We start from the raw sequence: 144,179 nt of genomic DNA, 5'->3' as shown, positions 1-144,179 counted from the left end.
TGTGTTAACATTATTTTTTTTTTTCTTTGCATGTGCATGTGAAGCTTTGCTGGATATTCTCAGTGCACCAGTGCACCAGCATTTTAAATACTACAGCTGCTAGAACACCAGTGGGTCTTGTATCATGTCTGCAATTTAAAAATGGAGTCATTACCAGATGATACAAGCACCTTAGGCTCTCTGAGCAAGTGATGTGTTTAAAATGATGGAGCATACTTAAATACACATTTGAAACAGCTATAGCATATTGCAAAGATGCTTCCATTCAAAACTGAAATGCACCCGTGTGGATTCTAATTTGGGCTAGAATACTTAAAAACCTTGGTGATTCTTTTTATTTTACTTGTGACCAATTAGGTATAGTTGTAATTGAGCTTGCCCACTGCTCTAAGCAATCACAAAGGGGGTTTAGGCAGTTGGCAACAATTTGAAGAAATACAGTATTTGATTTTCTGTCTCTTTAATGAACTTGGCAGAAGCACAATTTTGTAATTCTCAGACTTCTAAATTCTAACCCTTTTACTTATCTGGCCCTAATTGGCTTTAGCAGATAACAACTGCAAAAGAAGGTATTTTAAATTAACATAATAACCAGATTGGCACCTCTAAATAAGGTAAATGATGGGTGGAGTTTGGCTATTAAAAACAATTGCATCAAACAAGGGGTTGATTTGTTTTAAAAATGTTTAGACTTGGCGGATGTTAGTTTATAACAACATAACAGAAATGTGTTTTTATATCGCTGTGGAATCTGTTGGAGTTCTACAAATAAATGATAATAATAAAGGTGTTTTACTGGCCCTTAAAATTCTCCATCCATCAGCCTAACTATTTATACTAAGTGGTCAACTTGCTGTTTGTGTGCTATCTTGTCTCAAAATCTACGGGCAGATCCAAAGTCTATGTTACAAAACGTCAACTGATGAAAAAGTATTATTAAATCTGCATCTTTAAATATGCTAATGCACTAATATGTGCGTAATCAGTGCTTTTTTATGCGGATCAGCCCTTTTATACCAGAAATCTCACTAAGTTCAAATATTACTAAAAATGTAATTGACCCATTTGTGTGTTTTTCCATGTCAAGTTTAAGGAATAACATCTGCTACTTTTTAGGTGGCAGACACAATAGAAATCAATAGCGGGTCTGAGACAGATGCCAAGGTGTTAATAGGAATGAACCATTTTTATTACATTTCAAGCTGATGATCATTACTAAAAAGTCTGTACACATGGGAGACCACAAATGTCACACAATAAAGTATTTATAAAAAAGATTCTAACTAAATTGGCATTAATTTTGTGAATATAAAGATGTAATAAGTCTTTGGTTACTCCTTCTATGATTGTGGGCCGTATACACTGGATTATTTTCTCTTCATAATCAGGTCAGTGACATAAGTTGGGCCTCAATCAGTTCCCCTGGCAGCAGGTTTCTCATGGGCCAATTTAGATTTTGTCATCATTTTTATATTATTATTTTTTTTTGCAGCGCTCCACATCCTTTTTTATCAGGCCCCTGGGCACTTAATGCATCATTGATCTTCTGGCAAATTATTTTTGTCTTTGCGCCAGGGATTTGCTTCCCTTGGCATACAAAAATTTAGTCATTGGACTCTATGATCATATCTAAAAAACTTTCGGCTAGATTACGAGTCTTGCGTTATGAGTAAAAAAGCAGCGTTAAGCCTCATAACGCTGCTTTTTTACTACCGCTGCTATTACGAGTCTTGCAGATTTAGGGGCACCGCACACTTTTTTGGCCTTACCGCAAATCAACTTATGCAAATTGTGTATAGTCTTTTTTCAATGGGACTTCCATAGCGCCGGTATTACAAGCTTGTCCTAGGAGGCCAAAAAGTGAGTGGTACACCCTATTTCGTCAAGATTCGTACCACATTCTAAAGTCAGTAGTTATGAGTTTTACACTGCAAAGTCGTAGCATAAAACTCATAACTAAAGTGCTAAAAAGTACACTAACACCCATAAACTACCTATTACCCCTAAACCGAGGCCCTCCCGCGTCGCAAACACTAAAATTAAATTATTAACCCCTAATCTGCCGCTCCCGACATTGCCGCCACTAGAATAAACATATTAACCCTTAAACCACCTAATCCGCCTCGCAAACACTAGTTACATTTATTAACCCCTAATCTGCCGCCCCCAACGTCGCCACCACTATACTAAATTTATTAAGCCCTAAATCTCAGTCTAACCCTAACACCCCCTAACTTAAATATAATTAAAATAAATATAAATAACAATTACTATCATTACCTAAATAATTCATATTTAAAACTAAATACTTACCCAACTCAACAAAGCTGGCAGAAGTGGTCCTCCAGACGGGCAGAAGTCTTCAACCAGATGGCATCTTCTATCTTCATCCTTCCGACGCGGAGCGGCTCCATCTTCAAGACATCCGGCGTGGAGCATCCTCTTCAATCGATGGATTCTTCTACAATGAAGGTTCCTTTAAATGACGTCATCCAATTGGGTGGGTTTTATTTTTAGATTAGGGGTTTGCAATAGAGCTAAATGCCCTTTTAAGGGCAATGCCCATCCAAATGCCCTTTTCAGGAGCTTAGGTTTTTTTAGTTAGGGTTTTATTTGGGGGGTTGGTTGTGTAGGTGGTGGGTTTTACTGTTGGGGTGGTTGTGTGTATTTTTTTTTGACAGGTAAAAGAGCTGATTTCTTTGGGGCAATGCCCCGCAAAAGGCCCTTTTAAGGGCTATTAGTAGTTTAGTTTAGGTTAGTTTTTTTTTTATTTTGGATGGGCTTTTTTATTTTGATAGGACTATTATATTAGGATTATATTAGGTTTAATTAGTTTAAAGATCTTGTAATTTATAAAAATATAACTTTCATGATTCAGATAGAGTATGTGATAGATAGATTTCATGATTCAGATAGAGTATGTGATTTAAAACAATGTTCCAATTTACTTCTATATTTAAATGTACTTTGTTCTCTTGTTACCCTCTGTTAAAGAGTAAATCTAGGCAGCTCAGGAGCATACAAGTGTCTTTAGTAGTCTATGGCAGCAGTGTTTGTATCTATGAATGCTCCTGAGTTAACCTAGGATTACTTTTTTTAAAAAGTACACCAAAAAAAAAAACGTAAATTGGAAAGTTGTTTACAATTTCATGCTCTATCCAATCAATTTAAGTTAAATTGTAACTTTACTGTTCCTTTAATGTTATCCATATGTATTTCTAAGAATTTCTCAATTAACTTTAGGTAAAATGTATCTACACATTCTGCATGATTGCACACTATCTAAAAGCAAAATCTTTGGCTAGACCAAGCACCTCTTCTCTTGTGCTGCGTCTTCTTCATGCAATCCATTTCTTTGCTCTGTCAAACTTGCCACAGTTTTCTGAGTTTTAATAACACTCATTTGCCAGAGATAAACGCAAACAATTCCTTTATTGGCCTAACAATACAATAACAGAGTAAACGGCATGTACGTTATGCTGTAAAATAATAAAAGTGATGATCTTATTCATGGGATTGAAGACCTTTAATAGCCTTTTAACACCTTGCACTATAGCAATTTGCTTGTATGTTGTACAGCAGATAGTGTAATACAACAGTAAGGTTGGGTAACTGTCTGGTCATTTGAATGATAGAATGAATAATTGTTCTTTATATTCAATCTTCTCATTCCTGTGTTTTGTATAAATAAATTAAACAAAAGTTAAATTTACACTAGGTTATTTTTTGTGTAGCACTTGTAAATTAAATTTAATTTTGATTTTATTGGGGGGTCACTTAAAATACATAGCACTACTTCTTATAATATGGCATTGTTGCTCGTATCAAAATGTTACTTATTTGTTAAAATTTATGTCTGAGTTTTCTACAATCATTTAACATTAGTTTTGTATGAATTTAATCCGAAAACATATGTGATTATGGCTGCTTGGCAACGATTATATAGGTACGACTGAGTATTCCATGTTCAATGATATTTTTAAAAAGTCTATAAATTTGTCTGAAATTTGTCAGTCTTCTTCAGACTGAAAGTGACCTCAAATATAGAGATATTTAGATATGAAAATGTAAGTTTTTCAGTACATTCATATGATGATTAGACAAACCAAAAGCATAACTACTACTGTGCCAAACCTGTTGAAATGTGGAACAGAGATCTGGAGTGTCTATCGACCTTGAAGGGACAGTAAACATAGATATTAATGTTACATAATTAACTCCAAAAAACTTTACTTACCTGAACTTCCTCACCGCCCTCTTCTACTCTTTTTTTGTTTCTCAAAAGCACGTCACAGGTGTGTTATCTAATCCCAGTGTGGTCAATTGCTGCATTGAACTAAAAGTAGTGTGCTCTATCACTGGGTAAAGCAGTCAACAACTTCACTCAGCATGTTAGTGCGCTACATTTAGTTCAATTGCACGATTAGGTGTGCTGTGTCACTTTTTAAAAATTAATAGCTTTACTGCCCCTTTAAGAGTTTGTGACCATTTTGAATATTTGAGATGCACACTTTTGAGTACTGGCTAAACAGACAGAATTAAAGGTTAAAATGAAAGTAACTTTCTTACCTGTTGTCTTCCCTGTTATATGCTGATAAGTTGCTCAATATTAAGCTAACACAAACCTATTCTTCCCTAAAAAAATACATACATAATTAAAGTATTTAATGAAAAATTTATCTAAATGTTATATATATACAAAAACAGTAAAAAATTCATATCCCAAATACTCCTCACATTTGAAACATCCATAACAAACATACATACAATGAAAAATAGATTACACCCCAAGTTTCCCTAGGGGAATCAAAAGCATGCCACGATCCCTGTATGGAAAGTCTTATAAGACAAAAAGTGTTCAGATGTGAAGTTTAGTATTTGTAATCCCAAAGATGAGGGTAATATGTAAATCGTCTCACAGCAAGTTAATGAGCCAGGTTGATAAGCAAAGTCAATGCTTGAAAGTATCGTCTGTTATTAGTAGCGTTAATGTGTCACAATAAGTAAGACATTCAATGGGAATTCACCTGAACCCTACGTCAGAGTATATGTAGATTAGTCCAAGGTAAACAATATCAGTGTGTTCACACCGTAAATAGATATCAGTTCTTTTTATCAGCGTATTGGCTAGATGTTAGCTCAATGCAAAAATTCAGCGCCTCTTGTCAGCGTATTCGTTAAATATTAGCTCAATGTAGCAGTTCGTTATAGCAATGTAAAAGGTAGGTGTAAAGCCCAATACTTGCAGCTCTGTTGCGAGGCACTTTCAATCATGTGTATACATCACGTCTGGCTGAATCGGCTCCAGTGACAAGACACCTCCGTGACTCTCACACCGGAGGCTCATCCAGAAAGTACTCAATAGGGTTCAACCAGGTGAATTACAAATGTATCCCAATAGTCCCAGTGGGAACGCAGCAGACTGATACTTGTAGGGGATGCACGGCAAAGACAAAACTCTGACGCGAGTTTCAGGACTCCGTCCTTTCACAAGAAGTATACGTAATACTTGTTGCCACCTCTTGAAATAGGCCTTAACAAAGCTCTTATTGGTTGAATAAAACACACCTTTCATACATGTGATCAACATTCATACTCCCCCTATCTCTCAAAGGTGGAATAGTAATACAATATACAATATCTAAAATAAACAAATTATTCAATTAAGATTGCTGTGCAACATATTAGTTCTATAGATGTATTAAGATAACAATGGTTAAAAGAACAAATGCAAAAATTGATTTGTTATTAATATGCAGATTACATTATACAAAGTTGCCCCAAGGAATATCCCTATTCAAGCCCCTAGGGGGTAGTGTATCCAGTTTCCTAATCCACTGGGCCTCCTTTTTAAATAGCATCCTTTGTCTGTCACCCCTCTTCTCAAAGGGGGGACCTTATCTACTATTTGAAACCTAAGTTTCAACCTATCTTGGTTGACAGTCTGATAAGGCCACTAGTGGAGAGTATAGGATCATATATTCTGGACACTACAGACTTCATAAATAAAATTTTGCATATTATATTACCCCCTAATTCCATCCTGGTTACTATGGATATTTCCAATTTATATACCTCAATTCTTCATGAATTGGCATAGAAGGTGTCTTCTATTATATCAATAAAAATGGACAGTTATTTCATGTTTGAGGACTCCTTCTATGTCCAAGTGAAAGGCACAGCAATGGGTTCAAACATTGCCCCCACCTATGTGAACCTATCTGTAGGTCATTTTGACGAATTATACATCTATGAGGATGAAATATTTAAGGATAATATAGCATGTTGGTATAGGTACATAGATGATGTATTCTGCCTATGGACAGGTGATAGAGAATCACTAGAGAGCTTTGTGCAAACCTTAAACACCAAAACTGGTAATTTAAAATTCACTATGGAAAGTAGTACAACTAACATCATCTTTTTAGACATCATGATGTATATTAATGAAAATAAATTAAATTGTGATATTTTCAGTAAAGTAACTGATCGTAATAATTTACTTTCTCTCAACAGCTTTCATCCCCTAGCAATGATAAAAAGTTTACCATATAGCCAATTATTTAGAACAAAGAAGATTGTATCTGATCCCCAGAAACTTCAACTTAGGCTTGATGAAATGGCCAATAAATTAAGGGTGAGGGGCTATCCAGAGAATGTTGTACAAGACAATCTGGAGAAAGTGAGTGAAATAGATAGACAGAGTCTTCTGTCATCTAAGAATAAAGAGAAGAAACTATTCTCTGTACCTCTGGTGACATAATATGGCTTCTATAGTAACAAACTGAGAACTGTGATTAATAAACACTGGCATTTACTGACTGAGGAACCACAATTGGGAGACACATTTAAAGATCTCCCACTTCTTTATTACTAAAGGAATAGGAACCTGAAGGATGAATTTGTTAGGGTGGATTTAGGGACTCAAAATCCAGCCCATCCTTTACAGAAAAAAGGGTGCTTCCCATGTTACAATTGCGCACAATTCAATTCCCTTATTTATCGTGACACATCCCCATACTGGATGTAAAATTGGAATTAAAGGTACATAAACATGTAATTCCAGTTATGTCATATATGTCATTAAATGCTCCTGTGGGCTGGCATATGTTGGGTAGACTACACAGACTGTGTTTGAAAGAATTAGACAACATAAGGCTGCATAAGTGGATGCACCAGTAGCACACCATTTTACAGTCAAAGCACACAATAAAAGTCAACTTAGGTTTCAAATAGTAAATGAGGTCCCCCTTTGAGAAGAGGGGGTGACAGACAAAGGATTCTATTTAAAAAGGAGGCCCAGTGGATTAGGAAACTGGATACCCTATCCCCTAGGGGCTTGAATAGGGATATTCCTTGGGGCCACTTTGTATAATGTTATCTGCATATAAATAACAAATCAATTTTTGCATTTGTTCTTTTTATCATTGTTATCTTAATACATCTATAGAACTAATATGTTGTACAGCAGTCTTAGTTGAATAATTTGTTACAATTGATATATGGACTTCATGCGATTTTTCCATATATTCTCCACATATAATATATTTTGGTTAATAAAAGTGATAGGTAGGATTTCTCTGTGCATTAATGAATGTATATGTAAATAAGAATAAGCTGCAGTAGCAATAAATTTGTATCTTTATTTTAGATATTGTATATTGTATTACTATTCCACCTTTGAGAGATAGGGGGAGTATGAATGTTGGTCACATGTATGAAAGGTGTGTTTTATTCAACCAATAAGAGCTTTGTTAAGGCCTATTTCAAGAGGTGTCAACAAGTATGACGTATACTCCTTGAGAAAGGGCAGAGTCCCGAAACGCACGTCAGCGTTTTGTCTTTGCCGTGCATCCCCTACAAGTATCAGTCTGCTGCGTTCCCACTGGGACTATTGGGATACATTTGTAATTCACCTGGTTGAACCCTATTGAGTACTTTCTGGATGAGCCTGCGGTGTGAGAGTCACGGAGGTATCTTGTCACTGGAGCCGATTCAGCCAGACGTGATGTATACACATGATTGAAAGTGCCTCGCAACAGAGCTGCAAGTATTGGGCTTTAGACCTACCTTTTACTTTGCTATAACGAACTGCTACATTGAGCTAATATTTAATGAATACGCTGACAAAAGATGCTGAAATGTTGCATTAAGCTAACATCTAGACTATACGCTGATAAGAAGAGCTGATATCTATTTACGGTGTGAACACACTGATATTGTTTACCTTGGACTAATCTACATATACTCTGACATAGGGTTCAGGTTAATTCCCATTGAATGTCTTATTTATTTTGACACATTAACACTACTAATAGCAGATGATACTTTCAAGCATTGACTTTGCTTATTAACCTGGCTCATTAACTTGCTGTGAGACGGTTTACATATTACCCTCATCTTTGGGATTACAAATACTAAACTAGACATCTGAACACTTTTTGTCTTATGAGACTTTCGATACAGGGATGGCAGCAGGGACGCCTGGGGTGTAATCTATTTTTCATTGTATGTATGTTTGTTGGATGTTTAGAATGTGAGGCGTTTTTGGGATATGATTTTTCACTGTTTTTGTATATATATATATATATATATATATATATATATATAACATTTAGATACATTTTAATTAAATACTTTTTTCATTATCTAGGTGTGCTGAGTAATACTGTATATATTTATGATAGTATTTTGGCGATACTATACTCGTGAACCCTCTTTATGAATATATTGGACAGGATTTATTGATATAACTGAATTGTTTACTCATTTCATTATATTCTAAGTGGTGCTGTTATTATTTTTGTTTTACATACAAATGTATATACACAATATTTCCGGTGGGAGGGATCTGTGGATGGAACGATACCCACGATACAGCTACAGCTACGCTTATCCTGCCGCATATAGAGAAGAAGTGGCCTTACAGTTCAGGGGGTGGCCTTACCTCGCAAAGGCCTCAGTGGTGCCATCCCTGAACGCACCTCCCAGGTCCAGTCCTCAACAGTGGAGGCTCATAATAAAGGGATCATACTAACTCCGGACACGGCAGAAAGAAACAGGCAGTGGTAAGCATCTTTTGTTCCCCTTGGCCTTTTTCAACTGGTTAACCCTCACTGCCGCAGATCCTGACCATCACATAGAACTCTCTCTTTCCCCTATATTTTTCTACTATACTAAAGGACTTGATGGGCCTATCTCACCATCTTGAGACACATAAATCTCAAAGTTTCTCCTCATAAGGATACATCCCTTGATACTTATATAAAGAGAAGTGTATATTGCAGGATAACTTGCTGGACTGAATAATTATTTAAAATCCTCAATCCCTTTTATCCTACACTCATGAAAGTCGACAAGTATTTTTAAAGCTTTCTCCTAGCCAACCTGACAAAATGAGTAACAAATCTATAATGGCTGACAAAAAAATCCTGTCATACGGTTGAGATTCACGTGGATAATCACCCACAACATGACCAATCCCTGATACACTCAGGAGACCACTCTGCCCTTATGCAAAACCTAAATATCTTTTTTTTTTACCAAAATTGATTAATTTCAAGTAGGTGCAGACAACTTAACTAGCGAAGTGAGACAATTCTACACACACCTGAATGCTGTGGAATCATGCATTTCAGAGACAGAGGATAGACAAGCTAGTATGGACATTTCACTTAAGAAGGTGCTAAAGCAAAATCAGTATCTTCTGGACAGGGTTGAAGACCTGGAAAACAGGAGCCGCCGGAATAATCTGCATATTGTGGGGCTGTCTGAGGCAATTAAGGGTAAAGCCCTGATGGACTTCGTCGCCACTACCTTCCCCAAACTGCTTGGCATATACCCAGAATACCTACCTATAGATGTGGAAAGAGCTCACAGGGTGGGCCCAGACAATCCACCATAACTACGAAATAGACCACGGCAGGTGATCTTCAAATGTCTTAACTTTCAAGAAAAGATGTTAAGTTTGAGGACCACGACTCTTACTGTTCCAGGATTACTAGGCTGAGTTCACCAGGAATCTGAAGGATTTTGCACCACATTGCTCTAAGCTCCATGAGCAGGGCAGACAAGTGGCCCTCCTATATCCTGCAAAACTCAGACTCATGACCACAACATGCCCCCAAATCTTACACTCTCCACAGTCCTTAGACTCATACCTGGCAACAGAAAATCACTGCACTGCTTCTTAGGGGTGAAAAACCTGATTGTGTAATGGACTGTCTCCTGGCACAAAGGCTGTGCCCAGCCCCAGAAAGAGATATGTAATGTATACTGATTATTTTATTTATGTTAGATTTTATTGCACAATTAGCCTTTAAGCTATCTTTAATATCCCATATTTTCTTACTTACTTTTGGTGGTCTTCTACCATCAAATCATATGGCACTTCCTTTAATTTTGACTCACACATGGACAAGGGCTAGGTTTAAAACTAAGTCTTATTATATACCTAGATGTACCTTGCACAACACGATTACTAAGTATATCTCACATAGATTTATTTTGTTAAATTTAGTATGTCTCTTTCTTTTATTACTAATGACAACCCAGACCGAGCTACCTAGGTTAGACTACCTTACACATTATGTCATAAGGTGGATTCAGTTGATCTTTGAGACCAAACTAACTTGTAAATGAGGCCTGCCCCACAGCCGCCATACCTATATCTCCAATATTGGGTGATGACCAGGTTAAAATGTAAAATTGTCATGACTTATCAACGCTCTCCAAATGTTACTATTAATGTCTATACTTTTCAACGTTATATAATGTTATTGTTAATGTTAATGTTTCTTAAATATGTTTTGACCTGGCTTTGAGTCACAAATTGTTCTCAATATAAAGACCTATTGCACTTTAGTATTTGGAAATTTATACTCTGTAGCAAACATAACTCCCATACGGTCCTTTTTTTACAGGTTAGGCCCTTTGGAAAAAGTTTTACCTGTGCCTCAATAATTGCTGTAAATTCATCTTGACTCTTCTCAGTAGAGAGCCACAAATTATCCTAGATGTAAGGGCCTATTGCACTCTAGTATGTGGGAATGAATATTCTATAGCACACATAATTCCCACACGGCCACTTCTCTCCCTTTTGAGCCACCAGAATGCCTTTTCCCTGTTGGGGTACATGCTCACATTTCCCCATCAATTGCTATGTGGCAAAGAATCCTTTTCCCACCCCACCCATCCCCCTTCCCCTGCTTCCCCCTCCTCCTCCCTCCGTTCCCCCATTCTCTTACCAATATGGCCCACCCTTTATAGTAGTTAATAATGGCCCTTACATTTTTCACGTGGAACATAGGAAGAATAAACTCTCCTAATAAAAGGAAATCCATCCTGACACACCTTTGTAGACTCAATGCAGACATCGTCTTTCTCCAGGAGACTCATCACACAGATGGGGAACATGAGAAATTGTGGAGTGACTGGGTGGGGAACATACCTATCATAACAAAGTAGAAGTAGAGGACTAGCCATTCTGTTCAGCAAGAGACTACAGGTAGAAATTCAAAACAATATTAGGTACCCTGATGGTAGATTTCTCATCATCCAGGCCTCCATTAATAACATTAATTACACACTATGCAAGATATACGCTCCCAACTTCAAGTCCATACTTTTTGGGGAAAACTGATCCAGGCCCTATCCCCTCTAATAGGTACCAAATTCATACTGGCTGGGGACTTTAACTTAACTCCACACCCAACTGTAGATAGAACCTGGTCGAGCGAGGATTTAACTAATAAAAGAATACTATATTACAAGGGGAAATTTGAACTTAAGGTTTTTAACTTACTCAGTGACACGCTGGCTGTGTGTGATATCTGGCGTAGAAGACATCCCGATGACAGGGATTATACTTGACTCTCCAAGTCTAACTTGTCCCTTTCTAGGATAGACCTCTTGCTAATCTCAGACTCTCTAATATCCCAAATCAACTAAGATAGAATTCATGATATAATAGTTTCTGATCATGCACCCGTAGAACTGACAATGCATGTTTTTCCAACTCGACCTAACAGGAACACTTTACGCTTCCCCTCCTACCTCCTCACCTCCGAACCCTTCCAAAAATATCTTGCTCATGCCTGGAATGACTATTGCACTGATAACCTGTCCCACTCAACTAACCCGCAATTATTCTGGGAGGCTGCTAAGGCGGTCTTACCAGGACATATTATTTCATACTTTGCAAAAACAAAATTCACTATAGATATAACACTCTACAAACTAACCTAGGTCAAGCCTATCTAAACTACTGCAGATTTAAGACCCGTCCTACATAGGACAACTACATTGTTGCCAAGAAAGAAATGGATGCTTTTATCAAACAAAAAGTTTCCACTGGTCTTTTAAAATCAGCAGGTAGACTCTACCATTTTAGCAACAAGTCTGGTAAACTCCTAGCCACAATAGTGCAAACCCGGTCAGCAAAGAAAGACATAGCAGCTCTTAAATATGGTGGAAAAACTTATAGGACTCCCTCAGAAATAGTGAGCTGTTTAGCTGACTATTTCTCCCACCTATATACAAAGGAGCAGCCAAAAACACCTGACTCTTGACATAATTTCTCCCTTAAACTTACACATCTTACACCAATGCAGAAAGACACACTAAACGCCCCAATTAGGATGGAGGAAATCCAATCCAAGTCCCTGTCTTTGGGGAAAGCCGCAGGTCCTGACGATCTCCCAACTGAATTCTACTGACTTTTATCACCACAAATATCACCCACTCTAAAGCTTCAATACCATCTTCCTTCAGTATTGTATCTCCTCTAAACCCTTTACAGCAGCTCATATCACCCTAATTCCAAAACCAGGTAAAAAGATCATTCACTCCCCGAATCATATCGACCAATATCCCTCTTGAACACTGATTACAAAATTCTCATGAAAATACTGGCCAACCAATTAAAACATATCCTTCCCTCACTATTACAACCTGATCAATCGGGATTTGTCCAGGGTAGATCATCTGTAATCAACCTAAGAAAAGTCCTCCATACTCTTAACCACTACTGGACTCTAGTTGATGTTGAGGGTTTCTTTGTGGATCAGGAGGCCTTTCTGTTATCTTTGGATGCAGAGAAGGCCTTCGATAGAGTGGAATGGACACATCTTTTTCATTCTCTTCAACAATTTCACTTTGAGGGTCCTTTCCTTAACTTAATTCGTAAGATCTTCTTTACCCCCACTGTTAGCATCATGATTAACGGCTTTAATTCTCAAAATTTCAACCTTGAAAGAGGTACCCACCAAGGTTACCCACTTTCCCCTTTATTATTTGACTTAGCCTTAGAACCGCATGCCTTTAAATTGAGATAGGTCTTCCCAGTTATCTCCATAGGGGACTCTAACTTACATATGGCCTTATATGCTGATGATATGTTGCTCTTTGTCAGTAACCCCTCTCTATATATCCCTAGAATTATTGATACCCTAACCACTTTCGGGTACTTCTCTGGATATAAAATAAATATGACAAGTCTGAAATACTTTGGCTGACTGATCACAATCCTAACAACACAGAATACCCATTCATAACTCTGCCTAACACCCTTACCTATCTTGGCATAGTCCTTCACCGAAATCCCCACTAATGATATTAACTCAATATCTCAAAACAATGCATACAATTATTAGCGCAACTAAAGGTTTGGGCCAAACTCCCCTTGGGCCTAACTGGACGGGTTAACCATGATAAAAATTACAATTTTGCCCGAACTTCTTTATCCACTCTTGATGCTACCTTTCCTTTTAACTAGAATAGACATATCGCTTATTAACAAAGCAATCCAATCTTTTATCTGTGGATGTAAGAGAACGTGTATAGCAACTGCAATGTTACAGCAGCCGTACCCTGATGGAGGTCTGGCACTCCTCAATCTTAAGTTCTACAACTGGGCAGCATCGATCCATCTAGTTACAGACTGGCAACTTAACACAGCACACTTCCTGGAACCAACCTTGGAGGCAGCTGTTGTTTCACTGCATGCCCTGGCATACCTGCCATATATCCCACTACGAGACTTACCTGTTGAAATCAAGAATATCCTCATATACAAAGATGCTTTAAGGGCATGATGGTTCGCATTTAAATTTCTTGGAAATAAATCACCTAATACTAGGTATATCCCCCTGATGGGCAACAAAGACTTTCCAATGGGTAATGATACAGGCCCTTTTCACTTCTGGAGATCTCAGGGTGTTAGGTCTGTGGGGTGAGCTTCTGGACCCCCTATCACACACGGTGAGGACCTTTCAAGACCTAAAAAAACAGTATAACTTACAAAACACGCAATTGTATGCCTATCATCAGGCCAGGCATTATATCAATACTCTAATAACCCAACATGAAGGTTTCTGGGAGCTTTCTCCTTTTGCTCATATATATGTTGCATACAAAATGGGCAGCTTCTCCTTATCCCCCATATATCACCTTCTTACCATGCATGCCTCCAAGGGAATAATGGAAAATATTCTGATTAGATTACAGAGGGAGGATTTAGGGGATATTTCTACTAAATATATACTTACTAGCTTAGAAAGAATCAAAGCAGCTAGCTTAGCAGTCCCTATTAGGGAAATTCAGACTAGAATGATAAATAAGGACTACATTACCCCTGCATGCAGATCCCACTGGAACCAACTACTCCCGAATCAATGTATCAAATGCTCACTACCAGGACCCACACTCACACACTATTTTTATGACTGTCCACATATCAAACAATTTTAGCAACATCTGCAATACTGGGTTAAAATTACTTTTAAAGTTGACATCCTCTTTGGTCCAAAAACAATATTCCTATTCTCATGGGATACACAACATAGGCCACTGTACCCCATGCTCACGCTTTGTACTTTACTAGCAGGGCAATGTATCCTGGCACTATGGATATCAAAAACCCACCTACAATGTCCAAATTTAAGCATAGACTGCTTCGACAATTATTTACTGAACAATTTGACACTACCCTAGATGCCAGAGACTACGACACTTCTTAAATAAATGGCAAAGTTTTATCATAAATCTTCCTCTTAGCCAACAACGTCAGGTGTTAGGACCTTTTATGCACCATGAGATCTTCCTGGAGGCTACACTCAGAGGGGAATGGAGTAACATACTCTTTATAAACTATACAGATGATGTTTCAAATAAAGGAATCGACATTTACCGAAACCAAAATCCTCCATATATTTGGAAGGGAGGAGGAGGACCCTCTTTTTATTTTTTTCTTTCCACCCCTGCCACCCCCTCCCCTTCTATTTACCTAGAGAATTGACCTAAACTAATTATGTTATGAAAGTTGTGACGGGGGCCAGACTCATGTTAAATTTATCTTATGTTTTATTTTTTTAATTATTATAAATGGTAGGTATTAAAAAAAAGAAAATGTATGGAAATCACATGGACTTAATATCACATTGAACTATATATAGTTTGATTGTCTTCACTCTCATCTTCATACTTGGACTTTGTATGAGAACTTGACACAGACTTTTGAAACAAAAACAGAATAACTTGACACTTTATGTTATAATCCACTGTATGCTATTGTTTGCAAACCAAATGTTTTTGTAAAACTTTTATTTTTTCATGTGATTCCTAATAGAAAATATTAAAACAAATGTATACACACACACACACTCATATATATATAAATAAATATATATATATATATTTGTATATTTTGTGCCAGCACCACTAGTTTAATAAATTTCACAGTTAATATACTGAGATAAAATATCGTGTGTCCTATATAGGACCTCACTTCTCAGTATAGTGCACGGGTAAGGGTATTTAATTAATATACATATAAACAAGAAAACTCAGACCCTTATTTATCCAGCACCCAACCATATCTGGAAAAATATATACTTTAAAGCAAGGAAAGATTTAGGAGTAAATAATACACATACATTGGAAAATGCGTTTAAAAGGATTTATATATTAATTTCAGCATGACAATAATTCGTAAGCATGACCCCCAAATATTTGTAAAGTTCAAAGTCCACAACCCGGGTTGTTAAGTAGGAGTAACTAAGTTGGTCCATTCATTTGACCAGTATTGATTTGTTTCAGAATGCCTGATTAATGGCACATTTGTAATCCCAGAGATAGAAAGCAACGTTAATGCAGGGACAGCACCAATTATATTGTAACACTGACTCTGTGGGTTTCAAACTTGTATCTTCGTACTCCCAATGCAAATTGTAACTGTATCACAAATAGCAGAAAAAACTGGCAACTTTTCCATACCACATTAAACTCGCTGTGACAGTTCTGTATTGCGTGTAGAGGTATAGTAAAACAAGTACCTGCTTCCTCGGTGTTCCGTCAGTGGCGTGTTATGGTGTCATATCTACCTGCTCGTTGCTTCCAATTTTTGTTTCAAACCGGTTTGGGAGATATCACCTTTGCTTTTCCTCTGTGTTTTCTTGGCTCTTTCTGTGCTTCTGCACGCCTTGGCTTACACCGGAGTATGGTTTTGTTTGAAGGTCAGCTTTTTTGGACGGTGCACAGCTGCTGCACCGCTCCAAACAAACAAACAAGCAGCTACGCGCGTTTCACCCGGGGTCCATTCGGGCTTCTTCCGGCTGTGTGTAATTGGAGATTGCTCTCCATAGCATTTAAACAGTATGCTCCGCCTTCAATTGGCTTTTTCAGGTACATAGTGTATTCTAGCCGTACAGGTGAAATGTCAAACAGTTATAAATGTTTATATTGCTATGCTGTTAGCCTTTTTCAAAATCACACACTTTCTATATACTATATTTCAGTTATATCCGTTCATACAGTGCAAAGTCTACGATACCAATTTTATATTAAATATTCCTTTGAGGGAATAACTTTATTTCTTGTGGGCAATTTAGTGGGATACCTTAGTAATAATATTCTGTATATATTGCTTCAGTCTCCCAGAAATGAGCCAAAATTTAGCTCTTCATTTAGGCCATCTGGTTTTAAACTTTTTAGGTTAAAGATCCATTTGCTTTCTTCACACAAAAACTGCAACATTTTACAGCATACCAAAACTCCACAAAAATAAACTGCCACCTCCAGGTCGCCCCATTATATCGGGTAAGGGCTCTCTAACTGAGAAAATTTCACAGTATGTGGATTTCTGCCTTAGACCTAATTTACTAAATCTCCCCTCATACATCAAAGACACATTAGATGTATTGAAAAAACTCAATGATATAAGTGTATCTGCAAATACTTTACTGGTTGCAATAGATGTAGAGTCACTTTACTCAAGCATCCCTCACGATAAAGGGGTAGAGGCAATCAAATATTTCCTAATTCAAAGAGGCTCAGAATATGAGAAACATACAAATTTTGTATTGGAACTGTTATCTTTTATTTTAAAACACAATTATTTTGTTTTTGGAAACAAATGTTACCAACAAAACCTAGGAACAGCAATGGGGACTTGCTGTGCCCCCACATTTGCTTGCCTCTACCTAGGAAAATGGGAATTTGATCAAATTCTAAATAGTGCTGAGATAAATGACTCCATCTCTTTATGGCTAAGATTCATCGATGACATGTTCCTCCTATGGGAGGACACAGAGATGAAATTGATAGAGTTCATGCAAAAACTAAACAATAATAACTGGAATTTAAAATTCACCTACACCTATAGTAAAAATGAGATTACATTTCTTGACTTACGCATTATCAATGACAAAAATTGCCTCAAAACAGCAACATTTCGCAAAGACACTGCAGGAAACTCATTACTATCATTTGACAGTCACCATCCTAAAAAATTAATACAAAATATACCCTACGGCCAATTTTTAAGACACAAAAGAAACTGCTCAGATAGTGAACAATTTAAAATTGAAGCAGGTACTCTAAATAAAAGATTTAGAGCAAGAGGCTATACACAACAATGTTTAAAGAAAGCATTCAATAAGACTAAAAATAAGGATAGGGATGACCTACTATATGAAAAATCAGATGATACAACGGAATCATCCTTAATTCGATTTATAGGAACTTATAATCATAAATGGCAGGATATACGTTCAATCCTAAACAAACACTGGCACATATTGTGGATTGACAAATCAATAGGCAAATTTGTAGGAGAATCTCCACTCATGACTCCGAAAAGAGCACCAAATTTAAAGGATTTTCTGGTTCAGAGCCACTTTGAAAATAAAAATACAGGAAACTGGTTAACCAATAAAAAGAATGGGAACTTTAAGTGCTTACACTGCTCAGTCTGCACTAATATGCTAGTAGGCAAGAACTTTTGTGATAAATATGGGTCCTTTCACACAATAAAGGGACGTATAACTTGCAAAAGTGAAGGAGTGGTCTATATGGTGTCCTGCAACTGCCCCCAATATTACATAGGTAAAACCTATAGGGAGCTCAAAGAAAGAATAAAGGAACACAAAAGAGACATTAAAAACAAATGCACAAAAACTAGCAGTATAGCACGTCATTTTGCAGAGTGTCACAATAGTGACAAAAGACTGTTAAAATTCAGAGGCTTGGAAATAGTAGACCTGAAAGGTAGAGGAGGAAATCTAGACAAGATTCTACTGTGTAAAGAAAGCAAATGGATCTTTAACCTAAAAAGTTTAAAACCAGATGGCCTAAATGAAGAGCTAAATTTTGGCTCATTTCTGGGAGACTGAAGCAATATATACAGAATATTATTACTAAGGTATCCCACTAAATTGCCCACAAGAAATAAAGTTATTCCCTCAAAGGAATATTTAATATAAAATTGGTATCGTAGACTTTGCACTGTATGAACGGATATAACTGAAATATAGTATATAGAAAGTGTGTGATTTTGAAAAAGGCTAACAGCATAGCAATATAAACATTTATAACTGTTTGACATTTCACCTGTACGGCTAGAATACACTATGTACCTGAAAAAGCCAATTGAAGGCGGAGCATACTGTTTAAATGCTATGGAGAGCAATCTCCAATTACACACAGCCGGAAGAAGCCCGAATGGACCCCGGGTGAAACGCGCGTAGCTGCTTGTTTGTTTGTTTGGAGCGGTGCAGCAGCTGTGCACCGTCCAAAAAAGCTGACCCTCAAACAAAACCATACTCCGGTGTAAGCCAAGGCGTGCAGAAGCACAGAAAGAGCCAAGAAAACACGGAGGAAAAGCAAAGGTGATATCTCCCAAACCGGTTTGAAACAAAAATTGGAAGCAACGAGCAGGTAGATATGACACCATAACACGCCACTGACGGAACACCGAGGAAGCAGGTACTTGTTTTACTATACCTCTACACGCAATACAGAACTGTCACAGCGAGTTTAATGTGGTATGGAAAAGTTGCCATTTTTTTCTGCTATTTGTGATACAGTTACAATTTGCATTGGAAGTACGAAGATACAAGTTTGAAACCCACAGAGTCAGTGTTACAATATAATTGGTGCTGTCCCTGCATTAACGTTGCTTTCTATCTCTGGGATTACAAATGTGCCATTAATCAGGCATTCTGAAACAAATCAATACTGGTCAAATGAATGGACCAACTTAGTTACTCCTACTTAACAACCCGGGTTGTGGACTTTGAACTTTACAAATATTTGGGGGTCATGCTTACGAATTATTGTCATGCTGAAATTAATATATAAATCCTTTTAAACGCATTTTCCAATGTATGTGTATTATTTACTCCTAAATCTTTCCTTGCTTTAAAGTATATATTTTTCCAGATATGGTTGGGTGCTGGATAAATAAGGGTCTGAGTTTTCTTGTTTATATGTATATATATATATATATATATATATATATATATATATATATATATAATATATATATATATATATTTTTTCCTCAAAGCAAATGCACTCTCAGGACTTTTTTGGTAAAGGAAAATCACAAATTTATTGTAATGTTTTCAGGGAGAAGTTCTCCCCAAAAACGTTCCAATAAATTTGTGATTTTTCTTTACCAAAAAAGTCCTGAAAGTGCATTTGCTTTGAGGAATATATATATATATATATATATATATATATATATATATATATATATATATATATACATGTGTGTGTGTGTATATACATTTGTTTTAATATTTTCTTTATTAGGAATCACATGAATGTGGATTGGGCTTTTTTGCATTTCCATTAAAAGCTATTTGGATACAAATCCTTGTTTAATGTGCCTGCTTTGGGGTTCCTAATATGCATTTGCGTTGCGGGGGATCCTTGGGACTCTCTCTCTCTCTCTCTCTCTCTCTCTCTCTCTCTATATATATATATATATATATATATATATATATATATATATATATAAAAATAAAAATATAAAAATATATAGTTTAATTTTCAGTATTCTTTTATCTAAAATCCACACTTCAAGATTAATGAAAATACACCTAACCAAACATTTAGCTGCCTAGTAAAATCTATATTTAAAAAAAGTCCAGTTTTGAAAATCCTCTAATCTTTGGCTACAATTTTGAAACTTGCTTAGACTTTAATTAGCTTTGTGAATATTATTCTTAGCCAAGGACTTTCAAATCACTGTTCTGTGTGTGTTACCAGTTAAGAGGGTAAACTGGGTACTTTGGATACTACTGACAGCAAATAGGGGGTTCAAATTACTGTTATTTTTTACTACTGACAGTCTCAGGATAAAATCATAGCATTCATGGTTACTGGCAGCAAATGGGATAAAAACACTTTAGTTTGTTTTTGTATATACAATATATATCACAAGTCTTTGTGTGTGCCTAAAAGTCTAAAACAGGCTTGTGATATTCGCAGTACAATGTTTAGGAATTCTACAGTTGAAGATTGTTGAAAAATCTTAAGATTGTGTATCATTAATAAAGACAATTTAAAAAAGAATGTTAACATCTAAAATAAAGTCAAGGATTTATGTTTTTAAATATAAAAATTTAACAGTTGTGTTGTCATTATGTTTTTCGCCTTCTTGATTTGCCAAAGGGTTAAGAGGAATCAAAGCAGCAATTAAAAAAACAAAAAAGTTTACTGCCATAGGGCAATTCCTGGCAATGAAATAGTTAAGGGATGTAGCTGGAGCAAAGTTACACGCCTCAGGCTTTGAAGCATTTCCAAAGCCAAAATCCAGTTAGTACATGCTTCTGACAGACAGTTTTTTTTTTATTGTAATTATCAAATTAGGCTAGGCCCTGAAATAAAAAAAAAACACGTTGGTTAACAGCTTTATGGTTGTTTCCAAGTGTTTTGGTGAGTCAGTGAACAATAAATGAATCAGTAAAAGTTCTTCTGAGGTTGACTATATTGATTAGTACTTTTCCATGCTGTTTGTTTCTGAGCAGGGTTGTAGAACAGTTATATACACTTATAACACAATTCAACATAAGATCATTTTATGTAAATATTGTGCAATACCATAGAAGCAGTTGTGACTGATTTTATGTTATTTTGAAATTCATCATTGTTCATATGACTGGTGTAATCTGAGTGCAGTGACTGTATAAAGGAGTCCAGATTATCCAATTTTCCATTTACTACTTATAATCTGTGAAACATCTGATCATTAAAACAGGTTTACTTGCAAGATCACGCTTGGGAAACGTGCAAACGCGATCTTGCAAGTAACCCCGTTCTGTACAGTGATTATGTACATTTTGGTGATTTTGTAGTGGTTCAATATTTTTAATGTTAGAAATCTCCTCATTTTACAAAAATACAATTTACAGAGTGCAAACATTGTAGAGCCCACTATTGTAAATTCAAAAAGATGCAAGATATCTGTATCACTTACTGTTAATAATTGTTTCTAAAAACAGAGAAACTTGCCAAAGGAATTAACCCGTTTTTTACAATAAACAGCTAGATTACAAGTCTGTGCATTCGTCTTTTCACGCTGAAAATATGGTATTTTCAGCGTTAAAACAGCAACGTAGCCATTACAAGTCTTGTCGGTATAGGTGTACCGCAAGCCTTTTAGCCTGTAACGCAACGTCAATTATGTTTTTTAACAGGATTCCCATAGTGCTGGCATTACAAGTTTTGCGTTCTGGCTAAAAAAACTGCGTTACAGCCTAAAACAAATCTATAACATAAAACTTATAACTAAACTGCTACAAAGTACACTAAACACCCATAAACTACCAATTAGCCCCTAAACCAAGGCCCTCTCGCATCGCAAATACTATATTAAACGTATTAACCCCTAATCTGCCGCTCCCGTCATCGCCGCCACTAAACAATTTATTAACCCCTATTCCGCCGCTCCCCAACATCGTTAGCACTATAATAAACATATTAACCCCTAAACCGCCGCCCTTCCGCATCACAAACACTATTTAAATAGTATTAACCCCTGGTCTGCCGTCCACCCACATCGCCCCCACTATACTAAAGTTTTTAAGCCCTACACCGCCACAACTATAATAAACCTATTAACCCCTAATCTGCAAGCCCCCCACAATGAAATATACTAAAGTAAACTATTAACCCCTAAACCAAAAGCCCCCCACATCGCAATAAAGTAAATTAAACTAGTAAGCCCTAAACGTAACGCCCCCCTAACTTTAGATTAAAATTACAATTTCCCTATCTTAAATGAAATTAAAACTTACCTGTCAAATTACAAAAAAGTAAGTTTAAACTAACAATTAAACTAATATAATTATCAAACTAAAATTAAACTAACTACCAATTAAATTAAACTAAACTACACATTAAAAAAATCCTAAAACTACTCTAAAAATTACAAGCGATCTAAATAAAAAAAATAAAAAAAAAAATTACAAAAAAATAACAAAAACTAAAGTACAAAAAATAACAAATTAAATTATCAAAAATAAAAAAGAATTACACCTAATCTAATAGCCCTATCAAACTAAAAAAAAACCCACCCAAAATAAAAAAAAATCTAGCCTACAATAAACTACCAAAAGCCCTTAAAAGGGCCTTTTGTAGGGCATTGCCCTAAGTTAAACAACTCTTTTACCTGTAAAAAAAATACAAAGACCACCCCAACAGTAAAACCCACCACCCAACCAACCCCCCAAAATAAAAAACCTAACTCTAACAAAAACCTAAGCAACTCATTGCCCTGAAAAGGGCATTTGGATGGGCATTGCCCAAAAGGGCATTTAGCTCTTTAACATGCCCAAACCCTAAACTAAAAAAAAACACCCAAAAAACCCTTAAAAAAACCTATCACTAACCCCCCAAGATCCACTTACAGTTTTTGGAGTCCCACTTGAACGATCTTCATCCAGGTTGTGAGAAGTCTTCATCCAAAACGGCCTCTTCAATCTTCATCCCGGCGGCGAAGTCCTCATCCAAGCGGCGAGAAGTCTTCATCCAGACGGCCCCTTCAATCTTCATCCAGACGGCATCTTCTATCTTGATCCCAGCGGCTCAAAGCAGGTCCATCCTGAAGACATCCGGTGCGGAGCATCCTCTTCATATGGTCGCCGCCGTACACTGAATCTTCAAAGCCAGGTACGTGATCCAAGATGGCGTTCCTTGCATTCCTATTGGCTGAAAAATTTGAATCAGCCAATAGGAATTAGAGCTGCTAAAATCATATTGGCTGTTCAAATCATCCAATAGGATTTAAACAGCTCTCATTCTATTGGATGATTCATCATCCAATAATATGAGAGCTGCTTAAATCCTATTGGCTGATTTGAACAGCCAATAGGATTTTAGCTGCTTTAATTCCTATTGGCTGATTCAAATTTTTCAGCCATTAGGAATGCAAAGGACGCCATCTTGAATCGTGAGGTAGGGGTTTGTATACTGTTAGGGGGTGTTTGTTTGTTTTTTTGTAGCAAAAGAGCTGTTTAACTTAGGGCAATGCCATACAAAAGGCCCCATTAAGGGCCCCAGGAAAGGCCCTTTTAAGGGTCCTTGGTAGTTTGGGGGGTAGGGGTTTGTATACTGTTAGGGGGTGTTTTTTTGTAGCAAAAGAGCTGTTTAACTTAGGGCAATGTCCTACAAAAGGCCCTTTTAAGGGCCCTTGGTAGTTTATTCTAGATTAGGCTTTTTTTATTTTAGGGTGTTTTTTTTTTTTTAAAAGGGTATTAGAATAGGAATAATGTTTATTTATTTTTTGATAATTTCGTGTGTGTTTTTTTGTAATGGTAGGTTTTTTATTTTTGCGATTTTAGTGTTTTTTTATTTTTTGTAATGTTAGGTTTTAGTGTAAGGTAGCTTAGGTTTTATTTCACAGGTAAGTTTGTATTTATTTTAACTAGGGAGTTAGTAAATAGTTAATAACTATTTACTAACTAGTCTACTTAGTTAAAATAAATACAAACTTACCTGTGAAATAAAAATAAAACCTAAGCTAGCTACAATATAACGATTATTTATATTGTAGCTAGCTTAGGTTTTATTTCACAGGTAAGTATGTATTTAGTTTTAAATAGGTAGTTAGTTAATAATTGTAACTTTAATTTATCTCTATTTTAATGATCTTAAAGTAAGGGGGTGTTAGAGTTAGGTTTAGGGGTAGGTGTATGGGTTAATAGCTTAATTTAGGTTGCTGCGATGTGGGGGGCTGGCAGTTTAGGGGTTAATAGGTTTATTTAGTGGTAGTGATGTGGGAGGCCAGAGGTTTAGGGGTTAATAACTTTATTTAGTTGTGGCGATGTCAGGGAGCGGCGGAATATGGGTTAATAACTTTAATATAGTGGCAGCGATGTTGGGGTGCGGTGGAATAGGGGTTAATAACTTTAGTATAGGGGGCCAAATCGGGAGTGGCAGTTTAGGGGTTAATAACTTTATTTAGGTGGCGGCGATATTGTGAGCGGCAGATTAGGGGTTAATAACTTAGGTAGGTGTCGGCAATGTCGGGGGCGGCAGATTAGGGGTTTTTAGATGTAGGGTTTATGTTAGGGTGTTAGGTTTAAAAGTTATTTTCTTTTTCTCCATAGACATCAATGGGGCTGCGTTACGAAGCGTTTTTTTTTCCGCGATCGCAGGTGTTAGACTTTTTTCTGACCCGCTCTCCCCATTGATGTCTATGGAGAAAGCGTGCACGAGCACGTCACAAGCCGGGTTTTGAAAAACTGGTAATGGCAGCGCTATAGGGGATTAAATAACACGTTCGTTAATTTCCCTATAGTGCTCAAAACTCGTAATCTAGCTGTATGTTAGCTAAAATACATATAATAAACCATTTTATAGTATAATGTATATAAAAAGCACACTTTATACACATGCACAGTATACCCATAATGCCCCAGCTCAAATAAGTTTATTGTTTATTTACAACTATTGCTTTTGAACTAAATAATTTCCATTCAAACATGTAAATTGTTATTGTCATTGCACACTGTCCAAAGGGATCATTTATACTAACCCTTACATCACACAGTGAAGTGTACTAAAATGGCTCTTTTAGAGACTACCTTCAAACAAGCATTAGATACCTTTAGAACATTTCACATGAATTTTCAATACCTTTAAAACATAGCAATATCATGATGATCCTTTGATCCTCTGGCCCTTAGTATTACAGAGCGAGTAAGCTAGTGGAAGGCATATAGGCAGCAGGAGATGACTGATGATGGCACTGGCCTGAAGAAGTTCAAGAGGCCGAACACTTTTGATTAATGGCAGTACTGCTTTCAGAGGTTTGCCTGTACATTGAGAAAAGACCAGATCAGGCTGGTGCTATTTTGAAGTACATATGGTGGACTGCATTCAGTGTAACTACAAGGAAGGAGCATAGCATGTGTATGACATGGCTTTCTGTAAGAAGATGGCGGGTTATCCTCTGCTAGACTTCAGGGCCATTGACATGCTCATCTATTATGACATTTAATTTTATTTTTCTCAGTCTTGCTGACTGAGAAGTTTTTATATCAATATATTTTTCACTATTCAAGGTAGTTCTGCTCAGTTCACTTGCTAAGGCTCCAACTTGTTGCTTATTTCTGTAAATAAGTGCAATTTATAAACTTGATTGTAGTCTAGGAATGTTGGGGTAAACATAAATAAAATAAGTATTTTTCTTGAATTTTTACCCTATATGCGAGAGCCATCTACTTTTAGAACAATAATATTTCTTCTAATTAATTTTATATTAATTAATGATTAAAATATTATAATTAATGACTCCTCCTAGAATAGTGAAATGGGAGGGGTCACTTTTTTCTGTATTTGGAACTGGTCAAATCTTATATGGAGTTGGTAATTTTCTATTCAACTACAGAGGTCCGAGACTATTGGATTATAATTTTGGATTATAACTGCTGAGGCTACTTTAGCCTATTCGGACAGACCTACGACCTGACAGCTTGATTCCTACTTACAAAGGGGGAATTTATTTCCTTTTGGTGATGTATGAAATTAAGTCACCTTACATGTTAACGTTATTAAGATTTACATCTCACATTTATTTAAAATGTCTATGTTTATTTGATCAGGTAAACTAATTAATTGTCTTTTATAGCTTTGTGTTTGTGATAATTCTTATCAGTCGACAATAACGCTGGGTGAATTAGGAATTGTGATAAATTATTATCTGATGGTTTGTCATGATTATAAGTTTACCTGATTCTCTGCAATTACCTGGAAGACTTTATGTACCAAATATTTAGTTACTATTATCGAGCCAATTTTTGTGTTATTTTGAATATATGATTTAATTATCTTTGTAGTTTAGATTCTGTGTCAATTCTGTTTTTCATGCTAGTTGGAGTTATTTTGTAATTGGTTTAATCAATTATTTTAGGATTATAGTTTATTTCCCTGTATATATTTTGATTGCTTAGTTACCATCAAATGCTGATTATTTTCTAATCTAAATCTTTTTAATAAAGCTAATTTTTGTTTATTCCTCTGGTGTCGGTATAATTAATAGACTTATAGCAACTAAAAGGATTCAGGTTTTGCGTTTATTATTTTTAACAAGTTATAAGAAAGTGTGTCATTAAATTACACGCATTACTCCTATAAACCAGTTCACATAATATACTTTTATAGATAAAGATAATATTCATAACATACTGAACTGCAATATTTATTTTAAGAAAATGTAACATTCAAATAGTAGACTGGTGAAGACAACATTTTACAACAGATTTTCCTATCAATAACTGCCAACAAGAGAACAAAAAAACAAGTACGAGTAATATTTTTTTATTCTTAGCTGATTTCCATCTGCTCTTCAAATTTGCCTCCTCAAACCTGAGCCTTGTTATCTTCCTTATAAATAACAACAAACAGAGCAGCTGCAGTGATAAAGAACCTCCTTCCCAGGTAAGGGACATAGCACAACAAATGGTTTTATTTCAGGCAGAATCATGTATTTGTCGACCGAATTTGATGTGAGCAAACCAAGCCAGTCTTTTAAGTTAAAAAAGTCAGTCATCACTTACTAGGATGCTAGACGCCACTCTGAATGATTGTATATATATTTTAGTAAACACTTCCTTAGTCATACTTTAACTGGGCAGTAAATCTTTCTTCCTCTGAAAAACAGGTTGTTTAAAAAAAAAATACACAGCTAGATTATGAGTTGTGCGTTAGGTTAAAAAAGCAGCGTTAAGAGGTCCTAACGCTGCGTTTAACGCCCGCTGGTATTACGAGTCTTGAAGGTACAGGCTCACCGCTCACTTTTTTGGCCAGACTTGGAAATACCGCAAATACACTTACGTAAATTGCGTATCCTCTTTTTTCAATGGGATTTGCATAGCGCCGGTATTACGAGTTTGCCAAAAAGTGAGCGGTAGACCCTCTCCTGTCAAGACTGGTACCGCATTTTAAAGTAAGTAGTTAAGAGTTTTACACTACAACGCTGTAGCATAAAACTCTTAACTAAAGTGCTAAAAAGTACACTAACACCCATAAGCTACCTATAAACCCCTAAACCGAGGCCCTCCCGCATCGCAAACACTAAAAAAATGTTTTAACCCCTAATCTGCTGAACCGGACATCGCCGCCACTATAATAAATATATTAACCCCTAAACCGCCTGACTCCCACCTCACAAACATTAGTTAAATATTATTAACCCCTAATCTGCCATCCCCAACATTGCCGCCACTATTCTAAAGTTATTAACCCCTAAATCTAAGTCTAACCCTAACACCCCCTAACTTAAATATAATTTAAATTAATCTAAATAAAAATTACTATAATTAACTAAAATATTCCTATTTAAAACTAAATACTTACCTATAAAATAAACCCTAAGCTAGCTACAATATAACTAATAGTTACATTGTAGCTATCTTAGGGTTTATTTTTATTTTACAGGCAAGTTTGTATTTATTTTAACTAAGTAGAATAGTTATTAAATAGTTATTAACTATATAATAACTACCTAGCTAAAATAAATACTAAAGTACCTGAAAAATAAAACCTAACCTAAATTACAATAACACCTAGCACTACACTATAATTAAATGACTTACCTAAATTAAATACAATTAAATAAAATTAGATAAAATACAAAAAAAACCCACTAAATTACAGAAAATAATAAACAAATTACAAGATTTTTAAACTAATTACACCTAATCTAATCCCCCTAACAAAATAAAAAATACCCCCCAAAATAAAAAAAGCCCTACCCTACACTAAATTACAAATAGCCCTTAAAAGGGCCTTTTGCATGGCATTGCCTCAAAGTAATCAGCTCTTTTACCTGTAAAAAAAAATTTACAAATCCCCCCAACATTAAAACACATCACCCACACAACCAACCCTACTCTAAAATCCAGCCAATACCCCCTTAAAAAAACTTAACACTAACCCCTTGAAGATTACCTTTCCGGGAGAAGTCTTCATCCAAGCCGGGCGAAGTGGTCCTCCAGACGGGCAGAAGTCTTCATCCAGACGGCATCTTCTATCTTCATCCATCCGGCGCGGAGCAGGTCCATCTTCAAGATATCCGACGCGGAGCATCCTCTTCATTCGACGGCTCTTCTGGAATTAAGTTTCCTTTAAATTACGTCATCCAAGATGGCGTCTCTTCAATTTTCCATTCAGCCAATCCTATTGGCTGATTGCAAAGGGAGGAAAAGGATGCTCAACGGAGACATGAGCTGGATATGCAGAGGAACAGAACCAGCCTGTCTCCCCAAACCAGTGAACGTGGGGAAACCGCAACAGAGAGGCCCCGTCTGGAGTATTTTCCAATGTTGGAAAGAGACCCTGACTTGGATGTTTTTCTGAGGGGCTTTGAGAAGGTATGCAAGCAGTATCAGCTGCCCCCAGAGCAATGGGTTTGCTATTTAGCTCCTCGCCTGAAGGGTAAAGCACTGGATGTATTTGCTTCCCTTCCAGGGGAGGATGACCAGGACTATGAGGCCATAAAAACAGCCTTATTAAAAAGTTTTAACCTCACTCCGGAATTCTACAGGAAAAAATTTCGGAGTCTTCACCAAAGTGCAGAGGACAGCTGCACAGAATATGATGCACAGCTAAGGTCTGCTTTTAAGCAATGGACTGGGGGCCTAAAGGTCCTCACTCATGAGGCTTTGGAGGATTTGATAATCCTGGAGCAGTTCATGCAAATGCAAAGTCCTGATGTCAGAGTATGGATTCTGGACAGAAAGCCCAAAACAGTGGCAGAGGCTGCAGATCTGGCTAATGATTACGCCAACAACAGAGCACCTGAAACAAGGCAGGCCGCTATTCAAGCTGTGTCTCCTAAGTGAAAAAGAGCAACCAAGTTAGCAGAGAAACCATCTCATCTACACCCTACAGCCAGAGGGGCAGTGGCCACACCGGGACAGGGGGGATACCCGCCGGTGTTTCACTTGTAACCAGATGGGGCATCTGTGTTTTACCTGCCAGAAAAGAAGAAGCCTGAGGGTGGGAATGTGGCTGGGGGACCAGCATCTGTTTTGTTTGTGGGTGGGTTCCCAAGGCAAAAGCGGAGAGATAACCTACAGAGGGTATATGTGGGTGACCAGGTGGCAACAGGACTCAGGGATAGTGGAGCTTTGGTTACCTTGGTGCATCCTGAAATGGTAAAGCCGGAAAACATTATCCACGGGAGGACTTGTGTCAGCTGATGCTAATTGTTACAAGGGGCAAATGAATGCTGAGAGTGCGCAGGAAGGGCAGATCTGGTCTTATGAACGAGGAAAGACTAGGATTTAGGTTGACATAGGGGATCAGCGTGGGCTGACCCCCTATTTTCACCATTTTAAAAGGGGAGGTGTCATGAAACAATCATGTGGAGTAGTTGATGCCTGGATTGGCTGCTCAGCTCTCTCTTTCTCTCTCTCTTTCTCTTTCTGCAGCCTCTCTGTCTCTTTTCTCTCTGCTGCTTCTTGAAATTTGAGGATCAATTCCATTCTCAGTTTAGGATCAGCATCCCCCAAGTACCTGAGTGCTGTTTGCAGCTCAGACTCCTTTGCACTCTCAGGGGTAACAGTAGTAGGTATCTCCTGGGTTACCAGTTCCACAGTAACCCTTTCTGTGCCTATTTCCTGCTCTGCTGGAATTTCATCAAGTTGCAATGGCTCTCTCCTGACAAATGAGCTCCAGGGATTCTTTCGGCATCTTTCTATATGCTTCCATAATGAGTAGCAACGAACAACAAGAGGGAGGGGGAAAAAAACTGCTTCTTTGCACTGTAATGTATATATATATATATGTCTCTGTAATTAGGCACTGAGTTCTGTCTTTGGGAAATTGCACAAAAACATGCAATTTCTTTTAGTACTATCCAAATAGCACTAAAAAACTCTAAATATCCCACCGCTGCCACCAGTTTATGATGAATCAAGCCTTCTCAGCGTCACAATAGAGGGGCGTGGGCATGAAGGGGTTAATGGCACACAGCTCTGGTTCCCTTATCCTTGCAACTCTGCAAAAGGAGCTTAGAAGGGACACCTCATTAGCCCCCAATTCTTGTCCACGCTGCTCTAACAATTTCTCTGCTGCCACCACCAAAACTTTTAAAATTAAAGGGGAGTTCTGGGGAACCCCTAGGAAACTCACACTATTTAACAATTAGGTAACGTGCCTTTACCCTTGTCTCAACAGGATTGTGAATTCAGATATTAGAGCCCAAAGACAGAATTAGATTTTCTATGTGTTTAATAACAAAAATATCAACACAGGTTACACAGTGCAAAATTACACAGACATTCAAAATAAACATACAAATGCAAAGCTACAGTTCTTTAAAAATTAAATGGGACATGAAAAACAATTACACACAATATCTTACTTAATACCAAGTTCCTTTAGATACGTGGAGAGCTGCCATTCCAGATGTTATGGTCGTTTGAGTCCCCAGGGCAGTTCTGCCTAAAGAAGTCTCAGTTGCATACTTAAAATAGAATTCCTTTGTCTTGTCAAAGACAACGCCCTGGTTATAATTTATGACAACTTCAGCCAATGCCAACAAGTTTTAACTACCACTATCAGTCTCCAAGGGGAGGAGCGTTCTGCATTTCTACACAGTTATACTACATCACTATTCTTAAAGAGGGGGAAGGAAGGTGCGGGAAGGAAGGGGGGGAGAAGGAAGGAGGGGGGGGAAATCTCATCTAACAGCCTTCTGCAGCAGATTTCACACACACAGAACAAACAGTTCACCTTAACCCCTTTCATGCTGAGACAATACCACCTCTGCTGAGCAGCCAATACAGGCATCAACTACTCCACATGATTGTTTCATGACAGTAGGTGTTGGCGATGTTGGGGGTAGCAGATTAGGGGTTCATAAGTATAATGTAGGTGGCGGCGGTGTCCGGAGCGGCAGATTAGGGGTTAATAATTATAATGTAGGTGTCGGCGATGTTGGGGGCGGAAGATTAGGGGTTAATAAGTGTAAGATTAGGGGTGTTTAGACTCGGGGTTCATGTTAGGGTGTTAGGTGTAGACATAAAATGTATTTCCCCATAGGAATCAATGGGGCTGCGTTAAGGAGTTTTACGCTGCTTTTTTGCAGGTGTTAGACTTTTTTTCAGCCGGCTCTCCACGTTGATTCCTATGGGGAAATCGTGCACGAGCACGTTACACCAGCTCACTGCTAACGTAAGCAGCGCTGGTATTGGAGTGCCGTAATGAGCAAAATTTTGCTCAACGCTCACTTCTTGTCTGGTTTGTAAAATCCTGTAATACCAGCGGTGTCTGTAAGTGAGCGTTGAGCATAAACTGCTCTTTAGCACCGCACAGACTCTAACGCAAAACTCGTAATCTAGGTCAGTGTTTTTCAACCAGTGTGCCGTGGCACACTAGTGTGCCGTGAGAGATCCTCAGGTGTGCCACGGCAGACTGACAACAGTGTGACATATTTTTTAAATTTTGCTTGTTTTTTACTCCCAGTGCAGGGGTAGTTTGTAGGAGGCATGGCATAACAGCACAATACATACAGTATGTGTGTGTTTGTGTGTATGTGTATATATATATGCTGTATTAGGCTACAATGTGTGATTTTTTTAAAATTTTGGGATGGTGGTGTGCCACAGGATTTTTTAATGTAAAAAAGTGTGCCACGGCAAAAAAAAGGTTAAAAATCACTGATCTAGGTGACAGTGTTTTAGTTTTTTGACAAACATATGTTCCAGTACTGAGAAAACTGATTTTTGTTTTTAGGTTTGTAAGGTGTGTCCTGCCAGTGAACAATTAGTCCTTAAAGGGATACTCAGGTCAAATTAAATTTTAAGGATTCAGATAGAGCATGCAATTCTAAACAACTTTCCAATTTACTTCCATTAAAAAAATGTGCACAGTCTTTTTATATTTATACTTTTTGAGTCACCAGCTCCTACTGAGCATGTGTAAGAATTCACAGAATATATGTATATGCATTTGTGATTGGCTGATGGCTGTCACATGGTACAGGGGGAGTGGAAATATACTTAACTTTTAAATTTGGTAGAAAAAAATCTAATACTCATTTGAAGTTCAGGCTAAGTGCTATTGAATTGTCTTTTTATCACACATTTGTTGATTTAGCAAATCTGCTGTATTTACTGGACCTTTAAGGACCCAGCATTTACAGACATGCACTTCCTGTTAGCTTCAAAATAATAATAAACTATATACTAATAATATATTTATCATGTTAAAAAAACACTGTTTCAGGGTGGAGCCTAGTCACGCTTGCAGATGGCTGCACATTAATTGAGCTTTGTGGTCCCCAGTGCTTTCACAAGGAGATTTGTGCACCCATCTGCAGCTAATTCTTAATTTTTAGTGCCAGAAACTCACCAGGACTACACAGCCAGCCTGACCCTCTTGTGCTGATAAATGGACCCACCAGAAAGCAAGCTCCAGAAACTACCGTTGCATGCCATTTATCAGGCGTGGCTCTGGGAGCAGAGGATAACAGCATCTCTACCATGGCGCCTAACGAGACTTGCAGCTGACCTTGGAACCCGCGGACCGAGCAACATACTAAGATACTGTGAGTACTGCCAACACCACCTGAAGCGTCACTACGTCCTCGGCATGACTAAACCCATGGATGGATATACCCAGCATTAGGTCGCATCAGGCCCCATCAGGGTGCGACCGGCAGCATATTTAGTGGGATCAAAGACGGGAGGCACCACAGTGGGACAAACGGGGCTAGTGTGTAAGCTGAAACAAAGAGGCGAAATCCTTGAGACCCCCTGATAGGCCTTTCACTTCCACATCAAAAGGCCAGAACCTAAGCAATCCCCATAGGGCACAGCACTAGAATGCAAACTCCCTGGGGTTGGCAGCAGACAAGGGGGAAAATTTAATTATCACTACAGATAAATAGGAAGCAACACACAGAACTTAAAGATACAATTGCAGCTGCACAAGTGCACTATACAGTGAACAACATGCTGTGCAGGTGACAGAGCCATTACTATACTCATCAGCCACCACAGTCTGCATAAATGGTCTCACTCGCTGCTCTTGCAGAATGACAGCATTAATATAAAATCCAAACCCTCATTTATCACTTGTGGCTTACTGAAAGTGCACAGAGAGCATTGAGCCACTGACAGAGGTCCCAACCATCCAAGGGGGCAATAACATTTCCCAAGGGTGGAGTCTTTGGGGATGCCAAATAAAAGAACCCCAAGGCCATCAAAAGGCATGCAATCCTCCAACATGGACAGCTACCTTATCTCGACGCATCCTGCTCCTTGCACAAGACACCCGCAAGCAAACAATGACAGCACAAACTCATGGGGCAGAACCACTCCATCAAAATTATGTTACTAAAGAAGATGTTAAACACCTGTCCTCTAAAGAAGACATCAGAGTTAGTTCATATATCCTTTTGTTATTTATCTCACTGTTTAAATTTACTGTTTGATCTTTGTTAGTTCAGGTTTGAACAAACTTACCACTAATATTTATATCGCTGTCTAAGAAGTTTTCCATTTTCTACAAGCTGTAGAGACCCCCAGAGAGTTTTATACTCCAGGTCTTTGTCTCTATACTGACATATTAAAATTCCCAAGTACCGATTATTATTGCATATTAAGCAAAGTTAATATTCTGTCTTTCCTTTTTGTATGTTTGTTGGAACGGGTGGTGGAGATTCTCTTTATTCCCCAGGGTACTGAAACACGGATGTGACAACAACCAACAACACCAAGTTGGCTTCGCATTGTAAGTACACACTTCCAGGGAATCACTACCAGGCTGTGTGCCACCACACCTACCCCATACAATATTACCTACTCGACTCTCACACCCACGCTCCTTTTCCTACTCTCACAGACCACAGACAACATTAACATGCATATCTTTTCATGGAATGTGGGGGGTATTATCTCCCCCATGAAAAGAAAAACAATCGTACGATATTTATATACAAAGCAAACTGACATAGCAATTTTGGAGGAGACTCACCTCTCCCCAATTGAACATCAAAAACTCAAACAGAGTTGAGTGGGTGAAGTAGATTACATGCCATACACTAAAAATAGAGCTAGGGGAGTGGCTATCCTCTTCAGAAAGGATCTAGACTATACAATTCTAAAGACTACAACAGATTCGGAGGGAAGATATATTATCACCAAAATAATGCAGAACAAACGTCCTCTTCTCATTGGGGGAGTATATGGCCCTTTTATCCAGAAAAAAATAGTTTGGAAAAACCTCTGCACTACACTCCTACGAGAAGCAGATACACCAATGATTATAGGTGGGGACTTTAACATAGCCCCCAGACCCCAGCTGATAGATACAGAAACCCAAATTCGGCAGGTGTTACCCACAATACCATATCTAACACAAAAAGAGTTTCAATTACACTTGCTAAGTTTAAAAATGCATTAGCACTCACAGACATTTGGAGGGAGGATAGGAACCCAGAGGGTAGAGACTATGTGACAAAACCAATCTCGCCACTGTACATTGGAGGGCCTGTTATGGAACATTCTTTGGGCTGGAGGTACATGGGCTTAAGGATACCCAGAGACTGCATGGAAATATGGAATTTTATATGCTGGACACCCCATGTACTTTCATACCTCTGTCTTATGTCTATGTCACCCTGTATCCATAAATACAGGATGGGTACAGGGTGTGAGTGCCCCTTGTGGGAGCAATTGTGACTCTATAAGCAAAGTGGGCATAAAAGACTTTATAGCTAATAAGAACTGTTCCTATATTCTGTAATAAGATGTATTCTATGTATGTTTAAGATCTGATTGTGTCTCAGGAGTCTGTCTGGGTAAACTGATTGTGTCATTGTGTGATTATGTTAACTAGACTGCCCAACATCAGATTGTCTGAGTAAACGTCCTTCCCTAGTTAATTAACTTAATATGTTAATCTGTTTTACCTGTGAATAGACAATTGTTTGATGCATTGTTCATATGTTTGCTTTACTGTTAAACCAATGCCCTTTGTAACCTGAAGCCAGGGATATAAATCTGTGTGCTGCCTTCAAATAAAGGATATATTCTGTTTAAACCTGAAAACTGGCTGGTTTGTGAATTGCTGATTCCCCATGCAGGACGTTGTTCCCTGGTATTAACCCTTGGTACACTGTTGGTACCGTAACATTGGTGGCAGCGACGGAATGAACCTTATCGCCCAGAAGAGCAACTACACAAGCCAGTAACCTCAGGAAGAGGGGGATTATTACAATACTGACTAAGATGGAAAAGAGAAAAGTAAATTTTGCAGCTTTTAAAAACTTCCTGGAAACAGAAGGAGAGATTGATGGGTACCTTGCGGATTTTGAGAGGCAATGTGCACTACACAAGGTACCCGCAGAGGACTGGGTCACGATATTATCTGGAAAATTATCCGGCCGGGCCAGAGAGGCTTTTCGGGCCATTCCAGATGAGGAAGTCAGGGATTATAATACTGTAAAAGAGGCTCTGCTCTCCAGGTATGCGGTTACACCGGAGGCATACCGGAGACGGTTCAGAGACACTGTTAAATTAGCTGGAGATTCCTACCTTGAGTGGGCATGTAAGGTGCACCGCACAGCAGCTCACTGGATAGCGGGGTGCCAAGCCATATCTGGGGAAGAGGTGCTGCAGCTATTCCTGTTGGAACATTGCTTCGACAAATTACCCGCAGGAGTTCGAGAGTGGGTTCGGGACCGTAAACCCTCCACCCTGCAGGAAGCGGCTCGCTTGGCAGATGAGTATACGGATGCCCGCAAACTGGACATTGCTACCACTAAGCCCCCTGCTAGAGTGGAGTACAGACCCCCAGTCACCCCAGCAGCTGCCAGTTACCAAACCCCGGCGCACCGCTATACCACACGGCCTCCGGCCACGAACTACCCTCAGAGAGCCCTGTTCAATTCGCGGGGCTACTCACAACCTATTCGGTGCTTTAGATGTAAGCAACTAGGGCACAAAAGACCAGAGTGTCCCCTAAACGCAGCGAACCAAGCGCAGTCCTGGAGAAGACCCGCCGGCGGAATCCCACGTAATCCTCAGCCTGCGGCCCGCTACGTAGAGGCGCAAGAATGCTGGAGCATCCTACATGAGGCAGACCTTGTGCAAGCTGCCCACCGGAATAACCGGCAACTGGTTAAAGTGAATGGGAAGAAGGTCAGTGGTCTACGGGATACTGGTGCTACCATGACCTTGCTTCAAAAGAACTTGGTGTCTGAGAAACAGTACACTGGAGACACTGTGGCTGTGAGGGTAGCAGGGGGCGATGTGTTCAGCCTACCTGTTGCCAGGGTACATTTGGATTGGGGAGTGGGCGCTAGACCTGTGAATGTGGGGGTCAAGAAGGACTTACCTGCTGATGTTCTTCTTGGAAATGACTTGGCCCCCCTTGTTTCTGCCTACGCTCCTATGGGTCCCGCTGATGTTAACTCTGTGACTACCCGTGCCCAGATCCATGCAGCAGAGACTGACCCACCTGCTGCTAAGCCCCAGGACGCTGAGCTCAGTAAATCTCTATCCGCTATTGATATGTGGAGGTCCCGTTACAATGCGCTGATGAAGGAGAAGAGGAGCGCAGAGGAAAAAGCACGTTTAGAACAGGAATCTCTGCTAGACAAGCTGCACCGACAAACTGCAGAAAACACCAGCTTGAGAGTGGAACATGAAACATTAAAGACAAACTTAGTGACACTGGAGGAGAAGCTGACGCTGGCTCATAGTGAGGTGCAGCAACTCAAGGGCACCCTATGTCAGTATGAAGGGATTGTGGATACCTATAAAGAGCAGGTACAGAAAACTCGTAAAGAAGCTGATGGGATTTTGAAGGACTGTTTGGCCCTGGTCTGGGCACTGAGGAATTTGAACCCTTGTTTGTATGGACAGGAATTCTCTCTCATAACGGGAATACAGATGGATTGTCCCAGCAAACTGACATGCCTACCAGGCGCTCTGGTGGTATATGCCACAGTATATACCCTGGACAGCCGAGCATGACAAACCAGAGGGAGAGGAGTTTGATGGTCCTGTCCCCCAGCAACACGGCTGTTTAGCCAAAGGGGAGACGATTGGTCTCCCCCTCCAGCAGCACAGCTATGTATCCGAAGGGGAGACAGTCGGTCTTCCCCTCCAGCAACCAGGCTCCCACCAGGCTACTTCCATGGTAGTGCTGGCACCCGGGCAGAGTACAGCTGGTCTCTGCCCACCTCGCAACCCACCAATTCAGCGTACCAGTCCCCCACACAGCTGTGGTGAGGCACCTGGACATGGACAAGTTTTCCCCGTACTCAGGTGTAGTAACCATTTATTGTGGGTGGGCTGTACTACTAATTGTGTTTTATGGGTGGGTTGCTGGACTAACCAGGGCACTGACCGGCAGGAGGTCAGATACCCTGTTAGTCTGTTTGGAAAAGGGGAGAGATGTGACAAAACCAATCTCGCCACTGTACATTGGAGGGCCTGTTATGGAACATTCTTTGGGCTGGAGGTACATGGGCTTAAGGATACCCAGAGACTGCATGGAAATATGGAATTTTATATGCTGGACACCCCATGTACTTTCATACCTCTGTCTTATGTCTATGTCACCCTGTATCCATAAATACAGGATGGGTACAGGGTGTGAGTGCCCCTTGTGGGAGCAATTGTGACTCTATAAGCAAAGTGGGCATAAAAGACTTTATAGCTAATAAGAACTGTTCCTATATTCTGTAATAAGATGTATTCTATGTATGTTTAAGATCTGATTGTGTCTCAGGAGTCTGTCTGGGTAAACTGATTGTGTCATTGTGTGATTATGTTAACTAGACTGCCCAACATCAGATTGTCTGAGTAAACGTCCTTCCCTAGTTAATTAACTTAATATGTTAATCTGTTTTACCTGTGAATAGACAATTGTTTGATGCATTGTTCATATGTTTGCTTTACTGTTAAACCAATGCCCTTTGTAACCTGAAGCCAGGGATATAAATCTGTGTGCTGCCTTCAAATAAAGGATATATTCTGTTTAAACCTGAAAACTGGCTGGTTTGTGAATTGCTGATTCCCCATGCAGGACGTTGTTCCCTGGTATTAACCCTTGGTACACTGTTGGTACCGTAACAGACTACACATGCACCACTATAGCTAAAAATACACTATCTCACATAGATTTATTCTTATTCTTGAAACACCTTAGCCCACGAATATTAGACACAAAAAAGAGCTACCAGTGGTATCAGATCATGCACCAATTATGCTAAAACTAAAACTTAACCAGATGGAGGGCCACGTGAGGAAGTGGACCTTTCCCAAATACCTTTATCACAATATAAATCTCAAGAGACACTTGGTGGGGGAGTGGCTAACATATCAAGCTACTAATAACGAAACAGAGACAACCCCTTACTCTTTTGGGAGGCGGGCAAGGTGGTCCTCAGGGTAGCAATAAATACATACTTGATAGGAACCAGAAAAAAACAAAAACAAAGGGAAGAGATACTCCTAAGACAGTTGCTTAATGCCAGAAATAAGTACATATGCAACCCACCACAACCACTAAAGCCAAATATCATGACATCAAATCACAAAGGGATTCAAGGGCCTTGACTGCAAATTGTGCAAAATACTACAGACATGGAAATAAAATAGGAAGACTCCTGGCTAGACTTACTAGACTTACAAAAACCCCTAATACAATAGCGATGGTTAAAACACAGAATACAGTCTGCTCCCCAACTCCAGAGATTCAAAATACATTTAGGGACTACTATGGACACTTATATAAAGTCAACAGATAACTTTCTGGGAATCTATCCAAGTCCCAAAAGTGCCAATTCTTAAACACTCCCATCACACTACAAGAGGTCACCAAGACAATTGGGGATCTTAAATTGGAGAAATCTCCGGGACTGGATGGTCTTCCCAGAGAATTTGATAAAATACTTAATCAGGACATTGCAGACTCATTGGCGCATCTGTTTAACAGTATCTTGGAGGGGGAAATATCCGTATCAAAAGTCTTCACAGAGGATCACATATGCTTGTTACTGAAGCCAGACAGGGACCCACTACAAACTACATCGTACAGACCAATTTCGTTGATGAACACCGATTATAAAATCCTCATCAAAATGTTTGCAGATAGAATGGCCACAGCACTGCCCTCCATAATTCATAATGATCAAACAGGGTTCATAGAGGATAGGTTGCCAGTTACAAATATTCGCACCATTCAACACCTTTTAACCAAATATTGGTAACACCCAAGAAGAAGAAAGGAGAAAACCAAGCTAAAGGCATGTGCCCTGCTAGTGGATGCAGAAAAAGCCTTTGATAAGGTCCTGTGGTGCCACCTCTTCAGTACCATGGGGAGGTTTTGCATCACGGGGCCCTTTACCCAAGCAATCAAATTATTATACTCTCACACAGAAACAGAGGGTCTGCAAATTGGTAGTACAGTGCTCCATTTATCCCTATTTGCGGATGATATGATCCTATATATACAAGACCCAAAAAATAACATCCCCATAACCATGCAAATTATAGAACAATACAGTCAGATCTCAGGATATAAAATTAATACCGATAAATCAGAAATAGTCTGGTTACATCCGCAATCCCGCCCCCCTGATCTCCCATATAATTTTAAGATAGTAAAGGATAACTTTAGATACCTAGGCATTAAATTATCAACTAACCCTAGCGAATGGTACGAAGACAACTAAAAACCGTTAAGAAAAGAACTACACAATCACATCCAGAACTAAATAAAACTTCCCCTCACTATCTCTGGCAGAATAGGCCTAGTTAAAATTATATTATTCCCAAAGCTCTATACCTATTCCAAATGATCCCGGAAATCATACATAAATCTGACCTAAAATATTTAAATTCCATTACCTTTTCATTCATTTGGGCAAACAAAAAATACAAAATAAGTAAACAAAAATTAATGAGTTCTTTGGACTCTGGAGGCTTGGCAGTTCCCTACTTGGAATTCTATAGCTGGGCAGCTCAGGCAAAATATGTTTTGGACTGGTTGGCAGAAGGGGATCATTTCACTAACTTAGCTCTAGATCGGTACGTAGCAAAACCCTGGCCATTAGAAATGCTTCCAAATTTTAAAGCTGCAGCAGTAAATAAATACTTCAAACTTCAACCCCTCATGGCTCTGCCACTCCATGCATGGAGAAAAATTTGCTCCAAACTGGGTGTAGATAATGAAATGACTAAATATCTCCCTCTTCAGGGTAACCCAGATTTCATTCCAGGTCTGACCACGTCAATGTTCAAACAATGGAAAGAACTAGGGCTACAGAATCTATTCCATGTGGTAGATGAGAATGTAGGAACAATCCATTTCTTTGAAACATTGAGAAACAGCTATAACATCCCTATCAATAGCCATTTTGCTTTTCTACAAATGAAGCACTGTGTAACTGATTTGCTGCAGACACACCAACTCCCTCCACCAAACAACCATATATATCATCTGATCAACCTAGCTAAGCAAATTAAGATTTCCATATCCCCAATTTATAGAGCCCTCAAGGTGACTATAAACGAACATACACTACAACATATTAGTAGTCAATGGAATGGCATCCTAAATAGCGAGATAACAAACCAGACCATTGAACAAAGTATTCAGAAAGTGAAAAAGGCGAACCTAGCAGCAGACATCAGAGAATCCCACACAAAATGAAAGGGACAGTAAACACCAGAATTTTTGTTGTTTGAAAAGGTAGATAATCCCTTTATTACCCATTCCCCAGTTTTGCATAACTAACACAGTTATAATAATATACTTTTTACCTCTGTGATTACCTTGTATCTATGCCTCTGCAAACTGCCCCCTTATTTCAGTTCTTTTGACAGACTTTTATTTTTAGCCAATCAGTGCTTACTCCTAGAAGCTTCACGTGAGTGAGCTCAATGTTATCTATATGAAACACATGAACTAACGCTCTATAGTGGTGAAAAAATGTAAAAATGCTTTCAGATTAGAGGCAGCCTTCAAGGTCTAAGAAATTAGCATATGAACCTCCAAGGTTTGGCTTTCAACTAAGAATACCAAAAGAACAAAGCAAAATTGGTAATAAAAGTAAATTGGAAAGTTGCTTAAAATGACATGCCCTAAGGTCTGTCCACTGGCTTACCATCAGGTAAAGGGGAAAAACCCTCAGACGCTCATACTCAGCAGGACTCCAAGCGCTTCATAGTTAGAGAGAAGGTCTGGACTCCTGCAAGACCGTGGGGGAGACACGTCAGCTCCCAACTAGCGATCATGAATGTCACTAACTCCGCTGATCTTCACTTTCACGCCATTGAGAGTAGCATTAGCTGCAACACTCCTGAGTTACTAGGAACAGCGACTGGCTTCACGATGTGCCCCACGTCCGGTCTTGCTATAACAGCAAATTCTGGAGACTGCTGCCCCACTTCTCAACCCTGCCGTGGACTGGCAGGTTCATACCGGTCGCAAGGAAAGACTGGCGTGGGGTGATACCTGCGCCCCCTTGCACTATCGGCATGGTCCCTAAACTTGCTATAGTTTCACATACTGTACCCCAGTACATCATTTCACAGCAACCCCTTGGTGATGTCATGAAAACCAATGGTCAGGTTTTTGTTGCATAACATCTATGTTTAAGTTTGGGACTCATTCCATGAGTTTAATTTTACTATGCATGTTTTACATAGACCAATGCAAGCCTTGAATTCTTATTAGCACCATCTTATAATACCTAGAGATATGTCTCATTAGGCTACCGTATGCTTAAATGCTTTTATAATAGACAGATACCACTCAGAATGTAGCCTTTAGTCAAATGTACACTCATAGGAGGGCAATCACTAGTTCCCTCTTCATAGCAGATATTTGTAGCTCCATATAGCTCTTAATTATATAAATATTTATAAACAGCCCAAAAGTGACTCTTTATTCCTACATCCACAAAATACAATCAAAATAGAGGATACCATAGTCGATAGATACTCAGAGGAAATTATGTTCTGCCACAATTGATATGTATGTCACTTATCTGTCTTTGCACTCTATCTATGGAAATTTGTTAATTTTATCCTCAATTATTAGTATATGTAAGACTGTCTCAGGCCCAAAAGTGGCTACTTCATAAGCTAGTAACCCTCTATTTCACACCACAAGTGTTACCAGGTTTAAGAGGGTCCTATAATGATTTACGAGGATTTCATCATAGTAGTAAATACAGAAACTGAGGTTCATTTATGTATGCAATATCGATGTCGCCAAATATGGCTCTTTTTATGTTTGATACTTCAATGTTGATTTTTCTTTTTGTTTACTTAGCATGCTCAATCAATAGGTTTAATCTCCTTCATTATATTGGCAATGGACATATCTATGGACTAGATGAGATACAGTTTCACCTAAATCCCTACTACTAGACCTTTTGCCTTTTTCTTTGATCACTAGATGTCTGCCTAATGTTCACTTAACTATGTTCTTAATTGAGACGACAGTATTGGTCACATGTCTGGGATTGTTGGGGAGAGATGTATATTTCTCTATATATAAAAACAAAATGAGGTTCCACTTTCTTATTTCAGTAGTTACTTGCTGCATACATTTGTACTGACCTTCTGTATTTTGATAGCCTTGCATCCTGTAATTTTTTACGGTTCTGATTGTAACGACTGTATCAATTTACAATGTATCTAATGCGTTTATTACTGAACTCTTGACTAATGTTATGTATATGCACAACTTCAATAAAAATAAAAAGTTTTAAAAAAAAATTACATGCCTTATTTAAATCATGAAAGTTTTTTTTTTTTTACTTGACTATCCCTTTAATACAGAAGACATATATTTCACCAAAATAATAAAAAAATTGGGAACCTAGGGCCACCTGTAACTGTCTAAAGTGTATACTACAGGGGGCAGACATAGCCCATATGTTATGGGAATGTCCCAGGTTATGAAGGTTTTGGGGGATGGCGACACACTGGTTGACCACTATACTAGGGATACAAGTGAACCTTACATTGAAAAATATACTATTCTGGGAAATTGACAATGTACCCAAAACGTCTAAGCTTTTCACACATAATGTTGTGCTCCTTGCCAGAAAGGCAATATTTAAAAACTGGTTGGGTGCAGACTCCCCACATTTACACAGATAAAGAAAGCCACTTACCAACAAATGCTTTATGAACAGGCTGATGCCTTGGGTAATCTCCAGGGAAGAACTCGCTTTATGGTAAAATGGGAGTCATAGATACACACTCTGCCCACAGATCAGCAGAAACAGATCATATACCTCTTTATGAACTCAGAATTCATACTGAATGGGCAGCTAAGAGGCGAATGGCAATGGCCCTAATCTACTAGGGAAGGAGGTGTGTTCACAGGACATCCTACATAATAGTTCTGACACAAATAGCACTTTGGGGAACTAATCCTGAGAGAACTAAGTGTTAGCCACATGTAGACAGTAGAATCTTATTGCTAGAGGTGATACCTCACCCTTTATGTACTTGTGATATGTGCTGGGAGATTTGTTTGTCCCTCCCAGAAAAAGTTGTAAAATGAGATGATAAAGTACTCAATCAAAGACAATGGGGTCTATTTATCAAGCTCTATTTATCAAGCTTACTCCATAACCTGTCTGCCTGCTCTGAGGCGGCAGACAGACATCGCTGAAAATCAACCCGATTCAATACGATCGGGTTAATTGACACCCCCTGCTGGTGGCAGATTGGCTGCGAATCTGCAGGCAGCGTTGCACCAGCAGTTCACAAGAACTGCTGGTGCAATGATAAATGCCGACAGCGTATGCTGTCGGCATTTATTGATGTGCAGCGGACATGGTTCGCTATAGCAGATCATGTCCATCCGCACAATGATAAATAGACCCCATTGTTTACATGTATGGATGGATGATAAAAAAATCAAAGGTTGCCAAAGGAAAAGATTATTGTAACATCCTGACTACCCTGTTCATCAATACTGTATCATATGTAATATTTGTCATAGCCAAAAATAAAAATATTTTTTAAAAAAAAAGACTAATTGAACAAATAACAAATGCTGACCAAGCACACAAGAGACACCCGGGTGATGAGAATTTTCAGGCTGCCTTAACACAAGCAAGAACAAACCTCTTGCATTTCTTACAAGAAGAACATTAGAAAAAAGCTCTAATTCTTAGACAACAGTTCTTCAAACAGGCCACAAAACAGGAAAACTCCTAGCTCGAGCAATCTCTCATTGGGAATTTAAATCTTATGTGCACGAAATGATCGACTGCAATGGGACTGTCAAAGCAGATGGCACATCAGTCGCCAATATATTTGGCAGCTGTTATGAATACCTCTATAATATACATGACCAAAAAAAGAGTAGTGGGAGATCCCATTGACCTAACTCAGACCAGGCTATTTTAGCATATCTGTCTAATGTCACAATGCCCAAGCTTTCAAAAAAGGACTCAGACATTTTAGAGACCTATTTCCCTGTAGAGGAAATAGGAGTGGCAATCAAGGACCTGCCATCAGGTAAAAGCCCAGGTCCGGACGGCTTTGGGGCCAAGTACTATAAATCCTTTTCTGACATCCTAGCGCCCCAACTAACTAATATCTTTAACCAATTATCCGATACCCCATCCCTTCCAAGCACTATGCTAGAGGCCCACATAACGGTGATCCCCAAACCGGACAGACCCACAGACAGGCCAGAGAATTACCGACCAATATCCCTACTTAACTCAGACATTAAATTACTGGCCAAAGTCTTAGCCAACCGATTGAAAAAATTCCTCCCCCAATTGAACTCAACATATCAGTTGGGATTTATTCCTGCCCGTGAGGCCTGTGACAATACCCTCAAAGTCCTACACTTGATAACACCCCCCCAAAATAACTCAATTCCCATTGCACTGGTTTCAACGGACACAGAGAAAGCGTTCGACCGGTCAATTGGTCTTTCATGCATCACACCATGGTCAAATTAGGCATTGGACCTAATAAAGAGTACTGGTCAATGGCACACTATCCAAGACATTTCAAATTAAAAATGGAACAAGGCAGAGATGCCCCCTCTCCCCACTTCTATTTGCCCTTACAATAAAAGTCCTAGAGAGTAAAATCTGCGCAAATCCTAGAATAAAGGGCATTACTATAGGCCATAATGAATATAAACTTGCGATGTATGCGGATGATATCCTTTAGACGATATCAGACTCAGCATTATAACTACAGGCATCCTTGGTGGAATTCACAGAATACGGGGTAGTCTTGGATTTCCTTCTTAACCCTACAAAAACTGACATTTTAAACATAACAGAGCCCCAGAGAATCTTTACCACCCTTAAATCAAGCTGCCCTATCAAGATAGCGCCCCTATACCCTAAAATATTTAGGTATCACCATCACCCCTATTATCAAGGACCTAGTCGAACTTAATTATAAACATATAAGGGACGATATTCTGTGAGACCTTTCCAATTGGAAAAACAAAGCATTTCTTGGATAGGCTATATCAATGTTGTTAAAATGAATGTGCTGCCAAGGGTACTATATATTTTGCAGACTATCCCCATATAGTCAGCATCACATTTATTACATCAAATACAGGCAGTCATAGAATCCTATATATGGAACGGATTAAAACAAAGCATCAGATGGAAAACAATCTATCTCCCTTGGGATAGAGGAGGGGTAGGAGTTCCACACTTAGAAGAGTACCAAAAAGCCATAAACCTTCAATGGTTTTGTGGAATGGTTTCATTGCCCCTCAAACAAAGCCTTGGTACAAATTGACAATTAAATACTCCAGAGGGGGAATGTCGGATCTTTAGCTTGGGTATCAACTGCACATTGCCCAGTGCTGATTAAAAAATATCTACTGTTAAATGAGGTGTTCTCGATGTGGGACAGAATGATTCGGGTGAAGAGCCATGTTTCTACTCTTAGCTCACCTGTAATGCCTGTACGGGAAAAAACAGATATAGGAATGTAGTGTACATGTATCGGGATACTCATATACTCTAGCAGACTCTTCTATATATAAAATTATACATCAAGGTAGGCTCAAAAAACAAATAGAGTTAGCCGAGTGGGATAATCAAATGTTCTCACACATTTTTTTCAACACACATAAGGAAAAACCCTTACTAATTAGGAAAAAAACACCCTTTGAGACTCTTTGTACTACATCTCATGCCCCGTCCCACTTAATATCACTACTCTTGCTAATAGAGAGTGACTCTGCATTACCATCCTATATAAATGTGTGGTATGCAGATTTGGGACGGGATATAGATGTCAAGGACTGGCTTAAAATATTTGAGAAAGCGAAAAATGAATCAGTCTCTGCCAAAATACAAGAAATGCACCAGGGGCAGAACTACTGGTGATGTGACGGGTCAGAACTGCGACCGGGCCCAGGAGGTCCCTTCCACAGGGGGGCCCAACTTCAGACAGTTTGTGTTTTGTTTTTTAAATTTAATTTTTATTTTTTATTTTTCTGTTTGCAAATTTAATTCCGGTTGACCTGCCCGCTTCTAAGTTCTTTGGCGCGTGGCGCACTACCACGCATATGATAGGCTAGAGCAACCAGGGGCGGAAGTAGAGCCTAGAGTCAGGTCAGCCTCATCCTCCTGACTGACTGCAGGTGTATCGGTTTGTGACTGCATGCGCAGTCTAGTCAGTAGGAGAGGAGTCTGGGTCTGAGACACTGGGAGTCTGCAGCGCGGCAGACTGTGAGACACTGAGTGGCAGCCGCAGAGAGGAGCACCAGTGAAGGTGCGCACAACGGTGAGCCTGTGAGCTCAGGCCGAGGGGGGGCCGGGGGGCAGCCGTGTTGGCTATAGTTGGCTGGAGTGAGTGTGTTGTAGTGTCAATGAATACAAATACCCAGAGCTCCGGTGGTGTATGAGGCCTAATCTAATCGCACAATTTGAAACAAAGTTTTCTATAACTTTTTGATTTGGTGTTAGTGATCACTTCAATATACACTGTGTATACAGCATTACACATTTTAACATTGCGGTCCTACTTATGCATATGCAGATATTTGTTTGTTTTATGTTAACCCTATCAAGCTTGGTACTAATTATCCAAAATCTCTGACTGCAGCATAGATTTAATATATGAGAGTATCTCATGTTAAAGTGCCTCAAAGTTTTATCCAATGGTCTTAAATTAGGCATTGCTGATATCAGTAAAATACATTTTACATTTTATATGATTTGCACGTGTGTGTTTTTTTTAGATATTTGGTCTGTGACATATTGATATTGTCTATAGGATTTTCCCATCAGGTGCCCACAATAGCTTCTTTGGTTTTTTAAACAGCAGACATTTTCCAATCCAAACCGTCCCAAAAAACTAAAAAGTGCCAATAGGGGCTTTGCTGGGTGGGGACCGGTATTGTCCTAATCCTGAAAACGGCAGCTTTTGCTCAATTCAACAAGATGGTATACCAGGGAGAGGCCTGAAGGCGTAAAAGAGATGTCTGCAATTGCATGCTGAGTCCTGTCAGCCTAGTGCAGGGATCAGCAACCTTGGGTCCCTAGATGTTTTGGAACTACATTACCCATGATGCTCAGACAGCCTAAAGAGTGTCTCATCATGGGAAATGTAGTTCCACAATATCTGGGGCTCCAAGGTTGCTGACTTCTGGCCTAGTGTGAATTACTTCATACAGTCTATTTCTCACTTTCTGCAAACTATACAAGAACTCTGCAAATGTGAGCCTAGATTGGCCTCTTGCCTGTTAATACATGCAGTCTCACCCTTTCCTTTCACTTTTATTATAAGCGAGTTAACAAATGCTGTTGTGTGCTGCTAACATAATCTATAGCTGATTCTTCTTCTCCTATTTCATCAAGGTTTCCTCCTATAGCCAGCCCACTTGTCTATTTAGTCCTGTCAGTGTTTTGCAGGCTTCAGGTCAAATCCTAATAGCAACGCCTTTCCCTGTGTGCTCCTCCCTTCCCTCCCCTCTTTGTATTGTGGAACTAGTTGAAAACATCACTTGATTTCATGTGCCTCTGCTGTCTTCTTCATTTCGTTTTCCTGCTCCATCAACTTAAAATTTTTGCTGATTCAAGTAGCAAGGCTGTGAAGGAGAATCTGAGCCAAGCAGATTTGATCCCAATAATTGCTACCTTGTATACCGCCTATGTTAATAGCGCTGCGGAATATGTTGGCGCTCTACAAATAACCGATAATAAAGAAAAAAAAAGGATCTCAATGTTTTAATGTGTTGTTTATGTTTAGTGTCTTGTGTATTTATTGCAAGATGACAAAACAGGGTGGTAGCACTATTATGTGTTTAATGTGGTTAAAGGGATAGGAAAGTCCAAATTAAACTTGCATGATTTAGATAGAGCATGTCGTTTTAAGACACTTTTAAATTCACTTCTATTTTCAAATATGATTTGTTCTCTTGGTATCCTTTGTTGATAAAGAAAATGCGCATTTCGTACACTAGTGTGAGCTGCTGCTGATTGGTGCTTGCACACATTTGCCTCTGTTGATTGGCTAACTAGATGTATTCAGCTTGCTTTTAATAGTGCAATGCTGTTCCAAGGATAACAGGAGATTGAAACAAATTTGATAAATTGGAAAGTTGTTTGAAATAGTATGTTCTATCCAAATCATGAAAGAAAATGTTGGGGTTCCCTATCCCTTTAAGACTTCTTCCTTGTACTGTTTACACCAAATATAAACATGTTTTTAGGAATTATTTTTTTTCTGTAGCAAGTATCTGTACATAGCTTACACATATAAATATAACATATAAAGGCTATAAAGTAAAGGGACGTGTAACCCATGTTTTCTTCTTTCTCTATTCAGATAGTGCATACAATTTTAAACTATACTTATCAAATGTGCTTCTTTATCTTTGTATCCCTTGTTTAAGGAGCAGCAATGCACTACTGTGACCTCGATAAGCACATTGGGTGAGCCAATGACAAAAGACATATATGCACAGCCACCAATCAGCACATAGGTTCCAGCAGTGACTGCTGCTGCTTCTGAGCCTTTTCAATAAAGAGAACAAATCAAATTATAGATGTAAATTAGAAATGTGTTCAAAATGTCATGTTTTCTATCTAAAACATGAAAGTTACATTTTGACATTATTATGTTGTAATAAAAAAGATATGTATCAAATTCACATTTTTTTGGGGGGGTGAGGGGCTTCTTAGATTCTTGCACCTGGGCCCTGTGGTTTCTAGTTACATCTCTGAAATGCAGTACAAGTTTTTGAGTTGGTGGTACTTGACCCCTCAAAGATTGAGAAAAATATATCCAAACACAGGTGCGGAGTGCTCCTCCTACACATCTGGTGGACTTGTCCACACATACGTCCCTTTTGGGAGGAGACGTTCTTAGAAATGGAAAATATTCTTAAATCTATAATTCCTCCTAGGCCGAACTACCTAATCTATCATGAGTTACCCAAGACGATTGGGGAAGCCAAGCATCTACTCCTTCTGTTGATGCTAATTGGGGCTAAGGGACTCATACCCCTTTACTGGAGGAAACAACAAACCCCAAGTCGGCGGGAGTGGAAGGTCAGGATTGGGGAACTACTACGACTTGATAAAGGATTGGAAGGGAACGCTAAGAGCTAATAGGCTATTGTGGTAAGTATAAACATTTAATACAATAGTACCAATTCAATACATAAATTAGCAAAATCAATAAAAGCATACAATGACAAAGAGTACAGAGATAAGAGCAAAAATACAATAGTTAAAAACTGCAATAGTTATAAACTGCATGGATCCATGTTGCGTTCAGAAGTTAATACATATGATAAATAATAAGATATAGATACATATAAATGGTCTCTCTAGAGAATCAACAATAGTATATAAACAAATAAGAATAGAGACTTATCACTAGTTATCTCCATTTTTTGCCCCTTTTTTATTTTTATTTTTATCCACATGCTTATTTTTGCATTGAATACAACACACCATAGGTTGGATATTATCATTTGGACACACCACTTTTGGACATTTATCGCTATTTCGTTGTGCATTCTTTTGGACACTGTTAGCACTTATTTGCACTTTATATATGGACACTCTTATGCATTGGCCTTTTGATTTTTTAAACATTTTTTAAACTATTTGATTTTTTTGATGTTTATATAGAATTTACACCCACTGTGATTGCCACACACATCCCAAGTCTCTATTCTTATTTGTTTATATACTATTGTTGATTCTCTAGAGAGACCATTTATATGTATCTATATCTTATTATTTATCATATGTATTAACTTCTGAACGCAACATGGATCCATGCAGTTTTCAACTATTGCAGTTTTTAAATATTGTATTTTTGCTCTTATCTCTGTACTCTTTGTCATTGTATGCTTTTATTGATTTTGCTAATTTATGTATTGAATTGGTACTATTGTATTAAATGTTTATACTTACCACAATAGCCTATTAGCTCTTAGCGCTCCCTTCCAATCCTTTATTATTTTAACTTTTTAAAGTTAGCTAGGAGACTTTTTGGAAGAGAGCTTTAGGCACCCATACTAGCGCTCGGTTTACACCATCCACATTAACAAACTACTACGACTTGAAACGTATCACTACTTGAAAGTAGGTCAAATCAGCACACATGAAATGATGCTATTGATGTGGGAAGGGAAATATTTTTGAATTGGTCTTTAGTCTAACAGGGCATAACTTAGTGTAGATAGCCTAAGTTAGCTCCCCACACAACACCCCATCCCCCCTTCCTTCCTTTCCCCCTCCCTTTTCTTTTATTTATTTTTTTCCTCCCACTTCTCTCATCTTCATTGGCTTGCCCCCCCATTCCCATCGCACAGGCCCCATTTTTCTGTTTTCCCTCTTTTCTTCTTACCACCCTTCTGGGTGTATACATCAGGTATTGCTTAAATCTCAGTCCTGGGTAATGTGTAAACTGAGAACATCTGTTAGCAATGAGAACCTGATATAACTGTTTAATATTTCATACCAATGTTGTTAATACTACAGATATGTATATTGTTAATTATCGAAACATCTAAACAAGCTCAAAATTGATTAACTCACCGACCGTATCTTTTTAAAGTATACATCTGGCTGTATTCAGCCTACCAGATCAAGGACCGAACAGTGCGACATATCAGGACAAGAAAATACTTACATTGCATTACCTGATTACATCTATTATGTTGTTCTAACAATGTTGTACAATTTTATTTACAATAAAGCTTGTTTAAAAAAAAAAACACTGTTTCATATATAGGATAGAACTGCAATGCCCCTTCAATGATTTATTACTGTTTCATATATTTAAAACAAAAAAACTGTGAGATTTTGCATTACATTTACTTTATAATGAAACTAAACTTAAAGGGGCATTCAAGGGACATGAAATCCAAAATTACATTTTACAACAACTATCTAATATACTCCTATTATTAATTTACTAATTTAGCTTGGTATCCCTTGTTGAAAGAGCAGCAACACACTATTGGGACTTACCTGAACACTAGGGATGGGAGAATGTTTCTAAAAATTCGAAATTTAAAACGAATTTTGATACATTCGTTCGTTCGAATCGAATTTTGAATGTTTATATAACATTCTAACATTCTATTTTCGAATTTTCATTTTCGAATTTTTCAATAAAATTCGAAAATATTTGTTAGAATAATAGAATGTTTAGTTATGTATTCATTCAATTTCGAAATGCAATATTCGAATTTGAATGTGACATTCGAATTTGAAATATTATTTCTAGTCTACAACTGTGTTTAATAAATGTAATATTCGAATTTGAATGCTACATTCGAATTCGAATGTCATATTTGAATTTGAAGTAGTATTTCTAGTCTAATACTGTGTTTTAAATGTGATATTCGATTCGAATGTGATATTCGATTCGAATGTGACATTCAAATTCGAAATAGTATTTCTAGTCTAATACTGTGTTTTATAAATGTAATATTCGAATTTGAATGTAACATTCGATTCGAATGTGATATTCGATTCGAATGTGACATTCGAAATAGTGTTTCTAGTCTAGAATTGTGTTTTATAAATGTAATATTCGAATTCAAATGTGATATTCGAATGTGACATTCAAAAACTGTAAATAACATTCGAAAATCGAATTTTTAAGAATATTCGTTCTTATCAACATTCTATTATGTAAATCGAATTTCTATAATAACATTCGTTCTAACATTTGAATTTGGATATAAACACATTCGCCCATCCCTACTGAACACATCAGATGAGCCAATGAGAATATGTATATATGTGCAGCCAACAATAAGCAGCTAGTCCCCAATGTTGCTTTGCTGCTCCTGAGCATACCTAGGTATGCTTTCCAACAAAGGAAAGAGAGAATTATGAAACAAATTAGATAAAAGAAGTATATTAGAAACTTGTTTAAAAATACTATTAAATGTTTTAAAAACAGTTAAAACTGTCATTTTTAGGACAATTTGCATTGTTTTGCAATCCAGAAACAAACCTCTTAAAAAAGCTTATTGGGTATGTTTATCTTATTTTTGGGTTTCATATTCCTTTAAATTAGAGAAAAGCAAGCAAGATAATTAATGAAAGTGTATAACAAAGCTGTTCCACTATGCATAATTAAACATTTTATCAGAAATCACATTTTGCGTTTAATGTCCCTTAACATCATAATTATATTTGAGATTTGTAGTCTTATTTCTTATTTATTCATTTATACATTCACATGCATTACAAGTCTGCTGGCACATAAGGGGTTAAGTATTCTACATGTTTTGGACATGCAAACAGATTAGATATTGCCTTAGGTGTTAAAATATAACCAAGTAAATAATTAACGTGTGGCATGGGATTAAAGCAGCCTGCCAATATTTGCTCTGCTGTGCTTTAGATGCCAGTGCTTGGCATTTCTGCATCTTTGTCCTGGCTCCAAGTAATGGTGCCATATCCAATAATGACCATGTGTCATTACAGCATAATCATGTTAAGGTTTTCCTCAGCAAGGACACACATGAGTAGCCTCTGATGACAAATTACTTGGACAAATGATGGGGGAGTTATTTGTTTTGATATTTTTGTTTTTTTTATACAAAGAGAATATTCACTAATCTTCCTCAGCCTGCAGGTCCTATTGTCTTGTTATACATTTCAGACACCTGTAAAAGAAAAAAGGATAAAATAAATCCAGGATCATTTCTTATAGCTGATAAATGTAAGGTAAAAATGAGGGCTTACAATGCTCATATGTTGATTTATGATTTAGAGATCTGTCCTAAACCGTTACTTTTCTTTTCCTCTCTCTCCATGTTAAAGCAATATCAATAGACTAACTCCTGCTCAAGAATGCATTGTGCATATGTTTATGATATGCAAAAAAAAAAAGTCAGCTATGTTTAAGTAATTCATGAGGTAACTGAGTATTTATGCAAATTTGGCAGATATATATTCTCAGGCATAATACATTACATAAATATGAATACAAAATGCTCATTTATGAGGTAAATACATGTAATGAAAACCATAAATTATGCCTAATAATACAGAGGATGGATCTTCAAAGGCAAAGAGGCTTTAACTTTCCTCAGTGAGATGTTTAAAAAGGCAATCAATTAATTTCTGGTAAATTATCATACAGGGTATTTTGCTTGTAATTTAAAGGGGTATAATCACTTAAAGTATTCACTGTTCTTTTTTTTATAATTTGCAATATAAAAAGATGGGGGTTTTCTAGCAAATTAATTTATGTATACATCTTTAAATTTTATTTTGCCATTTCATAAATCAATTGTTGTATGTGAATTTATCACCATAATAACTCCTTCAGGCCCATTTATCAAAGGGCTTGCGGACCTGATCCGACAATGCGGATCAGGTCCGCAAGACCTCGCTAAATGCGGAGAGCAATACGCTCTCCGCATTTAACATTGCACCAGCAGCTCACAAGAGCTGCTGGTGCACCGCCGCCCCCTGCTGACTCGCGGCCAATCGGCCGCCAGCAGGGAGCTGTCAATCAACCCGATCGTATTCGATCGGGTTGATGTCCGGCGATTCCTGTCCGCCTGTTCAGAGCAGGCGGACAGGGTTATGGAGCAGCGGTCTTTAGACCGCTGCTTCATAACTTGTGTTTCTGGCGAGTCTGAAGACTCGCCAGAAACACGGCCCTTCAAGCTCCGTACGGAGCTTGATAAATGGGCCTGATAGTATTTAAGCTGTACTTTTTTATAGTTTAAATGGAAACAATCTAAATAACTTCATTACTGTGTACTATATGAGAGTGTTTTCATTTTGCACTATTGCTTTTAAATACCAAAGTCTTTAAAGGGACACTCAAGTCAAAATAAACTTTTATGATTCAGAAAGAGCAGCAGTTTTAAGACACTTTCCAATTTACTTTCATTATCAAATTTTGCAGTCTTTTTATATTCACACTTTCTTGGGAGCAAACTCCTACTGAGCATGTGCACAAGCTCACAGGGAATACGTATAGTAGTCTATGATTGGCTGATGTCTTTCACATGATACAGGAGACCGGAAAATGTGAGAAACAATAAATTTGGCAGAAAAAAAATCTAATGCTTATTTGAAATTCAGAGTAGGTGTTATTGCTTTGTATTTTTATTATGCACTTGCACTTTAATTAGTGGTCCTTAAACCAACCAAAAACAGGTTAAAGGGAGATTAAACAGTTGAGTACAACTACAGTAACATCCCTAGTCAAAATGGATGATCTTCCTGGAGTCATTGTGAAGTAATCGATGACTCCAGACTAGTCATCAGAAGCCATTGTGAAGTATGTCCACAGGCCGAAATATTTAAATGAGATGACTCTAAAGTCATTGACTGGGTGTTCATGCTTGTGAAGTAATCAGTAAGGTAATCTGCTAATCATTCTGAAGTCATCACTAGCTTATTTTAGCTGATGACTTTACAAACCTGATTATATCTGATGATGTGCAAAAGACTTCAAAAGTAGTTTGATGATCATCAAATGACTCCAGGATGGTCTCTAAAGTAATCCTGTTTGTCTTGGGATGGTTACTACTAACTGCGCTGTTGTTTTTCATCCTAGGCCTGCAGCTCTCTTCAAAAGCTATTCTCTTATTTTAACCCTTTCAAAAGTGATGGTTAGTGAATCTTTACACTGGCCAGTCTCTAGAAATTCTTTATAAGGGGGCACTTCACGAAGGCCCACCATGTTGTGGTCGGGGACTTGATGGTAGGGGTGTGACCAGGCAGTCAGGGTGGCCATGAGAGGGGGAGTCTTGGAAGAGTGGGGCGCAAAAACAAGGGTCAATCACAGCTGGGGCAAATGGGGTAGCTGGGGCTTCCCAGACAGCGCTACTGACACTTCACACCGCCATCTTGGAATTGAAGTATTATTTCTCCTTTTGACAGAAGTGGTGCACATTCACAGATCAGTGATATTGGTGTCTTCTTGACAAGCTGTATCATGCGCTTCAATTTAGTGTGCACAATACAGAGCAAGTGCTGTACATTTTTGCAGTGGATGCATTTCCCTTTATTATTCCTGAGGTCTTTTTTTATGTAACTTTTAACATCTGCAAATATAAAACATTTGCTTCCTATTGTGTACGCTAATCAAAAGTGCAAGTTACAGCAGACAAAATGCCAGCAACGTCACTGAAAGTGCAATGCTCCTGTCCCAGAATGCAACAATACCTGTGTAACAAGATGGCGGTGCCCAGTATAGAGATGCAGAGCTATATCAACTGACTTCTGTAATGGGTCAAAATAAGAGAATGATTTTAAAGACAGATACAAGTATATGAAGAAAAACAATAGCATTGTGAGTAGTAACCATGCTACTGTAGTTGTACTCAGCAGTTTAATGTCCTTTAATAAACATTTAGTAAAAGTCAGCTCCAGAATAGCAATACATTCTCTTTCCTACTCTAAATATGAATGGTAATTGATAGCTATGAACATTTTATTATCCCAGAAGAAGTGTTCAGCTTGGAAACTGTAGGGCTCAAGGTTAAAGGGACATTGTTCTGTAAAATGTTCTCCCTTTTTAACATGTTCACAATGATCCATAGTATCTGCTGGAGTGTATTACATTATTTACAAATAGCTCCTTTACCTTTATTTTATCATTTGAAAAGTTGTTTTTTCCTGATGAAACCTCCCCCTATACTGAACATTCCAATTCATAAGTACTGGCTACAAAACATCTATGCAAACAAGAGGCAGTAGAAGATTTCAACCTCCCAGTAGGGGTGGGAGAGATAAAAAGAGACCAGTCCATTTGAACGGCTGTTCCTACAGCATCTTTGAATACTTCAGTACATTATCTCAATAAACAAAGAGGTATAGGAAAGCAATACCTAATGCAGACAATGCAGATTTATATCCATCTAAAGGGATATTATACAGTCGATTTTTATTTGCATAAATGTTTTGTAGATGATCCATTTATATAGCCCATACAGGGTTTTTTTTTTTTAAATGTATAGTTTTGCTTATTTTTAAATAACATTGCCCTGATTTTCAGACTCCTAACCAAGCCCCAAAGTTTTAGGAGAATACGAAGAATACCGACATATACCTACTCCAGCTTGCTCCTGTTTGTGTAAAGAGTCTTTTCATATGCGGAGGAAGGGGGTGTCTGTTATTTCCCACTTAAAGTGGGTGATCTAGCTACCTTTTTAACAGAGCTAAATTGGGAGCTTCTAAGTCAGTTTTTAAACTGGATCTGTGCATATTATTCTTTATAGTAGTGTCTATTACATGCAGTTATATGAAAATTGATGCATACTGTCCCTTTAAGGTGGTGATTATTGTTCAAATGTAATCAGAGGTGAAAAAAAATCAAGTGATTTACAAAACCTAGAAAAAGCGCAACTAATCAGCTCTGTATAAACATATGTGCCATGACCCCAGGGGAGCTTTAAATGTATTGGAAAAAAATGTGCACGTTTTAATTGCTGTACTGGTGCACAGTCATAGGTGGATACAAATACATAACACAAATAATTGAATATATGCATACACACAATGAAACAAACATTTATTTATTTATTTATTAAAGGGTCATTAATGTAATTCAATATGTATGCATTGCATATATTAACAATTAAGCACTTCATTGCAAAAAGATCTGTATGCAAAAAAAAGTTTAACATTGCAACAATGAAGGCACAATTTGCAAGGTTTCTCGAAACAAGAGCAGTTCAAGGATACAACTTTTGAAAAGCTTAGAAAAGGGAGTTCAGGTTCCAGAGCTATGACCAGTTACTGACAGATGTAAAAGAGCTTGTGTCCTTATCTAAGAATTTGATTACCAGAATGTTGCAGGGTCAACCAAATATTAGCATACTTAAGTATGATGGCAGTGATCTAGCTCATCTAGACAGAGGTATACTACAGCAAAATAAGGCAAAGTAAATACTGAATTTATCTTACAGTGAACCTTTCTCTGTGCAAAAGGAATCACAAAGGCAAGGGTGCCTCCTTGTGTGATATAGTTTGACAAACAGATTAAAGTGAATACCAAATTATACTCACAAGTGTAGCAGTACTCTGTTGTGCTAATTGAAGCAAGCTAGGAGTTCACAGTGTTTCTGTTTACTGCAACAGGCAGAAAAGTAGGTCTCTCAGAGGTAGGATGAGTCCCAATAACGCTCAGACTCTCAGCAAAGAGTTAAAAGACCACAATAAAATATAATACACAATGTCACACTTGTGACACTAAGAAATGGATAAGCAACGCGTTTCTCAGACTTCTGTCTGTTTCCTCAGGCTTCATCTCATTTAAAGGATTTTATTATATATTGTATTTAAATAGTATACATTCCTATTATATTTTATACTAATCTGTTTAGGTCACAGTATCCTGTCATTAATGTAATATTTCAGTCATATTGCTGCTTTATAGCTGTGTTTACAGGTGCTTTTTCTTAGGTGCATTTATAGATACATTCCTTATTTTTTTACCTTTCTAGCGTCCCCTAGAGTTACCATTTTTGTGTAACAGGTGTTTTTTTTATCTTGCAGTGATGTTTATATTATGTTATTATGGGGGATGTGTGACAGCACTGACATCAGACTAAAGTGACTTCTGTTTACATAAAGACAGACAATGTATTGCTAAGGTTGTAAACAGAAACCCCATTGGTTTGTCTTCAGAGCTGCTACAATTTGCAGCAGCTGCTACACAATAGTATGTTGTACAGCCCCAGTATACTATTAACCTTTTATGTCCCTTTAAATCATGACATGTATACTGTAGTGCTTTCCAGATGTCAGTTTTGGTTTAGAATTAATCATTAGGCAGAGAAACTGACAAAAGAGAGTCATGGGGATGTTAAGTATACATCTATATATATTGATTGCTTCACTTTTGTAGATTGTCTTTTCTAGAGACAAAATTAGTAATTAGCAGTGACACATTTGTACAGTTTAAGAATAACTATCCATCTGTACATCTAAGCTCCTTTATCATATTACTTTATATTTATGTAATAGAACACCATAATAATTATATCCACGTCATTCCCTTTTGCTGCTATATTTCTGCAACCAAAGGGCAGGCTTCGACTTCTCATTGGCTAATAAAGGTAACTGCCTAGGGGTGCCTTCTATCACTGGCCACTTTCCTCTCAGATGTTTATGGTTTGATTCATCCCTTAGTAAATAAGGTGGCTGCCCTTCCAAAACAAAATTATATAAGGTGGTTGCCGTTACAAAAAAATATGTTAAAATAATGTAAAAACATGCTGCCTTTACCAGTGGTGTTTTGAGAATGTGGATATGGGAAGGGCTCGATACCTATTAATGATGTTCCAAAGTAATGACTATTTTCTTCCATATACATTTTAGCTGCCAAAAGCAGTTGGTAGGGCCAGGATCAGACCTTACTTCACAACTTATGGCACTGCAGTTTCTATTAGATATTTGCCCATATCAGAAATCAGTTGAGATCCATGTCTCTAAAGACCCTGATATTAATTACACCCCACCCAAACCCATGAGCATGTAATCCTAGTGAGTCAAATGCCCACATGAGCTCTCAGATCAGATTCATGACCCACATTGGAAGTCTGAACATACTTAAGGCCAGATAATGAGTAAAGCGCAAATGTTTGCGCCTGAGCGATAAGGGGTATATCATGAGGGTTTGCACTCGTCAGTCTTACCGCTCATATTACGAGTTAAAAGTAAACACGATCGCGTGAGCGCAATCACGATTTACGCTAGAATGATTACCGTGATTTGCTCTGGTTAACTGTTTCGTAAAACATAAAAGTGTCACAAAACACATCAAAAATACATTACAAAGTATAGTTACACCATCGAATAAAAATTATTTAAAAAAAATAATGCACACAAAAGTTATACAAGCTCAAAGATAGGAGGTCTCAGGGGTTAGAAAAAAGGCAGGCAAAGGGCTTTAACATTGAGACACATACATATACATCTCTAAAGATGTATATGTGTGTATATATATATATATATATATACAGGCATACCCCGCTTTACGGACCTTCACTTTACGGACACTCGCGAGTACGTACATAGCTATTACGGACCCTCTCTTTACGGACACTCGTGAGAACAGTTAGTCTCGCGAGTGTACGTACATAGCTATTACGGACAGGACCGTCTTTAACACAGGGCAAAAGGGGCAGCTGCCCAGGGCCCAGTTTATGTTGAGAGGCCCAAGAGTCCTAAAAAAAAAATAAAAAAAAAAAAATTTTTTTTTATGGTTCATACCAGACTGCTGATTTGACATGGGGAACACACACATTCAGTCCTAATACTTTCAAAGTCAAAAGTACTCTGCTTATATATTTTTTTTTAAACTGTGCCAGACCGTGCCGGTGTCATGTGATATGCCAAGCTATTGCCATGTGCTGGTTTAGATGTGCACTGTGCAGCACTGAATGCTAAGCCCTTACTCAGCATCCAGCCATTCCCACTGCATCATAAAAGGTCCTACTGGGGTTACCACTGTTACCAGGTAACTGCTCTGGTGGTAGGGATTGTTTCTGGGTAGGGCTGACTGTAAGCACATGCAGCAGAAAGCTGGAGCGGCAAGCACGTGAGGATTTGAGCATCTGTGCAGCTGCATACACTGCTCTCTTCAGTCTTGAGGCTGTGTGACTCATCTCACACTGTATCCATGCAGCCTTGGACAGACAGCATCCAGTCTGCTGGTCCCCTTAGCCCTGCTCTTTCTGCTGTGGCCCTAAGATCAACTAGCTGAAGTTTGTTAGGGTAACAGTGCTTTGTAGAAAGGTGTCAGTGGGAAGAATAAGTGAGTGCACACACACCCCTCCCCATGCAGCATTGTCTAGTGCAAGGTGAGAGGGAACTTGTTCCTATCAAAGAAATGACATGTGCTGCTGTGGCTGATGTATAGTGTCATACTGATACTTCACACATTAATGTAAGGTTTATTTTTATAGTTTTTGTTTTCTCTCTGTCTCAGATTTTACAGCTTCCCATAGTAGTTCTGCTGTTCCAGTCAGTAAACTTATACTGCACCGCCATGCTTCCTCCTCAGTCTTTACCTTGCTTTGCTCCTGTTGGCTGCCCTAAATCTCTTTAACCAGCTAACCTCACACCAGAATCACATTCAAAAGAATATTAAATGAATCCACAGTGGAGGAATTTATATATTTATTTACTTATTAGTACTGCTTAGGTCCAGTTTCACATATTGCAATTTATTTAATTTTTTTTAAATGATTAGCTCAGCAGTGGATAATCCACTGCTGGGCTAATAATTAAAAAAAAAATTGATTGAGTTGTTTTTTGGGATGTTGGGGTGGAGAGAGAAATTGCATGGGGGGGGGCAAGAAAATTTTCGCCCAGGGTCCAGTCAATATTAAAGACGGCCCTGATTACGGACCCTCTCTTTACGGACACTCGTGAGAACAGTTAGTCTCTATGGTTCAGGAAGAGGTTGCCGTGCGCCAGGAAGATGTTGCTGCGCACCAAGAAGAGGTGGGGTTTCCGCTCACTGTGTAGAAGCCGCGCACTTTGCAAGTAAAAAACTGAAGTTAAAAAGTGAATCGTGTATAGAAGATTCCTGCACCCAAATTGCTATTTTATTCCTGCCATAATACTGCACTGTACCACTACTGTACATAGAACTTTGGGGAACATATACTGTATACAGTACTGATTGTAACACGCTTGGCACACACTGTGTATAGAAGATTCCTGCACCCAAATTGCTATTTTATTCCTGCCATAATACTGCACTGTACCACTACTTGAACATAGAACTTTGGGGAACATATACAGTACTGTATACAGTACACGTACAGTACACGCTTGGCACACAGTACAAATGTACCTTTACCTAGAGCTGATAATGGCAGATAAAAAGAAATGCCGTAAATCTATTACCTTGGATATGAAGCTTAAAATTATTAGATTGTATGATGAAGGTGTAATTCAAGCTGAAATAGGCCGAAAGCTAGGCTTCACTAGGACCACAATTAACACAGTCATGAAGAACAGAGAAAAAATTGTTGCAGAAGTTAAAAGTGCTACACCTGTTAACACCACAACAATTCGAAAAAGGGATAGCATTGTTGCAGACACGGAGAGACTCCTAATACTTTGGATAGAAAATCAGACAACACGCCATGTTCCTGTAAACCAGGCAATTATACAAAGTAAAGCCTTAAGCTTATTCAATGACCTGAAGGCTAAAAAAGGTGAAGCAGCAAAGGATGCTGAATTTGTTGCAAGCCGTGGATGGTTTGATAGGTTTAAGAAGAGGTCTAATCTACATAACATCAAAGTACAAGGAGAGGCAGCTGCTGCAGATACTGAGGCTGCAGAAAGCTATCCAAGTGAATTTGCAAAAATTATTGAAGATGGAGGCTACTCCATGGATCAAATTTTTAATGTGGATGAGACTGGTCTATTCTGGAAGAAGATGCCTGCAAGAACCTTCATTGCAAGACAGGAAAAACATTCAGTAAGTGTATTGCAGCAATAGACAAAGAAGAAGGTGCAGGGCAAGAAGTCCTATCGAAATTCTGGAAAAGCTACAACATCTTGGATTGCATTAAAACTGTAAGAGATGCTTGGAATGACATAAAGGATACCACAATGAAAAGGGCCTGAAAAATGTTATGCCCACAGTTAGCTGATGATTCTGAAGGCGTTGATGATTCTGTAGCTAATGTTACTGAAAATATTGTAGAGATGGCAAGGCAGTTAGAGCTGGAAGTAGAGCCAGAAGATGTTGCTGAACTGCTTGCGTCCCATACTGAGCCCCTCAGCAATGAAGATCTTCTAGAACTTGAGGAGGAGAGAGAAGAAGAAGATGTGCAAAATGGGGTTGAGACCATTGAACAGCCTGAAGGCTTAACTTCAAAAATTCTCTTTCAAGCTTTCCGTCATCTGGATAGCGCCATGGCTCTTTTTGAAAAGCATGATAGGGACTTTGAAAGAAGCTTCACAGTCAATGGTAACATTTCAGGGGCTTATTCCTGTTACAAAGAAATCTACAGAGAAAAGAAGAGAGCTACACTTCAAACCTCCATAGAGACTTACTTTTCTAAAAGTCCATCAGCCCGCAGATCATCATCATCGACAGACAGTCATTTGGATACCAGATCATCCACTGACAGTCCATTTCCAGCTCTGGCATCACCACCCAGTCCTGCTCCTTCTCTTATTGCTACTTGTAGTACAACCAATTCGCCAGCAAGAAAGCGTCTCGCCTTTGAAGAGTTGACTTGTGAAACAGAAGACACCAGTATGACTTCATCCTTACTAGAATAAATGCTCAGAGCTGATCCTAAGCTTAGAAAATGTTGTGTTTATTTTGCAATACTGTACTGTACAGTAAAGATGTTCTCTTGCCCTAAGCTGATCCTAAGCTTACAAAATGTTGTGTTTATTTTGCAATACAGTACAGTACTGTACAGTAAATATGTTCTCTTGCCCTAAGCTGATCCTAAGCTTACAAAATGTTGTGTTTATTTTGCAATACAGTACAGTAAATATGTTCTCTTATCCTAAGCTGATCCTAAGCTTAGAAAATGTTGTGTTTATTTTGCAATACAGTACAGTAAATATGTTCTCTTACCCTAAGCTGATCCTAAGCTTAGAAAATGTTGTGTTTATTTTGCAAAACTGTACAGTACAGTAATTATGTTCTCTTGTCCTAAGCTGATCCTAAGCTTAGAAAATGTTGTCTTTATTTTGCAATACAGTACAGTAAATACTGTATGTTCTGTTGCCCTAAGCTGATCCTAAGCTTAGAAAAAAATGTGTTTATTTTGCAATAAATATTTTCTTTTGGCCTAACCTTATAGTATTGTGTTTATTTTAGTTATAAATGTATTATTTATATCAGTTATGCCTATAAATGACTATTATAATGCAGTACAAGCATTGAGAAGTGAAAAAAAAGTATTGCTTCACTTTAAGTACATTTTCGTTTTACATACATGCTCTGGTCCCATTGTGTACGTAAATGTGGGGTATGCCTGTATATATATATATATATATATATATAATACTGTATGTATATATATATATATATATATATATATATATATATATATATATATATATATATATATATACATACATATGTATTTATGAACTTATATGTGTAAATATGTAGTTACAGACATATATACACATTTAAACACATAAATACATATGTATACATATATAGACACATATATAAGTACATTGGAGCCCTTTGCTGTTAAGTAGATGAAAACATACAAAAGCATATTTATGCAATATTAGTTTTTAATAAAGGCTTTAACTATGTATTTACTGTAAATATTTCAGATTCCAATGTTCTGAACATAGCAGAAAGCAGAATATGTTCTATGTATTTGTAAATAGATATTCCTATATACATTATATAACTGTATATATCTATACCTATATGTAATTATATATATATATATATATATATATATATATATATATTAGAAGAAAGGCACTCTCCGTATTCAAGTGAGTAAAAAAGCTTTACTTATGTGAACGTTTTCTGCGTTGCTCCCGTCCTCCCGAAAACGTTCACATAAGTAAAGCTTTTTTACTCATTTGAATATGGATAGTGCCTTTTTTCTAATTTTCTATGCTATAATTTAAAGTGCACCCCGGAGGTTGTTTGGTACTAGCGTGTCCTGAATCCACTTAGGATATATTTTATATATATATATATCACACTCCTCCTGTAAGTAAATCCGTCCACCTGGGTCAGCAGCCTGGGTGCTAGCATGAAAAAGTATAACACAGTGACCACAAGCACTCTCAGGACTTCTCAATAGTGGGTCAAAAAAACAGTGTTTATTAACGTTTCGGGGTTCACACAGACCCCTTCATCAGAATATATAATATGTATGTATATATATCGGTATAGATATGTATGTTACCAAAATACCATCAGATATATGTGGAAATATGTATTTATGAATAAAAAGAACATATTCTGTTATGTAAAGAACAATGGAATATGAAATATTCATATTTATATGTGGGGTTAGCGCAAATGAGAATATGGTTTTTTCCACTTTTTTTTCCATTGATTTCTATGGGTAAAAGCATGAATGCGCATGTGATATTCTAACTTCAGATTTTTGCGTTCTTCGGGTTATCGCGAGAGACCGAAAACAGTTTACTTTTAATTCATAATACGAGCACAATCCGACAAATGCAAAAATCTTAATTCTAGCACAATTAATGCTCAAAGGGGAGCATTAATTTGCGCTCCACTTTTAATCTGGCCCTTAATCAGTTAAATAGAGAGTGTTTTACATATATTATACTAGAGTATCAGTTTAAAAACTGGACTGTCCTGATATATCTAAAATATATAATGGTTATTTTTTTTCTTAAAATAGGCCCTACCTAAAAAAAAAGTAAAATAATAATATGGCTTAAGTCAATGACACAATACTGTATAACTGTGCAACACATAGGCCTATTATCAGAAATTGGATCCTTTTTCACTGAACAATAAAATCAGGAGAGGGTTTAACCCACAATATTTTTATTACAACCCTTAGTGTACGGCTAACTAACCCACTGAGTGGGGCTAGCCACACTGTTTAAAATCCATAGATAAATGTTTTCCAGTGTGCCACTTTAGTATACTGATTTTTCTTTCGTTTTTCATTAAATTCAGATACTATTTTTCAACAAATCCTTTTTATGTGAAAACAGGGTTTTTATCATATGTTTATTTGATTTTAGTACCATCAGATAATTATTTATCATGTAAAAGAAATATTAACATTCATAATATTGATCATTAAAATTAAAAATATATCTATTTTTCTGCCTGGAAATATCTACATATACATCTCTCTATACACGCTTAACCAATTAACAAATCAATGAAAATTAGTTGATTAGTGCTTTGTTAATTCATTAAAGAAATAATCAAATATAAAAAATGAACATCCCTTTAATGGATGAACAAATGAATTTCAGTTGATTCACTGAGCTGTAAAAGTACCTTTTGTTGTTCTTCTGCAAAGGAAAATTGCACATGCCTAATGTACGTGCGTTGCTTTATTGCTTAATTGTGTACATATAGCAAATAGTAAAATAATAGTTTAACTTGGTGGTGGGATAGATTTTAATGAAGAGCTGATAAATATAGAAATTGGTAACTGAAATATTGATACCATAGTAAGATTAGATAATATTGCTTTAAAGTAGCCTTTGAGAGGGTGTTCAATAATTCATTTACTGGTTAGGAGAACCCAAAACATCAATATGTCCCTTTCCCATCCTGGTTCCTATTACATTTCTCAGGAGGAACGAGTATTTGCTGCTTAAAAACCTTGTCCTTCCTATTAGCATTCCCCATTATAGATCTTACTATCTGGGTCCTTATTTGTTCTCGACCGATCCTTTGGGACCACAATCCTTTTAAGACGAGGATGCCATTAAAACCACTAGTCATTGCTTAGTGCTCTGGAAAATTCCTATTTCAGGAACATTACAGGTAAAGCTGACAAGCTGTGTTAAAGCAAAGAGCCTTCTGATAGAAACCTAAAGATTAGGAGAAAGGATAAAATGAGCGCAATACAAAAAAATGCAAATTGATATATTGAAGAAATCAGAAGCACGGTTGTGCGTACTTTTAGATGCATCTGCTTTTTGTTAGGAAACAATTAGGATTAGTTTTTTACTCCTGTAAATACATCTTGAGACTGAAGTACAATTTACCATGAGATGAATGGATGGGATAATTTACCAGTATTATGCATAGGGGGTGGGATATGCAACCTGATGTTTAGCCTTTCTGCAGATTCCAGTGCATTCAGGAATGTCATACTGAAAATGGTATCTGATAGTTAACCCTGTACATTGTGACTAGGAATGAGTATGGAGCAGGACAACTTCTTTGTTATTATGGATCAATTTGCATATTAAAATATAGGCACACCAGGCAATTCTTTTTAGCTCTGTTTATATTTATTCTGTTCTGTTTGAGCCTCTAAAGGGAGATATGCTATTTTAAGTCACCTGAGGCATGCAGGGAAATACGTTATATATCTGCTCTTTCACTTTCTGCGCTCCTATTATCTGTACAGACACAAGAGACAGCAGAAACAAAGTAGCATTGCTATAACATCGGATGGCAGTGTAATGTGATGGCTGTGAGTCTTCTTCAGTTGATGTCATTAGGTAGAATGTAGAGTTGCGCTGGTCTTGATTAATTAAAGGGCCGTTAAATACAGCAGAATTTAAAGGGACATAAAACCCAATTTTTTTCTTTCATGATTTAGAAAGAGCATGCAATTTTAAACAACTTTCTAATTTACTTCTATTATCTAATTTGCTTTAATCTCTTGATATACTTTGGTGAAGAGCATATCTAGATAGGCTAAGTAACTGCTGATTGGCTGCTGCACATAGATGCCTTGCGTGATTGGCTCACCCATGTGCATTGCTATTTCTTCAGAAAAGGATATCTAAAGAATGAAGCAAAGTAAATTGGAATGTTGTTTAAATTGTGTTCTCTACTTGAATCATGAAAGAAAAATTTTGGGTTTAGTGTCCCTTTAATAATAGACAAATACACAATAAAAAGGCAATGCAGTAGCACTTATGTGCAATCTACAATCAGCAGTATATTTTCTGGCAAATTTCAAAGTCAATCCAATTTTACCTCCCCTTTAATTAAGATATGTGCACAATTAGCATAAATTAAGGTGCATTATCAGTAGATAAACAACTATGTTATGTGTCAAAGGTGGGTGCATTTCATGACGAGGTGTTGGGAACCTTTACACGTTCCATAGAGGATGTAGATTCCATTAATTAATTTTACAAAACAAACTCCGAAATTTGATCTCATGGTTGAAAATGTCCTGCCATTTGTCACATAAGGTTATCACACTAACAGTATTGTTTTAGTTTAAAACATAGATTAAAAAAAAGTTGCAGAGCAACTTGAGTTTCTGATAACTGTGCCTCTCACAAGTATTACCTTCCTTAGTATACCATGTGACAAGATTACATTTTGTCCAATGAGATTTACATCAAAGATGTATGTCAGAGTTGTTTGTTACTTTTTTTAAACAGTGTCCTCTTATGGCATAAGTAAACCCCTCCCTCAAAAGTCTTAACATTAGAATTATCACTAAATAAACTAGGCACGTGCTCACTGGCATGTTGTCACCTGAAAGGGACATTAAGCACCTTGAGATTGTTACTTTTGTGACTCATACCTGGCCTTACGTGTCTCAGAGGAGAAAACATTAGGTAATAGATTTAAGACCTATGGAAACATGACAGCAATAATTAATTTATGGTGACAAAAATATTGCATTTATTTCTTTAATATTTAATGGAACATTAAGCCCACAATTTTTCTTTAGTGATTCATACAGAGCAAACAATTTTAAAAAAAGTTTTCAATTTACTTTTGTTATAAAATTTGCTTTGTTCTTATGATATTCTTTGTTGAAGAGATACCTAGGTAGGTAGTGTGCACATGTTTGGAGCACTACATGGCAGCGCTGCATGTGCAGATCCACAGACCAGCCTCATAAGAGTGCTGCATTTACAGACCATGAGACCAGCCTCATAAGAGTGCTGCATTTACAGACCCAGAGACCAGCCTCATGAGAGTGCTGCATTTACAGACCCAGAGACCAGCCTCATGAGAGTGCTGCATTTACAGACCCAGAGACCAGCCTCATGAGAGTGCTGCATTTACAGACCCACAGACCAGCCTCATGAGAGTGCTGCATTTACAGACCCAGACACCAGCCTCATGAGAGTGCTGCATTTACAGACCCACAGACCAGCCTCATGAGAGTGCTGCATTTACAGACCCAGAGACCAGCCTCATGAGAGTGCTGCATTTACAGACCCAGAGACCAGCCTCATGAGAGTGCTGCATTTACAGACCCAGAAACCAGCCTAATGAGAGCGCTGCATGTGCAGATAAATAGACCAGCCTAATGAGAGCGCTGCATGTGCAGATAAATAGACCAGCCTAATGAGAGCGCTGCATGTGCAGATAAATAGACCAGCCTAATGAGAGCGCTGCATGTGCAGATAAATAGACCAGCCTAATGAGAGCGCTGCATGTGTAGATAAATAGACCAGCCTCATGAGAGCGCTGCATGTGCAGATAAACAGACCAGCCTCATGAGAGCGCTACATGTGAAGATAAATAGACCAGCCTCATGAGAGCTCTACATGTGAAGATAAATAGACCAGCCTCATGAGAGCGCTACATGTGAAGATAAACAGACCAGCCTCATGGCAGCGCTGCATGTGCAGATAAACTGACCAGACTCATGAGAGTGCTACATGTGCAGATAAATAGACCAGCCTCATGAGAGCGCTGTATGTGCAGATAAACAGACCAGCCTCATGAGAGCGCTGCATGTGCAGATAAATAGACCAGCCTCATGAGAGCGCTGTATGTGCAGATAAACAGACCAGCCTCATGAGAGTGCTGCATGTGAAGATAAACAGACCAGCCTCATGAGAGTGCTGCATGTGAAGATAAACAGACCAGACTCATGAGAGTGCTGCATGTGAAGATAAACAGACCAGACTCATGAGAGCGCTGCATGTGCAGATAAACAGACCAGATAAACAGACCAGCCTCATGAGAGCGCTGCATGTGCAGATAAACAGACCAGCCTCATGAGAGCGCTGCATGTGCAGATAAATAGACCAGCCTCATGAGAGCGCTGCATGTGCAGATAAAAAGACCAGATAAACAGACCAGCCTCATGAGAGCGCTGCATGTGCAGATAAATAGACCAGCCTCATGAGAGTGCTGCATGTGCAGATAAATAGACCAGCCACATGAGAGTGCTACATGTGAACATAAACAGACCAGCCTTATGAGAGCGCTGCATGTGCAGATAAACAGACCAGCCTCATGAGAGCGCTGCATGTGCAGATAAACAGACCAGCCTCATGAGAGTGCTGCATGTGCAGATAAACAGACCAGCCTCATGAGAGCGCTGCATGTGCAGATAAACAGACCAGCCTCATGAGAGCGCTGCATGTGCAGATAAACAGACCAGCCTCATGAGAGCGCTGCATGTGAAGATAAACAGACCAGCCTCATGAGAGCGCTACATGTGCAGATAAACAGACCAGCCTCATGAGAGCGCTGCATGTGTAGATAAATAGACCAGCCTCATGAGAGCGCTACATGTGTAGATAAACAGACCAGCCTCATGAGAGCGCTACATGTGCAGATAAACAGACCAGCCACATGAGAGCGCTGTATGTGCAGATAAACAGACCAGCCTCATGGGAGCGCTGCATGTGCAGATAAACAGACCAGCCTCATGAGAGTGCTACATGTGTAGATAAACAGACCAGCCTCATGAGAGCGCTGCATGTGCAGATAAACAGACCAGACTCATGAGAGTGCTACATGTGTAGATAAACAGACCAGCCTCATGAGAGCGCTACATGTGAAGATAAACAGACCAGCCTCATGGGAGCGCTGCATGTGCAGATAAACAGACCAGCCTCATGAGAGCGCTGCATGTGCAGATAAACAGACCAGACTCATGAGAGCGCTGCATGTGCAGATAAACAGACCAGACTCATGAGAGTGCTACATGTGTAGATAAATAGACCAGCCTCATGAGAGCGCTACATGCGAAGATAAACAGACCAGCCTCATGGGAGCGCTGCATGTGCAGATAAACAGACCAGACTCATGAGAGAGCTGCATGTGTAGATAAACAGACCAGCCTCATGAGAGCGCTACATGCGAAGATAAACAGACCAGCCTCATGGGAGCGCTGCATGTGCAGATAAACAGACCAGCCTCATGAGAGCGCTGCATGTGCAGATAAACAGACCAGCCTCATGAGAGCGCTGCATGTGTAGATAAACAGACCAGCCTCATGAGAGCGCTACATGCGAAGATAAACAGACCAGCCTCATGAGAGCGCTACATGCGAAGATAAACAGACCAGCCTCATGAGAGCGCTGCATGTGTAGATAAACAGACCAGCCTCATGAGAGCGCTACATGCGAAGATAAACAGACCAGCCTCATGAGAGCGCTGCATGTGTAGATAAACAGACCAGCCTCATGAGAGCGCTACATGCGAAGATAAACAGACCAGCCTCATGAGAGTGCTACATGTGCAGATAAATAGACCAGCCTCATGAGAGCGCTACATGTGTAGATAAATAGACCAGCCTCATGAGAGTGCTACATGTGCAGATAAACAGACCAGCCTCATGAGAGCGCTGCATGTGTAGATAAACAGACCAGCCTCATGAGAGTGCTACATGTGCAGATAAACAGACCAGCCTCATGAGAGTGCTACATGTGCAGATAAACAGACCAGCCTCATGAGAGCGCTGCATGTGCAGATAAATAGACCAGCCTCATGAGAGTGCTACATGTGCAGATAAACAGACCAGCCTCATGAGAGCGCTACATGTGCAGATAAACAGACCAGCCTCATGAGAGCGCTACATGTGTAGATAAACAGACCAGCCTCATGAGAGCGCTACATGTGAAGATAAACAGACCAGCCTCATGAGAGCGCTGCATGTGCAGATAAATAGACCAGCCTCATGAGAGCGCTGCATGTGCAGATAAACAGACCAGCCTCATGAGAGCGCTACATGTGCAGATAAACAGACCAGCCTCATGAGAGCGCTGCATGTGCAGATAAAAAGACCAGCCTCATGAGAGCGCTACATGTGAAGATAAACAGACCAGCCTCATGAGAGCGCTGAATGTGCAGATAAACAGACCAGCCTCATGAGAGTGCTACATGTGCAGATAAACAGACCAGCCTCATGAGAGCGCTACATGTGCAGATAAATAGACCAGCCTCATGAGAGTGCTGCATGTGCAGATAAACAGACCAGCCTCATGAGAGCGCTGCATGTGCAGATAAATAGACCAGCCTCATGAGAGCGCTGCATGTGCAGATAAACAGACCAGCCTCATGAGAGCGCTGCATGTGCAGATAAATAGACCAGCCTCATGAGAGCGCTACATGTGCAGATAAATAGACCAGCCTCATGAGAGTGCTGCATGTGCAGATAAACAGACCAGCCTCATGAGAGCGCTGCATGTGCAGATAAATAGACCAGCCTCATGAGAGCGCTGCATGTGCAGATAAACAGACCAGCCTCATGAGAGCGCTACATGTGCAGATAAACAGACCAGCCTCATGAGAGCGCTACATGTGCAGATAAACAGACCAGACTCATGAGAGTGCTGCATGTGCAGATAAACAGACCAGCCTCATGAGAGCGCTGCATGTGAAGATAAATAGACCAGTCTCATGAGAGCGCTGCATGTGCAGATAAACAGACCAGTCTCATGAGAGCGCTGCATGTGAAGATAAATAGACCAGCCTCATGAGAGCGCTACATGTGCAGATAAATAGACCAGCCTCATGAGAGTGCTACATGTGCAGATAAACAGACCAGCCTTATGAGAGCGCTGCATGTGCAGATAAAAAGACCAGTCTCATGAGAGTACTGCATGTGCAGATAAACAGACCAGCCTCATGAGAGCGCTGCATGTGAAGATAAACAGACCAGCCTCATGAGAGCGCTGCATGTGCAGATAAAAAGACCAGATAAACAGACCAGCCTCATGAGAGCGCTGCATGTGCAGATAAATAGACCAGCCTCATGAGAGTGCTTCATGTGCAGATAAATAGACCAGCCACATGAGAGTGCTACATGTGAACATAAACAGACCAGCCTTATGAGAGCGCTGCATGTGCAGATAAATAGACCAGCCTCATGAGAGCGCTGCATGTGAAGATAAACAGACCAGCCTCATGAGAGCGCTACATGTGAAGATAAATAGACCAGCCTCATGAGAGCGCTACATGTGCAGATAAATAGACCAGCCTCATGAGAGTGCTACATGTGCAGATAAACAGACCAGCCTTATGAGAGCGCTGCATGTGCAGATAAAAAGACCAGTCTCATGAGAGCGCTGCATGTGCAGATAAACAGACCAGCCTCATGAGAGCGCTGCATGTGAAGATAAACAGACCAGCCTCATGAGAGTGCTACATGTGAAGATAAACAGACCAGCCTCATGAGAGCGCTACATGTGAAGATAAATAGACCAGACTCATGAGAGTGCTACATGTGCAGATAAATAGACCAGCCTCATGAGAGTGCTACATGTGCAGATAAACAGACCAGCCTCATGAGAGTGCTGCATGTGCAGATAAATAGACCAGCCTCATGAGAGCGCTGCATGTGTAGATAAATACACCAGCCTCATGAGAGCGCTGCATGTGCAGATAAATAGACCAGCCTCATGAGAGTGCTACATCTGCAGATAAACAGACCAGCCTCATGAGAGCGCTGAATGTGCAGATAAACTGACCAGCCTCATGAGAGCGCTGCATGTGCAGATAAACTGACCAGCCTCATGAGAGCGCTGCATGTGCAGATAAACAGACCAGCCTCATGAGAGCGCTACATGTGCAGATAAACAGACCAGCCTCATGAGAGCGCTGCATGTGTAGATAAATAGACCAGCCTCATGAGAGTGCTGCATGTGCAGATAAACAGACCAGCCTCATGAGAGCGCTGCATGTGTAGATAAATAGACCAGCCTCATGAGAGCGCTGCATGTGCAGATAAACAGACCAGCCTCATGAGAGCGCTACATGCGAAGATAAACAGACCAGCCTCATGAGAGCGCTACATGCGAAGATAAACAGACCAGCCTCATGAGAGCGCTGCATGTGCAGATAAACAGACCAGCCTCATGAGAGCGCTGCATGTGAAGATAAACAGACCAGCCTCATGAGAGCGCTACATGTGCAAATAAACAGACCAGCCTCATGAGAGCGCTACATGTGAAGATAAACAGACCAGCCTCATGGCAGCGCTGCATGTGAAGATAAACAGACCAGACTCATGAGAGTGCTACATGTGCAGATAAACAGACCAGCCTCATGAGAGTGCTACATGTGCAGATAGATAGACCAGACTCATGAGAGTGCTACATGTGCAGATAAACAGACCAGCCTCATGAGAGTGCTGCATGTGCAGATAAACAGACCAGCCTCATGAGAGCGCTGCATGTGCAGATAAACAGACCAGCCTCATGAGAGCGCTGCATGTGCAGATAAATAGACCAGCCTCATGAGAGCGCTGCATGTGCAGATAAAAAGACCAGATAAACAGACCAGCCTCATGAGAGCGCTGCATGTGCAGATAAATAGACCAGCCTCATGAGAGTGCTGCATGTGCAGATAAATAGACCAGCCACATGAGAGTGCTACATTTGAACATAAACAGACCAGCCTTATGAGAGCGCTGCATGTGCAGATAAACAGACCAGCCTCATGAGAGCGCTGCATGTGCAGATAAACAGACCAGCCTCATGAGAGTGCTGCATGTGCAGATAAACAGACCAGCCTCATGAGAGCGCTGCATGTGCAGATAAACAGACCAGCCTCATGAGAGCGCTGCATGTGAAGATAAACAGACCAGCCTCATGAGAGCGCTACATGTGCAGATAAACAGACCAGCCTCATGAGAGCGCTGCATGTGTAGATAAATAGACCAGCCTCATTAGAGCGCTACATGTGTAGATAAACAGACCAGCCTCATGAGAGCGCTACATGTGTAGATAAACAGACCAGCCTCATGAGAGCGCTACATGTGCAGATAAACAGACCAGCCACATGAGAGCGCTGTATGTGCAGATAAACAGACCAGCCTCATGGGAGCGCTGCATGTGCAGATAAACAGACCAGCCTCATGAGAGTGCTACATGTGTAGATAAACAGACCAGCCTCATGAGAGCGCTGCATGTGCAGATAAACAGACCAGACTCATGAGAGTGCTACATGTGTAGATAAACAGACCAGCCTCATGAGAGCGCTACATGTGAAGATAAACAGACCAGCCTCATGGGAGCGCTGCATGTGCAGATAAACAGACCAGCCTCATGAGAGCGCTGCATGTGCAGATAAACAGACCAGACTCATGAGAGCGCTGCATGTGCAGATAAACAGACCAGACTCATGAGAGTGCTACATGTGTAGATAAACAGACCAGCCTCATGAGAGCGCTACATGCGAAGATAAACAGACCAGCCTCATGGGAGCGCTGCATGTGCAGATAAACAGACCAGACTCATGAGAGAGCTGCATGTGTAGATAAACAGACCAGCCTCATGAGAGCGCTACATGCGAAGATAAACAGACCAGCCTCATGGGAGCGCTGCATGTGCAGATAAACAGACCAGCCTCATGAGAGCGCTGCATGTGTAGATAAACAGACCAGCCTCATGAGAGCGCTACATGCGAAGATAAACAGACCAGCCTCATGAGAGCGCTACATGCGAAGATAAACAGACCAGCCTCATGAGAGCGCTGCATGTGTAGATAAACAGACCAGCCTCATGAGAGCGCTACATGCGAAGATAAACAGACCAGCCTCATGAGAGCGCTGCATGTGTAGATAAACAGACCAGCCTCATGAGAGCGCTACATGCGAAGATAAACAGACCAGCCTCATGAGAGTGCTACATGTGCAGATAAATAGACCAGCCTCATGAGAGCGCTACATGTGTAGATAAATAGACCAGCCTCATGAGAGTGCTACATGTGCAGATAAACAGACCAGCCTCATGAGAGCGCTGCATGTGTAGATAAACAGACCAGCCTCATGAGAGCGCTACATGTGCAGATAAACAGACCAGCCTCATGAGAGTGCTACATGTGCAGATAAACAGACCAGCCTCATGAGAGCGCTGCATGTGCAGATAAATAGACCAGCCTCATGAGAGTGCTACATGTGCAGATAAACAGACCAGCCTCATGAGAGCGCTACATGTGCAGATAAACAGACCAGCCTCATGAGAGCGCTACATGTGCAGATAAACAGACCAGCCTCATGAGAGCGCTACATGTGAAGATAAACAGACCAGCCTCATGAGAGCGCTGCATGTGCAGATAAACAGACCAGCCTCATGAGAGCGCTGCATGTGCAGATAAACAGACCAGCCTCATGAGAGCGCTACATGTGCAGATAAACAGACCAGCCTCATGAGAGCGCTGCATGTGCAGATAAACAGACCAGCCTCATGAGAGCGCTACATGTGAAGATAAACAGACCAGCCTCATGAGAGCGCTGAATGTGCAGATAAACAGACCAGCCTCATGAGAGTGCTACATGTGCAGATAAACAGACCAGCCTCATGAGAGCGCTACATGTGCAGATAAATAGACCAGCCTCATGAGAGTGCTGCATGTGCAGATAAACAGACCAGCCTCATGAGAGCGCTGCATGTGCAGATAAATAGACCAGCCTCATGAGAGCGCTGCATGTGCAGATAAACAGACCAGCCTCATGAGAGCGCTGCATGTGCAGATAAATAGACCAGCCTCATGAGAGCGCTACATGTGCAGATAAATAGACCAGCCTCATGAGAGTGCTGCATGTGCAGATAAACAGACCAGCCTCATGAGAGCGCTGCATGTGCAGATAAATAGACCAGCCTCATGAGAGCGCTGCATGTGCAGATAAACAGACCAGCCTCATGAGAGCGCTACATGTGCAGATAAACAGACCAGCCTCATGAGAGCACTACATGTGCAGATAAACAGACCAGACTCATGAGAGTGCTGCATGTGCAGATAAACAGACCAGCCTCATGAGAGCGCTGCATGTGAAGATAAATAGACCAGCCTCATGAGAGCGCTGCATGTGCAGATAAACAGACCAGTCTCATGAGAGCGCTGCATGTGAAGATAAATAGACCAGCCTCATGAGAGCGCTACATGTGCAGATAAACAGACCAGCCTCATGAGAGCGCTACATGTGCAGATAAACAGACCAGCCTCATGAGAGCGCTACATGTGAAGATAAACAGACCAGCCTCATGAGAGTGCTACATGTGCAGATAAATAGACCAGCCTCATGAGAGTGCTACATGTGCAGATAAATAGACCAGCCTCATGAGAGCGCTAAATGTGCAGATAAACAGACCAGCCTCATGAGAGTGCTACATGTGCAGATAAATAGACCAGCCTCATGAGAGTGCTACATGTGCAGATAAACAGAGCAGCCTCATGAGAGCGCTACATGTGAAGATAAACAGACCAGCCTCATGAGAGCCCTACATGTGCAGATTAATAGACCAGCCTCATGAGAGTGCTACATGTGCAGATAAAAAGACCAGTCTCATGAGAGCGCTGCATGTGCAGATAAACAGACCAGCCTCATGAGAGTGCTACATGTGAAGATAAATAGACCAGCCTCATGAGAGCGCTGCATGTGAAGATAAACAGGCCAGCCTCATGAGAGCGCTACATGTGAAGATAAATAGACCAGCCTCATGAGAGCGCTACATGTGCAGATAAATAGACCAGCCTCATGAGAGTGCTACATGTGCAGATAAACAGACCAGCCTTATGAGAGCGCTGCATGTGCAGATAAAAAGACCAGTCTCATGAGAGCGCTGCATGTGCAGATAAACAGACCAGCCTCATGAGAGCGCTGCATGTGAAGATAAACAGACCAGCCTCATGAGAGTGCTACATGTGAAGATAAACAGACCAGCCTCATGAGAGCGCTACATGTGAAGATAAATAGACCAGACTCATGAGAGTGCTACATGTGCAGATAAATAGACCAGCCTCATGAGAGTGCTACATGTGCAGATAAACAGACCAGCCTCATGAGAGCGCTGCATGTGCAGATAAACAGACCAGCCTCATGAGAGCGCTGCATGTGAAGATAAACAGACCAGCCTCATGAGAGCGCTACATGTGCAAATAAACAGACCAGCCTCATGAGAGCGCTGCATGTGAAGATAAACAGACCAGCCTCATGGCAGCGCTGCATGTGAAGATAAACAGACCAGACTCATGAGAGTGCTACATGTGCAGATAAACAGACCAGCCTCATGAGAGTGCTACATGTGCAGATAGATAGACCAGACTCATGAGAGTGCTACATGTGCAGATAAACAGACCAGCCTCATGAGAGTGCTGCATGTGCAGATAAACAGACCAGCCTCATGAGAGCGCTGCATGTGCAGATAAACAGACCAGCCTCATGAGAGCGCTGCATGTGCAGATAAATAGACCAGCCTCATGAGAGCGCTGCATGTGCAGATAAAAAGACCAGATAAACAGACCAGCCTCATGAGAGCGCTGCATGTGCAGATAAATAGACCAGCCTCATGAGAGTGCTGCATGTGCAGATAAATAGACCAGCCACATGAGAGTGCTACATTTGAACATAAACAGACCAGCCTTATGAGAGCGCTGCATGTGCAGATAAACAGACCAGCCTCATGAGAGCGCTGCATGTGCAGATAAACAGACCAGCCTCATGAGAGCGCTGCATGTGCAGATAAACAGACCAGCCTCATGAGAGCGCTGCATGTGAAGATAAACAGACCAGCCTCATGAGAGCGCTACATGTGCAGATAAACAGACCAGCCTCATGAGAGCGCTGCATGTGTAGATAAATAGACCAGCCTCATTAGAGCGCTACATGTGTAGATAAACAGACCAGCCTCATGAGAGCGCTACATGTGTAGATAAACAGACCAGCCTCATGAGAGCGCTACATGTGCAGATAAACAGACCAGCCACATGAGAGCGCTGTATGTGCAGATAAACAGACCAGCCTCATGGGAGCGCTGCATGTGCAGATAAACAGACCAGCCTCATGAGAGTGCTACATGTGTAGATAAACAGACCAGCCTCATGAGAGCGCTGCATGTGCAGATAAACAGACCAGACTCATGAGAGTGCTACATGTGTAGATAAACAGACCAGCCTCATGAGAGCGCTACATGTGAAGATAAACAGACCAGCCTCATGGGAGCGCTGCATGTGCAGATAAACAGACCAGCCTCATGAGAGCGCTGCATGTGCAGATAAACAGACCAGACTCATGAGAGCGCTGCATGTGCAGATAAACAGACCAGACTCATGAGAGTGCTACATGTGTAGATAAACAGACCAGCCTCATGAGAGCGCTACATGCGAAGATAAACAGACCAGCCTCATGGGAGCGCTGCATGTGCAGATAAACAGACCAGACTCATGAGAGAGCTGCATGTGTAGATAAACAGACCAGCCTCATGAGAGCGCTACATGCGAAGATAAACAGACCAGCCTCATGGGAGCGCTGCATGTGCAGATAAACAGACCAGCCTCATGAGAGCGCTGCATGTGTAGATAAACAGACCAGCCTCATGAGAGCGCTACATGCGAAGATAAACAGACCAGCCTCATGAGAGCGCTACATGCGAAGATAAACAGACCAGCCTCATGAGAGCGCTGCATGTGTAGATAAACAGACCAGCCTCATGAGAGCGCTACATGCGAAGATAAACAGACCAGCCTCATGAGAGCGCTGCATGTGTAGATAAACAGACCAGCCTCATGAGAGCGCTACATGCGAAGATAAACAGACCAGCCTCATGAGAGTGCTACATGTGCAGATAAATAGACCAGCCTCATGAGAGTGCTACATGTGCAGATAAACAGACCAGCCTCATGAGAGCGCTGCATGTGTAGATAAACAGACCAGCCTCATGAGAGTGCTACATGTGCAGATAAACAGACCAGCCTCATGAGAGTGCTACATGTGCAGATAAACAGACCAGCCTCATGAGAGCGCTGCATGTGCAGATAAATAGACCAGCCTCATGAGAGTGCTACATGTGCAGATAAACAGACCAGCCTCATGAGAGCGCTACATGTGCAGATAAACAGACCAGCCTCATGAGAGCGCTACATGTGTAGATAAACAGACCAGCCTCATGAGAGCGCTACATGTGAAGATAAACAGACCAGCCTCATGAGAGCGCTGCATGTGCAGATAAATAGACCAGCCTCATGAGAGCGCTGCATGTGCAGATAAACAGACCAGCCTCATGAGAGCGCTACATGTGCAGATAAACAGACCAGCCTCATGAGAGCGCTGCATGTGCAGATAAACAGACCAGCCTCATGAGAGCGCTACATGTGAAGATAAACAGACCAGCCTCATGAGAGCGCTGAATGTGCAGATAAACAGACCAGCCTCATGAGAGTGCTACATGTGCAGATAAACAGACCAGCCTCATGAGAGCGCTACATGTGCAGATAAATAGACCAGCCTCATGAGAGTGCTGCATGTGCAGATAAACAGACCAGCCTCATGAGAGCGCTGCATGTGCAGATAAATAGACCAGCCTCATGAGAGCGCTGCATGTGCAGATAAACAGACCAGCCTCATGAGAGCGCTGCATGTGCAGATAAATAGACCAGCCTCATGAGAGCGCTACATGTGCAGATAAATAGACCAGCCTCATGAGAGTGCTGCATGTGCAGATAAACAGACCAGCCTCATGAGAGCGCTGCATGTGCAGATAAATAGACCAGCCTCATGAGAGCGCTGCATGTGCAGATAAACAGACCAGCCTCATGAGAGCGCTACATGTGCAGATAAACAGACCAGCCTCATGAGAGCACTACATGTGCAGATAAACAGACCAGACTCATGAGAGTGCTGCATGTGCAGATAAACAGACCAGCCTCATGAGAGCGCTGCATGTGAAGATAAATAGACCAGCCTCATGAGAGCGCTGCATGTGCAGATAAACAGACCAGTCTCATGAGAGCGCTGCATGTGAAGATAAATAGACCAGCCTCATGAGAGCGCTACATGTGCAGATAAACAGACCAGCCTCATGAGAGCGCTACATGTGCAGATAAACAGACCAGCCTCATGAGAGCGCTACATGTGAAGATAAACAGACCAGCCTCATGAGAGTGCTACATGTGCAGATAAATAGACCAGCCTCATGAGAGTGCTACATGTGCAGATAAATAGACCAGCCTCATGAGAGCGCTACATGTGCAGATAAACAGACCAGCCTCATGAGAGTGCTACATGTGCAGATAAATAGACCAGCCTCATGAGAGTGCTACATGTGCAGATAAACAGACCAGCCTCATGAGAGCGCTACATGTGAAGATAAACAGACCAGCCTCATGAGAGCCCTACATGTGCAGATTAATAGACCAGCCTCATGAGAGTGCTACATGTGCAGATAAAAAGACCAGTCTCATGAGAGCGCTGCATGTGCAGATAAACAGACCAGCCTCATGAGAGTGCTACATGTGAAGATAAATAGACCAGCCTCATGAGAGCGCTGCATGTGAAGATAAACAGACCAGCCTCATGAGAGCGCTACATGTGAAGATAAATAGACCAGCCTCATGAGAGCGCTACATGTGCAGATAAATAGACCAGCCTCATGAGAGTGCTACATGTGCAGATAAACAGACCAGCCTTATGAGAGCGCTGCATGTGCAGATAAAAAGACCAGTCTCATGAGAGCGCTGCATGTGCAGATAAACAGACCAGCCTCATGAGAGCGCTGCATGTGAAGATAAACAGACCAGCCTCATGAGAGTGCTACATGTGAAGATAAACAGACCAGCCTCATGAGAGCGCTACATGTGAAGATAAATAGACCAGACTCATGAGAGTGCTACATGTGCAGATAAATAGACCAGCCTCATGAGAGTGCTACATGTGCAGATAAACAGACCAGCCTCATGAGAGCGCTGCATGTGCAGATAAACAGACCAGCCTCATGAGAGCGCTGCATGTGAAGATAAACAGACCAGCCTCATGAGAGCGCTACATGTGCAGATAAACAGACCAGCCTCATGAGAGCGCTACATGTGAAGATAAACAGACCAGCCTCATGGCAGCGCTGCATGTGAAGATAAACAGACCAGACTCATGAGAGTGCTACATGTGCAGATAAACAGACCAGCCTCATGAGAGTGCTACATGTGCAGATAGATAGACCAGACTCATGAGAGTGCTACATGTGCAGATAAACAGACCAGCCTCATGAGAGTGCTGCATGTGCAGATAAACAGACCAGCCTCATGAGAGCGCTGCATGTGCAGATAAACAGACCAGCCTCATGAGAGCGCTGCATGTGCAGATAAATAGACCAGCCTCATGAGAGCGCTGCATGTGCAGATAAAAAGACCAGATAAACAGACCAGCCTCATGAGAGCGCTGCATGTGCAGATAAATAGACCAGCCTCATGAGAGTGCTGCATGTGCAGATAAATAGACCAGCCACATGAGAGTGCTACATTTGAACATAAACAGACCAGCCTTATGAGAGCGCTGCATGTGCAGATAAACAGACCAGCCTCATGAGAGCGCTGCATGTGCAGATAAACAGACCAGCCTCATGAGAGTGCTGCATGTGCAGATAAACAGACCAGCCTCATGAGAGCGCTGCATGTGCAGATAAACAGACCAGCCTCATGAGAGCGCTGCATGTGAAGATAAACAGACCAGCCTCATGAGAGCGCTACATGTGCAGATAAACAGACCAGCCTCATGAGAGCGCTGCATGTGTAGATAAATAGACCAGCCTCATTAGAGCGCTACATGTGTAGATAAACAGACCAGCCTCATGAGAGCGCTACATGTGTAGATAAACAGACCAGCCTCATGAGAGCGCTACATGTGCAGATAAACAGACCAGCCACATGAGAGCGCTGTATGTGCAGATAAACAGACCAGCCTCATGGGAGCGCTGCATGTGCAGATAAACAGACCAGCCTCATGAGAGTGCTACATGTGTAGATAAACAGACCAGCCTCATGAGAGCGCTGCATGTGCAGATAAACAGACCAGACTCATGAGAGTGCTACATGTGTAGATAAACAGACCAGCCTCATGAGAGCGCTACATGTGAAGATAAACAGACCAGCCTCATGGGAGCGCTGCATGTGCAGATAAACAGACCAGCCTCATGAGAGCGCTGCATGTGCAGATAAACAGACCAGACTCATGAGAGCGCTGCATGTGCAGATAAACAGACCAGACTCATGAGAGTGCTACATGTGTAGATAAACAGACCAGCCTCATGAGAGCGCTACATGCGAAGATAAACAGACCAGCCTCATGGGAGCGCTGCATGTGCAGATAAACAGACCAGACTCATGAGAGAGCTGCATGTGTAGATAAACAGACCAGCCTCATGAGAGCGCTACATGCGAAGATAAACAGACCAGCCTCATGGGAGCGCTGCATGTGCAGATAAACAGACCAGCCTCATGAGAGCGCTGCATGTGTAGATAAACAGACCAGCCTCATGAGAGCGCTACATGCGAAGATAAACAGACCAGCCTCATGAGAGCGCTACATGCGAAGATAAACAGACCAGCCTCATGAGAGCGCTGCATGTGTAGATAAACAGACCAGCCTCATGAGAGCGCTACATGCGAAGATAAACAGACCAGCCTCATGAGAGCGCTGCATGTGTAGATAAACAGACCAGCCTCATGAGAGCGCTACATGCGAAGATAAACAGACCAGCCTCATGAGAGTGCTACATGTGCAGATAAATAGACCAGCCTCATGAGAGCGCTACATGTGTAGATAAATAGACCAGCCTCATGAGAGTGCTACATGTGCAGATAAACAGACCAGCCTCATGAGAGCGCTGCATGTGTAGATAAACAGACCAGCCTCATGAGAGTGCTACATGTGCAGATAAACAGACCAGCCTCATGAGAGTGCTACATGTGCAGATAAACAGACCAGCCTCATGAGAGGGCTGCATGTGCAGATAAATAGACCAGCCTCATGAGAGTGCTACATGTGCAGATAAACAGACCAGCCTCATGAGAGCGCTACATGTGCAGATAAACAGACCAGCCTCATGAGAGCGCTACATGTGTAGATAAACAGACCAGCCTCATGAGAGCGCTACATGTGAAGATAAACAGACCAGCCTCATGAGAGCGCTGCATGTGCAGATAAATAGACCAGCCTCATGAGAGCGCTGCATGTGCAGATAAACAGACCAGCCTCATGAGAGCGCTACATGTGCAGATAAACAGACCAGCCTCATGAGAGCGCTGCATGTGCAGATAAACAGACCAGCCTCATGAGAGCGCTACATGTGAAGATAAACAGACCAGCCTCATGAGAGCGCTGAATGTGCAGATAAACAGACCAGCCTCATGAGAGTGCTACATGTGCAGATAAACAGACCAGCCTCATGAGAGCGCTACATGTGCAGATAAATAGACCAGCCTCATGAGAGTGCTGCATGTGCAGATAAACAGACCAGCCTCATGAGAGCGCTGCATGTGCAGATAAATAGACCAGCCTCATGAGAGCGCTGCATGTGCAGATAAACAGACCAGCCTCATGAGAGCGCTGCATGTGCAGATAAATAGACCAGCCTCATGAGAGCGCTACATGTGCAGATAAATAGACCAGCCTCATGAGAGTGCTGCATGTGCAGATAAACAGACCAGCCTCATGAGAGCGCTGCATGTGCAGATAAATAGACCAGCCTCATGAGAGCGCTGCATGTGCAGATAAACAGACCAGCCTCATGAGAGCGCTACATGTGCAGATAAACAGACCAGCCTCATGAGAGCACTACATGTGCAGATAAACAGACCAGACTCATGAGAGTGCTGCATGTGCAGATAAACAGACCAGCCTCATGAGAGCGCTGCATGTGAAGATAAATAGACCAGCCTCATGAGAGCGCTGCATGTGCAGATAAACAGACCAGCCTCATGAGAGCGCTGCATGTGAAGATAAATAGACCAGCCTCATGAGAGCGCTACATGTGCAGATAAACAGACCAGCCTCATGAGAGCGCTACATGTGCAGATAAACAGACCAGCCTCATGAGAGCGCTACATGTGAAGATAAACAGACCAGCCTCATGAGAGTGCTACATGTGCAGATAAATAGACCAGCCTCATGAGAGTGCTACATGTGCAGATAAATAGACCAGCCTCATGAGAGCGCTAAATGTGCAGATAAACAGACCAGCCTCATGAGAGTGCTACATGTGCAGATAAATAGACCAGCCTCATGAGAGTGCTACATGTGCAGATAAACAGAGCAGCCTCATGAGAGCGCTACATGTGAAGATAAACAGACCAGCCTCATGAGAGCCCTACATGTGCAGATTAATAGACCAGCCTCATGAGAGTGCTACATGTGCAGATAAAAAGACCAGTCTCATGAGAGCGCTGCATGTGCAGATAAACAGACCAGCCTCATGAGAGTGCTACATGTGAAGATAAATAGACCAGCCTCATGAGAGCGCTGCATGTGAAGATAAACAGACCAGCCTCATGAGAGCGCTACATGTGAAGATAAATAGACCAGCCTCATGAGAGCGCTACATGTGCAGATAAATAGACCAGCCTCATGAGAGTGCTACATGTGCAGATAAACAGACCAGCCTTATGAGAGCGCTGCATGTGCAGATAAAAAGACCAGTCTCATGAGAGCGCTGCATGTGCAGATAAACAGACCAGCCTCATGAGAGCGCTGCATGTGAAGATAAACAGACCAGCCTCATGAGAGTGCTACATGTGAAGATAAACAGACCAGCCTCATGAGAGCGCTACATGTGAAGATAAATAGACCAGACTCATGAGAGTGCTACATGTGCAGATAAATAGACCAGCCTCATGAGAGTGCTACATGTGCAGATAAACAGACCAGCCTCATGAGAGTGCTGCATGTGCAGATAAATAGACCAGCCTCATGAGAGCGCTGCATGTGTAGATAAATAGACCAGCCTCATGAGAGCGCTGCATGTGCAGATAAATAGACCAGCCTCATGAGACTGCTACATGTGCAGATAAACAGACCAGCCTCATGAGAGCGCTGAATGTGCAGATAAACTGACCAGCCTCATGAGAGCGCTGCATGTGCAGATAAACTGACCAGCCTCATGAGAGCGCTGCATGTGCAGATAAACAGACCAGCCTCATGAGAGCGCTACATGTGCAGATAAACAGACCAGCCTCATGAGAGCGCTGCATGTGTAGATAAATAGACCAGCCTCATGAGAGTGCTGCATGTGCAGATAAACAGACCAGCCTCATGAGAGCGCTGCATGTGTAGATAAATAGACCAGCCTCATGAGAGCGCTGCATGTGCAGATAAACAGACCAGCCTCATGAGAGCGCTACATGCGAAGATAAACAGACCAGCCTCATGAGAGCGCTACATGCGAAGATAAACAGACCAGCCTCATGAGAGCGCTGCATGTGCAGATAAACAGACCAGCCTCATGAGAGCGCTGCATGTGAAGATAAACAGACCAGCCTCATGAGAGCGCTACATGTGCAGATAAACAGACCAGCCTCATGAGAGCGCTACATGTGAAGATAAACAGACCAGCCTCATGGCAGCGCTGCATGTGAAGATAAACAGACCAGACTCATGAGAGTGCTACATGTGCAGATAAACAGACCAGCCTCATGAGAGTGCTACATGTGCAGATAGATAGACCAGACTCATGAGAGTGCTACATGTGCAGATAAACAGACCAGCCTCATGAGAGTGCTGCATGTGCAGATAAATAGACCAGCCTCATGAGAGCGCTACATGTGAAGATAAACAGACCAGCCTCATGAGAGTGCTGCATGTGCAGATAAATAGACCAGCCTCATGAGAGCGCTACATGTGAAGATAAACAGACCAGCCTCATGAGAGCGCTGCATGTGAAGATAAATAGACCAGCCTCATGAGAGCGCTGCATGTGAAGATAAACAGACCAGCCTCATGAGAGCGCTGCATGTGCAGATAAACAGACCAGACTCATGAGAGTGCTACATGTGCAGATAAATAGACCAGTCTCATGAGAGCGCTGAATGTGCAGATAAACAGACCAGCCTCATGAGAGCGCTACGTGTGCAGATAAACAGACCAGCCTCATGAGAGTGCTACATGTGAAGATAAACAGACCAGCCTCATGAGAGCGCTACATGTGCAGATAAATAGACCAGCCTCATGAGAGCGGTGCATGTGAAGATAAACAGACCAGCCTCATGAGAGCGCTGCATGTGCAGATAAACAGACCAGTCTCATGAGAGCGCTACATGCGAAGATAAACAGACCAGCCTCATGAGAGCGCTACATGCGAAGATAAACAGACCAGCCTCATGAGAGCGCTGCATGTGCAGATAAACAGACCAGCCTCATGAGAGCGCTGCATGTGAAGATAAACAGACCAGCCTCATGAGAGCGCTACATGTGCAAATAAACAGACCAGCCTCATGAGAGCGCTACATGTGAAGATAAACAGACCAGCCTCATGGCAGCGCTGCATGTGAAGATAAACAGACCAGACTCATGAGAGTGCTACATGTGCAGATAAACAGACCAGCCTCATGAGAGTGCTACATGTGCAGATAGATAGACCAGACTCATGAGAGTGCTACATGTGCAGATAAACAGACCAGCCTCATGAGAGTGCTGCATGTGCAGATAAATAGACCAGCCTCATGAGAGCGCTACATGTGAAGATAAACAGACCAGCCTCATGAGAGTGCTGCATGTGCAGATAAATAGACCAGCCTCATGAGAGCGCTACATGTGAAGATAAACAGACCAGCCTCATGAGAGCGCTGCATGTGAAGATAAATAGACCAGCCTCATGAGAGCGCTGCATGTGAAGATAAACAGACCAGCCTCATGAGAGCGCTGCATGTGCAGATAAACAGACCAGACTCATGAGAGTGCTACATGTGCAGATAAATAGACCAGTCTCATGAGAGCGCTGAATGTGCAGATAAACAGACCAGCCTCATGAGAGCGCTACATGTGCAGATAAACAGACCAGCCTCATGAGAGTGCTACATGTGAAGATAAACAGACCAGCCTCATGAGAGCGCTACATGTGCAGATAAATAGACCAGCCTCATGAGAGCGCTGCATGTGAAGATAAACAGACCAGCCTCATGAGAGCGCTGCATGTGCAGATAAACAGACCAGTCTCATGAGAGCGCTGAATGTGCAGATAAACAGACCAGCCTCATGAGAGCGCTACATGTGCAGATAAACAGACCAGCCTCATGAGAGCGCTACATGTGCAGATAAATAGACCAGCCTCATGAGAGTGCTGCATGTGCAGATAAACAGACCAGCCTCATGAGAGCGCTGCATGTGCAGATAAATAGACCAGCCTCATGAGAGTGCTACATGTGAAGATAAATAGACCAGCCTCATGAGAGTGCTACATGTGCAGATAAACAGACCAGCCTCATGAAAGCGCTGCATGTGCAGATAAACAAACCAGCCTCATGAGAGCGCTGCATGTGCAGATAAACAGACCAGTCTCATGAGAGCGCTGCATGTGAAGATAAATAGACCAGCCTCATGAGAGCGCTGCATGTGAAGATAAATAGACCAGCCTCATGAGAGCGCTGCATGTGCAGATAAACAAACCAGCCTCATGAGAGCGCTAAATGTGAAGATAAACAGACCAGCCTCATGAGAGTGCTGCATGTGTAGATAAATAGACCAGCCTCATGAGAGCGCTGCATGTGCAGATAAACAAACCAGCCTCATGAGAGCGCTGCATGTGCAGATAAATAGACCAGCCTCATGAGAGCGCTGCATGTGCAGATAAAAAGACCAGGCTCATGAGAGTGCTGCATGTGCAGATAAAAAGACCAGGCTCATGAGAGTGCTGCATGTGAAGATAAACAGACCAGACTCATGAGAGCACTGCATGTGAAGATAAATAGACCAGCCTCATGAGAGTGCTGCATGTGCAGATAAAAAGACCAGGCTCATGAGAGTGCTGCATGTGAAGATAAACAGACCAGCCTCATGAGAGCGCTACATGTGTAGATAAACAGACCAGCCTCATGAGAGCGCTGCATGTGCAGATAAATAGACCAGCCTCATGAGAGCGCTGCATGTGCAGATAAAAAGACCAGCCTCATGAGAGCGCTGCATGTGCAGATAAAAAGACCAGGCTCATGAGAGTGCTGCATGTGCAGATAAAAAGACCAGGCTCATGAGAGTGCTACATGTGCAGATAAAAAGACCAGGCTCATGAGAGTGCTACATGTGCAGATAAACAGACCAGCCTTACGAGAGTGCTACATGTGCAGATAGATAGACCAGACTCATGAGAGTGAAGCAAGTGCAGATAAATAGACCAGCCTTATGAGAGCGCCTCATATGCAGATCCACAGACCAGCCTCATGACAGCACTGCATATACAGAGTTACAGACCAGCCTTATGACATCGCTGCACATGCAGAGTCACAGACAAGCCTCATGACAGCGCTGCATATACAGGGTTACAGACCAGCCTCATGACAGCGCTGCATATGCAGATAAAAAGACCAGCCTCATGACAGCGCTGCATATGCAGAGTCACAGACCAGCCTCATGACAGCGCTGCATACACAGAGTCACAGACCAGCCTCATGACAGTGCTGCATATACAGAGTCACAGACCAGCCTCATGACAGCACTGCATATGCAGAGTCACAGACCAGCCTCATGATAGCGCTGCATATGCAGAGTCACAGACCAGCCTCATGACAGCGCTGCATACACAGAGTCACAGACCAGCCTCATGACAGCGCTGCATACACAGAGTCACAGACCAGCCTCATGACAGCGCTGCATATGCAGATAAAAAGACCAGCCTCATGACAGCGCTGCATATGCAGAGTCACAGACCAGCCTCATGACAGCACTGCATATGCAGAGTCACAGACCAGCCTCATGACAGCGCTGCATATGCAGAGTCACAGACCAGCCTCATGACAGCACTGCATACACAGAGTCACAGACCAGCCTCATGACAGCACTGCATACACAGAGTCACAGACCAGCCTCATGACAGTGCTGCATATGCAGAGTCACAGACCAGCCTCATGACAGCACTGCATATGCAGAGTCACAGACCAGCCTCATGATAGCGCTGCATATGCAGAGTCACAGACCAGCCTCATGACAGCGCTGCATACACAGAGTCACAGACCAGCCTCATGACAGCGCTGCATACACAGAGTCACAGACCAGCCTCATGACAGCGCTGCATATGCAGATAAAAAGACCAGCCTCATGACAGCGCTGCATATGCAGAGTCACAGACCAGCCTCATGACAGCACTGCATATGCAGAGTCACAGACCAGCCTCATGACAGGCTGCATATACAGAGTCACAGACCAGCCTCATGACAGCGCTGCATATGCAGAGTCACAGACCAGCCTCATGACAGGCTGCATATACAGAGTCACAGACCAGCCTCATGACAGCGCTGCATATGCAGAGTCACAGACCAGCCTCATGACAGTGCTGCATATACAGAGTCACAGACCAGCCTCATGACAGCGCTGTATATGCAGAGTCACAGACCAGCCTCATGACAGCACTGCATATGCAGAGTCACAGACCAGCCTCATGACAGCGCTGCATATGCAGATCCACAGACCAGCCTCATGACAGCGCTGCATATGCAGAGTCACAGACCAGCCTCATGACAGCGCTGCATATGCAGATAAAAAGACAAGCCTCATGACAGCACTGCATATGCAGAGTCACAGACCAGCCTCATGACAGCACTGCATATGCAGAGTCACAGACCAGCCTCATGACAGTGCTGCATATGCAGAGTCACAGACCAGCCTCATGACAGTGCTGCATACACAGAGTCACAGACCAGCCTCATGACAGTGCTGCATATGCAGAGTCACAGACCAGCCTCATGACAGGCTGCATATACAGAGTCACAGACCAGCCTCATGACAGCGCTGCATATGCAGAGTCACAGACCAGCCTCATGACAGTGCTGCATATACAGAGTCACAGACCAGCCTCATGACAGCGCTGCATATGCAGAGTCACAGACCAGCCTCATGACAGCACTGCATACGCAGAGTCACAGACCAGCCTCATGACAGCGCTGCATATGCAGATCCACAGACCAGCCTCATGACAGCGCTGCATATGCAGAGTCACAGACCAGCCTCATGACAGCGCTGCATATGCAGATCCACAGACCAGCCTCATGACAGCACTGCATATGCAGAGTCACAGACCAGCCTCATGATAGCGCTGCATATGCAGAGTCACAGACCAGCCTCATGACAGCGCTGCATACACAGAGTCACAGACCAGCCTCATGACAGCGCTGCATACACAGAGTCACAGACCAGCCTCATGACAGCGCTGCATATGCAGATAAAAAGACCAGCCTCATGACAGCGCTGCATATGCAGAGTCACAGACCAGCCTCATGACAGCGCTGCATATGCAGAGTCACAGACCAGCCTCATGACAGCGCTGCATATGCAGAGTCACAGACCAGCCTCATGACAGCACTGCATACACAGAGTCACAGACCAGCCTCATGACAGCACTGCATACACAGAGTCACAGACCAGCCTCATGACAGTGCTGCATATGCAGAGTCACAGACCAGCCTCATGACAGCACTGCATATGCAGAGTCACAGACCAGCCTCATGATAGCGCTGCATATGCAGAGTCACAGACCAGCCTCATGACAGCGCTGCATACACAGAGTCACAGACCAGCCTCATGACAGCGCTGCATACACAGAGTCACAGACCAGCCTCATGACAGCGCTGCATATGCAGATAAAAAGACCAGCCTCATGACAGCGCTGCATATGCAGAGTCACAGACCAGCCTCATGACAGCACTGCATATGCAGAGTCACAGACCAGCCTCATGACAGGCTGCATATACAGAGTCACAGACCAGCCTCATGACAGCGCTGCATATGCAGAGTCACAGACCAGCCTCATGACAGGCTGCATATACAGAGTCACAGACCAGCCTCATGACAGCGCTGCATATGCAGAGTCACAGACCAGCCTCATGACAGTGCTGCATATACAGAGTCACAGACCAGCCTCATGACAGCGCTGTATATGCAGAGTCACAGACCAGCCTCATGACAGCACTGCATATGCAGAGTCACAGACCAGCCTCATGACAGCGCTGCATATGCAGATCCACAGACCAGCCTCATGACAGCGCTGCATATGCAGAGTCACAGACCAGCCTCATGACAGCGCTGCATATGCAGATAAAAAGACAAGCCTCATGACAGCACTGCATATGCAGAGTCACAGACCAGCCTCATGACAGCACTGCATATGCAGAGTCACAGACCAGCCTCATGACAGTGCTGCATATGCAGAGTCACAGACCAGCCTCATGACAGTGCTGCATACACAGAGTCACAGACCAGCCTCATGACAGTGCTGCATATGCAGAGTCACAGACCAGCCTCATGACAGGCTGCATATACAGAGTCACAGACCAGCCTCATGACAGCGCTGCATATGCAGAGTCACAGACCAGCCTCATGACAGTGCTGCATATACAGAGTCACAGACCAGCCTCATGACAGCGCTGCATATGCAGAGTCACAGACCAGCCTCATGACAGCACTGCATACGCAGAGTCACAGACCAGCCTCATGACAGCGCTGCATATGCAGATCCACAGACCAGCCTCATGACAGCGCTGCATATGCAGAGTCACAGACCAGCCTCATGACAGCGCTGCATATGCAGATCCACAGACCAGCCTCATGACAGCACTGCATATGCAGAGTCACAGACCAGCCTCATGATAGCGCTGCATATGCAGAGTCACAGACCAGCCTCATGACAGCGCTGCATACACAGAGTCACAGACCAGCCTCATGATAGCGCTGCATATGCAGAGTCACAGACCAGCCTCATGACAGCGCTGCATACACAGAGTCACAGACCAGCCTCATGACAGCGCTGCATACACAGAGTCACAGACCAGCCTCATGACAGCGCTGCATATGCAGATAAAAAGACCAGCCTCATGACAGCGCTGCATATGCAGAGTCACAGACCAGCCTCATGACAGCACTGCATATGCAGAGTCACAGACCAGCCTCATGACAGCGCTGCATATGCAGAGTCACAGACCAGCCTCATGACAGTGCTGCATATACAGAGTCACAGACCAGCCTCATGACAGCGCTGCATATGCAGAGTCACAGACCAGCCTCATGACAGCACTGCATACACAGAGTCACAGACCAGCCTCATGACAGTGCTGCATATGCAGAGTCACAGACCAGCCTCATGACAGCGCTGCATATGCAGAGTCACAGACCAGCCTCATGACAGTGCTGCATATACAGAGTCACAGACCAGCCTCATGACAGCGCTGCATATGCAGAGTCACAGACCAGCCTCATGACAGCACTGCATATGCAGAGTCACAGACCAGCCTCATGACAGCGCTGCATATGCAGATCCACAGACCAGCCTCATGACAGCGCTGCATATACAGAGTTACAGACCAGCCTCATGACATCGCTGCATATGCAGAGTCACAGACCAGCCTCATGACATTGCTGCATATACAGAGTTACAGACCAGCCTTATGACAGCGCTGCATATGCAGATAAAAAGACCAGCCTCATGACAGCACTGCATATGCAGAGTCACAGACCAGCCTCATGACAGCGCAGCATACACAGAGTCACAGACCAGCCTCATGACAGCGCTGCATATGCAGATAAAAAGACCAGCCTCATGACAGCGCTGCATATGCAGAGTCACAGACCAGCCTCATGACAGCGCTGCATACACAGAGTCACAGACCAGCCTCATGACAGCGCTGCATATACAGAGTCACAGACCAGCCTCATGACAGTGCTGCATATACAGAGTCACAGACCAGCCTCATGACAGTGCTGCATATGCAGAGTCACAGACCAGCCTCATGACAGGCTGCATATACAGAGTCACAGACCAGCCTCATGACAGCGCTGCATATGCAGAGTCACAGACCAGCCTCATGACAGTGCTGCATATACAGAGTCCCAGACCAGCCTCATGACAGTGCTGCATATGCAGAGTCACAGACCAGCCTCATGACAGCACTGCATATGCAGAGTCACAGACCAGCCTCATGACAGCGCTGCATATGCAGAGTCACAGACCAGCCTCATGACAGCACTGCATATACAGAGTTACAGACCAGCCTCATGACATGGCTGCATATACAGAGTCACAGACCAGCCTCATGACAGCGCTGCATATGCAGTCACAGACCAGCCTCATGAGAGTGCTGCATATACAAAGGTATTATACCCACGGTCAAAGTCATACACTATTTACCGTTCCAAAAAGGGATATGGCGGGTGAGCCAATCAGGAACAGGCATACATATGTATGTTGCAATCAACAGTTACATCCTTACCTAAGGTGACATAAGAGTATTGTAGGAGCATGACTTACCAACATGCCAACGTGTTTAACCACAGTGGTTAAAGTAAAAAATGTTTAACTATAAAATGCTTTAAGAATGTAAGATCTTTTTTTGTACCCTAAAAGGTAAAATAACATTATTTTATAAATAGACTACATAAAAAGTATGGACTAACCTAGGAATTGGTGTTTTAACTCCCCTATCTTAAAGGGACAGTCAACTCCAAAATTGTTATAGTCTAAAAATGTAGATAATCACTTTATTATCCATTCCCCAGTTTTGCACACCCAACATGGTTATATTAATATACTTTTTACCTCTTTGATTACCTTGTATCTAAGCCTCTTCTGACAGCCGCCTGATCACATGGTGTTTTATTTATAATCTATTGACTTGCATTTTTGCCAATTAGTGCAGTGTCATCCACAACCCATGGACGTGAGCACAATGTTATTTATATGGCCCACATGAACTAGCAGTCTCCTGTTGTGAAAAGCAAATAAAAAAGCATGTTATAAGAGGCTGTCTGTAGTGGCTTAGAAACAGGCAGACATTTAGAGGTTTAAATGTTATAAAGTGTATTAATATAACAATGTCGGTTGTGCAAGCATGGGGAATGGGTAATAAAGGCATTATCTATTTTTTTTAAACAATAACAATTTTGGTGTTGACTGTTCCTTTAACTCTCTTGATAAAAATAACAAATGTCGAGCTACTTTCTTAGTTTATTGTAACCAAGTACGTAAACAAAACACAATAATAAGTTATATGTACGTACTGTAAAATACGGAATATACTATAAAATGCAAAAAGAAAATATTTGTTCCCTTTTTACTTTAAAAAAAGAGATCTACCTTCTCACACACACACACATAAAATATGTTCTCTTCAAGTGCAAAAGACTTGTGGTACTTAATTTTATAATAGTAAATCAATTGTAGGCTGAACTGATGAAATAAAACTATAAAAAAAATGGGAGCAGAAGAATTCCCTCTTGTGGGTGTGATTTAACATACTGTATAAAGTGATCTGCACTTATCTGTCCCTCCAAGCAGCCTAACCATTGGAGACCAACTGGGGGAAACCCCTTGATCACTGATGATTGATCGTATTGTGAAAATACATGTATTTTCCTTTCTTATTGTGAGGTTGTGTTCCTTTTGTTTCTGTATTCTGGTTATGTGCCAGTTTTTTTTTTTCTATCTACTGAGCACGCTGGAGGGGCGGGACAAAGCTCTTAAGCTACGGAGAGTGGTTACAGGAATACACATTGCAGTTCTTAATTTTCAGTTAGAATCTTTTATCATCCTCCAGCATAAAGAATGTATCCTATATAATATAAGGCCAAGTGTGTTTGTCCGAAGCTGTCATGCGCAGTAGAGACTGCGCGCGAGGACAAACACACCTGGCCTTCCAACTAACCTGGCGTTGTGTGGTGGAGTGGGCATGACCGGGCGGGTGCGGAATGGGGGTGGCGGGGTGGGTGCAACGTGGGCGGGGCCGGGCATAACGCGGGCGGGCCAGATGCCGGGGCCGGCTGTTAAGAGACAGAGAGCTCTAAAGAGGGGGGGATAGAAACAGCAGAAAAGGGGGGATAGAGATAGGGAGAGAGACACAGTAAAAGAGAGAGGGGGAGAGAGACAGCAAAAGATAGAGGGGGAGAGAGACAGCAAAAGAGAGGGAGGAGAGAGACAGCAAAAGAGAGGGAGGAGAGAGACAGCAAAAGAGAGAGGGGCAGGGATACAGTAAAAGAGAGGGGAGAGAGAGAGACAGCAAAAGAGAGGGGGAGAGAGACAGCAAAAGATGGGGGAGAGAGACAGCAAAAGAGAGGGGGGAGAGAGACAGCAAAAGAGAGGGGGGAGAGAGACAGCAAAAGAGAGGGGGTAGAGACAGCAAAAGAGAGGGGGGAGAGTGAAAGCAAAAGAGAGGGGGCGAGAGACAGCAAAAGAGAGGAGGGAGAGAGACAGCAAAAGAGAGGGGGGAGACAGCAAAAGAGAGGGGAGAGAGACAGCAAAAAGAGGGGGGAGAGACAGCAAAAGAGAGGGGGGAGAGAGTGCAAAAGAGAGGGGGAGAGAGCGCAAAAGAGAGGGGGGAAAAGAGTGCAAAAGAGAGGGGGAGAGAGCACAAAAGAGAGGGGGGGGAGAGAGCGCAAAAGAGAGGGGGGAGAGAGCGCAAAAGAGAGGGGGAGAGAGAGCAAAAGAGAGGGGGAGAGAACACAAAAGAGAGGGAGAGAGACAGAAAAAGAGAGGAGAGAGAGAGCAAACAAGAGGAGAGAGAGAGCAAACGAGAGGAGAGAGAGCAAACGAGAGGGGGAAGAGAGAGAGCAAAAGAGAGGGAGAGAGAGAGCAAAAGAGAGGGGGGAGAGAGAGAGCATAAGAGAGGGGGAGAGAGAGTGCAAAAGAGAGGGGAAGAGAGTGCAAAAGAGAGGGGGAGAGCGCACAAAAGAGAGGGGAGAGAGAGCAAAAGAGAGGGAGAGAGACAGTTAAAGAGAGAAGAGAGAGAGCAAACGAGAGGAGAGAGAGAGCAAACAAGAGGAGATAGAGCAAACGAGAGGGGGGAAGAGAGAGAGCAAAAGAGAGGAAGAGAGACAGCAAAAGAGGGGGGGGAGAGCAAAAGAGAGGGGGGAGAGAGAGAGCAAAAGAGAAGGGGTAGAGAGCACAAGAGAGAGGTGGAGAGAGTACAAAAGAGAGGGGGAGAGAGCACAAAAGAGAGGGGGAGAGAGCACAAAAGAGAGGGGGGGAGAGAGCAAAAAAAAGGGAGAGAGACAGCAAAAGAGAGGAGAGAGAGAGCAAACGAGAGGAGAGAGAGAGCAAACGAGAGGAGAGAGAGCAAACGAGAGGGGGGAAGAGAGAGAGCAAAGGAGAGGGAGAGAGACAGCAAAAGAGGGGGAGAGAGAAAGCAAAAGAGAGGGAGAGATACAGCAAAAGAGGGGGAGAGAGAGCAAAAGAGGGGGGAGAGAGAGAGCAAAAGAGAGGGCGGGGAGAGCAAGCAAAAGAGAGGGGGAAGAGAAAGCAAAAGAGAGGGGGGAGAGAGAGAGCAAAAGAGAGGGGGAGAGAGAGAGCAAAAGAGAGGGGGGAGAGAGAGAGAGCAAAAGAGAGGGGGATAGAGCAAAAGAGAGGGGGGAGAGAAAGAGAGCAAAAGAGAGGGGGGAGAGAGTGAGTAAAAGAGGGGGGGAGAGAGAGTAAAAGAGAGGGGAGAGAGAGAGCAAAAGAGAGGGGAGAAAGAGAGAGCAAAAGAGAGGGGAGAAAGAGAGAGCAAAAGAGAGGGGGGATAGAGAGAGAGCAAGGGGTGGGACCGCTGTACTGCAAAAAATGGCCCGTGTACACGGGCTTTAGGATTAGTCTTTAATAATATGCTAAGTTGTTGGGGTCATTGGTTAAAGGAGAGTTTAGATTACTATATAATTATACTTAACCCCTTTGTATCTCCTTGTACCTCATGACAGACAATTGAAGCAGATAGCTAGTGCTATAATTTGGCACTATGCAGCTCTGTTGAGGTATTTGTTCTCCAAGTAGAAATGAGTGTGTAGTTTGCACCCATATTGTAAGGAAATGGAACATCTGTGTTGGGTAAAAAAACTGTTAGGGCCAGATTACAAGTGGAGCGCTAAATATCGCTTTGATGAAAGCGATATTTGCGCTCCACTTTGTGATACCAGCGCACGCTAATGTATTACAAGTTTTCAGCAATGCTCAGAAGTTTAGCGCCAGCAAAGGGGGTAAGTCTTGCAGCAATGACAGCAAATATAAATATATATGTATATGCTGATATACATATATAATTATTTGTTAATATGTGTATATACACTTATCATTAACACATAAATATATATCCTATATTATAAAAGACAAGAGTTTGTCTGAAGCCGTCATGCGCAGTTCAGACAAACTCTTGCAGCTGATCGCACGCGCACCCACCCGGCAGCAGCGCGAGGACCCGGCAGCACAGCTGATCAGTGAAACAAAGCAGCGCGAGGACCGGCAAGTGAAGGCGCACAGGGGAGAGAGAGAGAGAGAGAGAGAGAGAGGAGAGAGAATATATTAAATAAATATAACACAACACGGCCCGTGTGAACGGGCTTTAGGACTAGTATATGTATATAAGCATATACATATATATTTCCTGGGAACAAACAGTTCCCATAGTCTACAATGTAAAGGCACTTTTTAGTGCTGTTTTTTTTCTAACACCCCACTCCCACCAACTTAACCCCAAAAATACTGGCTAGTGCATTCATTTATTAAAATATAAAGATACTGGCCTCTAGTTATCAACGTGTCTACTTACCTGCCTTCGCCGGCCCCAATACGCCCGCCTAAGCTCGCCTCACATCGCCACTGCGGACCTGAATACGCTTGCCAAAGTTATCAAAAAAGCTGTCAAAAAGCCGTGCACCAAGTACGGGGCGATGAGCAGAGGACTGTGATAGTTATCACTCATCCGATCTCGCTGCTCTTCGGCTTTTTTACAGCTTTATTGATAAGCTGTCTCTAAATAAATGTATTAACCCCTAAACCGCCGCTCCTAGACCCCGCCGCAACTATAATAAATGTATTAACCCCTAAACCGCCGCTCCCGGACCCCGCCGCCACCTACATAATACCTATTAACCCCTATCCTGCCCCCCCTATACCGCCGCCACCTATAATAAATTTATTAACCCCTATCCTAAGGACCCCGGACCTCGCCGCCACTAAATAAATTGTTTAACCCCTAAACCGCTGCTCCCGGACCCCGACGCCACCTATATTAAATGTATTAACCCCTAATCTGCCCCCCTACACCGCCGCAACCTATAATAAATTTATCAACCCCTATCCTGCCCCCCCTACACCGCCGCAACCTATAATAAATTTATTAACCCCTATCCTGCCCCCCCTACACAGCCGCCACTATAATAAAATTATTAACCCCTAAACCGAAGTCTAACACTAACCCTAACACCCCCCTATCTTAAATATTAATTAAATAAATCTAAATAAATATAACTCTTATTAATACTTACCTATAAAATAAACCCTAATATAGCTACAATATTACTAATAATTATATTGTAGCTATTTTAGGATTTCTTTTTACTTTTACAGGCAAATTTAAATTTATTTTAACTAGGTACAATAGCTATTAAATAGTTATTAACTATTTAATAGCTACCTAGATAAAATAAAGACAAATTTACCTGTAAAATAAAAACTAACCTAAGTTTCAATTACACCTAACACTACACTATCATTAAATAAATTATTCCTATTTAAAACTAAATACTTACCTGTAAAATAAACCCTAAGATAGCTACAATGTAATTAATAATTACATTGTAGCTATCTTAGGATTTATATTTATTTTACAGGTAACTTTGTATTTATGTTAACTAGGTAGAATAGTTATTAAATAGTTATTAACTATTTAATAACTACCTAGCTAAAAGAAATACAAAATTACCTGTAAAATAAATCCTAACCTAAGTTACAATTAAACCTAACACTACACTATCATTAACTTAATAAAATGAATTAACTACAAATACCTACAATTAAATACAATTAAATAAACTAATAAAAATAAAAAAATTACAAGATTTTTAAGCTAATTACACCTAATCTAAGCCCCCTAATAAAATAACAAAGCCCCCCAAAATAAAAAATGCCCTACCCTATTCTAAATTACAAAAGTTAACAGCTCTATTACCTTACCAGCCCTTAAATGGGCCTTTTGCGGGTTCATGCCCCAAAGTATTCAGCTCTTTTGCATGTAAAAATAAATACAACCCCCCCAACATTAAAACCCACCTCCCACATACCCCTACTCTAACCCATCCAAACCCCCCTTAAAAAAAACTAACACTAACCCCCTGAAGATCATCCTACCTTTAGCCATCTTTAGCCAGCCGACCACCGATGGAACAGAAGAGGACATCCGCAGCGGGCGAAGTCATCATCCAAGGGGTGCTGAAGTGGTCTTCCATCCGATAGAAGTCTTCATCCATGCAGCGTGTTCAATCTTCATCCAGAGCGGAGCCTTCTTCAAACGAGCCGACGCGGAGCCATCCTCTTCCAACGACGCCTACCCGACGAATGGATATTCGTTTAAGTGACGTCATCCAAGATGGCGTCCCTCGAATTCCGATTGGCTGATAGGATTCTATCAGCCAATCGGAATTAAGGTAGGAAAAATCTGATTGGCTGATGCAATCAGCCAATCAGATTGAGCTTGCATTCTATTGGCTGATTGAAACAACCAATAGAATGCGAGCTCAATCTGATTGGCTGATTGGATCAGCCAATCGGATTGAACTTGAATCTGATTGGCTGATTGCATCAGCCAATCCGATTTTTCCTACCTTAATTTCGATTGGCTGATAGAATCCTATCAGCCAATCGGAATTCGAGGGACACCATCTTGGATGACGTCACTTAAAGGAATATCCATTTGTCGGGTAGGCGTCGTTGGAAGAGGATGGCTCTGCGTCGGCTCGTTTGAAGAAGGCTCCGCTCCGGATGGATGAAGATTGAAGACGCCGCATGGATGAAGACTTCTATCGGATGGAAGACCTCTTCAGCGCCCCTTGGATGATGACTTTGGCCGTTGCGGATGTCCTCTTCTGTTCCATCGGTGGTCGGCTGGCTGAAGACGGCTAAAGGTAGGATGATCTTCAGGGGGTTAGTGTTAGGTTTTTTTAAGGGGGGTTTGGGTGGGTTAGAGTAGGGGTATGTGGGTGGTGGGTTTTAATGTTGGAGGGGTTGTATTTATTTTAAAATGCAAAAGAGCTGAATACTTTGGGGCATGCCCTGTAAAAGGCCCTTTTAAGGGCTGGTAAGGTAATAGAGCTGTAAACTTTTGTAATTTAGAATAGGGTAGGGCATTTTTTTATTTTGGGGGGCTTTGTTATTTTATTAGGGGGCTTAGATTAGCTTAAAAAATTTGAAATATTTTTTTTATTTTTTGTACTTTAGTTAGTTTATTTAATTGTAGGTATTTGTAGTTAATTAATTTAATTAAGTTAATGATAGTGTAGTGTTAGGTTTAATTGTAACTTAGGTTAGGATTTATTTTAGAGGTAATTCTGTATTTCTTTTAGCTAGGTAGTTATTAAATAGTTAATAACTATTTAATAACTATTCTACCTAGTTAAAATAAATACAAAGTTACCTGTAAAATAAATATAAATCCTAAGATAGCTACAATGTAATTATTAATTACATTGTAGCTATCTTAGGGTTTATTTTACAGGTATTTAGTTTTAAATAGGAATAATTTATTTAATGATAGTGTAGTGTTAGGTGTAATTGAAACTTAGGTTAGTTTTTATTTTACAGGTAAATTTGTCTTTATTTTATCTAGGCAGCTATTAAATAGTTAATAACTATTTAATAGCTATTGTACCTAGTTAAAATACATTTAATTTTGCCTGTAAAATAAAAATAAATCCTAAAATAGCTACAATATAATTATTAGCAATATTGTAGCTATATTAGGGTTTATTTTATAGGTAAGTATTTAGTTTTAAATAGGAATAATTAATTTAATAAGAGTTATATTTATTTAGATTTATTTAATTAATATTTAAGATAGGGGGGTGTTAGGGTTAGTGTTAGACTTAGGTTTAGGGGTTAATAATTTTATTATAGGTTGCGGCGGTGTAGGGGGGGCAGGATAGGGGATAATAATTTTATTATAGGTTGCGGCGGTGTAGGGGGGGCAGGATTGGGGTTAATAATTTTATTATAGGTTGCAGCGGTGTAGGGGGGGCAGGATAGGGGTTGATAAATTTATTATAGGTGGCGACGGTGTAGGGGGGTGCAGATTAGGGGTTAATAAGTTTAATATAGGTGGCAGTGGGGTCCGGGAGCGGCGGTTTAGGGGTTAAACAATTTATTTAGTTGCGGCGGGGTCCGGGATCCTTAGGATAGGGGTCAATAAATTTATTATAGGTGGCGGCAGTATAGGGGGGCAGGATAGGGGTTAATAGGTATTATGTAGGTGGCGGAGGGGTCCTGGAGCGGCGGTTTAGGGGTTAATACATTTATTATAGTTGCGGCGGGGCCCGGGAGCGGCAGTTTAGGGGTTAATACATTTATTATAGTTGCGGTGGGCTCCGGGAGCGGCGGTTTAGTTGTTACCATGTTTAATGTAGGTGGCGGCGGTGTAGGGAGGCAGATTAGGGGTGTTTAGAGTTGGGGTACATGTTAGGGTGTTAGGTATAGACAGCTCCCATAGGAATCAATGGGATGTCGGGCAGCAGCGAACATGAACTTTCGCTATGGTCAGACTCCCATTGATTCCTATGGGATCCGTCACCTCCAGGGTGGCGGATTGAAAACCAGGTACGCTGGGCCGGAAAAGTGCAGAGCATACCTGCTAGTAGTCAGATTGTGCCGAACTTGTGTTCGGAACATCTGGAGTGACGTAAGAATCGAAGCTTACGTCACTAGATTCTACTTTTGCCGGTGTGTAGGGCTTGATAACTTAGGCGAATCAGCCTCACCACAAATATGCTGCGGAATTCCAGCGTATTTGAGGTTGACGGCTTGATAACTAGAGGCCCCTGTCATCTTTATTTTTTAATAAAATACACTATACAGTATTTTGGAGCAATTTGGGGCAGATTTATAAAATTAACCAGCATTCTGTTTGTTTTATTACTATTAGACTTTTTAATATTTCCAGTAATACTAATTGACCAATAGTGTACTTCTTAGTAAAACTTATTGGCTGATAGCAACTTCATACTAATGCAATAGGCTGAGAAGTATAAATGCTCATTGTACCTATCAGCCAATGAACATTAGTAACAGGTTCAATACTGATACCGCTGCCTTAGATAAAATGTAAAAGTAAAGCTAAAAATACATTTCAGTATGTTTTCATGCTCTTTTAATGAGTCCCATTAAAGGGATTTTCATATAAAATATTTACTTTTGTTTAATGAAACAGCAATACATTTTTTATTATTTATTTTGCTCACTTTTCATGTAATTTAGCCCAGAAAATTTTGGATTTACTCATTCTCTGAACTTGAAATGTGGCCTGCTCGCTCAAGGCTAACCCTGATACATATACTTTCCTAATTGTCTTTAACTCATAACAACTGCAAAATAGTGCATTTAATACTAACATTATGACTATGGGTAGCCTTGTTGAGTGGAGACTAAAGACCAGACGAGTTCCTCTAAATAAAATAAATAATGGGTGGAGTTTGGCTATAAGAAAGCAATTGCAGAGGTTAATTTGTTTTACAAAAGTTTAGACTTGGTTGATATGTTATTCTATAATTACAAGGTATTACTGTCCCTTTAATGTACATGCATCTTAGAGGCAAAATTCAAATGTGCCAATATACAGCTGAGGATAAAATATAATCAATAACATTTTAGCAGTAGTGCTTGTAACTGAAGCTTTTTATTTTATTCTGTTACAACTTCTTTCTTTCAAGCTTTATGACTCATTTTATCTGTATACTCAGAGGAGACAAAATGTTTTTTTTTTCCACTGCACCTTTATAAGACAACTTCTTTTTTTTCTTAATAGGATAGTCTTAATTAGAATTAGTTATGTTGATGCACTAAAAAACATCATAATCTCTAAGATAGAGAAGTATACTCACTAACATCTGCTTTGTGGGCCTATAAAAATGTCTAATCCTCTTACTGACTTTATGTTTTGTAGCTTCTTTGGTTTATGTACTACAAAATGTTAATTAAACTGCAACATTAGTTTGGATTAAAAATGGCCAAAATACCCCAGTTTGAATGAAAATTTGTCAGTTTTATATTGCATGTCTGCAGAATTATTTAGACAAAATGCAATGCTATAAAACTACAAAAGAAGGGAAAGCAATAGCATATAATGATACAGATTAAAACAAAGAAAAATAAATAGGGCAGGGCAATTTTTGCGTTTGACGGTGAGGAGGGAATAAAAATATTTATAGAATGATATATAAGTAGCCAGAACTATCTGTCTGACTGACTGCCCTGGCCGCCCATCCCTCCATATATGGACCACAGAAAGGCTGAAGCTTTACAAACAGTTACTATTTAATGAACAATGAGAGAGGGAATGCATTTAATTTGGAAAAGAGACACAATAGTTTTAATTGCATATTATATATTTTGTATAGAATCTCACTGCAGTAGCTGAATAAAACATGGGTATATAAGGGTGTGTGTGTTGTTGGGCACCCTCTTCAATGGGCCCTGAAACATCACTTTAATAAATAGCATTCACCAAGATTACAAAATGTGCGCTAAACCCGGTGTAAATATTGCTAAAAATTTAGCGCTACTGCATTTTCCATAGTTCTGCCATTACAAGTTACAGAAAAACCTTCTTTTGTTGTGCGGTATGGTGCTCGTGCACATTTTCCCCATAGACATCAATGGAGAGAAAGTGTTAGAAAAAAACTAACACCTGCAATCGCAGAATGGCGATCGCTGTAACGCATTCCCCATTAATGTCTATGGAGAAAGTTATGTAAAAACCAAACACCCTAACATAAAACCCTAGTCTAAATACCGCTAATCCGCTGCCCCCCGACATCGCAGACACTAAATAAAGTGATTAACCCCTAGACCATTGCCCCCCACATCGCTAACACCTAAATAAACCCATTAACCCCTAAACCGCCAGCCCCCCACATTGCAACTACTATAATAAAGCTTTTAACCCCTAAACTGTCGGCCCCCCACATGAAACTTCTAAACTAAACCTATTAACCCCTAAACCGCCGGCCCCCCACATCGCGACACACTAAATTAAACTATTAACCCCTAAACCTAACACCCCCTAACTTTAAATTAAAGTTACAATATAACTAAATTAAAATAAATAAAAACTTACCTGTGAAATAAAAAAATAAGATTAAACTATAAATAAACCTAACATAACTATTTTTAAAAATTAAAATAAACGAAAAATAAAAAAACTAAGTTACAAAATTAAAAAATCCTAACACTACTAAAAAATAAAAAAAAACTAACATTACCAAAAAAAAAAAACAATAAAATTACTAAAAATAAAAAATCTAAGATTACAAAAAATAATAAACAAAATTATCAAAAAACTTAAAAATTAAACCTAATATAATACCCCTATAAAAACAAAAAATCTACCCCAAAATAAAAAACACCCTCTAATCTAACAATAAACTACCAACAGCCCTTCATGATTTAGATAGAGCTTGCAATTTTAAGCAACTTTCTAAATTACTCCTATTATCAAATTTTCTTCATTCTCTTGGTATGTTTATTTGAAAAGCAAGAATGTAAGTTTAGATACCAGCCCATTTTTGGTGAACAACCTGGGTTGTCCTAGCTGATTTGACAGCACCAATAAACAAGTGCTGTCCATAGTCCTGAACCAAATAATTGCTGGATCCTTAGCTTAGATGCCTTCTTTTTCAAATAAAGATAGCAAGAGAATGAAGAAAATGTGATAATGGAAGTAAATTAAAAAGTTGCTTAAAATTGCATGCTCTATCTGAATCACGAAAGAAAAAAAATTGGGTTCAGTGTCCCTTTAAGGACCAGGGCTGTTTTTACATTTCTGCTGTGTTTGTGTTTAGCTGTAATTTTCCTCTTACTCATTTACTGTACCCACACATATTATATACTGTTTTTCTCGCCATTAAATTTAGTTTTTAAAGATACCATTATTTTCATCATATCATATAATTTACTATAAAAAATTGTAAAATATTATGAAAAAAATTGAAAAAAAACACACTTTTTCTAACTTTGACCCCCAAAATCTGTTACACATCTACAACCACCAAAAACACCCATGCTAAATAGTTTCTAAATTTTGTCCTGAGTTTAGAAATACCCAATCTTTACATGTTCTTTGCATTTTTTGCAAGTTATAGGGCAATAAGTACAAGTAGCACGTTGCTATTTCCAAACCATTTTTTTTCCAAAATTATCGAGTTACATTGTAACACTGATATCTGTCAGGAATCCCTGAATAACCCTTCACATGTATATATTTTTTAGTAGACAAACCAAAGTCTGCCAGTACCCATTTTGCTATATTTTATGGCTTTTTTTAAATATATTTTATATAAATACACTTTTTTTTGTAGTGTTGCTGTCCCCCCTTATTTTCCTACCTCCTCTCCCCTCCCAGGTCCCTTTCCCAACTATTATCCCCCTCTCCCTGCTTCCCATGCACAAGATTACTTTCCGTAGAGTAGAGGTCCCACTCGCAACCGCCCCCTCCCACCCCTGTCATGCCCCTCTCACATTTGTATGGGCATAGCCCTTAAAAGGGCAATCAGCTCTTTTGCTGCTCATTAAAATAAAAAAATCCCTAATCTAAAAAAAAACCACCCAAAAAAAAAATAAAAACCTAAGTCTAACCCTGAAATAGGTACTCTCAGTTCCTGAAGTCCGGCAGTGAAGGTCTTTTTCTAGGCGGCTCCATCTTCATCCAACGCGGGACCATCTTCTATATTCTTTCTGGAAGTGCGGAGTGGTCTTCTCCGATGCGTGCATCCGGAGTGGCGGTTCTCAGCGGCGCCGGTCTTCAGCGGCATGGAGGCTCCTCTTCGTGCAATCTCCACCACACACTGAATATTGAATGCAAGTTACCCCTTTTATATTTAGGGTACCTTGAATTCCTATTAGCTGACATTTTCAAATTAGCCAAAAGGATAAGAGCTGCTTAAATCCTATATGCAGATTTGAACAGCCAATATGATTTAAGCAGCTCTCATTCTATTGGCTGATTTGAATATTTCAGTCAATAGGAATGCAAGGTACCCCAAATATAAAACGGGTACTTTGCATTCAATCTTCAGTGTGCGGCAGAGATCACATGAATAGGAGTTTTTTTTTTATTTTACAGGTAAATTTTTATTTATTATAAGGTAGTTATATTGTAACTTTAATTTAGAGGTTGTTAGGTTTAGGGGTTAATAGGTTTACTTTAGTATTTGCGATGTGGGGGGCGTCGGTTTAGGGGTTAATACTTTATTTTAGTGTTGATGATGTGAGCGGCAGAATAGGGGTTAATAGGTTTATTATAGTATTTGCTATGCGGGGGTGCCGTTTAGGGGTTAATAGTGTAGTTTATGGGTGTTAGTGTACTTTGTAACATTTTTGTTATGAGTTTTGTGAGTTTTTGTTTTGCAAAATCCATAACTACTGGTCTCTGATCACGTAATGGATCACAGCGGTATAAGCTATAAAGCTAGCGTTATAGCCAGAACGCACAACCTGTAATACAGGCGCAATGAAAATTCCACACTCAAAAGCCATTTTCTGAGTGCGGAATGGAGACTTGCGGTACAGGCTAAAACGCTTTTGGTATAGCTGTATCGCCGCGACTTGTAATACAGGAGACCTGCCATTCCGCGAGCAAAGGACAATTTTTCAGCGGTATAGCCGTACCGCAAACTTTGTAATTTAATATAAATATATAAATATAATTGGATTGTGCCCAAGCTGTAACGCTCGTGGGATACTCCTCTATCAGACCAAACTAGGCCAGTAGTCTTGTTATCGTCGGAATGATAGGGAATATCCCAGAGCAGAGAAAGGTAGTAAGATGAGGAAGGCAACACTCATCACAGGCAGGATAGTCCCCAGCAGCAACGGCAGAGCAGTCCAAGGATGAACCACTAGAATGGTCAGGCAGGCAGGGTTTGGCAACAGTAAAGCCGTCCAAGGGCACACCACTAGAATGGTCAGGCAGGCAGGGTTTGGCAACAGTAAAACAGTCCAAGGGCACACCACTAGAATGGTCAGGCAGGCAGGGTTTGGCAACAGTAAAGCAGTCTAAGGGCACACCACTAGAATGGTCAGGCAGGCAGGGTTCGGCAACCGTAATACAATCCAGCAGTTAAGGGGTAAAGCAGATAGAGTAGTCAGACAGGCAGGTTCAGCATTAGTAATTCAATCCAGCAGTTTTAGGGGTAAGGCAGGTATAGTAGTCAGGCAGGCAGGTTCAGCAATAGTAATTCAATCCAGCAGTTTTAGGGGTAAGGCAGGTATAGTAGTCAGGCAGGCAGGTTCAGCAACAGTAATTCAATCCAGCAGTTAAGGGTAAAACAGGTAGAGTAGTCAGACAGTCAGGTTCAGCAACAGTAATTAGGCACATAGATACAATGATCTGTCACACCCAGGAGCACACAAAGTAACACCTATACTTGGGCAGTGACAGATCATTTGTACAAACTTTAAATAGGCGCAGGATTTGCGCCACAGAGGTCCGACCGGCATCAGGAGCGTGCAGTGATGACGTCAGCGCTGCACGCATCTGGACTCAACACTACCCCTGTCAACGAGCAGGGAAGGAGACGCCGCGCCCCTAGCAATGGCTAGAGCAGCGCGGCGTGACAAGAGCACCATGGTTGTTGCATATTTGGAAGGTGAGAGAGCAAACTCGTGCATATACTAAGGGAATATTCTTGGGACAGCCAGTACACTGAAAAATAAGTTGACTAGAGAATGTATTCTAATGTATTAAAACATATAAGTGACATTGTGAAAATCAAAACCATTTCAGTAAGAGACTCTATTTATTAAGTGTTTGTTTTCAAGGGGTTTCACACCATATAAAATCCACCTCTACTTTGCATTGAGAGAATAATACAGCAGCATTTCTATCCATCCGAAAATACTTTTTTCCTCAGCTTGTTACATGATTTTTGGATTTTTCCACTTAAACTGAAAACCCATTTTGTCCTGGTGCACGTGGCACATCTGTGCTGTTCCCACAGCATTTTCAATGCTAATGTGCAGTGTTTATTCACATATAAATAAATATGAAAGTTTATTGGTTTAAAGTGAATGTAAAGTGCCCGGTTTTTAAAAATTTGGTTAAAAACAGGGACACTTTAATTCATCAAAATTTACATTTCACTCGTGTTGTGAAAATACGTACCTTTTAATCTTGACAGCCGCTGCATCGCTTCCTCTGCCCGTCTCAAAGCCTCTTCCTGGGTCTAAAATGAGGAATCCAGCTTCCTTTAATCATGGCGTTGAATCAGACACTGATTCCCCCGGGGGGGAATCCATGATTGGAGGATGACCGATCCGTCATTTCTGATGTAGGAAGAGGCTTGCGACGACTGGAGGAAGCTGGAACGGCTGTCAAGATTAAAAGATAAATATTTTCACAACACGAGTGAAATGTAAATTTTGATGAATTAAAGTGCCCCTGTTTTTAATCGTATTTTTAAAAACCGGGCACTTTATCATCAAAATTTACATCCACTTTAATTAAAAAGTCCTTCTTACCAACTCAGCTAGTGCATCTAGTTTCTTAATGCTTTGCAATATCTCTCCCTTATGAACAAATTCACAATAGGTTGCATAGAATCATAAACTTCACTTTTATTTAGACTTATGTTGGGTACAACCATGTTAGCCACTGACTTTTACAGCCCTTCCTTTAGCGCCCACTAGAACTAGGGCTTTCTCAAACTGAATTTTTATAATTCTGTGCAAATCGTAAATTGGTGCATATGGAGTACATATTGCTAAACGCTCTGGAACAGGAGCCTCTACTGGAGATGGTAAGAAGGACTATGAAGTGTGAAAGCTGTGGGCTGAACAAGTGGTGATGAGAATTTATGTTAGACTTTTGTTTGTTTTATTAAATATTGTATCTATGTGAGTGCAAAGCTGCAAACAGTAGTATTTCATAAAAATTGATTTGATTTATATATATATGTGTAGGTAGCATAGCATAAAATGCATGAAGTGCCTGTTTTCCACGAATGATCTCTACTTCTGCTGGGAGATAATTCCTTTCAGCCACTACTCTTTTCAAATCACACTGGTGTGTGTGTGTGTGTATATATATATATATATATATATATATATATATATATATATAAAATGTGATATATTTCACATAGAACACATTCACTTCATTCAGTTGCAATGAGTAGTGTATTGAGTATTATTCTGAGGAGGTAAGGAATGACTGGATATAAATACTAAACTCCCAGAGGAGAGTACAATGTTCAAGAAATGAGTTTAATATATGACCAAGTGTCAGAAGTCAGGTTTCTGAGAATTACTTTTCAGATAAACAACTTTATAGCAGGGCACTTAATCTTACTTACCAGAGACATCTCATTTATTACAGAATTACAAGTAACTTTAATTTCATTGGTATAAACATTAAATCAACTCCAAATTGTGTATGGCAGTTGTAAAGATATTTTTACTTTATTGCTTTAAATAAAATATATATATACATATATATAAATTCTGCAGGACACAGCTAACAATTTTTAGTTTTCTTTTTCCAAATCTTTCATAACTTGGTGAGAAGCCAGAAAAGCTGGATTTTTTTAACATCTTTACTACCATAAAAGGAACACACTGCAAATGCAAAGGGTTAAAGTGACATGCGAGAACAATAATGAAATGTTTTAATTCACTATAATGTTTATTACATTATTGTCATTTGGTAACCATCGCCTAGATTACGAGTCTTGCGTTAGCCTTAAAAAGCAGCATTGAGAGGTCCCAACGCTGCTTTTTAACGCCCGCTGGTATTACGAGTCTGGCAGGTACAGGTGTACCTCTCACTTTTTTTCCGCGACTCGAGCATACCGCAAATCCACTTACGTAAATTGCGTATCCTATCTTTTCAATGGCTTTTCCTAATGCTGGTATTACGAGTCTCCTGTCAAGACTCCTACCGCATTTAAAAGTCATTAGTTAAGAGTTTATGGGCTATCGCCGTAACATAAAACTCTTGACTAAAGTGCTAAAAAGTACACTAACACCCATAAACTACCTATTAACCCCTAAACCGAGCCCCCCCCCCCCCCACATCACAAACACTTAAATAAATGTTTTAACCCCTAATCTGCCGACCGGACATCGCCGCCACTTCAATAAATATATTAACTCCTAAACCGCCGCACTCCCGCCTCGCAAACATTAGTTAAATTTATTAACCCCTAATATGCCGTCCCTAACATTGCAGACACCTACCTACATTTATTAACACCTAATCTGCCACCCCCAACGTCGCCGCAACTATATTAAAGTTATTAACCCCCAAACCTAAGTCTAACCCTAACCCTAACACCCCCCTAACTTAAATATAATTTAAAATAATCTAAATAAAATTACTACAATTAACTAAATTATTTCTATTTAAAACTAAATACTTACCGATAAAATAAACCATAAGCTAGCTACAATATAACTAATAGTTACATTGTAGCTATCTTAGGGTTTATTTTTATTTTACAGGCAACTTTGTATTTATTTTAACTAGGTACAATAGTTATTAAATAGTTATTAACTATTTAATAACTACCTAGCTAAAATAAAGACAAATTTACCTGTAAAATAAAACCTAACCTATGTTACAATTACACCTAACACTACACTATCATTAAATAAATTAACTAAATTAACTACAATTAATTACAATTACATTAAATAAACTAAAGTACGAAGAAAAAAAACACTAAATTACAATTAAAAGGGCTTTTTGTGGGGCTTTGTCCCAAAGTAATCAGCTCTTTTACCTTTAAAAAAATATTACAACCCCCCACAACATTAAAACCCACCACCCACACACCCAACCCTACTCTAAAACCCACCCAATCCCCCCTTAATAAAACCCACTAACACTAACCCCTTGAAGATCACCCTACCTTGAGACGTCTTCACCCAACCTGGCAGAAGTGGTCCTCCAGACGGTCCGAAGTCTTCATCCTATCCGGGCAGAAGAATTAGAATTCTATCAGCCAATCGGAATTAAGGTAGAAAAAACCCTATTGGCTGATCCAATCAGCCAAAAGGATTGAGCTTGCATTCTATTGGCTGATCCAATCAGCCAATAGAATGCGAGCTCAATCCTATTGGCTGATTGAATCAGTCAATAGGATTGAAGTTCAATCCTATTGGCTGATTGGATCAGCCAATAGGATGTTTTCTACCTTAATTCCGATTGGCTGATAGAATTGAAGGGACGCCATCTTGGATGACATCACTTAAAGGTACTGTCATTTAGTGTTAGTCGTCGGAAGAAGAGGATGCTCCACGTCGGATGTCTTGAAAGATGGACCCGCTCCGGATGGATGAAGGACCTCTTCTGCCCAAAGCATTTGACACAGTCCCACACAATAAACTAATTCACAAACTGTATCTCCTTGGTCTAGATTCAAAAATTGTGAACTGGGTGGAATGCTGGCTTAAGGACAGAAAACAAAGTGTCTTAGTAAATGGAGTTCATTCAGCAGAGGGGGCTGTTACTAGTGGTGTTCCTCAGGGGTCAGTTCTGGGGCCTGTTTTGTTTAACATATTTATCTGCGATATCAGCAAAGGGCTACAGGGGAAAGTATGTCTCTTTGCAGATGATACAAAAATTTGCAACAGAGTGGATGTTCCAGGGGGGGTAGACAAAATGAGAAGTGATATACAACAATTGGAGGATTGGACAAACGACTGGGATCTAAAGTTTAACATAGCAAAGTGTAAAATAATGCATTTAGGGAAGAAAAATCCAAATGTTAATTACAGACTCAATGACACTTTACTGACTGTTACAGATGAGGAACAGGACTTGGGAATTATTATTTCAGATGACTTAAAACTTAGTAAACAATGTAGTAATGCAGCGAGTAAGGCTAGCAGAATGCTTGGATGTATTGGTAGAGGTATTTGCAGCAGAAATAGTAAGGTTCTTATGCCACTTTACAGATCATTAGTTAGGCCTCATCTTGAGTATTGTGTGCAGTTCTGGAGGCCATATCTTCAGAAGGATATTAACAAACTTGAATCTGTGCAAAGGAGGGCTACCAAAATGGTACATGGTCTAAAAAATAAAACTTACCAGGATAGGCTCAATGACCTAAATATGTATAGCTTAGAGGAGAGAAGGGAAAGAGGTGATATGATAGCAACTTTCAAGTACATTAAAGGGTTTAGTAAAACTGAGGATGTGGGTATTTTACATAAAATGGAAAATTCAAGAACAAGGGGTCATGAGCTCAAGCTAAAGGGTAGTAGATTCAGGAGTAACTTGAGGAAGCACTTCTTTACAGAAAGAGTGATTGATTTATGGAATAAACTTCCTCAAGAGGTAGTAGCAACAAACACTGTTGGGGACTTTAAAAATGCATGGGACAAGCATAAGGCTATCCTACGAACTAGATAAGTTTATACTGTTAGGTAAGGTCGGGCAGACTTGCTGGGCCTATGGCTCTTATCTGCCGTCAATATCTATGTTTCTATGTTTCTATGATAGGATGAAGACTTTGGACCGTCTGGAGGACCACTTCTGCCCGGTTGGGTGAAGACGTCTCACTGTAGGGTGATCTTCAAGGGGTTAGTGTTAGGTTTTATTAAGGGGGGATTGGGTGGATTTTAGAGTAGGGTTGGGTGTGTGGGTGGTGGGTTGTAATGTTGGGGGGGTATTGTCTTTTATTTTACAGGTAAAAGAGCTGATTACTTTGGGGCAATGCCCTGCAAAAAGCCCTTTTAAGGGCTATTTGTAATTTAGTATAGGGTAGGGATTTTTTATTATTTTGGGGGGCTTTTTTATTTTATTAGGGGAATTAGATTAGGTGTAATTAGTTTAATTTTTTTTTAATTATTTTATTATTTTCTGTAATTTAGTGGTTTTTTTTCGTAATTTAGTTTATTTAATTTAATTGTAATTACTTGTAGTTAATTTAATTTTAGTGTAGTGTTAGGTGTAATTGTAACTTAGGATAGGATTTATTTTACAGGTATATTTGTATTTATTTTAACTAGGAAGTTATTAAATAGTTAATAACTATTTAATAACTAGTGTATCTAGTTAAAATAAATACAAAGTTGCCTGAAAAATAAAAATAAACCCTAAGCTAGATACAATGTAACTATTAGTTATATTGTAGCTATCTTAGGGTTTATTTTATAGGTAAGTATTTAGTTTTAAATAGGAATAATTTATTTTATTGTAGTATTTTTATTTAAATTTATTTAAATTATATTTAAGTTAGGGTTAGACTTAGGTTTAGGAGTTAATAACTTTATTATAGTGGCGGCGATGTTGGGGGCGGCAGATTAGGGGTTAATAATTGTAGGTAGGTTGCGACGACATTGGGGGTGGCAGAATAGGGGTTAATAACTATAATGTAGGTGTCGGCGATGTTGGGGGCGACAGATTAGGGGTTCATAAGTATAATGTAGGTGGCGGCTGTGTCCGGAGCGGCAGATTAGGGGTTAATAATATAATGTAGGTTGCGGCGATGTCGGAGGAGGAAGATTAGGGGTTAATAAGTGTAATATTAGGGGTGTTTAGACTCGGGTTCATGTTAGGGTGTTAGGTGCAGACATAAAAAGTATTTTCCCATAGGAATCAATGGGGCTGCGTTAAGAGCTGAACGCTGCTTTTTTGCAGGTGTTAGACTTTTTTTCAGCCGAATCAGCCCCATTGATTCCTATGGGGAAATCGTGCACGAGCACGTTTAGCCAGCTCACCGCTACCGTAAGCAGCGCTGGTATTGAGGTGAGATGTGGAGCTAAATTTTGCTCTACGCTCACTTTTTTGCGGCTAATGCCGGGTTTAAAAAAACCTGTAATACCAGCGTTGTTTGTAGGTGAGTGGTGATAATATACTGCGCGTTACCCCCGCAAGCCTTACCGTTAAAAACTAGTAATCTAGCCGCATGTGTTTAAGCCTTGCAAAGGTTTTAAGAAATAGTTAAGCTCCCTCAACAAGAGTGCAACTAAGAGGGTCCTGAGTAACATGTGGCTGGTGATTCATGGCTACATGCATATGCTATCCCTGATTGGTTCACTGGCCACATTGTGCTCAGGTGATGAGATTCATAGAAGCTGCTGAGCGGGATTTAGCTTTGCAGCGATTTATAAAATAGTTATCAGGAGTCATTTGTGTAATAAACATGTAATGAATATGATAATTTTATTATTCCTCTAACATATAATTTTAAATAAATATCACACTATTATTTACACATGGCTGTAAGAGTAGTAATATATATAGGGCGTTAATTTTTACTAGTCCCAGAAAAGTAAGAAATTGCAGCAGACAAGTGAAAACAAAACAAGTGTTTTTTACTGTCTAACATTAAGTAGACAATCAACTTTTTTCCATATATATACATATATATCTTGTGTCTACATGCCTACAGTGCTGGGAAGACAAGACAGATCATCAGCTGCAGCCATACAGAGTATTTGCAGTCCTGAGAAGTGAGAAATCATCTGGTGCAGCCCACATCAATGTGAAGAATAAAAGCACCATATGTCTAGGGAATACACACAACAGGTAGGATAGTAGTAGCCCACAGGTATCTGGTGGGTGGTGCTGTGGCAGGTGGTGGGGCCATGGACCTGTGTGTTTTTTGGCACAGTCAGGGGTGTCATGGATAGAGGAGGGCAGGAAAACTGCCCTAAAAAGATGATCTGCAGGAGGGACAGCGGGCAGACCTCCCAACCAGTGGTGGTACTAGGAGGGAGCAAGGGGTGCAAAGGGCCCCAATCTTCCATTTTATATCTCTATTGGGCCGAGGAGGAGGGTAAAAAAATGACTACTCCCTGTCTTTTTAAGCAGGCCACGTCTCACAGCTGCCTAACCACACCCCTGGACCACCTTATTCTGCCTTCAGAACACCTGCAACTCCATCTCCCTCTGTCCTGACCATGCCATGGAACACCCATAACTACACCTCCATCCATCCGTGGAATACCCTCATTTCTACCCAGGAATGTTTGCCCCCGCCCCCATAATAGGTTCCACCCCTGAAATATAACAGCCTACAACCATTATTGCTGTAAAAAAAGGGGGAGAGTGCAGCTTTAGCATGTGCTTGTAGTGTGAGAACGAGCAAGGCCTAACATTCAGGAAGATGAGATTGCACTTAGTACTCTCAGTGTTCTCCTCTATACACGGTGCGTTCCTCTAGTGTGCGTGAGGTGCAGGGACTATCCACACATACACCACACAATGAATATTGTCCTGATATGGCTATAAAACAATGCCAACACACACTTTATAACGTTTTCTCTTACAAAACGCACCATGATTAAGTAGATGATATACCAGCATTTAAAGTGTAAATTATAATAACAATTGCAGTAGACAACTGCAAATACATTTAAAAAACAATATGCGCAAGAGTTCCCCCTTAAAACACTAAGTAGCATTTTACCATCTTGTCGTTGAATAATTTTGGTTGCAATGAAATCAACCAATCACAAAACATGTCACCATCTCACATGCACCACTCCAATAACTAAACTGTAAATGCTACAAAAGATAAGACAAGATAATAAAACTATCTTGTGTCATGTCTCATTTAATAAGGTTGATTTTTTTTGACAACTGAAATGATCAAAGTTTATATTTAAAGGTATATAAAACCACAAAAAGAAAATGGTGTAATGTGTTGTTACTGTAATATTGTTTGTATATGCTTATGCATTTAAACCCAGCAAAGCAAATAAGCACCCAGTCAGCTCTGGAGAGGTAATAAACTAGTGCTCCTGCGCTACGTCCTTAAGATGGTGGGTTGTGCACGTATGCCACACATGACTGGTTTATGTTGCTTTAACTTTGTGTAACAACATTATACATTAAAATAATGGTATAGACAATGTAAAAAAAAAAACATAATTTCTGCTAAAGAAAGTGGAATGCATTGTGTAGAATTTGGTGGTATCCTTTTTGGCAAAGGGTTAACAGCAGCTCAATATAAATTGCATCAATAGTAAGGGGACACTACATAAATCAAGTGAGGCAGGATTAGAACTAAACATTGTACTTTATATGGGATTTAAATTTCATTTAGAGGCCAGCAGTTCATTTTTAAACAAAATTACTTATTGACGTGTCATCTTATAGTGGAGTGAAGGAGAACACATGTAAATCATGCCATTTAATAGGAATGTTATCATGTCTGTGCTCCTGTACTGATTTTTTAAAGACCGTCAAAGGAACATTTCAATATAATAATGAAATGTTCAGATGTTACAACATTTTGTTATTACATAAATACTTGTTGATAACCGAGTGTTTAACCCAAACAAAGGTAGCAATCACAACGATCTAAAGCTCTTTCTCCACTCTAGTGAGATTATCTAAGAACTTTCATCAACACTGTGAGGTCCATCAAAGATTTTAGAAAGGCAAATTTTAGCTTGGGAGTCGTTTATGCATGTCCTGCATGTACAGTAAAGGCACATATATTGGAATATACTACTCAGCAATAAAATAAAAAAAAAGATTTTGAGCAATTTCTCTCCATGCTGTTAATCATCTTGTAATAAGCACACTTTCCCGGGCCAGTCGGGACCAGAGTATGGTCAGTGACTGATGACTACATAAATACGCTGTTCTTGGTTGGCTCACAAGCCATGTCTTGCTCAGGGACAATAACGTATGAATATGGGCATTTTAATATTAAATTATATTAAACAATTATTAAGCTATGCACCTTGGTTACACTATGCTATTTAATTACACTGGATAATAAGAGAAGCACTAAAATATATATTTTTAGCAACTGTTAACGGACATTCTAGTATAAAACTAAAATACTGTAATTTTACACAAATAACTTCTTTTTTTTGAGTGTGTGAGTGCTTAAAGGGACACTGAACCCAATTTTTTTTCTATCATGATTCAGATAGAGCATGCAATTTTAGGCAACTTTCTAATTTACTCCTATTATCAAATTCTTTTCATTCTCTTGATATCTTTATTTGAAATGCAAGAATGTAAGTTTAGGTGCCGGCCCATTTTTGGTGAACACACTGTGTTGTTCTTGCTGATTGGTGGGTAAATTCACCTACCAATAAACAAGTGCTTTCCATGGTTCTGAACCAAAAAAATAGCTTAGATGCCTTCTTTTTCAAATAAAGAAAGCAAGAGAACAAAGAAAAATTGATAATAGGAGTAAATTAGAAAGTTGTTTTAAATTGCATGCTTTATCTGAATCACAAAAGAAAAAAATTGGGTTCAGTGTCCCTTTAACTAGTACAAATTAGGCATATTTGTACAATGCTGTGCCACTTCAAATAAGGATGCAGCTGGTGGGCAAATAAGAAGCAGACATACATGACTTGCCATATACTCATCGTGGAGAAGAGTGTGGTGTTCCAGGAATGCAACTTTAACTTGGTATTTAATCCTTTATGGGCCAGATTACGAGTGGAGAGCAAAATTGTAGTTATGCAAGAGCAAAATTTTCACTCCACTCAGTAATACCAGTGCACGCCAATGTGCGCTGGTATTAAAAGCTGAGCGCAATGCAAACGCGACCTTGCTTTTGCATTGCAGGGAAGCTTTGCACTGATGAGCGTGCGCTTCCATGGGCACCAATGGGAGCCTCATTCTCATCTAGTGGAACACGGCAGAAAACCAAGCGCAGCGAAGGGGGTAAGTTGTGCAGTGATGGGCAGCAAAATGTTAATATATATGTATATGAATATATATTTATGTGTTTATATGTGTATATACATACAGTATATTGACACAAAAATATATATGTATTTAAGCAGAGTGATAACACAGTCTTCATGGACCGCAATGTAAAGGCACTTTTCAGTGCCATTTTGTTCTAACACCCCACATCCACACACTTTAACCCCTAAAAACTGATTCATGCAGTTCATTTCAAAAAAATTAAAGATGCTCATATGTTTTAATTTACTAAGGAACCTCACACTTAAAGGATTACTTTCTGTTATAATTTTTAAGCTAAACAACTAACATATTAAAGTTAATAAACATTAATTAAAACCTACTGACCTATATTTTCTCCAAAACGAAGTTTCATAACGTTCTAAAAGTTATATCTTTTACTCGCCGATGATGTCACGTTATCCTGCCCACTATTTTCAGCACTGCATGTTCAAAATACTTAAACCAATAACTTTGTGTTTAAAGCGCCATTTTGAAACCTAGGTATTGTAAACGGATTGGTACAGAGCAAAGGATACCCACAGAGTGGGTTTGGAAAACAATTACATTTGCAGACAAGATTTCTGATATACGGTAGAGATATGTTAATGAAATGCTATTGATAAAAAGCGTATTTGGGGTAGTTAGTTAGTAACAGGCATAGAAAAGATTTACTTACAGTGGCCCTTTAAGTTTGTGGGCAATTGAGGGACATTTTTAAATTAACCAGAGGTCTCACGTAAACGGGCGAACTTGACAGTTTACGGCACATGATAAATTAGCGCTCTACTTGTAATCTAGCCCTAAATAATTTAAACACATGGTTAACGAACTGGACTTGTTTAAAAATAATATTCTTTAACAAAATAGTGAATTGTATTTTTACACTAGAATGATCATTTAACTACAAGATCTGTCAAGTTTTCCCTTTATAATTTCTAAAGTGTAAGATTAACTAATGCTCAAGATAGCTTTATGTATGCCCCACTGATTCTTGCAATCCTTAATATGTTCATATCACCTCTGCTAAAAAGACTGTTCAATGAATGTACTACTCATCATGTAAAATAAAACATTTGCAAATCACTTCTGATCTACCCTTCAACTTCAGATCACAACAATGAATCATGTTCTGTGTTTTTCCCTCTCTGAAAAAAAATAATTAATGTCTCTTGATCTTTATCAGATCCTGATAATCCATCAAGCAATACATGTTAAGGTCATGAACCCTTCCCATACAAGTTTTGCATTAAAACTATGCACTGGTTTAAAGGGACATTATACACTCATTTTTTCTTTGCATAAATGTTTTGTAGATGATCTATTTATATAGCCCATAAAGGTGTTTTTTTTAAATAAATGTATAGTTTTGCTTATTTTTAAAGAACATTGCTCTGATTTTCAGACTCCTAACCAAGCCCCAAAGTTTTATGTGAATACTGTCAGCTACCTTCTCCAGCTTGCTCCTGTTTGTGTAAAGGGTCTTTTCATATGCAAAAGAAGGGGGAGGGGGAGTGTCTTATTTGCCACTTGCAGTGGGCTTTCCAGCTACATTTTCAACAGAGCCAAACTGACAGCTTCTAAGTAAGTTTTTAAACAGTTTTATACTGGATTTTTATATCAGTATCTGTGCATCTTATTCTTTATAGCAGTGTCTATTACATGCAGTTATATGAAAATGAGTGTATACTGTCCCTTTAATAATCTTCTTCAACTTTTTTTTTTTTAAGACAGATCAAAGAGCTGAATATTTTAAGGGATAGTAAACCCAAATTGTGTCTTTCATGATTCAGATAGAGCATTCAATTTTAAGCAACTTTCTAATTTACTCCCATTATAATTTTTCTTCGTTTTCTTGGTGTCTTTATTTGAAAAAGCAAGAATGTAAGCTTACGAGCCAGACAATTTTAGGTTCAGCACCCTGGGTAGCCCTTGCTGATTGGTTGCTACATTTAGTAAAATTGTATGCTCTACCTGAATTATGAAAGAAAAAAAAATGGGTTTCATATACCTTTAAGGTGAGGGGTAAGGGAGTGAACATATCTGTAATACTATAATAATAACATAGGGATGGATGGTTTTAGATCATTAGATTATAATTATTTTATTTTTTTATTTTTTAAATGTAGAATAACATTAATTTATTATAAATATTCTTATCATTGTTTATTTTTTAAGTGTCATCATGTTCTGTAGTGCTAGGAGTATACAATAATCTACTCATACACAGATTTTTAAAATGCATTAGACTTGATAATGCAATAAAACAGGAAGCTGACTAAATAGCATAATAAATAAATTGAACATATACTTATTATTAGTATTCCTTGTCCTATTTAAGATAAATACTGCTTCTTAACCCTATTTATCTTTTAAATATTTCATGTCCAAGTTTAAGTTATGATTTAAAGCTAAAAATTAATGTTAAAACTTATATATTTCCATGGACTGAAACTTTGTCAGAAACTTTGTCAGGACCAATTTAAGAAGGCAGCCTATTTTAACCCATACTGGCCAGAGAACACATCAAAACAATGCACTGCTGCCCCCTGTGGTCATCAAGGGGTTAAGATATATATATATATATATATATATATATATATATATATATATATATATATATATATATATATATATATATATATATATATATATATATATATATATATAATGTTGTATGTAATCCTAAAAAAATCAATTTTGTATTGCAAAATAAAATTACAACAGAAAAAGTGTAACTTCCTCCCCACCCCCATATAAAATCAGATGTGTTTTCTATCTCTAGTGTATGCATGGAAAAAGATCAAATAAAACTCACATTTGCCAATAGATGGCACTGTGGAGGTTAAAACAAGCAAAGAAAATATTTTTCTGCATTGGACTTGTGATTCAGAACCTCAACAAAAAATACATTGAAAAAAATGTGAGCAAATTTAGCAAGATAAATAAAAGGGTCAAAAGGACATGCCCTCACAATCTATTTTTTTTTTTTTGGTTAGAGTATTAAAATATATATATATATATATATATATATATATATATATATACTCACAGTTTATATAATAAAATAATAGTGTAAGGCATTTAAAACTAATTATACTCACATTTATATTCATACATCAGCCAGTGTGCAGTTAATATTTTATATTTTTTTAAAACAACTATACATCTGATACAGCTAGAATACACCCAACATAAATTGCAGCAGTTTAGTAGATTAATTAAATTCTATTAAATAAGTAAATTCTGAGAAAACAGTTTATACAATTTAATATACGCAAATAACAAATAGAAACAAAAAAATTAAAAGCAATTTAATTATTTGTATGGTTATCAGTAACTAATATGTATATCAGTAACTAACTTATATTTATTATATTTGTGGGATTTAATAGACTATGGTAAAACTGGTAAATAATTTATTCTGAAATGTATTTGATAGAATAGTACATGTTGTTTTCTGTATGTGTGTGAGTTTATTCCTGTTTTTAATTTAAATTACAATGCATACTGGCTACACATTTAACAGACTTGTTAGGAATATTAACCAGTGGTTTTTCAATGGATGTATTAGGTTTAGTCAGCTACAAAATAGTTATGTGAAAGTGCAAGGGGCAAAAGAACCCAGCAAACCTTGATCAAATTTCACTCTGTTTAACTGAGCAGTGAAGGGACATAGGCCATACAATGCCAGCCACAATCTCCCTCACCTCATTCTATTTTGTACTACAGACAATACATAAAGATTCCAAAGAGCTGCACGGTCATACAAACATTACTTTAGTGCAATGTCCTGCAAGCAACTGCACAGGTGCAGCATTTATTGTATGTTAAAATATATGTATTCACAAAGCAAATGTCCATAAATGTTTACATGTCACTGTGTATATTTAAGGACTAATATAAACATATGCATAGATATCAATTAGTATAGAATGTGTGTGTGTGCAGGTGTGTTGTTTGTGTATATGTTTGTATGTATATGTGTGTATATGTTACTACTGTATTTGTATATGTGTGTATGTATTTGTGTATGTTTGTGTATATGTGTGTATGTTTGTGTATATGTGTGTATGTATTTGTGTGTATGTTTGTGTATATGTGTATGTTTGTGCATATGTGTGTATGTATTTGTGTATATGTGTGTGTTTGTGTATATGTGTGTATGTATTTGTGTGTATGTGTATGTTTGTGTATATGTGTGTATGTGTATATGGGAGTGTGTATATGTTCCTGCATTTGCAAATATGTGTGTGTGTTATTATGTAGAGGTAGAAAGGCAATCAGTAATACAAACTAGTAACAATTACATTACTTTACTCCTTGCTACTATACTAATATACTTATGTGCGACTCTAATGACTGCTAATGTGCATGCGTGTATCACCACTTCTGTTTAGTAGTTGCACCAAATCCCTAGAACTACATACCATATAACAAGGTATAATGCATATTAAGCCACGTACCTGATAACAAGGTATAATGCATATTAAGCCCACATACCTGATAACAAGGTATAATGCATATTAAGCCCACATATCTGATAACAAGGTATAATGCATATTAAGCCACGTACCTGATAACAAGGTATAATGCATATTAAGCCCACATACCTGATAACAAGGTATAATGCATATTAAGCCCACATATCTGATAACAAGGTATAATGCATATTAAGCCACGTACCTGATTACAAGGTATAATGCATATTAAGCCCACATACCTGATAACAAGTTATAATGCATATTAAGCCACGTAACTGATAACAAGGTATAATGCATATTAAGCCACATACCTGATTACAAGGAATAATGCATATTAAGTCAACATACCTGATAACAATGTATAATGCATATTAAGCCACGTACCTGATAACAAGGTATAATGCATATTAAGCCACATACCTGATAACAAGGTATAATGCATATTAAGCCACATACCTGATAACAATGTATAATGCATATTAAGCCACATACCTGATAACAAGGTATAATGCATATTAAGCCACATACCTGATATAAAGGTATAATGCATATTAAAGCCACATACCTGATAACAATGTATAATGCACATTAAAGCCTGAATAGCTCTGTTATAAGTGTGTGTACGCACCTTGCATCGCAAACATAAAAAGGTTGCTGCCTGCACTCTGCTTCACCGAAATGGTTAAGCTCTGTACATAAACCGTCTGATAGCAAACACCATTCCCACGAATGCATTATTATTCGCACTTTCTAAGAGTGATCTGCAGTGATGTGTTTTACACTGTACTGATAATTTAACTCATTAACAGCAAAAGGATCAACACTCTAGAACAGCACGTTACAACCTTTCCTGGCAGAAATGAAACATTCTGTAAATACAATCCTAACTAAAACTGTACCCCTTCGAACTACCAAGAGTTAAACCCCAGCTGACAGTCAGCTGATCGCTTGTGATTGACAGCTCCCCAAAGTTTATGTACTATTATGCTAATGAGGCCCGGGGCTCCGTTCTCCCATTGGTCGGCAGTCCCAGTCCATTTGCCTTTTGGATCGTGACGTCAGGGCAGCTATAAAACTCAGCAATGCTTTTAAAGTGCTCTGTTGAATGATCCTTGAAAATCCCTTTCTCTCTGACAGCTTTCCCTGGGTGCTGCTCTCACCCCTCTATCACTTTGGACATTGTTTTTTAATTTTTCTGCAAAAAAACTAAAACTTTGAAAATGAAATGTTAAACAAGAAAAAAAGATTAATCATATATCCAGCAAAAAAAAAATCTGCAGAGCTGATGCAAAGCCAGGATTGCTGAGAATGCATTTTTGCAGGAGACACTAAAACTGCAATTTAAAACATTTGCGATTATATATTTTTCCTTTTTTTTTTTTGCAAATTAAAGAAAAACAACTAAGCAAGCTGGCTCACCCAGTGCCAGGGCACACCAGCCTGATCTCTCCTCTGCAACCTTTGTGGAGGACTGTGAACAGCAAAAGGATGGCATCAGAACTGGCAGTGAACAGCTCCGACCTGCCCACTAGTCCCCTGGCCATGGAATATGTTAATGACTTCGATCTGATGAAGTTTGAAGTGAAAAAGGAGCCGGTGGAGACCGACCGCATCATCAGCCAGTGCGGCCGCCTGATCGCCGGGGGATCCCTATCTTCCACCCCGATGAGCACGCCCTGCAGCTCGGTACCCCCTTCCCCGAGCTTCTCGGCCCCCAGTCCGGGATCCGGGAGCGATCAGAAAAGCCACCTGGAAGATTATTACTGGATGACCGCGTACCCCCAGCAGATTAACCCGGAGGCTTTGGGATTCAGCCCGGAGGACGCAGTGGAAGCGCTGATCAGTAATAGCAACAACCAGCATCAGCAGCAGCAACTCCAGGGGTACGATGGCTACACTAGAGGGCAACCATACCCGTCCTCGGGGGGCATGCAAGGGGAAGACATGGGATCCACAGCCGCGGTGGTCTCTGCGGTGATTGCAGCAGCGGCAGCTCAGAGTGGGGGACCTCATCACCACCACCATCACCACCACTCGGGGGTACCCCCAGCAGGAGGAGGCGGAGGAGGAGGCGGCAGCTCCCCGACTTCATCAGTGGTCGGTGCTCTGCATCCACCACCCCAAGCAACAGGAGCAGCTCCGCACCACCATCACCACCACCATCACCACCTGCACTTTGATGACCGCTTCTCGGACGAGCAGTTGGTCACCATGTCGGTGAGGGAGCTCAACCGGCAGCTCCGGGGGGTCAGCAAGGAGGAGGTGATCCGGCTGAAGCAGAAGAGGAGGACCCTGAAGAACCGCGGCTACGCGCAGTCGTGCAGGTTCAAGAGGGTGCAGCAGCGGCACGTCCTGGAGAGCGAGAAGACCCAGCTGCTGCAGCAGGTGGAGCACCTCAAGCAGGAGATCTCCCGGCTGCTCAGGGAGAGGGACGCCTACAAGGAAAAGTACGAGAAGCTGCTGGGAAGCGGATTCCGAGAAAACGGCTCCAGCAACAGTGACCACCCGTCCTCCCCGGAGTATTTCATGTGAGTGTCACCGGGGGGTAAACAAAAACACCTTGGCTGGAAAGTGAGGGCTGGGGCGTACTTGGGAGCAATGCGTTGCAGCCCTCCCTGGCAGCCAACGAGTTATAAAGTCATTGGCAACCAAGGGGTAAATCTTTTCCATTTCTACTATTTTGGGGGCTATATAACATTTTATTTCTCACCCATCCACGTGACAATCCCGAATGAAATATCCTGCTGAGTCTATAGCTTCCTCAATGTAGCAAGGAGCGCACTTTAACATTGAAAAGCACGATAGAGATGGTCAGTGAACTTTTTAACCATAGATTTCATGTGAACTCATTTAAAATATAGCTTAAGTTTAGGAGATTTGATAATAAAATATGAACATTAGGTTTCTCACAATGTAGATCATAACTTTCCCCCTTTATCTGACAAGTCTTCTAAACATACAATAGTTTTTCTATAACCATTTCTGATAAATTAGATATTAATCTTGAATATACATTTATTATCCCTAAGGGGTTATAGAACTATAGTTTTAAATAATATTTCTATATTAGTTTAACATCCCATCTATCACTTAAGGGAGTCTGAAGGTCACTTAAATGTACAATTTCCTAAAACTTTTATTACAGTGAGTGTCTGAAAGTCCAGCTAAATGTATTTTATTTTTGTGGACTGAAAAAGAGCCCAAAGTACCATTCATTTATATGTATAGCTGGGAAGCTATGATTGTGCATTTTATTGCTGGCCAGCGATTAACTTTAATTCACCCTTCTCATTACTTTATAGCTTCTAGTTAATCCAGCTAAACCTATATTTCTGTCCCTACTACTGGTGGCAGATTTAAATGAGCCTTTTCCAATTGATTATACAGGACAGTATCATAACTATATCATTTCCAAGTCAACTGTTTAAATTTCAGACTCACAAATTATGTTCTGTTTAAGGGGGTCAATTTGTGACTGCAGTTTTATCAAAAGCACTGTTTTTAAAATGCTTATATCTTTTTGCATGCTTCCTAGTAACACTACATATGTTTTGGGGAGAGCCCAATTTTCATTAAGACTTTATTGTTTAGGAGAATGGGGGTTGCATTTGCAATGTTTCTTGTTTATTTTCTTTCCATGATTTATCTTGGCTTGCTTGCAGTCCCCCCCCCCCCCACACCACTGCACTCATATGAAGTTTGCTCTTTGAAATCTGCCATCCACTTTATATATTCTTTTATTTGTTTTGTTTTTAAGGTCATGAGTTTTTTGAGCTTGCTGTGTCAAAGAGAGAAAGAAATCAAAGAATGATGGCATCTACGAGTTCTTCATATGAGCTTGCAATAAAAAATGTGAATTTTTAGACTCCTATCTCGCTGAATTCATCATTTTTTGAGAGTTGCTGTCCTAAAATAGAGGAGATCTAAAGCAACCTGCCAAATTGAAGCCTGCATCAAACTTCAATGTTTCATGTGAGATTTTGGCCCAGCCAGAGAGTGAATCTCCTGCCATTAGAAAACCATACTCATCTCATGCATTATGCTTGCTATTTTGTCTTAGCAACAGTGAACTTTAATTGTGTCAAAAAACTTTATGGAAAAGAGACAATATATTAATAAGGATGGCCCTGCATGCTGGACATGTATGGTATAATTATTTTTGTTTCATTATTATTATTTTTTTCTTTTGCTTGGATATGGACCTCTGGAGAACATGGCATGGCATATATCATTTATATATATTTTTTTTTCTCATCAATTTTTTTGAGTTGAAAGAAAAAAAAAAGTGCAACCTAATTACTCCCCATGAAAGTTCGCATCTGCTAACCTGCTTGTGAGATATGCAAAACTTCAGACTTCCATTAAATAAAAATGCACTGATGGCTTTTCTTCCAAAAGATGCCAGAACGGATTTTAATATTTAAATATGGCAAAAGTAAGAAATTACTAAAGAAAAAAATAAATAAAATAACTCTGAAAGGTGTCTATAAAGTAACATGTTTTTTGGACTAAATGCTGTGAGCTAATAAAACAGTCTAAATATGTTTATTTTTAAACAAATCGTTACCCTTTTTTTTTTTTCTTTTTTTTTTGCATTTGGTTTCTGTCAAACGTGGAATGCTATGGGTTTGTAGTCAATAATTTAATTCTAGGTTCCAATACTCTGTTAGCCCAGGTTAAAAAAAAATGTATGCTACAGATAAAGGAATGTTATAGATTAATTGGAACGAGTTAGATCTGTTTAGATTTAGCTTTTTTTTTTTTTTTTTAATGATGCACTAAATTGTTTACTGTTGTGATGTTTGAAGGGGATTAGAGATTGCAAAGGGTCTTTTTTAAGTAGCTTTTTTTTACAGCATGTGCTTGCAACTTTAATACAAGTTAAATATGTGTAAGCCCTTGCTTTACCACTGACTGTATTTCAAAACCAAAGTATTAAAAAAGGGTACACCTCAATCTATATTGAAGGAGTATTTTACATTCAAAAAATTTATGTTTGTTTTTGTTACTTGTCTTTTATTTTTTTTTCATCAGAATTGAAGTATTTGGGACTGAATTGCACTAAGATATAACCTGCAAGCATATAATAAAATGCAAAACTGTTAAGAACGCTAATACAAATTTATGCAGTTGTAAACAAACAAACAAAATATGGCATTACTGCACAATTTTAAGACAATGCAGATTTTTCTCTTTTTTTACAGTTGTATTGTGTGATACAGAACTGGTTTTTCTGTAGCTTCACAAATTCCACAGTCTTAAAGGCAATAAAACAAGGAAAATTATTTTCAGGGACTGATAATTTGTTTTTTTAAAATGGAAAGTAAACATACCATGAAAAATATTTAGAATATTTGTCAGTTACTTTTCTTTATTCATATTTTGCTGTGCAAAATTGTTTTATATTTTGAGTTACTAACGAAAATTGTGATGTATTATGTGCTTTGTTTCATTTCACTTCTATGGTTATATCAACAGAAAAAATAATCTACAATAATAAACTGCAATTTTTGATTCTGTACTAAACTTGAGTGTGGCGTGTGTGAGAACAAGTTACTGTATACTACCTTGCAGTGACTGGCAACAGATAATATATGCACAACACCCTGCAGAGGGTTGCTGGAGAATATGTAGGGTTTTTAAGAGTGTCTGCAAAAACGGTTTATTTAAACAAGAAGTCCCTACCCAATGTGCCAGACTCATACACATTTTAATTTAAGATTGATGCTCAGAATTTCTTAAATTATCTTTGTGTAACATGACACTGAAGAAAGTTTCCTTGCATTGACATCTGATAAATTTTAGAATTACTGAACGGTATGTGCTGTTTGTGTATGTATATGTATATATATATATATATATATATATAGTGCAAAGCTACTTAGCTGCACATAGGAATGTGCTAGGGATGTGGTCGGGTAAAAATGAAATAATGGTTGCAGAAACAGGCGAAACTTTCAAAAGAAGTTTAACATCTAATATTTCCCACCCTATTTACTGAAATAACATACCAATCATTTCATCATAGATATCTACATCAAGGATAAGCCTTTGTGTAATGTATGTATGTGTAATGTTAATATACAAATTATATATATATATATATATATACATATATATATATACAGTATATATGTGTGTGTGTGTGTGTATGTCTACACTATATCTACACACACACAAAAACAACCAGTTTTATATATATTGTGCGTGTATATATATATATATATATATATATATATATACACATATACACACACATATGCATACACTAACACACATATAATTAGCCAATGTTGTCATAAAATTATTAAATTCTTATAGGTGATTTATACAAAATCTAAAGTCACCTTTCTCTTAAGAACATTAAGGATGTAACATGCTTATCTTCGCCAAAAAAAGGTCTCTAATAATTTGAGTTTGTATTTTTTATTTTCTTAGAACATTCACCTTTCAATATTTATTTTCTAATGATCACAAAAACGTCAACCTTTGGCATTTGACCTTTTGTGTTACACCAGTGTTTGAACAGTGATTAAAGATCTATATTCTAGTTAATTTAGGTTCATATTCTAGTTAATCTGTAGCAAAAGGATAAACAAGGAGTGATAGGGTAGATCTTATTCCCGGGTGTTGTCCGTCCTTGCATTTCAAATGTGAGAAAATATATATTACAGAAACATGCAGTGTGTATTAAACACATGCAGTGTCTTTACAGTTTTGGTTTTTTAGCTTGCGTAATATTCTATTTGAGCAGTTCTATGGTATTTTTAACCCTTTACTGGTTCAGAAACCTGTATTATAAATCTTTTTAAAATGACTTTGGGACAGTGGGGTTAATTATGAGCAATGTAATATAACTTTATAGCTCATAGCAGTCAGGTTCAGGAATGTGTTGATTCCAACACTAAACACATTTTAAAATACTCAGAATATCTAAGTACACGTATTAATATAACTAGCGCTCAATTTCCTACAAAAACCGCGTACCTGAAATATTCCTCACACCATATAACTTTTTAGTTGTAATCAAGATTCAAATTAAAGTTTGTTAGTACTTTTACATTCCCTTAATACACATAACTTAAATTCATCTCTGTGTTTGTGCACATGTATAGTGGAATATTATACAAACACTTTAGGTTTATCCTGCCTGCATTATGTGACTGTATTTTTAAATTCTTAGTTTTTATGGAGATATAAAATTATTTTGCGTTCTAGTCTCAAATTGGTGTTGCCTCAGTATGTTGTAGTAAATGTTAGGGAATATATTGTGCAGGCATAAACAGGTATCATGTAAGGTTTGACAGCATTACTACATTATGGGTTTTAGAAGAAATGTACAGCTATATATATATATATATATATATATATATATATATATATATATATATTAGTATGGTTGGGTCACTAATTAATTTAAAAGGAGAATTCCTAATTACCGCGAATACCTTATAAGGGCTGCACAGTAAAATACTATTTGCTAAGTCCTATGATATATTTTATCATTGATAACATTAATTATTTGTTTGTTACTATTATTAATAATATTCTTTTGCTGAAATTTAAGGAGTTGATTTAATATGAATGGGCTTTTTTTCAACTAGAATGAAGAGTATTTCCTTTAACCCCTTGGCTGTTGTACAGGGCTGCAACGCAAGGCCTGATTTAGGTCTGTGGCTGCCATGTTCAACATTAGAAAAAAAATACATACAAAAATTACTGGGAAATGTCTAAATGTTTATTAAGCATCATAGGAAAATGGCAAAGATATCTGCTCTAACTAAATAAAACTACCTTTTTAAGCATACAAATAGTTGTAGTCACCACAGATTTAAGTCTGCAGTATGGAAGTCTTTGATGTAGGATAATTTATAATGTTAAAGAGAAATCTATCCTTGAACGCAAATACAGTATCAGATACTGTGCTTCCTGTACAGAGCTTGTAAATTATGTATAGAGTACATTAGAATTATCTTTTCAAATGCCAGATTGCTATCCTATAAGCATACCCGTTATGAAAGGAAATACTTTTTTTTTTTTTTAAATAAACTTTAAAGCTGTTAAAATTAACTCTCTTTAAGCAGCACCTGTTTAGAAAACTGGAGTTCAGCCAATGTTGTGCCAAGAAAATAACCTTTTTATATTTTGTACAAATAGCTGAATTGTAGAAATAGATGTATTTTGAACAGCGTGCAGCTGTTCAGAAATATATTTGTAGATTCAAAAAAAAAAATTGTATCCACATTTTTCTTTCCTCTAGAGAATATATATTTTTTTTTCATCTTCCTTTATGACTGACAGTTTTGGCAAAGGATTCTAAAATCATATTGATAATTTTTTTTTTATGCTATGTGTTTATTCCAGAAAAAAAAATATTTAACAAAAATTTGTGTTTGCAATTATTAGGATTTTCTTTGTAGGAAGTGCAGGTTTGTTTTTCATGTGAAGGAAATAGTTTTATTTTTCTGTGTTAGATGCACATGTTTATTTTAATAGGTGCATAAAATATGTGTTAAATAAGTAGCAGACCACCAGATTATTGCCAATTAAAGATCAAACATTTTAATAAACCCTCAGCATGTAAAAATGACTTAAAACAATTACTGAGTGACATATATAACTTTTTTTTGTAATATTTAATTAATTTGATACATTCATTGATTAAATTATAATACTATCCAAATATTAAGGATTTGTAGAATGTTTCTTTGCTAGGCAGAGCATTAAGTTGCTTATTATTATTTCTTTTTTTACATTCTAGATAACTAAACTATTTTTTATGAAAAAATGAAACAGTGATTTTGAACTTAAAAACAATTCTACTGAAAGTATGATGTTGACAAATCATAGTGTCATATCAATCCTAAAATATCAATTTGCAAAATTGATCTGTTTCAAGCAGCCATAGACAAAAGCTTCTGTATGTATTACTTTTAAAAATGTGTGGCTATCTCTTCAATATCATTTCTTGCTCATATATATTTTAATACAGGATAACAGTCCAGCTCAACAGGCCACACTGCACGCTAACCTAGGTCACCACAGAGACCCAAATATAACCAAATATTTACAGAAATGGAAGGCAGCAAAAAGGAGTTCAATTATTTATTGAGCACAGCAAACAAGCTTGTTTGCTGTGCTCATATGTATTTTAACCCAGTTTAAAAACTCTTCTTTATATAGTGCTTTGTTATAAGTTAAAAATGTATGTATTAATACATTTTTTTTTCAGTTGGCAAAAAAGTAATTGCCAAGTAGGAATAAAAAACTCATTTTTCAGGAGATATTGAAACATATTCTATTATGAAGAGTTATGTATGTGTGTGTTACCGCTAAAGTGAGTCATTCACACATAATAACCAGACTGATCAATTTTGAAAGGCTGAGGAGATTTGAAACACATTTCTTGATGTGTTGTTGACCACAACAGCAATAAACATATTTGTGTCTTAATCAAAAGGGCCTATAAGCACATGCACTGATTCAGGCCTCTGTAACTGGAAAGTTGTATCAGGAAATACATTTGGATGATGAAGACTACATATGCACAAATTACTTAAAATTATATATAAATTATATATGTACACGCTAAAAAATATATATATATTTGAATTTTGTAACCACGCTGTATTAAGTGATTTTTATTTTATAATATCTGTGTAAAACTACCTATCTATCAGTCACTTATTAGTGACTCCTATTTAAGTCTTAATAGGTAGGCCGAAATAAAAACAAACGGTAGGACATACAAAGCATATTCTGTGCTGCACAACAATTTCATCATAATTTATACACACACACATATATATATATATATATATATATATATATATATATATGTGTGCAAGGTAAAAAAAAAAAGTTGAAAGATGCTAAATTCTGTTTTGACACAAACAAGCCTTCGCTGTATAAAAAAAGTAGGAAAATCTGCAGAATTGTTTTTCATGCCATTTCTTGCGACAAGTTAATGCTTTAAATATGTTCCATAGTTAATATATTTATATATATATATATATATATATATATATATAGCGTATCTTAAAGAAAGCACATATGAATTAGCTTTTGATTTATCAGTAAATCACATTTCCTGTTAAGCAATAGGTGGTGTTCATACCCTCACTTTCCATTGAAGGCGCGTGAATAGGATTGCAAAAGCAGAGAAAAAAAAGCTTCTAGGTAATTTAGGCTGTATTGCAATGAAAGCAGAAAGGGGCATTAAACGGCAAAATCTGCATTGGGGAGCGAGGAGAAAGTATCGTTTACAGTACACTTGACGTAAGCAGAATTTAACACATAATGAGATTTTCGGCAGGCAAGTTTAAAGGTGTTTCCTATTTAAAAATTCAATACACTTTCTTTGGATTATATCCTCACTGTCAGACTGGCAGTTTTAGTAGGCTTGGCAAGGTCATCCCTGTCACACACTAAAGAGCACATATGTTTTCTCATAATTATTCATATCAAGACTTCTTTTATTATTTTGGAAAGATAGCAGCTTTCCAAATTTTAACCCCTGCACATCTGGGAGTATACAATCGTCTCGTGTTTTAAAATTGAAATGAATTCTTATGAAATAGCCCATCACAATATTGCTTTTTTTAAGGCACATTCAAAACATGTTTTCAGATGCCTTTTATCACTATGAAATGACACAATATATATTGTTTTTAAAGTAATAGAGGGTTGAAACAAATACTTTCATATTTTAAAAAAAAGTTAATTACCTATTAATACAATTAACCAGTTTGTGAGTAAACGAGTAGGCAACACAAGAGATCCTTATGTATAAACGTTGTACCTATAGATATTTCTTATGCTGTAGATATGTGGTGCAAAATTGGCCAATTTATTTATGCTCTACTCTATTGATTTGTGTGATTGAACAGGGATGTTCCTTTGTCTTCACTGACAAGTTATCAATTCCATTTGTAGTCTCTGGTCAACAACGAGTTAATATATTATACTGTGCCAGCACAGCCTGAATGACATGCATTTAGAAGACACATTAGAACACTATCTGTTGTATTGTTTTAGTTACATTTTAATATAATGTTAATTCAATCTAAGATCAGCTGTGTGGAAGGCACTGGAGAATTTACAGTAATATTGCTATATTTTAGGGGCCTGCATTTAGGTAAATAGGAGTGCAGGAGTTAGGATTTAATGAATCCTATGTGTAAATAGTTTTCTGTGCTATGGTAGAGCACATTTATAAGATAAGGAGCTCAGATCTGGATACTGCATTTGCTTATTAACTGCACCGAGGCTTCTGCATTATATACTTAAAATCATTATCAGCCAATAACAAAACTACTCACTGAAGATTTCAAGAATCAGCACGATCTGCTGAGTTACACATGAAACAGGTGTACAAATAGATGCCATAGAAACAAGATGTTGAATTGTGTAACTTTTTTGTGGAAGCAAAATATTCCAATCTATTATAATATTTTCCTAACCTCTAACTTAATATAATAAGAAAACATTTAAATAAGCAACCCTCGGATCTAGGCAAAGATTTAGGTCAATGAATGTATTGGACAGTACGATAAACAACACAGATTACGTTTCTGGACAGAATTCTAAAAATGGAGCATTCATTTTACACATTGTAGAATCTGAGTTTTGTTACATCATTCAGATTGGGCATATGATTTTACACTTTCCAATTTATTTCTATTATCATATATGCTTTTTTCTCTTGGCATCTCGTCATTCTCTTGGCATTTGTTGAAGGAGCAGCATTGCACAACTGGGAGATAGCTAAGCAGATCAGGTGAGCCAATAACAAGAGGCATATATGTGCAGCCACCTATCAGCAGTTAGCTCCCAGTAGTGCATTGCTGCTCCTCAGCCTACCTAAGTATGCTTTTCAACAAAGAATTCCAAGAGAATGAAGCAAATTAGGTAATATAAGTGAATTGGAAAGTTGTTTAATACTGCATGTCCTATGTAAAACATGAAAGAAAAAAAAATGTGTTTCATGCTCTTTAACAAATTTGCTAGTATATAAAACTTTACAAATCCACTTTCTGCTACAAAGAACTGAATCGTACTTTGCCTTATTTTTCCTGATAAGGATTTACACCCCTGCTAATGAATAATTGTTTTTTTGCCCACTCAATTAACAGAGACCCTCAAATTTGTTTAATATGGAGGACCAGTCACTAATTACTCCATAATACTCAAGCTTATGCTAAAAATTAAAGGGACATAAAATCAAATTTTTCTTTCATGATTCAGGCTGACCATACAATTTTAAACAACTTTCCGATTTTACTTCTATTATCAAATTTGTTTCATTCTCTTATTATTTTTTGCTGAAGGAGCAGCAATGCAGTACTTGGAGCTAGATGAAAACATTGGGTGAGCCAATGACAAGATGCATATAAGTGCAGCCACCAATCAGCAGCTAGTTCCCAGAAGTGCATGACCACTTCTGAGCCTACCTAGGTATGCTGTTCATAAAGAATACAAGAGTATGAAGTAAACTAGATATTAGAAGTAAATTGGAAAGTTGTTTCAAAGTGCATGCTCTATCTGAATAAAAAAAGGGATACTTAACGCAAATGTCATGATTCAGATAGAGCAGGCAATTTTAAACAACCTTCTAATTTACTCCTATTAACATTTTTCTTCGTTCTCTTAGTATCTTTATTTGAATGTAAGCCCATTTTTGGTTCAGGACCTGGGTAGCACTTGCTTATTGGTGACTACATTTAGACACCAATCAGCAAGCGCTACCTAGGTGCTGAATCAAATGGGTAACTTAGATTTTGTGTACATTGCAGCCTGTCACTGTCACTTGGGGAGTGCTATGATTAGGGACAAGATTTGAAGTAAAACTCTTCCCAAGCCCCTTTCACATCCAATACGTTTTACATACATACATATGCACATATTGAACAGTTATGGAAAAGTATTGGAGCAAGGAATCCTAATACGTGACTTCTGGCATCATTGACTGGGGACGTATTTCAGTGCTGTAGTAATTACCGGAATACATGGCACACATGGTATAGGAAGCTTAGTCTAATAGTTGCATAAATAAAACAGAATACTTGAAATTTGTGGATACGGTGGCTTTACCACCCTTGTAAATTATATAATTTTTTTGGCTACCGCAAAGGCCACATAAAGATTATACTTGACTAGATCCAGATTAACATGGGGCCTTTTAGAAATAGAAAAAACATACTTATATTAAAATTAATAATAATAATTATAAATATTATTAAAGGGACAGTAAAGTTGTTAAACATTCAAGGTTTATATAGAGCATTCGATTTCGAACAACTTTTCAATTTACTTCTATTATCTAATTTGCTCATACTCTTGGTATCCTTTGTTGAAGAGCATACCTAGGCAGTCTTATCAGCAGGAATGCACTGCTGGGAGCTAGCTGCATATTGATAAATGCACATATATGTATTATGTCATTGGCTCACCCTATGGGCATATTTATCAATGTGCGAGCGGACATGATACAAAGTACCGTATCATGTCCACCACACATCGATAAATGCCGACAGCGAAACTGCTGGTGCAATGCCACCCCCTGCAGATTCACGGGCAATCGGCCGCTAGCAGTGGGTGTCAATCAACCCGATCGTATTCGATTGGGTTGATTTCTGTCCACGGCCTCAGAGCAGGTGGACAAGTTACGGAGCTTGATAAATATGCCCCTTAGTGTCCATTTAGCTTCCAGTAGTGCATTACTGCTCCTTTAACAAAGAATATCAAGAGAATGAAGCAAAATTCATAACTGAAGTTGGAAAGCTGTTTAAAATTGTATTCTATATATCAAAAATGAAAGGAAACAAAATTGAGTTTCATGTCCTGTTAAGTCTCTAGAATTTAGAAGTAGGACACAGAGGGGGAATATAAAGACTGTTAGTTTTAATTGAACTACTTTAATTAGTAATTCTTCTGATGATTCCACTCTTAAATAAATTATTATTTTGGTTAACAACAATGCAAAACCTTGCCTTGAAATTTGCATTTGAAACACATACGCATAGGCCCCGATTCTAAAAACTCCCCAGTCAAGCTGTTGTTTTCCACGCCAACATTCGCAGGGGCAGCCCTCATGTAATTCTATTAAAAATAGGGTCTGTCTCTGTGAGTGGTGAAATGTCTACCATACAAATAATGAGAGCTCTCTGCTAGATAAAAGTTCACAATGGAGGGCAAAGTACAGAGGGGGAAACCATTGTGTTTTTGTGCATGTTTTAACTTGCAAGAAAAAATAGTGAGAACTGTAGTGCAAAATATTTTATAGCATTACGCCGGGATTTGAGAGAAAATTTCATATACGCCCATGGAGTAGCCAAGTTCAGCCCATTTTCCGAAAAAATGTATTTTTGTATTTTTTCTTGCTTTTTTTGCACATCCAGTGTACTTAAAGGGACAGTAAACCTAAAATATAATGTTATATAATTCTGCACATATTATATAACATTATATTAGTGCTATCGTTATAAAACGTAATATTCCCTTTTAATTTTTTATAAATATGACACTTTCTCAGACCCGCTCTCTGTACTCTGCTGAGCGGGTCTGTTTTATTTACACAGCGCATCGGGCCAGCTGTATAGTCACAGCCCGGCCCGACCGCGCCATAACACTAAGTGCAGCTCGCTCCTGCTCTGTCTGACAGCAGGAGCGAGCTGCACTTAGTGTTATGGCGCGGTCGGGCCGGGCTGTGACTATACAGATGGCCCGATGCGCTGTGCAAATAAAACAGACCCGCTCAGCAGAGTACAGAGAGCGGGTCTGAGAAAATGTCATATTTATAAAAAATTAAAAGGGAATATTACGTTTTATAACAATAGCACTAATATAATGTTATATAATTCTGCACTATGTGCAGAATTATATAACACTAGTCCTAAAGCCCGTTCACACGGGCCATTTTTTGCAGTACAGTGGTCCCACCCCTTGCGTTCTCTCCCACTCTCTTTTGCTTTCTCTCTCTCCCCCCTCTCTTTTGCACTCTCTCTCCCCTCTCTTTTGCGCTCTCTCTTTCCACCCTCTCTTTTGCACTCTCTCTCCCCCCCCCCCTCTTTTGTGCTCTCTCTCCCTCTCTATCTCCCCTCTCTCTCTATCTCCCCTCTCTCTCTCTCTCCCCTCTCTCTCTCTCTCTCTCTCTCTCTCCATTTCCCCTCTCTCTCTCCATCTCCCCTCTCTCTCTCCCCCCTCTCTCTCTCTCCCCCCCCCCTCTCCCCCCTCTCTCTCCCCCCGTCTCTCTCTCCCCCCTCTCTCTCTCTCCCCCCTCTCTCTCTATCTCCCCTCTCTCTCTCCCCCTCTCTCTCTATCTCCCCTCTCTCCCCCCTCTCTCTCTATCTCCCCTCTCTCTCCCCCTCTCTCTCACTCCCCTCTCTCTCACTCCCCTCTCTCTCCCCCCTCTCTCTCTCCCCTTTCTCTCACTCCCCTCTCTCTCTCCCCTCTCTCTTTCTCTCTCCCCTCTCTCTTTCTCTCTCCCCTCTCTCTTTCTCTCTCCCCCCCCTCTCTCTCTCTCTCTCTCTCCCCTCTTTCTCTCTATCTCCCCTCTCTCTCTTTCTCTCTCTCTCCATCTCCCCTCTCTCTCCCCTCTCTCTCTCTCTCTCTCTCTCTCTCCCCTCTCTCTCCCCTCTGTCTCTTTTCCCTCTCTCAACATCTCTCTCTCTCCCCTCTCTATCTCCCCTCTCTCTCTCTCTCTCTCTCCCCTCTCTCCTCTATCTCAACCTCTCTCTCTCTCCCCTCTCTCTCTCTCTCCTCTATCTCAACCTCTCTCTCTCTCTCCCCTCTCTCTCCCCCCTCTTTCTATCTCCCCCCTCTCTCTCTCCTCTCTCTCTCCTCTCTCTCAACCTCTCTCTCTCCCTCTCCCCTCTCTCTCTCTCTCTCTCCTCTCTCTCTCTCTCTCTCTCTTCCCCTCTCTCTCTCCTCTCTCTCTCTCCCCCTCTGTCTCTCTCTCTCCCCCTCTCTCTCCCATCTCTCTCTCCCCTCTCTCTCACTCCCCTCTCTCTCTCATTCCCCTCTCTCTCCCCCCTCTCTCTCACTCCCCTCTCTCTCGCTCCCCTCTCTCGCTCCCCTCTCTCTCTCCCCTCTCTCTTTCTCCCCTCTCTCTTTCTCTCTATCTCCCCTCTCTCTCTCTATCTCCCCTCTCTCTCTCCCCTCTCTCTCTCTCCCCTCTCTCTCTCTCTTCCCTCTCTCAACCTCTCTCTCTCTCCCCTCTCTCTCTCCCCTCTCTCTCTCTCTCTCCCCTCTCCCCCCCCCCTCTCTCTCTCTCCCCTCTCTCTCTCCCCTCTTTCTATCTCCCCCTCTCTCTCCTCTCTCTCTCTATCCCCTCTCTCTCTCCCCTCTCTTAACCTCTCTCTCCCCTCTTTCTATCTCCCCTCTCTCTCTCTCCTCTCTCTCTCTCTATCCCCTCTCTCTCTATCTCCCCTCTCTCTCTCTATCTCCCCCCTCTGTCTCTCTCCCCCTCTCTCTCTCCCATCTCTCTCTCCCCTCTCTCTCTCTCTCCCATCTCTCTCTATCTCCCCCCCTCTCTCTTTCTCTCTCCCCTCTTTCTCTCCCCTCTCTCTCTCCACATCTCCCCTTTTTCTCCCCTCTTGATCTCTCTCTCCCCTCTTGATCTCTCTCTCCCCTCTTTTGAGCTGTTTGAGCTCTCTCCACGGCCTTTCACGGCGCCGCCCCCGGCCCCGTCCCCTTCACGTTAGGCTCCGTCCCCTCCATGGGCCTTCACGCTAGGTCACGCCCCCTTCACGCTCGGTCACGCCCTCGCGCACGCTCGGTCATGCCCACTTCTACTAGCGGCAGTCAGCAGATCAGGTAGGGACTTAAGGCCAGGTGTGTTTGTCCTTGTGCTGTCTCTACTGCACATGACAGCTTCGGACAAACACACTTGGCCTTTTATAGTATAGGATTATATTTTAGGTTTACTGACACTTTAAATTACAATTTACGCTGTGCATAGTTAATTTACGTAAACAATGTATGTTTTTTTATAAAATACGACTTTTGTTGAACAATTTTGTTAGGAATTTTGATGCACCTTAACATTAAAAAAATTTTCTGGCTACTTCTGTTTGAATGGTTCATTTAATCAGTTTGTAAGATTTTATAATTATGACTTTTATTGTGCACTTTAATGTATGCATCTCCTTCCCTTACGAAAAAGTCATTTCTTATAGAATTTCACTCCAGTACTAAGCCCCTGTCCTAATTCTATAAAGGCAGTTTCTACCTTGAGAACAATGTGTCTTGCAAAGTATGTGAAGGCAATACATATATTACATACATTACAAGAGATTGCACAAAAAAAATTGTAATTTAAAAATCGCATAAAACAAACACCCAGTAAAAAATTGCATTGTTTAATCACATTTAAATTGTCAAAAAATTGTTCTGTAAAACTCGTATTTTATGAAAAGGTGAAAATTCGTATTAAAATTGTGCAGTAACAAAATGATTTAAGGTGCACAGTAGAAATCATTTTCCTTATTGTATAATACGAAAAACACTTATTAACCTAATAGAAAAACACATGTATTTGAAAATAGAGATAATTGTGAGATACTACACTAAATCAGAGTAATCTGATCTGTATTGGCTGCAGGATTTACATTTTTAAAGTTCACCCCCTGCTAACTTCACTCTCCCTAACAAAGTTTCCTTTTCCAGTGAGCTCTGTTACATTATATAGGAGTTGTCTTGCAACTCACAGGGACAGCCCCTTTTTTTATAGAATTTTCTGAGGGCAGCCCTTGCGAGTATCAGCTTAGAAAACCATGTTTGATCTAGTGACATTTTTAATATCGGGTCTGTATATGATTTATTCTTTTTATTTCTGTTTTATGAATGTTTTGGGATCGCCAAAGGTTTGTCACAATTATCAACCTAAATAATTGCTTATGTGTCTGTTTAAATAGTAGTCTATATATTTGTTCAATTAATAGATTATAACATTTGTTTACTGGTTTTGTGAGAGAGAAACAAATACAAGAAATGAAATGTGTTCCCTTATTTGAATAATTCTGTTCTAACCAAAGCCAATAAGGTTTTGTAGTTGACAAAGACATATTAAAACCATGCATATGTTATATACATTGTAAAGGGTTGCAGCCCTCTCTGGAAGAAAAAAACCCCCCAATGTTTTTATAGCTTATAACTTTTGGGTATCTGCTTATTGTTAGGAACAAACTATTTTTTCCAGACAAAGTTGTCTTGCTAATCTCTATATTGTAATTGTACTTTTTAAAATGTTATTAGAGCAAAAAGAAACAAAATGTATCCTGTAAAGGAGTCTGTTTAGTTGGTGGAGTGGCATGCAATGAAATGCCCGCTTGCTTACCATCCTTAGTATTCTAGCAGAATAAAGGGCAATGGAAATAGAGGAAAAAGATAACTTGTTAATTGTATGTTGCCTGGGAGCCTCTATTTGGGAATTGTAAGTCTCAGGAGTCATATTGGGAGGAAATAACATCTTGCAATATATGTAAGCACGTTTGGCTATGGATAGTAAGGTAATCTTATCTATTCACACCTCCTCTTTGCTCGTTTCCCCCAAAGGCCTGTAATCTGATTCAGCACACAATGCAGGAACTATATTGTACAGTGTCTATTATTTCGTGATGGGTGAAGTTTCAGCCTGTGTTACTAGCTGGGGACTGCACGTGAAGGAAGGGCTCATGCATTGAAAAAATAAGAGGACAGTAGTCCTCTGGCAGCTAAGGGGTTAAGCGATCAATGCAATATATTAAGACAACTAATAATTGAAGGGTAGCAAATGCATCAGCTTCTCCATAAAATAAGCAACACATCTTTTAAATAACTGACCATGAGCTGCAGGAAATTCCGTTTGTGAAATACTATAGCCCTCTTGGGCAGTGGTCTTGATCATTTATGATTTCTAATAGCTATAACATTTTTGTTAGTTTAATGTTTTTGTTTTTTTTAATTATCCATTGTATAGTAAATCCTCCATTAGATGTTGAATTATCACTCAGATACAAAAAATAATAAAAAAAAAAAACAACTAAAATGGTCTTTACTTCTTAATTCTCTGCCTTTATAACATTTTGTACATGTTGTATAATTGCTAATGGAACTATTCTTGTTTATTTTTGGGGGGTGGGTGATTTTTTTGTAAGTTTTAAAATTCTGTTTATGGTAAAAATTAGGTTTCAAACTGCAGGTGTATCAAAAACAGACTAAAGCAAGGTTAAAAAGTATAAATAAAATAATGAATAATTAAATTCTATTATAGATATATTTTTTTATTTGACCAGAAATATATTAGCTCTTTAGGGAATAAAAAAACAGTAAAAATGATCAACAAGGGAGAAGTTGGATACAATTAAAATAAAATAAATAGCATTTTGGTGTGAATGTGTCATCTTAAAATATAATGATCATTACTAACAAAGAATAAACTAAAGTAATTTAGTTCCTCAATTTAAATACATGCGTCAGCTTTTCTAAAATAAAGAAAGGAAAATAACAATATCATCGCACAAAGTGTTTTTTTTTTTAAATTCCACTTAGATAGTACAAGCCCATTAAAAATATATTGGCCTATATATATTTATGATTGGTGCATACTGTTTAGATACAAAGAATGTGCATTTGGTTTCATTTGTAAACTGACCCTTCTTTCTATAAATTATATAATATAGGTAGAAAGAGTACACTAGGCCTTGTTTATATTTTTAATTGCTCTATCTATCTCCATGAAATATATCTTATAATACATTTGTGATATGAGAGCATCTGCCTGTCCCTCTATTAGTTGTCTGTCTGCCTTTCTAATTTATTTTATGTTTATATAATACATAGTTGAGTGTTGCCTGTTGGATTAGATATCTGTATTGTAATTATTTTGCTTAGTGCGACACTGTACATTTTTGCTTCATCTTTTTTTGGCTAAACCTGTGTGTTTTTCTGTAGCTGGGATGTATTATATTTGTTATGATCTCTTGATTTCTGTAGTATTTGTAGCATCTCTAATAATGGCACTTGGTCATGTTTTTACCTTTTTCATTTAGAAGTATATGGCAGATGAATTTAATTTGTATACAGTTTTTTTTATAGATGAGCACACCTGGCACACAATGTCCTTGAGACATAATTGAGTTGGGGCGCCAAGTTTTTTCTCGTCAATATTCTTATCACAAGAAGATGGATTCATTGCTGCTTTATGATTGGTCTGATATACTTTTTTCATATTTTGGATCTATTTTCATGGTGTTACTTAAGTTGTTTTTATTTACATTACATTTCATTTGCAAAGTATATTCATATAACAGTGTTGGTTATGCAAAACTGTGTAATGATAAATAAAGGGATTATCTATCTTTTTAAACAATAACATTTTTGGTGTTTACTGTCCCTTTAAAGGAACCTAAAAGTTACATGTATGCCTCAAACATACTTTGCATGTAAAAAGGCTAATTTAACCCTTTTATTAACACAACGATGAGTACTTTCATTTATCTAGTTGCTGATCTACTGGTGCATATGCTTAGCCACTGGTGCATATGCTCTTGGTTGACAGGCACACAGTTGCATGGTGCTTGTACACTAATATGCCTCTTTTTAACACACTTTATTTTGGAAAGTGCTGTAAAATAGTATGCTGGGTCTGTATATATGATAGGACAGTTTATAAGTAGGTACAACAACTTCAAAGATGTTTTTGCTCAGAAGTGATGCCTTTACATTATATTATAAAATATTCCATACTGACACCGTCTGGAGCAGCATATATAGGACTATGAATATTGGCCAATCAACCTATGTATAAATATATATATATATATATATATATATATATATATATGTGCGCATGTGCGAAACGCATCAGGCCTTTCTGCACTGCGTTTATTTATAAAATGTAAAACGTTAGCTTTTAAATAATACAAAAAAAATCCTTTAAGTTTATTTAACCTCTAAACTGGAGCATTATTATTATTTTCTTTTTTGGTGCCCAAACTATACCATT

General features: G+C 39.6%; 1 protein-coding gene and 1 long non-coding RNA gene across 2 annotated transcripts; one reads left to right on the top strand and one right to left on the bottom strand.

The window, feature by feature from the left end:
* Positions 1-53,455: 53,455 nt before the first annotated feature.
* Positions 53,456-124,741, bottom strand: LOC128647875 (uncharacterized). The gene is made up of 2 exons (XR_008400440.1): positions 124,613-124,741; positions 53,456-53,925 (listed from the first exon to the last, which is right to left on the bottom strand). It is a non-coding gene; the product is annotated as an uncharacterized LOC128647875 (long non-coding RNA).
* Positions 124,311-128,719, top strand: MAF (MAF bZIP transcription factor). Its single transcript, XM_053700575.1, has 2 exons — positions 124,311-125,721; positions 126,951-128,719. The coding sequence occupies exons 1-2, from the start codon at positions 124,682-124,684 to the stop codon at positions 126,955-126,957; spliced, it is 1,047 nt and encodes a 348-aa protein (XP_053556550.1). The 5' UTR covers positions 124,311-124,681; the 3' UTR covers positions 126,958-128,719.
* The last annotated feature ends 15,460 nt before the right edge of the window (positions 128,720-144,179 follow it).

This window comes from Bombina bombina, chromosome 1 (genome assembly GCF_027579735.1).
Source record: "Bombina bombina isolate aBomBom1 chromosome 1, aBomBom1.pri, whole genome shotgun sequence".
Lineage (NCBI taxonomy): Eukaryota > Metazoa > Chordata > Amphibia > Anura > Bombinatoridae > Bombina > Bombina bombina.
The sequence above is the reverse complement of the archived record's forward strand: the minus strand, read 5'-3'. Positions and strand labels throughout refer to the sequence as shown.

Coding starts and splice junctions, on each gene's coding strand:
- MAF (XM_053700575.1), top strand. CDS start 124,682: ATGGCATCAGAACTGGCAGTGAACAGCTCCGACCTGCCCACTAGTCCC.